The following is a 139592-nucleotide window of genomic DNA, read 5'->3' on the forward strand; positions in this document are numbered from 1 at the left end:
CACTGCCCTGGAGGAAAGAGTCACGGAGCTGGAGGGGGAGAACATCAGGGCCATCCAACACTCCCAAACCGCTGACCATGCCACTGCTAGACAGGGCTCGGTTCTGCTCGAGCTCCGCAGACAAGTGGAAGACTTGGATAACAGGGGGCAACGAAACAACATAAGAATCAGAGGCCTACCGGAGGCTGAACATGAAAACCTGGGCACAGCTCTTATGCAGCTTTTTACCCATATCCTGGGTGTAGATTCCCCAGATGATTACCAGATAGAACGAGCCCACAGGGCCCTTCGTCCCCCCAGAAGAGATGGCCTCCCGCGCGACGTCATTTGCTGCCTCCTGTCCTTCCAACTCAAAGATGCCATCATGAGGGCAGCACGTGCTCAGACTATCACCTTCCAAGATGCCGCAGTCTCGCTCTACCAGGATTTATCTGCCCTTACCCTGGATGCAAGGAGGGCGCTGCGGCCACTCACGCACATCCTCCAGGAGAAACGCATACCCTACAAGTGGGGCTTCCCCTTCAGTCTCCAAGCCAAGCGGGGGAACACATGGTGCTCCCTGAGATGGCCCAACGACGTACCCAGCTTCCTGAGATCGATGGACCTGCCGCCAGTCACCATCCGCAATTGGATACTGGACCAACCTCCACCACGCCCGGAACACCCAGAGGTACCTGAACCGCTCCGCAACCAGGCACGTAGAGAAGCGCAGCCTCTCCGATGGGGAGGCCCTAACGGGCCCGAAGAATAATTGAACTCGTATCGATCCCGACCCCGGTGTCACCTGGCCCTCCAGGACTGCTCCCGTAAGCTGATGTACCTTCCTGACAGCCTCGATGACGGCTAAGTACACACATTAAACTTCACAAGGGGTACACTGTTATTACCTTTACCACGCGGGCCCTGGGGGCCCGGGGTCGGCAGTTTGGGACACTCAGAGCAATTGGGGGGGACTCTATTTCCCATGTTTCCTATGGCTTTTGGGTGGGGTACGGGTGTGGGCCCTTACAATATTGCCCCGGGACAGCCACCAACGGATCTCCTCATGCCCAGGGAGCCGGGGCACACCGTCTCCCTTGGCATCTTATACCGCCAAAGCCGGGGCTCGGGACGCTACCCAGGGTCCGGCCTTACAACCGCCCGACTGCCCATGTCGAATGGCAAGACTCCCTACAAGCGTACAGGACCCCCAGGAGCCATTTCCTATCTCAACTATTAGAATGGGGGGACCCAGCATCAGGTTGGGGTTGGGTGCTGGATGGAGGGTGGGACTTGGGAGATTCTGGTTATGTGTGTTATATTGCATGTCAACTGTTTTGTAGCCCGTTATGTATGATACCAGTAAACTCGCTCTCTCCAAGACCTACTGCCCATACAGCCGCCATATTTGCCACCATACTGTTGTTGCCATGCCCCGAACCCGGCACGCTCCCCTGATTAGAGATGGGGCGGCCGCTCCGTTCCATGGTTGGGGGGTGGGATGGGGGGCCTGCGGGAAGTTTCGATTTTGCCTGGGTATTACACGTGGCACGTAGCGATGCATATAAGATAACGCACACACCACCCACGCCCTACCGGGCACCATGCAGCCCCAGGCCGGCCATTATTCACGCTACCGGACTGCCGCAGTTTTTAATGCCCAAGGGAACCGGCAGACCTCCCCTTGCCCAGTAGCTAAGACAGGGGGAACTGTGGGTACACGGGGAGATTGGCCATGGCTCATTTGCTGTATAATATGTGAAATGTTGTTTGCTTTGTAAGTTGTCTGCAACACTGCTCTCCCTTCATCAGAATGTGTGCAGATTCTCTGCCCCACCAGCTGCCCCGCACGTCTTTAATGCCCTGGGGAACCTGCTGACCTCTAGTTGCCCAGTAGCTAAGACATGGGGACCTGTGGGTACACGGGGAGATTGGCCATGGTTCAATTGCTGTAAAATATGTGAAATGTTGTTTGAATTGTATGTTGTCTGCAAAATTGTTCTCCCCTCATCAGAATGTGTGCATTCTCCCTGCCCCACCAGCTGTCCCGTACGCCTTTCTCCCCCCCCCCCCCCCGGTTTCTGCCCCGGCCGACTGAAGTTACCATATAGCCCGGACGAAGAGGCCACTATTGCCGCCTCGCCCATCCCACCATATTTGGGTCGTCCAGGAGACGCCCCCCCTCACGGAAACGTACTTAACGCAACTAAGTCCCCCTCCGGCTCCCGCTGTCCCATGGCCCTGACCGCTGACCCGCAACAAACAAGCCCACACGGATAGCCCAACGCCTGACACTTTTGTAGCCCCTCAAAAAGACTGCTGACTCCACATATACTGCCCACCCTCCTCGCACTGACTCGTATGACCCCTGAAAGACATTTTACCCACCCCAATGTGGTCCGGGGGAGCGTGACACCCGGTGCCACCGGACAGATCACACACACTCGACTTCCTGACCCCCCAGCAACGGACCCACCTGTATATAAGGTCACCCTCACTTGACCTAGGGCCACGGTTGCCTATAACCCCTGACCCCCCGCTAGGTGTCCACCTCAACCTACCCTCCCCTCCTTACCCCCCCCTCACCTCTCCATCTTCTACCCCCCCCCCCCCGCCGGAGCTCTACGGTCCGGCCCCTCTCCGTGTCTCGTGCCAGAACTCAGCCATGGCATCGGGCTATCTGCCCTCGCCTTTGCTCCTGAGGACGCATAATGTCCGAGGCCTTAACTCTCCCGAGAAGAGGAGACACTTACTACGCTCCCTCTGGGCACAAAGGACCTCTGTAGCATTCATTCAGGAAACACACCTAAAAGGTAAAGACGCCCCCCTGATCAGGGACAAACGATTCCCCCTAAGCTATTACGCCAATCACCCCGAAGCCAAACGAGCGGGGGTCGCCATTATCTTCTCCCACAGCACCCCTTTTATCAGCTCCGCCTCACAGGCAGACCCCCTGGGCAGGTACATATTTGTTAAAGGCGAAATCGCCGACCACAAGTACACCTTCGCCACGATATACTGCCCAAACAAGGGACAACACCGGTTCTTAACAAAGACCCTTACACTGTTGGAGAAATTCCGCGAGGGAACACTGATCCTTGCCGGAGATCTCAACATTCCCCTGGACCCACGGATGGACTCATCTGCGGGTACCAGCACCATTCCCCCACACTGTATACGTCAGGCCAAACAATCCTTAGCTAGATCTGGCCTGATTGACTGCTGGAAGGTGGTGCACCCCGAGGACAGGGACTACACATGCTACTCAGCAGCCCACACCAGATACAGCAGAATAGATTATATCTTCCTTGCGAAAGAATACCTCCCCTTCCTGATAGATTCCTCCATTGGCATACAACACGACTCGGACCACGCACCGGTCCAGGTTACAATCAAATCACCGCTCTTTAAACCCAGTGAACGCCACTGGAGACTCAACGAGAACATTCTGACGGACAATGAAATTACCACACACATAGCCCAAACACTGACCCAATACTTTGATGACAATGACACACCAGACGTTGCCCCCCTCAATATATGGGAGGCACATAAATGTGTAATACGGGGACACCTGATCAGTCTATGCACCCAACGGAAGAGGGAACACACCGCCAGGATCCAGGCTCTGGCACGCGAGATTGCTACCCTTGAGACGCGACACAAAACTGACCAAACAGACGATATCTATCGCCACCTCACGGACACACGAAGACAGCTCAAAGACCTCCTATCCCAGAACCTATTACACACCATTCGCAAGTCCAACAGACATTTCTATGAGTTCTCTGACAAATGCGGTAGAACACTAGCACGCACCCTGAAACAGAGACAGAGACTACACCAGGCCTGGACTGGCCATCGGGCATACCGGGCAAATGCCCGGTGGGCCGCGATGGCCGTGGGGCCGAGGCCGGCAGGGGAGATCACAGGATCTCCCCTGCAGGGCCAGCGCTATCCGAGCGCCGGCCCTGCTGTGTGTCTCCATGGGCCGGTGGGGAGATCAAAGATCTCCCTCACCGGCCCAGAGGCAGTTACAGGCGGCCGCGGGCAGGAGAGGGTGTGAGGGAGGGAGGCAGGAGAGAGGACCGGCGGAGCTCTATCCAGCAGCTCCGCCGGGTCCTCTCGCGGGTTTCTGAGCGTTGCCGCGATTAACGCGGCAACGCTCATCTCGCGAGAGTGAACTATAGCCTACAGGCTAAAGTTCACTCTCACCACTGGACCACCAGGGAAGAATGGCAGCACGGAACACCCCCACCCCCCAAGCAGCACGGAACACCCCCACCCCCGAGCCAGCACGGATCACCCCCACCCCCCAGGCAGCACGGAACACCCCCACCCCCCAGGCAGCACGGAACCCCCCCACCACCCAGGCAGAACGGATTCCCCCTCCTTCCAGGCTGAACAGACCCCCCCCCCCTCCTTCCAGGCTAAAGGTAAGAAGGGAGGAGGGGGGATATAACTTTTTTTTATTATTAATAAAAAATATATATTTCAATTTAAATAAAATATACATTCACACTCACACACACAGCACCCCCAGACACACAGCACCCCCAGACACGCACAGCACCCCCAAACACGCACAGCACCCCCACACGCACAGCACCCAGACACGCACAGCACCCTCAGACACGCACAGCACCCTCAGACACGCACAGCACCCTCAGACACGCACAGCACCCAGACACGCACAGCACCCAGACACGCACAGCACCCAGACACGCACAGCACCCAGACACGCACAGCACCCAGACACGCACAGCACCCTCAGACACGCACAGCACCCTCAGACACGCACAGCACCCTCAGACACGCACAGCACCCTCAGACACGCACAGCACCCTCAGACACGCACAGCACCCTCAGACACGCACAGCACCCTCAGACACGCACAGCACCCTCAGACACACACAGCACCCTAAGACACACACAGCACCCTCAGACACACACAGCACCCAAACACACACAGCACCCAAACACACACACAGCACACTCCCACACATACATACACACATATATATATATATATATAGATATATATATATATATATAATAACCCTCAGTGAGTTAACAAAGAAAATTAGAAACCTAGAATGTGACGGCACATAAAAACACCCTCACACACACAATACGTCCAAATATATATATATATATATATATATATATATATATATATATATATTTTATACACACACACACACTACAGCACCCCTCACACTGCACCACTACACATATTACGCTCCAGATACACGCTAGATCCCTTACCCTATATGCACTCGTAATCCTCTACATACACACACACACACACACACACACAATCTCCTATACACACTCTGGGTCCTATACACAGTAGATCTCCTACACACACACACTGCACTACCTACACACACTACATTCCTTGTCAGCAAACACATACAACAGTCTCTAAACACACCCTCTCTACAACCCCTACACACACTACGTCACCTATACACACACACTACAACCCGTATGCACACACTCGCTACATCCCCTATAACACTATGCCCCCTATACACACACTCTCTACAGCGCCTAGCCACACATATTACACCACAAACACAAATTAAATTGACCTATTTACACAATACTACACACACGCAATCCCACAAGCAGGCTCCAAACATATGCACCATGCACTTTCCTGGCCCTTTTGTCCTCTGGTATCCCACTTGTGCAGACACCAGAGACAATTTAAAAGCAAACACAGCGCAAGCATGTTATTAAATTTGCTTGCGCTGCGCAGAACAAATTCAGGGCCTTTTTCTAATGCCAGAGCTCTTCAGCGGGGCTCTGCGCATTGAAATAACATGCTCACTTTGAGAGGGGGCGTGCTTGTCATTAGTGATGACAAAACACACCCTCTCTGGCCCCGCCCCCTTCTTAGGGGGCCGCTCTGATTGAAAAATGCCCGGGCCTAATTTTTTTCCCAGTCCGGCCCTGGACTACACCACATACACCAGATCAAGGGACGAGACGGGACAATGAAAAGGACACCGACAGATATTCTACAGACTTTCAGGCTCTTCTACGAAGAGCTATATAACTTAGATAATACCACCCGTCGTACTGATGCGCCCCAGCACCTGCGCAAAATAGATTACTTCCTCACGGAACACGTAAGCCGCACGCTCCCAGAAGGCCTGGCTGAGGAACTGGAACAACCACTCACAGTGGAAGAACTAGCCAATGCACTCAAAAGATCAAAAACCCACAGGGCCCCGGGCCCGGATGGTTTGCCTGTTTCGTACCTACGCAGGTTCAGGGACGTGCTGCTCCCACGCCTAGTACAAGGCTTCAATTCTTTGCTGGAAGAGGGTCGGTTCCCAACGGATACCCTACGCGCCACCGTGATGGTCATACCGAAGGAAGGAAAAGATCCGCGGAATGCGGGAGCTACAGACCAATCTCTCTCCTCAACACAGACCTCAAGCTTTTCGCCAAAGCCATAGCCATGAGACTCTCCCGCGCGCTCCCTACCCTTGTCCACCCAGATCAGGTGGGATTCATCCCGGGACGCGAGGCGCGTGATAACACCATCCGGGCCCTACACATGATCCACTCTGCCCGGTCGATGAAGAGGAACCTAATTCTGGTCTCCACAGACGCAGAGAAGGCCTTCGACCGGGTAGATTGGCTGTACCTTGAAGCCACCCTTCGCCATATGCAATTTGGCCCCCACATCCGCTCATGGATCCTCTCCCTATATACAAACCCTACGGCCCGCATTCGGGTGAACGGCGCTCTCTCAGCTCCCTTTTCCATCCGAAACGGAACTAGACAGGGGTGTCCTCTGTCCCCCCTCCTGTTTGCCCTCACTCTGGAACCCTTTCTAGAGGCGGTCAGACGGGATGGGGGAATTAGCGGGTACAGACTCCACCACACAGAACACAAAGTGGCCGCTTATGCGGACGACATGTTATTCTTTTTGGACAACCCCACAATCTCTTTCCCCAACCTCCTCCGAGCCTTCAGGACCTTTGGCGAAATATCCAATCTAAAACTCAACATGAGCAAGTCAGAAGCCTTACCGATATCACTCACAGCAGAGAGGGTCGCTCACATAAAATCACAGTTCCGCTTCTCATGGTATGACTCCAAACTTAAATATCTTGGCGTATGGCTGCCCAACAACTTAACACTCCTATTTCGACTAAACTTCCTCACCATACTCGCGGTAGTACAATCGGACCTACAACGCTGGAGGAACCTCTACGTTTCCTGGTTCGGCCGAATCAACGTGGTAAAAATGAATGTGCTCCCGCGCCTCCTGTATCTGTTCCAAGCTATCCCTATAACTATCCCCAGGGCATACTTCCAATCTCTGAACACAGCCATACGGCAGTTCGTATGGAATGGGAAGGCAAGCAGGGTTAGCAGGGCACTATTAGAGCGCCCCAAACGCAAAGGGGGCGCAGGCCTCCCATCCCCTCAGGGGTACTACCACGCGACACACTTGCTCAGGGTGATAGACTGGCATGCCCACCCCACGGCCAAACTGTGGGTCCCCATGGAACAGGTGCAGGCGAGGGGCGCTCTCCCTTCCCGCCTGTGGCTCAGCACCCTCACTCTGCAAACAGGCAACCCTTTGATCGACGCTACACTGCGGGTCTGGTGCTCACTACGATATACACGTCAACTCACCACCACCAACAGCCCCCTTACACCAATTACTCACAACCCGAGTGTGGGAGGAGGTCTCACGCCAGCAGACCTGCGCTCATTTTCCAACTCCGACTGGCTTAGCTTCCGACAGCTCCTACAGGGACACCAACTCAGACCCCTCGCGGACATCATGGGTGACAGGGTTCCCACTGGACTGGACCACTTCCATTATGCTCAAATAAGGGCTTACTAGAAGACCTTTTTAAACAAACAGTGCCTACACAGACTCCCCCACACAGTTTGAATCCCTATGCACCTCCCGAACCCACCCGGACAAGGGAATTTCACTGCTTTATGCGACACTTTTAACCCCTTAAGGACACATGACATGTGTGACATGTCATGATTCCCTTTTATTCCAGAAGTTTGGTCCTTAAGGGGTTAAACAGCGAACATCAGACACACCCCAGATATGTAACAAAATGGGAAGAAGAGACAGGGACTACACTAGGGATCGACCGATATTGATTTTTTAGAGCCGATACCGATACCGATATTCTGTGAACTTTCAGGCCGATAGCCGATATAATTTGCCGATATTCTGTACATTTACCATTTTGGAAAATAAAAAACTATTTCTAAAGGTAAATGCACAAAATATACATGCCACGTGTAGTGGATGCAGTGTGTTTAGACAGGGGAGCTGTGTATGTGTGTGTAGTGGATGCAGTGTTTGTGCAGTGTGTGTAGTGGATGCAGTGTGTGTTTGTGTAGTGTGAGTGGTGTGGATGCAGTGTGTGTTTGTGTAGTGGATGCAGTGTGCATTTGTCTAGTGTGTATATAATGAAAGCAGAGTGTTTGTGTAGTGTGTGGGTAGTGTGCGTAAAGTAAATGCAGTGTGTGTAAAGTGAATGCTGTATATACTAAATGCAAAGTGTGTGTGTTTGTGTAGTGTGTGTATATAAGGAATGCAGAGTGAGTGTATTTGTGTAGTATGTGTATAGTGAATGTAGTGTGTTTATATAATGCAGAGTGTGTGTGTTTGTATAGTGTGTGTATATAATGCAGAGTGTGTGTGTAGTGTGCATTATATAAACACACTACACAAACACACACTGAATTATATAAACACACTACACAAACACACTGTGTATATAATGCAGTGTTTATATAATACAGTGTGTTTGTGTAATGTTCATATAATGCAGTGTGTTTGTGTAGTGTTTATATAATGCAGTGTGTTTGTATAGTGTGTGTGTATATAATGCAGTGTGTGTTTGTATAGTGTGTGTGTGTGTGTGTATATATAATGCAGTGTGTGTTTGTATAGTGTGTGTGTGTGTGTGTATAATGCAGTGTGTGTTTGTATAGTGTGTGTGTATTTAATGTAGTGTGTGTTTGTATAGTGTGTATATATAATGTAGTGTGTTTGTAGTGTGTGTATATACACACACTATACAAACACACTGAATTATATACACACACACACACTATACAAACACACACACACACTGCATTATATACACACACTATACAAACACACTGCATTATATACACAGTGTGTTTGTGTAGTGTATGTGTGAGGGGGCATTTTTTATTATTTTTTTTATATTAAATTATTATTTTTTTATATATTTTATTATTATTTTTTTTTTTTTTGTTGTCCCCCCTCCCTGCTTGTTGCCATGCCAGAGAGGGGGGATATGTTAATCCATGGTGGCCCAGTGGCATTGGCTTAGCTGGGGGAGGGGGCAGCAAGCGTTTACTCACCTCCCAGCAGCTCCTCCAGCTCCCATGTGTAAATCTCGCGAGACCCGCGGCCGTCAGAGCTGGCCGCAGGTCTCGCGAGATTTTCACTGGGGAGCTGGAGGAGCTGCTGGGAGGTGAGTAAACGCTTGCTGCCCGCCCCCCCCAGGACCGCCGGGCTTGTAATGAGCCTGGCGGTCCTGGGAGGTATTATCGGCAATATCTGTATCCCTATTGGCCGATACCGATATTGCCGAAAATACCGAATATCGGCCGATTATATCGGTAAAACCGATAATCGGTCGATCCCTAGACTACACTCACAGATCAGGAATGGGACAAGATCTTTATACTGACGCACAAAAAATCCATCAGCTCCAAAGTTCAGGAGACAGGCTTTAAGATTCTCACGCGCTGGTATAGGACCCCTGACGTTGTACACCGTATAGACCCGGGATTCCCTAACGAATGCTGGAGATGCGGGGGCACAGACGGATCCTTCCTTCACATCTGGTGGAGTTGCCCCGATATTGTGCCTTATTGGACACAGATCAGAGAAGCTATCCGTCTCATAACGAACATCACCCTCCCCCTCCACCCCCTCACCATGCTCTTACACCATACAGACATGTCTATCTCAGCCTACAGCCCCCCCCCCATCTGTCACCCATAACCCAACCTCGGACACAGGGTCGTTGACCCCTCACGCTTTTGACCGTACTGATCCCAACCATGATGGCCGTCCGACTTGTCGGACCCTGTATGATCCGGATCCCTAGACCGCTGTACCTGACAACCCCTGCCCACACCCACCAGACTACCTCGTAGCCATTTCTCGACCAGGTGTTGCGAAATAGGCGAGTACCTTTATCCTATAATTCGTACCCCATACCCCGCTTGCTGAATGTCACAACCTACATTCACATAAAATGGAATTTCAATTAGTACTATGACTAGGCTGAGATACCCCACATGTGATTCTTACCTGATTTTATTGTAATAAGCTATAAATCCTAACAAAGTCCACCTACGTTAACTTTTTCATGCCCGTGAAGCTACGTGTACATTACACTCCATTCTTGTTTTACTTCTGTACGCCCCATTGGTTCGAGACAACCCACATCTTTCTAACATAGCGTGGACCGGACCACACGCGGGTTTCCACAGTTACTTGCAGATGTATAAACATGCATGTTTACCAGTTGCTTATTGTGCCTAATCTGGAGCACTCCATATGAGGCTCCTATTTGATTCAAATGTGCCGTGTTGTAAATTCTTATGCCACTCACCTAAGTTAATCTTTTATGTCTTTGATGATAAGTATACATTACAGCTCATCTTGTTCACATGTTATGTGTACATTGAAATTTGAAAATAAAGATTGTCAAAAAAAAAAAAAAAAGGAAACATAGAATGTGATGGAAGATAAGAACCATTCGGCCCATCTAGTTTGCCCAATTTTCTAAATACTTTCATTAGTCCCTGGCCTTATCTTATAGTTAGGAAAGCCTTATGTCTATCCCACGCATGCTTAAACTTCTTTACTGTGTTAACCTCTACCACTTCAGATGGAAGGCTATTCCATGCATCCACTACCCTCTCAGTAAAGTAATACTTCCTGAAATTATTTTTAAGCCTTTGTCCCTCTAATTTAAGACTATGTCCTCTTGTTGTGGTAGTTTTTCTTCTTTTAAATATAGTCTCCTCCTTTACTGTGTTGATTCCCTTTATGTATTTAAATGTTTCTATCATATCCCCCCTGACTCGTCTTTCCTCCAAGCTATACATGTTAAGATCCTTTAACCTTTCCTGGTAAGTTTTATCCTGCAATCCATGAACCAGTTTAGTAGCACTTCTCTGAACGCTCTCTAAATTATCAATATCCTTCTAGAGATACGGTCTCCAGTACTACGTACAATACTCCAAGTGAGGTCTCACCAGTGTTCTGTACAATGGCATGAGCACTTCCCTCTTTCTACTGCTAATACCTCTCCCTATACAACCAAGCATTCTGCTAGCATTTCCTGCTGCTCAATTACATTGCCTGCCTACCTTTAAGTCATCAGAAATAATCACCCCTAAATCCCTTTCCTCAGATGTTGAGGTTAGGACTATCAAATATTCTGTACTCTGCCCTTGGGTTTTTACGTCCAAGATGCATTATCTTGCACTTATCCACATTAAATGTCAGTTGCCACAACTCTGCCTTTTTTCTAGTTTACCTAAATCATTTGCCATTTGGCTTATCCCTCCTGGAACATCAACCCTGTTACATATCTTAGTATCATCAGCAAGAAGACATACCTTACCATCAAGACCTTCTGCAATATCACTAATAAAAATATTAAAGAGAATGAGTCCAAGTACAGATCCCTGAGGTACCCCACTGGTGACAAACCCAAGCTTCGAATATACTCCATTGACTACAACCCTCTGTTGCCTGTCACTCAGCCACTGCCTTACCAATTCAACAATATTGGAATCAAAACTTAAAGATTGCAGTTTACGGATAAGCTTTCTATGTGCAACCGTGTCAAAAGCCTTACTGAAATCTAGGTAAGCAATGCCTACTGCACCACCCTGATCTATAATTTTAGTTACCCAATCAAAAAAATCAATAAGATTAGTTTGGCATGATCTCCCTGAAGTAAACCCATGTTGTTTCTGATCTTGAAAGCCATGTGTTTTTAGAAGTTCAACAATCCTATCCTTTAACATGGTTTCCATCACTTTCCCCACTACTGAAGTAAGACTTACTGGCCTATAGTTGCCTGACTCCTCCCTATTCCCTTTCTTGTGAATGGGCACAACATTCGCTAACTTCCAATCTTCTGGGACTACATTCTTGTTAACAATGATTGGTTAAATAAATCTGTTAATGGTTTTGCTAGTACACCACTAAGCTTTTTTTTTTTTTTTTTTTAATAGTTTTGGGTGTTTTCCATCAGGTCCCATTGACTTATTTGTCTTTACTTTTGACAGTTGAAATAGAACCTCTTCCTCTGTAAACTCACGTGTAATAAATGACTCATTTATCCTTTTTCTTAACTGAGGTCCCTTTCCTTCATTTTCATCTGTAAATACCGAACAAAAATATTCATTGAGGCAGTCAGCTAGACCTTTATCCTCTTCTACATACCTTCCTTCTAATCCTTGTTTTACTTTTCTTTTCTCGTTTATGTAACTAAAAAAGGGGGACAAAACTTTTTTTTACTGACCGTGCTATTTTCTCTTCTGTGTGTGATTTGGAAGCTCTTATAACTTGCTTAGCCTCGTTCTGCCTAATCTTATAGAATAGATCATTCTTTCTTCCTCACTCTGTTTTTTTTCAGAATTACTAAATGCTAACTTTTTGTTTACTACTATTTTGGCCACATCTGCGGAGTACCACAGTGGTTTCTTGAATTTTTTGCTTTTACTGACAAGCCTAATGCAATGTTCTGTTGCCTTCAGTAGTGCAATTTTTAAATAATCCCATTTCTCTTGGACTCCATTTAAATTTACACATATTCTAATTTTAGAAAAGTCTGTTTTTCTAAAGTCTAAAACTTTTGTTTTTGCGTGGTGTGACTCAGTCACTGTTCTTATATTAAACCACACTGACTGATGATCACTTGATCCTAAACCTTCACCTACAGTAATATCTGATACCAAATCTCCATTTATTAACACTAAATCTAGTATGGCCTCTTTACGAGTTGGCTCCTCAACAACTTGTTTTAGAGACAATCCCAGTAGGAAGTTTAGAATGTGTGTGCTCCTGGCACAAGCAGCTATTTTTGTTTTCCAATTCACATCAGGAAGATTAAAGTCACCCATGATAACTTCCCCTTTCATTGTCATTTCAGCTATTTCCTCAACTAGTAGAATATCCAACTCTCCAATTTGTCCTGGGGGCCTATAAATCACACCTACACGAGTTACTGTGTGATTACCAAATTCTAACGTAGCCCAAACGGACTCTATGTTCGCCTCACTAACTTTTATTAGGCTAGATTTTATGCAATCCTTCACATACAGGCCCAGCCCTCCCCCTTTCTTTTCTATATAAAGAGTACCCTGGTATTGTGATGTCCCTGTCATTTTTCTCATTATACCGTCTCAGTAACAGCGACTAAAGCTACACTATCAGTTGCCATTATTGCCACAAGTTCATGGATCTTATTCCCTAAACTGCGAGCATTTGTAGACATGACTCTATGCTCATCATTTTTAAACACACTTGCTACAGGCACCTTCTGTCCTTGTTTTGGGGGACAATTGGATAGATGTTATATCACCCTTTTGCCCCCCCTCCTAGTTTAAATACATCCTAGCAAAACCTCTGAACTGCTCACTGAGAACATGTTCCCTTTTGAGAACGATGCAAACCATCTTTTTTGTACAGTTTATTTCCATTCCAAACAGAGCTACCATGAGAAATAAAGCCAAATCCTTGCTCACGACACCATTCACCAAGCCACAAGTTAAAGTCCCTAATACGCATCCGCCTGTCGTTCTAAGGGGTATGCATAGGCAGAACTTCAGAGAATGACAGTGTGGAAGCAACCTGCCGTATATCATTGGCAAAAACACTAAAAACTTCCTTAACCTCTGAAACCTCATTGCAAGCCAAATCATTTGTCCCTAGATGGACAAGTACAACCAATTCCCCTTCCTGCTTTGCTCGCTTAACAATATTACAGATACGTTTCCTGTCTCTGTGAGCAGTAGCTCCGGGAAGACACCTCACAAGACCACCATTGTCCATCTCCACACCTCTTATGATGGAATCCCCCAACAACAACTGCTTTCTATTAGGCCTCACGATAGTCTCTAAGCCTTTCTCCACAACACCACTAGCCTCAGTGGTGTTGTAATCCGTGCATATATTCCTTCCAGGTGTATAAGCCTCTGCAAACCTGGCAGCGAAGTGGGTAATCAGGGGGAGGATTTTATACAGCCTGTCAAACTGGGGATGCTCCCTAGGGAGGCACAGGCAGTTGTCGCTGAAGTGCATGAAATGTAGAATCATTTCATACCTCTTCCTCGACATACGCTGGGAGTAAATGGGGGTAGAGCAGATGGGGCTTCTGCTCCAGTAGGAGCGGATGGAGGGCTTCTTTATGATGCCCATCAGCATAGTCAATGCCCAGAATTTTTGTTTTTTATTCTGGCACATCGATGGGGGCCCATTGCTACTTTAAAAAGAGTCAGGCTTTGCAGCATGGAACTGATGGGCATATAAGTTAGTTTGGGCGACAATGTTCCCCAATACATAATTGCCCAGAAACACCTCCATAAAATCTTGGGGGCTAAATCCTGCAGGAGATCCACATTGATGCCAGGATTTACGGTGAAGGGTGGGATATCTGGCCTCTGGCAATTAGGTGCTACCCACTCATCAGCAGCACTGCCAACTGGAGCAGCACGTCTCCTTCTGGCAGGGGGACTAGCAGCCACTGATACATCATAACTAGATACATAACTAGCAGCAGACACTGTATCTAGTGATGTATCTGAGCAACTGGCAGGGTCAAAATCAGGGTCGGAGTCAGACATATACGTGTCAGATTAACGCAAGGATGGCATACGCCTTCTCGGCGCTATACGACCTCTGTGACATGATCCAAATCACTTTTAGTGATCGGTCACAAAAAAAAAAACCCACACAAAAATTAACCCCTAAAGATAAAGATGTGCAAGAGCCAGTGATCTATACAGTGATCACTGGCAGGATAGGGGTTAATCGCTCTGAAAAGAGCTTTTGGGTCCCACAAAAAAATAAAAAAAAAACCCACAAAATAAAATGAACCCTCTTAAAAAATGCACAGACAGCAACAAAGTGCTGCTGTGCAAGAGCCAGTGATTATAGTGATCACTGGAAAAATAGGGAGTTAATGGAAAGATTGATCAGTTAATACCGCACTCACATGCATAAAATATGCTAAGAAAAAGGAATCACTGTGTAAATATGCAAAAATTCATTTATTGTACACTAAATACACCAAATTCATGAACTTAGAAAAAAAAGGAGACCACTGTTGCCAAATATATAAATTGATTATCTCTCTATGAATTCATCTATGATACATGTAACAAAATGTCATAATATATATATATCCCAGAGTATTTACAACTATATACAGTCCATGAACACCATATGCATGAAGCTGAAAGTTTATAAATATTCAGGTGGATCCACCACTTGATTGCTATCCTGTTGAAAAAAGGCAAAAAAGCCAAAGAGAGAGAGAAAAAAAAAGTAAAAAAAAAAAAAAAAAGAAATAAAAATCTGACAAAATGAAAAAAGTGCACTGTTTAGATGACGAAAAAATGGTTGGATCTCACCACATATTATGTATGCTGTAGATGTGGACCTTAGTATTGAATCTGTTCACTAGCAGTAAGATGTCAGATCAATTGTTAAATGAGAGGCGTTCGGAAGAATCTCTCTTAATCAAGTGAAGTAGTAATAGGGAGTGATCCTCATCCAATCCGGTCTGTAGTTACAGTCTCTGGTCTCACGTGTCTCGTGTCTCGCTGGGCTTTAGGGAGTTAAGGGCTCTGAAAAGAGCCTTTGGGCCACGCAAAACCTTTACCTAAATCTCTCTACCTAAAACACAGATCTCTCTTTCTCTCTCACTAAAACACAAGTGAAGAGAGGGAGGGAGATCCGTACTGATCAGAGTCAATATTTACTAATATTGACCTGATCAGACAAATGTGAATCATAGCTAGAATAATATGGTTATAGGGGCAAGCTCTGAATGGACGTCAAGTCATCGCTGCAATACCATCAGAGCGGCTGGAAGCGATCATGGTCACTTCCAGCCTCTAACTCGCTGCGGACGTATCAGGTATGTCCAAGGTCGTTAACAACCGAGGTCCTTAAAGGGTTAATTTCAGCCATAAAAAAGGGATTAAAATACAATGCAAAAATGTTCTTTGCATATGGGCCGAGCATGGTATTTGATATGGAGCAGTAACCGCAAATTTGTTGGAAAAATCACATTCTGACTTTTCGAGATGTACATACTTATACTACTCTATATAGTACATTTTAACTGGAGAAAAATAAAACACAAACAACTTATGTGATAAGTAATTTGAGTTATAATAAGAGACACTGAAGAGCCTATATATGGCCTATAGAACATAATCTATTCTACATTTGTTTTTTTGTAAAATAAGCTGTGCCAATAACATTCTTTTTATATATGTTACAACAAATCTGAAGGTAAAAGAGGAAGCAGATATATTTGAGACACACCTTTAATATATACAAAACGCACATACTCAATGCTGCTTAAGCTCCATTGTAAAACAAGCAGAGACAACAGCATATAAAGGTTTATACAGAAATACATCTCTCCAGCTTGTTATGATAGGCAGATTGTAATGCAACTCAGTAAGAAATAAAAAAAAACTGAGGAGGGGGGGGGAGGGAGCAAATGTAAAGGAATTTAAACCAATGTATGCCAAGTACATGCAGTAGGAACACAGTATATTTGGACATGTATTTATAATAAAAAAAAAAAAAAATAGGATCAAAACAAATTTAAAATATATTACAGATAATGAAATCTCCTAGGAAATAATTGTATGATAGAAAGATTTTTTTTTTAAAAATATATATATTTTGAAAAGACAAAAAAAGCGGTTTTATTTATAGGAGCAGAAAAAATAAAATAAAATGGATCTGTGTATATTTTTCTAACCAAAATAGGTACTTGACGAAATGTTAGGCTAGGTTTACACTAGTCTTATAATTAGCAAGAACAGCATGGCTTTGAAATCAAAATGGGTACCATTCTTTCAGAGTCTATGAAATAATTCACTACAGGTCTTCTAGAGATTGCAAAATCCATTTAAAGTACAGTTTTGTGAAAACAATGAAACAACGAAATAAATTATGATACAATAATTAAGGGCTGTTGCCGAACAGAGAAAAAGGGGTAATGAGCAGTCTTGCCTATTTCTGTCCTATATCCTGTGGCTGAATTACTGCCAGAGCAACGGCAGGCCAATAACCTAGACTATTTTTCCACTGGCTCAAAAGTCCACAAGAATGGATTGCAAAAGTATGCTGCCTTGCTATACGTTCCTCCAGAATTAAGGTGGCCAACCTTTCATGTGTCAGCCCTGTGTAGAAATCCGACTATTCACAGATTAAGCACAATGGGATCTCTAGACAACAGCTGAACTGTTACAGGTTTCCTTTAGCTCTCCAGTGGTAGCAGTGAAGAAAAGCGAAGGGATCCAAAAGGTGATAACCTCAATGAGCTTTGTGCTTCCTTTTCTTGTGCTTTTTATCTCTCTTCTTGGTATCACATTTCTTACAAAGCCATTCATCTTCAGTTGGTTCAGCTTTGATTCCAACGCAAGGCCTGTAAAAGCAAAGAGTGCAGAGAAAATTTTAATTTTATCATCAGGTCATACAATCACAAGTACAGTACATCAAATTCTCCAGACACACAAAAACAATCTTTATCGATGCCACTGCACTTGCTATACAAGCTCTGTAATCTTTTTGGATCTTCTGAATGGTACTCTCAGAAGATCCAACAAGACTACTGATGTCATACTTCGTAATTGCATGTAAGATAACAGCAGACAATGCTTGGTACCCTCGAGCTGACAATGCTTCGTACCCTCCAGAGAAGCAAAAAAAACCCGGCAAGGGAAAGATCGACTTAAAATATTTACAGTATATACTTAGACAGATTGTCTGCTATAGTAAAATATTAGTAAATTACAAACTTTCTTGCTATACTCTGTTGTGGAAGATCGAACGAACGGAGAGTCACACAATCATATTCTTTACACTATTTAAAGGATCACTATAGTGTCAGGAAAACAAGTCTGTTTTCCTGACACTATAGTACCCTGAGGGTGCCCCCTCCCTTGGTTAGTCACCTTCCACCGCCGGGCTCCCTTATCTCTCCTCCCCCGCCGTCTTAATGCTTTCCTATGGACGCTCTGTGTGAAGGAGGCATTAAATGCCTCCAGCGTCGCAGATGCGCCTCTGGTGGCTGTCCGGAAGACCCCAAATGTTACAGCAGACAGGCTTAACCCTAGAGAGACCTGGCACCCAGACCACTTCATTGAGCTTAAGTTGTCTGGGTGACTATAGTGGTCCTTTAAAGAGTCCTCTAATAAAACACGGTGCAAATGTGAGGACCTATAAGAGCTCACTTTGCATCAGGCATGAGTGGGACCAAGGCCAAGAAGAACAGAGCTAGTAATTTAGGATCACATATATAAATAACATATTTCCACCTTAATGAGTTCTATAAAAAAAAAAAAAAAAACAACAAAAAAAAAAAAAACAGGATTTTTTAAATCTGGCATGGTGATTCTCCGGTCATATTGTCCCACTCAAGTATACTGGAGCCAACTTAAGTTTTAACATGAACTAAAGTTATGACTTCAAGTAAAATCTGTGTCAAAAAAAACAAACAAAAAAAAATTGTGAGGTTCTGTAAACAATTTACTTGATGCTCAATGTTTGTTTTGTGCAGGTTAAAGAACAATGTAATTTCCCAATTGTATGGAAAACTATAATGCTGATCTCTGGTCAATCAGTTTAAATGAAAGAACAGGCTGTCAATCAGTATTATTTCATTTATGCATGGTGCAGATAAACAAAGCCTCTTAGTTCTCCTTTTCTTATCAGCACGAACGGTAAAGGTGAAGACAAGCTCGGTGCCCATAAATGGAGAGTTTGACCCAGAGCACTAAGCACTACCAAAATTAATAAAGATACAGCAATCCAGGTAAAAGGATTACTATGCTATGCTTTCACTGTGCATACATAGATGTCTGGGAGTTTCAGAAATATTTGGTATCACAAAGGGTAACTTACAGTATTAGCAGAATGTAGATAATGCACAAATTACATAAGGCATTTAAAGGGACACTATAGTCACCAGAACAACTACACCTTATTGAATTTGTACTGGTGAGTAGAATCATTACCTTCATGCTTTTTGCTGTAAGCACGGTCTTTTCAGAGAAAATGCAGTGTTTACATTACAGCATAGTGATCGCTTCACTGGCCACTCCTCAGATAGCCGTTAGAAATTTTTCCTGGGTCATGGCTGCCTAAAACATCCAAACATTCAGTATCTCCACCCTCTGCATGCAGACACTGAACTTTCCTCATAGAGATTCATTGATTAAATTCACCTCTATGAGGAGATGCTGATTGGCCAGGGCTGTGTTTGAATCATGCTGGCTCTGCCCCGATCTGCCTCTTTGTCAGTCTCAGCCAATCTTATGGCGAAGCACTGTGATTGGATCAGGTCACCACTTCTGATGATGTCAGCAGACAGGTTTTGACTATTGACTATTCCGAGTCAAACAGCATTACAGCTTCAGGCTTGAATACAAGTAAGATTTTGCTATTTTTAGGCAGGCATGAGGGGCTTAGGAGGGCTAGATGGTGGTTTTAACACTATAGGGTCAGGAATACAGGTTTGTGTTCCTGACCCTATAGCGATCCTTTAAAGTGGACCTGAAATCTATAATGAAAGCACACAAATACACCACATATTTGGGTGCTCTATGAAACATGAGCCTATTTGGGGATAAAATATCTGCTATTTCAAACATTTTTGGGAGGGGGGGAAATAAAATAAAATAATTTGAGTACATTTGGACTGGATGCTTACTACTTCACAACCACATGTAATGCAGTAGTCTCAGTCTGCATTCATACAGAGCAAAACACTACAATGAGATAATCACCACATTTCTAGATCTACGTCTACCCATTTACAATCTAAAAAAAAAAATCTTACCAGTGATACCAGTCATCACATCCATCACAACCAATCATTGGGCTGCCGTCATCAGGCTTGTTGCACCCAGGGCAGATCCATATTTGGTTGCCCATCTCATCTCGGATCTGTAAAAAGGAAAACCTGTTAAATCAAAAGTCAGACACCCATTTTTATCCACTTGTGCAGCTCTGAAAATAGGTTAATGTTTTTAGTACATGTTGGGATTAAGTTCCGTAGTTTTGAGTGGTTTTAGCAATATAGTAACAAGGATGTAAAATGCTATTTTTGTCCTTGGAAAAAAAGCTTTGTTAGTTTTTTGTTCAGTTTTTTTTTTTTTTTTTTTAAACTGGCTCCAATCCTAGCTGTTTATGTATGCTTCATTCTCTGGTCTTATACCAAACTCTTGGGAGTCTGACGGCTCTGCACAGTATCTTATCTGTACCTAGAACTGCACTCTTCTGCACAGAGCTATGAGATCTCACCTGGAATCTGCAGAAGCCACTCTCCCACTATCCTATCACAACTGGTATTACTACTGCCTAATTTTCCCACACTCTTATTTAGCTTCTCTTTTAGCTCTAGATGTGTGGGAGTAGGTGGGTATGTATGTATGTATGTATGTATGTATGTATGTATGGGTGTGTAATTCTTAATGTACTGGTTCTGATGTCTATATAGCCTGGCACTGCAGGCTTTTCAATGTTTTAAATGCTTTTCAAAGAACATGCAGTGTTTACATTGCTGCCTAGTAACAGTCAGTCACTCAGATGGCCACTAGAGTGCTTCATAGTCCAATGATGCAGTGCGTAACACCTATGTTCAGTGTATCCACGCTCTGCATGGAACGCTGAATGTTCTCCATAGAGATGCAGATTTTTGCCGTACATGCGCAATAGCCTCCCAATGCTTTCTTATGGGAAGGACACACACACACACACACACACACACACACACACACACACACTTTCTCATACACTTACAAACTACTTTATTTACATGCAGCCAGCCTCCCTAACCTTTGGGAGAGCTGGATTGGATTATTTTGCCGCAGTCCAGTGTGGGGCTGTGCTGAAATCTCCGAACTCTTCTTGCTCTGCTCCCTCGTGCGCCATTTAGTGATGCTGGGGCCAGAATGATGATATGTTCAGGCTCCTGGGATCACAGCAGGATGTGCAAGGGAGCGGAGTAAGTAGGGCAGGAAGGTTACACCTGCCTCGTTGCCCACCTGCGTAGTTTGCCACCACCTAGATTCTCCTTCAGCTGGGAGGGAACAGGCTGACCTATACCAGGTGCCAGAACAAAATTCCTAGTAGCCTTGGCGACCTAGGATTTGTCAAGGCCTGCCATAAGCTGGCACATCTAGATTGCATAATTTATATTTCATAGTAATGACTCCATTATCTTTTCAGTAGAATTCTAAATACGTGTTCCTGCAAAAAAGTGTCTACAAAGAAGAATAAGAAGGAAAAAAAACAAACAAAAAAATCCCGCACAAAATATATTTGTAGTTTAAAGACACATTGCTGTGGAGCTCAGCAATGTGTAGCTCATAGAAGAGGGACATCAAGATATAAAAGAGGAATGGAGGGATTTGCCAAAAACACTGTGCTCCTACCCCAGCCGCTCTATTTTTTTTTTTTTAATATATGAACATAATTCCCTCCAAAATCCCTCCCTCGCACGCCAGCTCAGATTGGTGTATGTGCTCTGAACCCGTGAAACAGTCCAGTCACACAAAGGCTTCTCTATGATAAGCCTGTGATTGGACCGCATAAGGACCTCTGTGATCAGCACTGGAAGCATTGCCTGCCACTGTGTTCTAAGTAATGTTAAACTTTATTACTTAAAAAATAAAAAAAAATATTATACTTTTCATGGCGTGCGACCTGGTAGCAATGCCCTATAGTGGACTGTACGCTGAAAGAGGTTAATTGTGGGGAAAAAAAAAAAAAAGGATTTAGATTAACCCTTTAAATCTTTATTTTATTTATGGATTCCAGTTAGTATATTGCGTTTCCCTGTACTCTGTCATGTACCATAGAAGTCAGACAGACTGTTCAAATCTCACTACTGAACCGTAGAGCACAGTGTTACAAAATATGTGTGCGCAAACAGTTCACGTTTTCATCACTGATCTCATAAATGATCCAAGAGATGTCCCACAATGCACCTGTCCCAGGGTCATTGTAAGGTAAATCTGTATTCTGCAGAAATAGTTTAATTTACAGTGTGTGCAAATACTGACTGAAGCCTTATAAATCTAAAGTATGCACCTTATTAGGGGTACACCAAACATGTAATTAGCAGCAGAGGAGACTGTTCCTTATTTTGCATATTTACTTATTAGCCAAATACTTTGATTCAACTTGCTGATAAGATCAAGTATATAAAAAGTGGTTACTGAGTAACTTTCCATTTACTTTATGACATCTCTGTCACTTTGAATTAAAGGACATGGGGAGGAAAACTAAACTGGAAAAGCTACTGCTTCCAAGTGGTATAGTTCACAAATGCCATTTAGTCACAAAGAGTTCATGAACCAGTGCTGCACAGGCTAACCAGATTGGAAAAAAATATATATATTTTATAAAAAAAATTCAGAAATGGTTTTGCATGGCTGCGATTACCCCTGAGTAACAACTTAGTCATTTTGAACACTACATAAGTGTAACTCATGCATAATGATGTGATAGGAATTCTATGCGTCAGTCGAGTTTAGAACAGAAACTCACGCAGATTATATGAATGGGAAACATCATAGGTACCAGCTTGCACACACTTCTGCATCAAACTGTCTTCAAACCATGCCTGTGGCCCAGCCACTCACTGTCCATATCATTAATGTGTAGTACAACTTCTGCATTAGCAATAATCATTTTGGACACAATCCATTGGCTGAGTACATCTACTAACACACCCAACCAATGAACCCTTCCATGTATAAACAGAATTAATACTACCTCTGCAAAAGTTATATGAACAGCAAGGGGCCCATTTGTGGGCACCCTTGCATTCCTCTGTTTGTATACCGGTTAAATATATGTACTCACTACATAAACGCTGACTGTCTCCGTAACCACACTCCTGACTGGTGTTTTAGAGTTGCTAGTATTTCCAGCAGCAGCAGGAGGAGGAGCAGGTTTAGGAGCTGGTGATGGAGCTGCAGGAACTGGAGGAGCTTTAACAGGAGGCGGAGGAATGACAACTGGTGCGGGAGCAGGAGATGGGGCCGGTGGTGGAGATTTAGGCAGAGCTAGTGGAGCAGATTGTTTGCCATCTGGAGTAGGCACCACTTTACTGATGACTCTGAAAAAAGAAAATAAAGAAAGGCGAATATGGTTAATGGTTTTGTTTAGCTAATGCAGGCAGCTATTTGACACGTCAAAACTCTGAAAATGAGGATAAACCCCCTCCCCCACCCCAAAAAAAAAAAAAAAGAATAAAATTTTTTTTTTTATGGCCATTGCAAGTATTTTTTTTAGCAGAAGAAAAAAAAATGACTGGAAAAAACAAAACTGAGAGGGCATATCAACTACATCGGAAAATGGATACCAAAAACAAACCGAAATATGGAATATTTTTTTCTATTCTGGCTGTTTTTAATAGAAATTTAATATTCACTTATCAATTTTTCAAAGATCCCATTAACTAAAAATATGGATCCCTGTAACTAAAAACATGAAAATGTACATAATTTTACATTTTTGTTTACGACTTCCAAATATACCCAGTCCATTTTTGTGGTTAATGTTTAAAGGAATACAATTAAATCAAGACAAACAAAGAAAGACACACAATTTCCAAGTTTTATTCCCTATACAATCCATTATTATTATGCATGCAATCAAATAGTCTATACGAGACATTCTGGTTGAATAGCAGAGTTTAACTCTGCCATGGAGGCGGAAGTGGCTCTAGTGGCTATCAGCCATTAGAGGTGCATTTAACCCTTTCTAGAGAAACAGAAAAAAGTTTTACATGAAAGGGTCAATATGACAGGATTACCAAACTGAAGTCATTGAGATTAAGTGGTTGGGGTAATTTTAGTGGGCCTTTAAAAGGGCACGCCAAGTACCAAAACCACTCATGGTAGTAGGTTGCAGGTGCCGTCATTTGGTTCTGTGTCAAACTACTGGCTCCTACCACCCAAAAAACTAAAACCAGGTGTAGAGGTTATGGCTCTTCCAGTGCTCCTTTAATGATAGAAAACGTAAACTGGATAATGAAGGAAATCCTTTACTGCTTTATAGTTGCATAGTAATCTAGGTTGAGAAAAAAAACTCTGGTCCATTAGTTCCCAACCAGTCCTCATGGCACACCAACTTTAAAGGATTTATGTATTTCCCGGTTTTATTCCAGTGAAGATACTGATAAAACCTGGACTGCTGGTGGGTCTTGAGGACTGGTTTTGGAAACATTGCTCTAGTCCAAACATGTAAAAGTCAAAGGACAACATGGGCCAAATAAACGAGGTTTAAGTTTATGTGGGCCGCAAAAAAACAAAAAAACTTTGGTTTTCATAGAAATGTAGGTTTATTTAGAAAAGTACATTATAAACAAAGTTGCCTAACTGACACTGGACGTCCTCACGCTCGTAGGGCTTCAAAGTAAACAAAAGAGCAAATTTATTTTAAGGAGATATGTATTTGCATATAGCCAATGTTTCAGTCCAAAGAAATGTTATCTAGTTGATTTTGAAGTCCTATGAATGTGTCCTGCACTTTGGCTGAGATCAAACTTTATGATCCCACAGGAAAGTATTGTGAGGCTATTGTGCATGTGTGGCAAAAAGCTGTGTGGCCCATCAGCATCTCCATCGGGAGTGTTCAGCGTCTCCACGCAGACCCAATCTAACACACTGCCCTCCCCTACTCTAATACACTGCCCCCTCCACCCAATTTCATACCCTGCCCCTTAATCTAATACACTGCCCCCAACCTGCAGTCTAATTGAATAACACTGCCCCAACTCCTACCACTAATTTAAAACACTGCCCTCCCCCTCAATTTAATATACTGCCCTCTCACATTACTCCAATACACTGCCCCCTCCTTAACCCAATTTAATACACCGATCCCCTTCCTCAAATTAATACACTGCCTCCCCAATTTTACACACTACACAGGAAGGTCCCCCAAGCCGCTCTTCCCCTGTCTTAAGATGAGATGCCCGTCCTCCAATTCCAGCGCTGCTCTTCTCTGCTCAAGCAGGCCAGACGCTCCTCTGGACAGCTTTGTATTCCTAACACTATAGTGTTATTTTAAGAACTCCCATTTCTTTTCCTACACTGGCATAACATTTGGATGTCATTTATAACCATCACTTGGTAATAAAAAAAAGACCAGCTAGGGTTGGTTTCGTCATTAACACTTTACTCAGCAGATCAGGGTCTGACAGTTGCCAACCTAAATCTTCCTCCGTTAGAATCACGCTAAGGAGAGTATTAGTCAGTCAACAGGCTGCAAGTTGAAGTGGCAGCAGGCACCACATAACCGCTTCAGACTACAGGTTTTGCCTATGTCACGAACAAATAGAGAATGTTCCCATTCAGCCTGTAACAGTCTGAATGGGAACACAACTGTAAACATTTTTCCAAAGCACTGCAAGACTTTAATAAAAAAAAAACAAAAAACAAAAACAACCTAAGCGCTAGAATCTGAAACTTCTAACATGTGGGAACTACTCAAATGAACATTAATAGAAACCCATTTTAGAACTGATAACGTTTATCTCCAAGATGAAGGGGTATTTCACTCTTTCAGCATCCAACATTAGAGACATTTCAAATATTTGCTAATTCAATACTTCCTTCCTCAAACGATTCTAGGACCAAGGATATCTGGCAGGCACAAAGACAAATGCATAAACATAGTAACCTCAGCAGTGAAAACGCTTCCTGCTGACTTCCTTAGTGGTGTTAAGTACAGTCTAAATAAGATTTCTTTAGAGAAACTCAAAAGGCCCTGTGTGGGCACATTCATTTGGCTCAAAACGAACATACACTTACTAACAATTCATAATCACTGCATTTTTTCTGTATAAACAATAATTTAGCAAATTAAACATCTTTATGATGTAAGCTATAGAAAAACTACTTATTGAAAGTATGTTTCAATGGGGAAAAAAAGCAGTTCACTGGCTGGTTACCCTGAAGGTTCCCTACATATAAGAGGATGTTTAAAAAGATGAAGGAATAAAAATCATAATTTTACCACATGACAGGAGGCTTCATATTGCATATCTTTCTTTACTGAAAACTTCAGCAGCATAGAAACATAACAACCAATCAGAAAAAAGTTATGGTGCCCATAAAAGGCCCTGTCTATGACATCACTTCCTCTTTCTTTGCTGCTCCAGCCTACAACAGGTCAGAGTATTATGATGTATTTATATATTTTTACTCTACCTTCACTTTGTAACTAAATATTTATCCATCTACTGCTCCTTGCTCCCTTTCCCTGTCCCCCTGTCTCCCCATATTCAGTGTGTTACTACCACTTTATCTATATTGGTCGGGCGGTCCGCGGGCGTCACGGCTGTCCGTGCCCGCGGACCTGCCTTGCTGACACTCAGGGGACTGTGTGGGGACGGGTGGAGGGTGGCCGGGGCGGTTTTACGTTCTTCCGCCGCGTTTTTCTGCTTACTCGCGGCCGCGAGCAAGCACTGCTACACGCGGCCGGTGGCCATCTTGGATCTCGCTACTCGCGAGACCCATGACGGACGCCTTCCCTGCTCACACGGTGGTTCGGGAATCACCCGATCACCGCTCCTTGCATCTGCATTAACCCCTTCAGGGGTTGAAATAAAACATTTTCTTCTCTGCTGTGACTGCCACATGGATTTAACTCTCCCTTAGTGCCTTACACTGGATGATTATGTTGAGCATGCAAACAATTTAAATGTATTATGGTTCAGTCCATACAATACCACTATTACTATACAAACAATTACTGTGACATATACAGAATCAACTATATTACTGTACCCTTCCAAGGGCATATTGCGTTACTGTACCTACACAGGGCATATTATATTACATTATTGTACCCTACAGAGGGTCATAATATATTACGGTACCAGACGGTGCAAATTCATGTGGGTGTCCTCTGGGTATTTTTTCATGGCACACCACCTGGGGTGACCCCCGAGATATGCATGCAAGGTCACTGACAGACCATTACCTTTGATGTGGGTGTCCTCTGGGTTACCACAGTACACCACCCGGGGTGAACCCCGATCGTATGCACGGAGGCCTACGCCTCAACTTTACCACTGATTACTACAGACATATATGGATGTTTAAACACTGCCTGTCAGTTTTACATTAAAGCAACAGTACCATGCCGGATACGATTTGACGGCAGGATCACTAAGGAAACTAAGGGTATTACGGTGTACCCTTCACAGGGATACATATATGTATATTTACTGTGCCTAGTGTACATATTGAATGTGGGTGTCCTCTGGGTAATTTTTCATGGCACACCACCTGGGGTGACCCCCAGATATGCATGCAATGCTTGTAAGGTGCCAATAATTATAATATGGGTGTCCTCTGGGTTACCATGGCACACCACCTGGGATGAACCCAGCCGAATAGACATGCGGCTGCAGACCTTATGGAGACAGGCCCCACGCGCCTATATAATAAGCCTCTATAGTTAAATACCGTGCATACAGCTCTGGCGTACATTTGTGGTGAACCCGGCTAGCCAGACCTACACCACTACCAGTCAATTGCGCCTGCACCGCGGCTCTCAGTAGCCAGATTAAACTAGTAGAGGTGACCCCTCTACACTTGGCACGAGTATCCATACTCTCAGACAAACTAAAGCAGGCAATTCAAACCGTTTTACCTGGGTGATCCCCAGTTCTACCAGGAGTCTTGCACCCCTACGTGCTGACCCTCACACACCACTCCCACTGACTACCACTGTCTCCCATCAGGACGGGAACGAGTCATGATGGACACTCAACTTTCCCAAGATTTCTAGGCAATGATAAACGCCACAGTAGCGGCCTCAGTGGAGAAGGTTCTGTTATGAGCTCTGCCCCACACCGCTTGATGGAGACCTCAGGCCCACAAGCCTTCAAGTCAAAACGGCAAGGAAAGGGCTCTAGCCCCCCTGCCACTAAGGTCAAGGGCAAGACGCCCATTGAACAGACCAAATAGGCGGAACACCGGGAATCCAAACCCCGTCCGCCACAATCTTCCGACAAAGAATGCCATTACCCACCACGTACTTTGGACATGGTAGATGAGCAACAAGAAGACAGCTCACTGCCTGAGGAAGAGGAACGGCAAGACCTACCCCACACTTCCTCAAAGTACGTTAGGGAAACCTTACTCTGTGACGGCGGCTGAGGCAGAGTTAGCAGTAACGGCACTAAACCAGAGTAGCCGAAGACAGAACGTTCCTGGACGAACACTATTGGCGGCGCAACCCTCTGGGGATGGAAGTATGTGCACGCCTCAAGACCGAATACCCCAGACCACTGCTACCAGACAAAGTGGCAGTTGCGCCCGAGCTCAACAACACTGTGGTAGTCTTCATTGCACGCTCGGGACGAAACCCCGCAATGGTGGGGAGTATGGCATGAGGTCGACACGCGATAAAGTACTTGATTTACCAGGCTTGATTGCAAGATACTCTATTTTGCGGATCTGGCACTCAACCAGGGTACGCAACTCAACCCTACCACCTCCAGAGAATGGGCTCGATATGCCTCCTGGGCAACGCAAATGACGCACTATGCGCCGACAGACGCAAATCTGTACTGGTCCGCATCGACAACACACTATTGGACTTAGGAACGACAAGAATTCGACCCAAAAGCACAAGGCCTACTATTCAACGTAGTGTTCATTGCAGTACTCAAGAAACACGTGTATTTATTCACCACACTAAATTAAACCCAGACATCGCTAAAACTAGTCTTCCACATCCCTACGGGGAAAGGTGTTTTTGGGAGGGCTAATCGATAACGGAACCGAGCCACCAGCCGCTTCTGGGCGACAGGTTCCAGATCGTATACACAGTCCTCATATTTCTCCCATCTACTACACAAAGGACCCCATCCGCTTTATTTACTAGTGAGTCAACCTACATAACTAACTGTTTCCAAGTTCATGACCGGCAACCTGTCTCTATTTTACAGAATTGGGAGACGACTACCAAAGTCACCTGTGTTCTCCAGACAGTACAAGGCTATGTCAGAGTTTTTATCACAGCCGTTCAAGTCGCCCCTTCACCTCCATTGCGCACGCTGGCGGAACAGGAACACCTTGTGGACAAGGAAATCCGCACCCTCTTCAAGAAGGGCGCAATTCAACATGCACTGGAGAGAATGCTTCAAGAAGAAGCCAGGAGACTACATCAATGGAACTCCTACGTGGTATACAAACGCTTCAAGTTGGAGGAAATTCGTCTTCTACAGGACCTCCTAGGCGGTAATGACTGGTTAACACATCTGGACCTCAAGGACACACGCTTGTCAGTACCCGTTGCCCTGGACTGCTGAAGTTTCCTCCGATTCCAATGGTCAAACATGGCAGTTTACGACTCCGTGGTGCTCGCGAAGCTACTGAAACCTGTGGGGGCACACATCTGTAAATTTGGGCGTGCGATGCCTCGTATACCTGGAAGACTTGCTGATTCTCTACGAATCCAGGCTACGTTTGCAGACAATTTGTCGTTCACTTTCAGGACTCCATGGGTTTTTTGTAGTACACAAAGATCGCTTCTCCATCTGAATCGGGCCAGTTCCTCGGTTTCGACATCGGCTTGGAGAACTACGTTCCGCGTTGGTCTACAGCAAAGAGCGCCTCTATAAGGATAGCGGTCGGACACGCTAGGTTGGATGCGATTCCTCTCAGGATACTCGCCGGAATGTGGGATTCCTCTCCTCCATACAAGCGATATTCCCTGGTCCACTACACTACAGGGCCATGCAACGACTGATGATGAGATAAGTACGCACCAGTCACTCATACGACCACTGGATCCCACTGTCAGCAGAAGTGAGGACGGAATTTCAATGGTGATTACTTCACATACAAACTTGGATTGGCAAAACGATCTTTGACTCTTCCTTCGCATATGAGGCGATGGATTAACCCCTACAAACGTGACCCAGCCGTTCTCCACAATAGAAAGGGTGCTTCGATACACACTCACCCACAAGATATGCTCCTGTTCATGACACCCCTCGGGCAGGGCCAACCGTAGTTTCCCGGATCGCCTGGAGATGTCTCGCGAAGACCCTCTACTATTCCCTACCTTCCCTCTACCTCCGACGGGACCTCGAGGGGAAGCCCACTCCCTTGTCGTGGAAGGACAACTGGCACTAGTTGCCTGGACGATTTCAGGGGCTCCTGGTTGGTTCACGACCTATTGCATCAACTAAGACCTCCTATGGGACTCATAGGCTCCCGGCACTAGGAAAGGCTATATTTCTGCCTGGTCGGCCTGGAGTGATTGGTGTGTGGAAAGCGATTCCGATCCCTTTACCGCACCTGTCCCACTGATACTCAACTATCTGTCACACCCCTCGACCCCTCAACGTGATCAGATCCGCCATATCGGCGGCGCACGTTCCGGTACAGGGCAGACCAGTAGGTCAAGATACACTGGTTTGTCGACTACTACGGGGTGCCGAATTGTCGAGACCCCGGCACCCAAGTATTCACGCCTCTGGCAGGTGGATGTGGTGCTGAGATTCCTTAGGGAATGGCCAGACAATCCTTGTTTGTCACTGAAAAAACTTTCAGCCAAACTAGCCCTCTTATTATGCCTCGCCTCAATTAGACTGGTGGCGGACGTTAGGGCTCACGATATGGATGGTTTCTCTCTCACACCAGACGGGGTTACCTTTACCATGTCGAGTCAGATTCGTCTTCAGTGTTATACCCATACTTTGTGTCAGACGCCACACTATGCGTGGTCAGAACGCTAATGCGGTACACCGATATCTCTACCCCTTCGAACTCATTCGACGGGTCACCTTCTGACTTCTCACGTGAACCCTCATGGACCGGTGTCTACCGCAACACTGGCCCGATGGGTCCGCTGGCTATTGTCTTTAGCGGGCGTCGAACCTTGTTTCGGAGCCCACTCGGTCAGGGGAGCGGCGGCCTCACAAGCTTTTTCGTCCGGCGCTTCCCTAGCAGACATTATACGCTGCGCGGACTGAGCGCGAGAGAGTACGTTTAGAACGTTCTATTTCGGCAAACATCTCATGCTTCCTTCATATTGGTCAATTCAAAGCTTTAAAAATGCAAATATGAAGCCTCCTGTCATGTGGTAAAATTGAAGATTATATTAGCTTTAGTGTACTAATAATCTTAATTTTTAGTAATGACAGGAGGCGAATATTTCCCACCCTATAGGATCCCTCCCATGTTTCTCGTGTTGAACAGAATATGTCCTTTATGTTCAGGAAGGTAAGTACGTATGGTTTGTACGTTTGCTACTTAGACCTGTATCTTGTGGGTCTTGTATAGGTTGAATATTAGACATGAACCTTGCATTATGTTGTGTTTATAGATTCTTAAATATCATTGCTTTAGAATAAATATATATTGATATGTTTCACATTCTAATGTTCGTTGGTATATCAGATGCTTAATGCTTATTGTATGCGGACAAGTTATCACGCTAGAGACCTTTCATCTTTTTCTTTTTCTTGCAGCGTGAACGTCTTCTCATCGAGACAAAGATTCACCTTCCATACCTCTGCATCGCGGAACTACTGGAGTTGGATATTCTAATATGTTGTTGAACTGTTGACGTAATATGATTATGTCTCTTGTTTTTATTTTTTGTTTCGCTTCAAAGAAAGAGGAAGTGATGTCATAGACAGGGCCTTTTATGGGCACCATAACTTTTTTCTGATTGGTTGTTATGTTTCTATGCTGCTGGAGTTTTCAGTAAAGAAAGATATGCAAATATTCGCCTCCTGTCATTACTAAAATCTATTACTAAAAATTATTAGTACACTAAAGCTAATATAATCTTCAATTAGCATGTGTCATGTGGCCCCATCACGGGTTATAGAGTAAACCCTAGCATCAAGAAAAAAACAACAACCCACATACAACCTCCCAGAAGTACAAGTTATATGGTAGCTACACATATAAATTGCCTATTCTGTGCCAATAGTATACACCTACACAGCCTGGTCCACCGCATTACTAGCAAATATCAACAGGTCACTAACACATGCCAACACACCTTAGTCTACAGCATCATTTCAACTAAGTGGCTAGTTATGTTACATGGGGGGACAACAAAAATAACCTTCTGATCATTAAAGGGGAAAAATTATAATCGTGGCAGGACCAGGGCGCTGCTGATTGAGAGGGGAGTTTTACTTTACTATTTCAATTTGTAAAGGAGAGCCTGATACTCCAATGCCAATAGGACAACAAACGTTAATAAAAACATGTAAATGCAATGTTTTGATATTTCTACACATTACAAATCAGAAAAGATCTCCCTTTGATTTCTAATAAATGACAGCCTGAAATTTATTTGGAAGCGACATTATGCATCATTTTATATGGCTGGAGAGCTATATGAAATGACGACAGATTGTCGTAAGCACATTATACAACTTACATTTCAGTCCTTTGGGTGTTAAATAATGGCTGCACCATGAGGATTTTAACTTCAAGAACACAATATTCTAAAGAATACAGGTTTGCTCTATGAAGCAATCTTCACTCACTAATTACAGACCGAACCAATCAATGACCTACTATAAAGAAAACAACCTGCTGGCTCCGGAAATGAACCCCAAGTTCCCATCAGTCTATTTGTAGTAATAAGATCTAAATTCCTGCGGTGTTTGCATTTTTTTTAGCGCGCCACAAGAACAACTCACACAGACCTCAAACTATTGAACATTTTGATTCAATGCACTCTGCTGGAGGCTGATTCTCATTGCACTTTTTAATTCAAAGTACAAGATAGCTTAATGAATCCTAATCAATCTGGAAATTGAAAATACATAGATTTACTACATATATCCTCCCCCGCCACCGCCTATAGTGTTAAAAACGAATTTCTGTAGCATTTATAGCCAGGCTTCCATTTGTTTTTCCATATTCACTAGTCTGACTTTAATACGGCCAACCATTTTTTTCATACCTCAGAAATAGGGCACTAAATTTAACATCGTAAAATAATTTGGAGGCTCATTAACACAGCAATAAACACATACTATCACTGCCAGTTCTCAATTGTTTAAGTCTTCCAAACAGTGGTTTACTCTTCCTCATTTTTCCACTGCACAGTATCATTTTTTTCTCCTTATTTAATTCCACTGCGTGTTCTCCTTCATAGGCCCTCTTTGAATGGGCAATCTTTAGCAGAGTAACCAACACCGCCCACAGCTGTGCCAGACAATAGACTCCTACTGCTAGCATTACTTTTTCTGGAGAATTTGGTCACGCTGCCTTAACTGCTGCAGACACTGGGTTTATTCATAAAAACGTGCGGAAGGAGGGATTTTAAGTAGGATTCCTTTACCTGTTTCCCCACCATAAAACAGAGAAATAAATGGATCAGGTCATGAGAGGTTTGGCCTGAAATGCAAACCCACAGTTTGACAAGTCAATAAAGAGCCACCCATTCCAACTCAGCTACAAGTAGAAAGCCAAGGTTAAGGGTAAACACAGTTTGGATATGCCCATACAGGGGCCCTTAAATGATCCCTATTATTCTCTTTGCCCATGCAGACATTAAGGTGGCAGCTATTAGACTTTAATAGGGATAATGGAAACCTAGGAGCATGCAATTCTAACATTGCATTTCATTCACACTGAACAATATTCTCAGTAACTGCCTGTACATTAGGGGTGCAAGTTACGAAAAAGACTGAAGATATTTACTTTGCAGAGTTAAAAATTTTAATATTTTATTTTTTCTTAAAATCTAATTATAATTATTTGAGACAGCTTTATTATGCACATGCATTTGGAGAAATAAAAGCAAACCGAGGACAGGAACACGCTGTAGTTGTTATAGTGCCAGGAGTACCCTGGTGTCCCACATTATAAGCAGTCAAACTGTTTTAGAACTATGTGTCTTCTAAAGTGGGGTCCACTGGTGCCCTGGCCTGCCTCCACTTACCCAGACAGAGACGGCTTAGGAACTTACATTAGCCCTCCCAAGCTAAGCACATGGTGCAATGCTGGCTCATTGGCCAACAGTGCCAGCTGATCGCTCTCAACCAATGAGCTAAGTGCTTCGCCGCTCTGTAGTTTGTAATGGAGATGGGGAAGCAGAGCCTGGCAGACTCCAGGTAAAATTGTTCTGAAACCGTTTCACTACTTGGCACTCTGGGATCCATAACCACTACAGCATAGTATTGGGGTGTTCGTTTAAAGTAACTAACAATTCATATAAAATGGTATACTGTGACTGGTCATATGTAAATGTATGGTTCTCGCTGGTCACTGCTGTAAAAGACCTGTATTTAATAGAAATCCAGTAATGAGGTGCAGGGCTGACCATAATTAAAGCAGTATTCTGGTTAGAGCCCCCCCAAACAATAAAGCCAAAAAAAAAAAAAAGGAAAGCAAAATTGCAATAGAAAGATGTATTAATCAACATGCTAATTTACTGGAGGTGTCACAGACACCATTTGGCACAACACTGAACAGTAGATGCTATATCTTAAGCACATACTTGCATTTAGAAAATTAGTGATCAGTGGCTTGATAACATTTCAGAGAAAATGCTTTAATGCACAGTTCAACTCATATTACCCACTAGTCTTAAATATTTTAAAACCAAATGAACTACCACCACCTTGCCCATTATGGATAAGATCTCCTAAAAAACATTAAAATACAATTTATGGAAGCTGTGGCCAGAGATAAGCTTAATTGGCAGACTGACCTTTTATTTATTTAAGCAACCAAATGAGGTCTAATTGCATTAAAATTGAATTCAGTATATTTCTCCGCTATACTTATTTGGCAGCCATGGAATTGGTTAGCCTGCAGCTAATCTCAAAGTACATGGAAAGGGTTTAATTTTAATCAGATTAGATGTCAGAGACGTTTATTTGTATATAAATAGGGAATACAAATCCACCAAAAACAGCCAAAAATAGATGGTTACTCATGCAACTACTGATGTTGCATTACTAAAATATCTACATTGTATCGGAAGCAGAAACTCCAAAGCACAGCATTATCAAGCTCTTAGGAATTTGGAAGAAATTGAGATCTACAAGCAGAAATTAACATTTTAAGCAGCCCACTGTATTCAGTGCTTCCTTGGTTGCATGATGAGAATGAGAAACAATTTCATCAAGTATGAGTAAACCTGGGGTTAAAAACTAGTTGCATTATAAGTCAGGGCTTGACAAATTTGCTTAGAATCTAGGAGCCAGCAAAAATATTTAGGAGCCAGGTTTTTCAATGTCAAAAGCTTAATGAAGTTGTTCTCGTGTTTATAAGCTGCCCCTCCACACTTTTCAATGTAAACCCTGCCTTTTCAGTGAAAAAGGCAGTATTTACATTGTTGCTTAGTAATGCTTCTAGTAAAAGTCACTCAGATTGCCTCGAGTACATCCTGGGTCAGTGTTGCACAGTACGCAGCACCTACGTTTAGTGTATCCATGCTCTGCATGGAGGCGCTGAATGTTCCCCATAAAGATGCATTAATTCAATTAATCTCTATAAGGGGATGCTGATTGACGCAGCATGGAGTTTTGCACACATGCGCAATAGCCTCCAAATGCTTTCCTATGGGAAAGCATTGGATTGGCTGAGATCATCAAGAATGATGATCGCAGTCATGATCACCATTGTGATAGGCGTTGATAAACACTTCTGATGATGGCAGCCAAGCAGACAGCTCAGGAGCAGAACCAGAAGCAGCAGTCTGGAACCAAAGTAAGATTTTTACTATATTTAGGGGTTAAGGGTGGGCTAGATCAGGGTCAGGAGTACATGTTTGTGTTACTGACCCTATAGTGTTCCTTTAAACTTTAGAAATCAAATAGAAGAGACAGCTACATACAAAGGCAGTTGGGGAAATAAAAGTAAAAATAAAGGACTGGAGAGGTAATGGGACAGAATGAAACACCGTGTTAATAATGGTTTGCCTTAAAGGAACACTCCAAACGCTAACCACTACAACATGCTACAGTGGTTATGGTGCCAGGAGTACTGTGGTGCCGCCCCCCACCTTATAAACAAACAGTTAAGTGGTTTTAGATCCTCTCTTCATCCATTTAAAAAAGTGTGGAACATATAAAAAGGCATTAATCACAGATAAAATATATAAGTCCCTGTATATCAATATTATCTAGTACTGTGGTACCTCTGTTTACAAATGCCTAGGTTAACATAATTTTCGGTTTAAAAATGAAAATAATGCCTCAGTTTATAGAAACATTTTCCCAATACAAATTAAGTTTCCCCAGGATGCATTACACATTTTAAACAGTAATCCAAAAACTCCTAACAAGGAATACATTTTAAACAGAGTAGATGATTGGACATAAGGGCAGCAACGGTTCAGTACTTACATCGTATCTTGACCTGCACCCACCCTCAGCGTCAGCCTAGGGATTACCGGTGAAGGAGCAGGAATGGATAGCTCTGTTTTAACCTGCTAAATAAAAAACAAAAAAGATGTATAGATCAGATAAGGTGGTTTAAAATGTCAGCTCTGAATTACTCTCAAGCCAGGCCAGACTTTAAAGATAAACTATTACAAAAAATTTAAATAAATTATTTATTAGAGGTTTTATATCTTGACAGGTTTTAACGCAATTGGAAAATATGCTAACTTTGTCATAAAGTGTTCAGGCACTATTAGTTCAAGTGAAGATTGCATTCTCTGGACTTTTGACAAAAATGTACAATATAACCTTTGCTCAGACTGCTGAAACACAGCCAGACGGACTGCCCTATGTTGAACAAATTTAATGTGATGCCTGATATAAAAATAAATAATTAGCGAAATCCTGAAAGTAGAACAGAGTACCACTAACTTGGCTCTCTATTGATCAATGACAGAAAAGTGAAGATGTTATAGCAATGAACACAATATGTTGAGGTGAATAAATAAAATCTTTAGGTTTCTCCAGCTGCTATGCCCAGTGGTGTATTTTGGATTTGTGCTGCCCTAGGCACGACTAAATTTGGGCAGCCCCAAAATCAAAATTTGCCCCCCTAATTCGTGTCAAGGCCATTTTTTTGACTGACAGACACATGCCCTCACTATACTATATATATTCACTCACTGACAGATACACAGTAATTGGCACACAGTCATTGGCACACACACTGTTTAACCAACACATACTTTCACTGACAGACACACACTAACACACCCACTCACTGACAGGCACACACTCTCAGATTCACATAAAATGACACACACACTGACACACCCATTCTCACTCACAGACACACACTGACAGCTACACTCACTCACTCACTCACAATAAGGTGGACAGCCCCAGAACACGAGGCAAACAAGGCATTTGTCTGGGAGCTTGGGTGGCATTTTTTGGCGCCCCCCTGAAAGTGCCGCCCTAGGCAAATGCCTTGTTTGCCTTGTGGTAAATACATCATAGCCTATGCCTGGGCTGAATTGGAATGTGATGTCAAATGCTAAATATTTAAAGTGGCTCAGTCACCTCAAACTTTCCTTTCTCCTATTGTTTCCTCTTCTCTTCCGCTTTCAGAATCCGTTTTATTTTTCCTTCATTTCTGACCTGTTTTTTTTTCCTTGGACTACTTTTATCAAGATTGTCAATCACAGGAAAAATACAAAGCTCAAAGCAAGGCCCCACTTCCCTTCTAAATATAACGGAGCTTGTATTAAGCTCCACCCCTTTGTCTTATGTATTTTTCCTACGAGTGACAAACTTGGCAAAGAAGTGCCTGCTTTATCTTATGATTCAAAGAGAAACATCAGAAATGAAGAAAAGAACAGATTCTGGAAGAGGAAGAAAAGACAATAGGAGAAACTTGGAGGTGAGAGTTAAAGAAAAATTAACAGGTAATTTGTAATGTTTTGTTTAATTTAGCAGTTTACAGAAATGAGTGACAGTTGCACAGGCTGAAAAGAGACATAGGTCAATCAAAATTCAGCATCACATCTGTTTTTGCTGTTGATGCGGAGATAAAACAAAAACTAAAAAACAGTTTGAAGCACTTTCCAATTTGTAACAATTCCTCTTAAAACACAAAAAAATGCTTAAAGTGATTTAAAAAAATAAAAAGCCTAAAGGTTAAAATGTCCTAGGACATAACAGACAAGTCACCAAGTAAATTAAAATACAGTATTTGTGCATACAATTAAACTGCAAAATCATTTACAACTGTATTCTGGCTAGACTTTGAATTATTATGCCAGATTACATGAGAATCATTTGAAAATATACAAAAATGTGCAAAATTAAGCAAATACCTTATTTGCTTGATTACCACTTGGAAAAGCCCATTGTGGGTGAAACGCGTTGTGGACCTATTTTATTACGGTTGTTGTTTAAATAAAGGTTTTGGCCATTTTTACTACCAATATTTGTAATATATACCTTTTTCCCCTTTTGCTACCTGACATCCAGTTTTTATCTTTCCAGTGAGGACCTCACCAAGTATCCCAGGTAGGGATTATACCACCTATGCTGATTACAGTGAGCGGACTATCTGCTCAGGCAAATGTGAGTACAACTTATTTATTTTTACTCCTGGTTGAATATATTTTATTCTAAGGGATACATCAGAATATAGTATTTAGCAGTGCATTGCTGAACACAATCTCTAAGCTCATGTGCATTCTGTTGGTTTTCTGTAAGGAAAGGGCTTAAAAATTATTTCTACAAAATAAAAAACTAATTTACATTTTCATTAGCACTGCTGCTCTGTTAATGCGATATCTCCAGTTTCATTAAGATTTAATCACAGTTCCATTCTACTATCATTTTAATTTGTCACAGGCTAGAACCTTCCTGCTAAAAGGTTTTGCAGGGCAAAATCTCACTACAAGGAGTTTGGACAAAAAAAAATTATATATAGAAAATTTGGGTCAATGTGGGTATATAAGTTTCTGGAGTTGCTATAGAGGTAAAGACATAATGGTCACAACCTTTTTTTTTTTTTTTAAACTAGCTAAAAATATAGTCTGAATGCACAAACTGAGAAAGTACCTTTTTTATTTTTACATATTTTTCAAATTTAAAATACACTCTTTAAAATCAAGCCATTTTAGCAATGCATCCATCTGGCTATGAGACAACTATGCAACCTGCTAGAGTACTCCCCATTCTAATAGCAGAAGGACAATATAACGAGCAATGGGTTTACAATCTTGCTGGAGAAAGATTTAAGAGACGCTCATCAGCTTTACAATTTAATTCAATACAGGGATTCTTTGGTGCATGTGAGCTTTGCAATTTATCTTCTTGACATGGGCTTTTTGACCGCTACTGAGCAGTCCTGTCAATTTAAACAGTTATTGCATTGCAGTTTGCGCCCCCCCCCCCCAAAATAAAATAATCATCTTAAAAACTACATTAAAAAAAAAAAAAGTTTCATTTCTCAGACAGTACTTACATATAGATATATTTTAATCTGCGGAGTACCAAAAGTGGCTTGTTGCAATGTATTGCTTGCACCTCAAAAGGTTTAAGGGAAGCTTTTATAAATATTAAATAAGAAAACAAACAATGAAAATTAGAAGACTTACTTTCTCATGCTTATGCTTGTCTTTGTCCTTCTCCTTCTTGTCCTTTTCTTTTTTATCCTTCTCCTTTGCCTTCTCTTTATCTTTTTTCTTCTTCTTCTCCTTCTTTTCCTTTTTCTTGTCCTTCTCCTTAGGTTTCTCTTTATCCTCGAATAGTTTTTCAGGGAGAAGCGGTGACATGGTAGAAAGTAAAGATGGCAGTCTGACTGAGCTGGGGGTGCTAATTGTGGGTAGTGCAATTTCCTTAGGCGTTAACAAAATAGGAGCAGACGTTTTCAGCTTGTCTTCCTTATTCTTATCCTTATCCTTTCCTTTGTCTTTCTTTTCCTTGTCCTTCTTACCCTTATCTTTCTTTTTATCTTTATGCTTCTCTTTGTCTTTCTTTCCAGAATTTTCTTTCTGTTTCGATTTTACCTCTGGATCATTAAAATCTTTGAGCTTAAATCTTTGCATCTCTGTCTCATCATCCCGGATTGCGTCCTTCCACAAACTTTTTGACTCTTTGCCCCCATCTTTATCTTTTTCCTTCTCTTTGTTTTTCTCCTTATTTTTGTCCTTAGTCCTTTCTTTGTCCTTGTCTTTCTCTTTGATCTTTTCTTTGTCCTTTTTCTTCATCTTAGCCTTCACTTCCTTCTTTGCCTTTTTCTTCACTTCCACTGGAGAAGCTAGTTTTGCTTTGTCCTCAAAGATTTTTAGAAGGGGCTCTGGAGTAGGTGGTGAGGCAGAAGGAGAAGAGAAGCATTGAGGATTGCCAGGTATATTTGATGGTGTTTCTTGGTTAACTTTTCTAATTACCTCATTTATGGAGTCATCCATTGTCCATGAAATATCAGAACTTGATGCACCACCAGAAGGAGGTGCTGGATTACTTCCAGGCTTTGCAAGGCTGCTGCTAGAAGATGAAACCTTAGGAGTGGCAGGCTCTGATATTGTAAGTCTTTTTGGGCTTGTAAAAACTTCATCTTCTGACTCTGAACCAGAGGAAAACTCAAATGGGTCAAGTTCTTGCTCTGCACAGGCACGAGCAACTACAGCGTCAATTGAGTCTTCAATAGTATTATCAGTCACTGAAGGTTTTTTTGATGGAGTCTCAGGGTTCAATTTCTCAGTGTCAAGTGGGGCTAAAGTCTGCTTTATCTGTATATTCTCCTTTCCAATCTTTTCACTCAATGCAGCTAAAGGCGTCCGGACTGGTGTTTCTGCCTTAACAGGTACAGCTGCAGGACCTTTGGGGCTCTTGGGACTCTTGGCACGTCCAGGAGATTTCTTCTCTTTTGGGCCACTTTTAGGTGAACGCATGGGGCTACCGAGCACAGCAGCCACTGGGGTAGATTTGGGTGATTTAATTTTCTGCCCTGGTGAGCCACCTTTTGATTTTGATTTGGAGTTCAATGCTTTCGATTCTAATGGTTTTGAAGGAGGAGGCTGAGATTTTGAAACTGGAGGCAAGGTTAGTGGTTCTGAAGAGTGAGCCAGATCTATATTGTCCTGTATAGGAGTAGGTGAAATAGGGGGAACTTTCTGTGTGTTTATTGAACTAAGTGGCTCTCGTGGTTCCAGATTACCATCTAAAACATCTCCTTTAATATTTGCCAACCGTGGGCGTTTTGCAAAAGGCATTTCCATGTTCTCTGGACTACTTAATGGTCTTTTACTTAAATAGTTTTCATCGTTTACAATTTCATCATCTTCCATCTCTTCTTCTTCTTCTTCTTCCAGTGGTACTTGCATAGCTTCTGCGGAGGTCCCGCCATCTGTGGGCACTTGTTCCTCTTCTTCCTCTGTAATACAAAAGAAAACATTTACTAACCAATTTTCTTCAAATTATTAATTTTAATATGTAATTACAACATAAATTGAACTACAAAGGATAACATTCAAATAATAAATACTATACACACACACATACATATATATATATACACATACACACACAGCGAATATCTCCAGAGACATATTGATAAAATGCTATATACACACACAAGCAAAATAAGAAATGACAAGTTGTATTATAAATGGACTAATCTATATGGTAATATTGGTGTATCACGTAACTGCAGCCGCCCCAGATAACAGTATGACTTTAGAGCTACATTCCAACCCAGTGTGTTTACAGAGCCTTATTGCTGACACCACATGAGTATTAAAAGTGCATATCATTGGTTATTTATGATATATGATATGAGTTATGATAAGGACATACCCACCTATTTTTACAGGATGTCAGATACAATAAATTAGAATCATTAATCACAACAATTTGTAATCACAGTCACACTTTACAGAATCAAACAGCAAGAGCACGTTTTTATTTATTTTTTAAATGGAGGGCTTTAAATAAAACTGAAATGCACAATAACTTAATTAGGACATACATGCATAAAATGCAGCATGCATGCAATCCAGGGCCAAATAAGAAAAAAAAAAAAGAAAAAAAAAAAAACAGAAATAAAGTTTAGGGCACTGGACACTGCACACTTAAAAAAAAAACCAAAAAAAAACAAAAACACCTAAATAAAATATTTGTTTACGAAGTCCAGGGTTTATGGCAAATACCAGTTGTCTGCAGAAACCATGACATGAGGTTTTTTTTTTTAGCTGAACTAGCAATTGCTTTCAAATTGACTTTTGTATGTAAGTCAGCCAAAAAAAATCATTTCATTCCCAAATACTGTCCATATTCAATATAACATTTATGTGGTCTCCCAATAAATCAAGAGGATTGAATCTTTGCTTTTACCATTTAGACCAACTGTATTTGGTTACTACAGACATTTCACTTGTTCAGTTTATAGTCACCAAAACAAGCTTAACTTAATGAAATAGTTTTGGCGTATAGATTATGCCCCTGCAGACTTACTTAAAATTCAATTCACAGATCAAAGATAAAAACTTCTAAAGTTAACATCCGATCGAAAATGAAAATTTCCCCCCCTATGCAGGCTGGCAGGTGGGGCGAGGGCTACATAAACAGGAACAAAAGTGATTTAATTTCTGAATAGCAGAGAATAAAAGGGACACTCCAGGCACCCAGACCACTACCCTTAACCCTGCAAGTGTAATTATTGCAGTTTTTTTTTATAAACTGCAATAATTACCTTGAAGGGTTAACTCCACCTCTAGTGGCTGTCTACTAGACAGCCAATAGAGGGCACTTCCAGCTCTATAGCACGCTGTGTGAGGACCCCCAGCGTCGCTTAATTCCCCATAAGAAAGCATTGAAAAGCATTTTCAAGGCTTTCCTATGAGGAGCTCTAATGCCCATGCGCGGCATTGCCGCGCATGCGCATTAGGTCTCCCTGGCCGGTGGGCGGGATCAGTCTTGCCCATTGGCTGACGTAATGCAGAGGAGGAGTGGAGGAAGAAGCAGCGACGTGGGACATGTCGCTGCCTCTGTTAAGTGAATGAAGGGGTTTTCACCCCTTCAGCAACCGGGGATTGGGAGGTGGGAGGGAGAGGGGACCTGCAGTGCCAGGAAAACGGATATAGTAAAATATAGTAAAATCTTGCTTGTATTCAAGTCTGGAGCTGCTTGCTTTGTTACCGTTTCCTTCAGACATCAGCAGAAGTGGTAGCCTGATCCAATCACAATGCTTCCCCATAGGATTGGCTGAGACTGACAAAGAGGCAGATCAGGGGCAGAGCCAGCAAATTCAAACACAGCCCTGGTCAATCAGCATCTCCTCAGAGATTAATTGAATCAATGAATCTCTATGAGGAAAGTTCAGTGTCTACATGCAGAGGGTGGAGATACTGAATGTTTGGACGCCTTTTATGCAGCCATGACCCAGGAAGGATATCGAACAGCTATCTGAGGAGTGGCCAGTGAAGTTATCACTAGGCTGTAATGTAAACATTGCATTTTCCCTGAAAAAAAGACAGTGTTTACAGCAAAAAGCCTGAATGAAATGATTTTACTCACCAGAACAAATTCAATAAGCTGTAGTTGTTCTGGTAACTATAGTATCCCTTTAAAATAAAACTACTGAGAAAGCAAACAGCTATAAAAAACTAGGTGAGACCTAAGTTCACATGTGGTGTATGCACACACACACACCACGCGATTTTTGTAATTGTTGGCAATGAGTGCATTTTTCCCTTCAAAATCACAGTGAAGGTTGGGACACAAAGTTGCAACAAAATAAACAAAGTAATGCAGCACAGATCAATAGGAAAATGTGATCAAATGTGCAGCCAGATCACAAGAACTATTTACACATGTAACATTATATTGTACAATAAATTGAGCACTGATTGTCGGAGCATCTCATTTGGAAACTTGAGCCCAAAACAAACCTAAATTAGTAAACCATCAATTTCTGAAAGCAAAAGCATTGTAACTTGTCGTCAAGCCTTAAATGATAGTTTAGACTCCTGAAAGGGACACTCCAGGCACCCAGACCACTTCTGCCCATTGGAGTGGTCTGGGTGCCAACTCCCACTACTCTTAACCCTGCAAGTGTAATTATTGCATTTTTTTTATAAACTGCAATAATTACCTTGCAGGGTTAACTCCTCCTCTAGTGGCTGTCTACTAGACAGCCATTAGAGGGCACTTCCTGGATTACAGCACAGAAATCCTGTGCTATAGCGTCGCTGGATGTCCTCACGCTGTTAGGCATTAGGTCTCCCCGGCCGGTGGGAGAGATCAGTCTTGTCCACCGGCCGACGCAATCACAGGGCCGAGCGGCGGCTGAGGAAGAAGCAGCGAAGTGGGACATCATCGCTGCCACTGGTAAGTTACTGAAGGGGTTTTAACTCCTTCAGCAACGGGAGATTGGTGGGTGGAAGGGAGAGAGGACCTGCAGTGCCAGGAAAACGGATTGTTTTCCTGGCACTGGAGTTTACCTTTAAGCCATACAATGCAAACTATCACTGATGAAATAAGGGCAAATATGTACCTTAAAAAAAGAAATACAATTTTTTATATTTTGTTAGATTTGAAGTTGGTGATTAGTGAGTGCACTGGGTATGATAGATACACATACATATATATATATATATATATATATATATATATATATATATATATATATATATATATATATATATATATATATATATATATATATATATATATATATATATATATATACACACACACATACATATACATATATATATATACACACACACACGTTTGCATATAAAACTAAACATACCTTTCCATGCACAACCTTAACACAATTTTTGCTAATAAAAAAAATAAAATGAACTTGCTTTTTAAAACATGTAGACTTAATTGTATTAGAATAATTCACAATAAGTAAACAGGATCTGAGGTTAACCTAAGTTACACGCACCAAATCTCTCTGTGTTCTTTAAAACAAATAAATGGATTTAGCTGTTAATGAGACTAATATTTTGTCAGCAATTGTAACTTGTGCTGCATTCCACTGAAAACAAATAGGTGATAATGCATCAATGTTTGCCACTTGCAGAGATGCCTTATTTTCCATGCAGGACCTGCCCCACTGCTCTCAATGACCTTCACAAAATTCTGGAAAAGTATCTCAGGACCCGGGGCACTAAAGCTATTTTAAAATTAGCTTTGGATAATTGTCCCGCAATATGAGTTTCTTGATTAATTGCTTGAGATAAGGTCTCGTTTTCTTCTTTGGCCTCTAGTGGCAAACCCCCATTTCCCATAACCGCTTGTCTCTCTCCTCTGTACACTGGGAATGGCAAAGAGAAAAATCTGAGATATACCAATTCCATTACTTACGGATTAGCTTTGAGATAACCCTTCGTACTCCATTACTAGCCATTATTGGAATAATTATTTAATCAAGTTTACTCCTCTGAAAGATACACTAATTGTTTTCAAAACCTTATTAAGACAGTGAAAATGGCTTATAAAATACAAGAGGACATTTAAATAAAATGCAAGGTACACAAATTAGTTTTTTTTACCTATGCATTACTAATGTACAATGCATGCAATTGGGCTACAAGCTTGATCTTGCTAGGTACTAACACCACAAATATTTGTGATGTTAGTACCTAGAAGTATTTAATTCCCACATTATCCTCTATCTGGTTTTGATGCAGGGGCGGGCTGGGCCAGGGGGCAGGGAGGCAATTGCCCCCCCCCCAGGTCGCCCACATCCAAAAATAAAATTAAAAAAAGATGTTACCCCCGGTGGCTGAACTCCCGGGTCGGAGCTGCGTCAAGGCCCATCACACCAGGGGGCCTGGCTGCTCTGTAGACCTCTGCTGGCAGGACTGACCCCCTTGCAAAACTGCTATTTAGTATATTGCTAATTCGGCAATATACTAAATAGCAATTATCCTACCTCACTGATTGGCCGATCGGCCAGTAACCTCAGTAAGGGGCAGAGTTGAGTGCAGATGGAGGTCCCGCTGTATTTATTGTTTGTGTGTGCCGCGGAGGCACACCGGAACTCAATGCCTACCCTCACCTCTTCCTGGGCGGAGTTCTGGCAGAGCTGCCTCCATATCCTGCCTGCAGGGCCCCTCCCTCAGTTCCCAGGATGCCAGCACTTAGACAGCACAGGGGGGCTCAGAGCAAGCCCAGCAGATCTAAGGCCCACAAGAGATCCCTGTCCCAGCTTTCAGTAGTGGCACACAGAATCAAGGTGAGTGAAATACTCTACCTCACCTTTCCCTGCACACATATGAGGGTGTCTCCTCCTGGCTCTACTTCGTTCTCTGTGTCTCACTTTCTGTTTCTCTCTAGTTTGTTTTTTTAACTGTCTCCTTTTCTAGTGTCACTCTCTGTCTCTCTATGGTTTTCTAGCTGTCTCAGATTTTCCTTTCCTTGTGTCACTCTTTGTCTCTCTCTGGCTGTCTCTGGCTCTTCTTTCCTTGTGTCACTCTCTGTCTCTCCATCTCTCTGTCTTCTCTGTCACTCTCTATTTCCCTCTCAAACAGCCACAAATACAATCACACTCAATCAGCTCTCACACACCCACACAATCACACTCATCCAACTACACACATACATGCAACACTCATTCTGCAACAGTACAATCACACAAAGAAACTACACACATTTCAACCATGTGTATTGCTTAGTGGGGAGTGCCGAGGAGCGAGAATATGCACAAGGTAGAGTGACAAGGGGGGCTCTACTTTAATTCTTGCACAGGGGCCCAGCGGTCCCCAGTTACGCCCCTTGTTCACTCCCCATGGGCCCACGGTGCTGGTACTACGGTTGCACTGGGGTCCACACACTAAGGGGGACCACCGGGTGGCCCATACACAGAAAGCAGAGCTAGACCGCAACTCCCATGCACCCTAGCCAGCACACTGGACCTCAGGAAAGGTACCAGCAAAAGTAGGAAACTGGCTTTTAAAGTTTGTGTGTGTGTGAGTATGTCTGTGTGTGTGTGTGAGTATGTCTGTGTGTGTGTGTGTGTGAGTATGTCTGTGTGTGTGTGTGTGTGTGAGTATGTCTGTGTGTGTGTGTGAGTATGTCTGTGTGTTTGTGTGCAAGTATATATGTCTCTGTGTGTGTGCCAGTTTGTCTGTGTGTGCTAGCCAGTATGCCTGTATGTGCGTGTGAATTTGTATGTCTGTGTGAGTCAGTATACTTGTAACAGTGTGTCTGTCAGAGAGTGTGTGCGTGTCCCTCTCACTGAGTGTGTTTGTTTAGGTGACTGCCTCCCCTTTCAATCACATGGGAAACGTGTTTTTACTCTCCTCTTGGTGCGATGGGCCACTTGACTGGATTTTCCCCCCAGGCCTAACGCTGCCAGCCCTCCCCTGTTTTGATGTACAGGTTTAATAAGAGGCAGAAGGGATCAAATATGTGTTCCATAGAGCCATTGGTCATAATAGCATGACTGCTTGTTCAAGTGAAAAGGAAAGCCAATTATCTATTCTGAAATAACAGTACTTAAAATCATGTAAAAAGGTCAGTGTAAAAGTGCTTAATTATAATATCAAAAAAAAAAAAAAAAATAGTAGTAGAGAATAAGTCCCTGCCTTAGAGGAAGTGTAAGCAGTTCAGTCATGGATATCTATCAGTCGCATAAGGTTCTGTCAGTACCAGGGCTGATTCCATCCCTTGAGGTAAAATAAAACAGGTGCAAAATCAGCTGTGGGCTGCTCTACTACAGTGTGGATTCCTATTCACAAGTGCTGGGAGGAACTGATCTGAGATCACTACCTCTACGTGCTGCAATGCATACATTGAGGATTGTCCTTCACTACCTCTTTGTATTAGCAGATATCTGAAGTTTCACTGAGACTCCTGATAGGCCAGACCCTGTTTGGCTCTAGCAGCCTTGAGTGCCGTGGAAAGACACCTCGAGTGCCGTGCATGGCACTAGTGCCGTAGGTTGCCTACCCCTGCCCTACACTGTTCTGTTCTGGAGCAAATTATAATACATTACTGCACTAAAAGTGTTTCTTCTGTGATCAAATGCCTTTGTTCCAATCACAAACCAACATATGACATTAAAATGAAGATGGTATCACTGAACCAATGCACATGCAATAAAGATATGGCCATTTTACTAATCAGCACATTAGTATAAAGGCAAATGCTTTTTAAAATTGTGGTTTAGTACCTTCCTATGGTTGGTAAACGACTGCAAAGCTATACATGAGTTGTACCTTTAGATATTGTACCGGTTTATTGAAAATGTCTTTTAGTTTAATTCTCCAATTGATAGGGGTAGACAAAATCTAAGTGAAAACATGAGTCAGCCATACAATTTTAGGAATCTGGCTGTTTAGACTTCTGAGAATGGATGCATTCACATAGTCTGAAACACACATATGTATATACACAACCAAATACACTAGGGATGCACCGAAATTAAAATTCTGGGCCGAAACCGAAACTTCAGGATGCCCTTGGCTGAAAAATACTTTTTTCCCTAAATGATTTTTTTTTAAAAAAAGTTTTTTTCCTATCATTTTTTTTAAAATTAGACTTCTTAAAGAATTTAATTAATCTAATATGAAAAACTTCCCTTCTCTTTTAGTGGTCTCCCCCCCCCCCAAAAAATGAAGTTATCTTGTATTTTTGTTAAAGGTAACACTCCAAACACCATAACCACTACATTAAGCTATAGTGATTATGATACCAGGAATGCCCTGGCACACCCCAACTTTAAGTAGATCAGAGATATCTTACCTGGAGTCTGCCTGTCTATATACACATATACATACACACCAAGTACAATGCCTAGCATTAATAATGGTACCTTCATACTTAACCCCTTAAGGACCAAACTTCAGGAATAAAAGGGAATCATGACATGTCACACATGTCACGTGTCCTTAAGGGGTTAAACCCCAATGTCACAACATAATTTCATTCTGATACTAATGCATCAATGATCCTACTATATAGGCAGCAATACAATTAAATTGTTTATTTTTATTATCAGAATTACGTAATATCAAAATCCAACAAGGCGAAGGAAATGTTAATGTATTTGAATGAGAATGGATAAAGCCATTCAAGACTGACACTGCATGCAGGCAATATATATTTACATCTCCAGAATGATCAGTTTATCAACTCTGCTCAGAAGTAGGATTTAAAAAAAATTATAAAAAAAAAATGTATTTAACAGGAAAAACCTATTACACACCATTAAAGAGGACCCTACTTAAACATGTAGTAAGGCACTCAATACCAAAAAAACAAACAGTCTTTGTAGTTCAATTGTGTTAATGGTATAAGGAATCACTGTTACTTAAGAGGTTAACCCTTCAGCAGCTATGCGATTAGTGTAATGCACGGTGTATTACTACAAAAAAGGCAACACGAGCAAATTATGTTTGGCTATAAATTAAGGCCCTAAATTTGTGACGGTCAAAGAGGCTTTGCTGCATTTTCCTTTGTTAAAAACATTAAAATGAAAATTTTAAAATGAAACCTTTTTTTTATATTAACTTAAGGAGGTAATATCTGCATATCACATGGGTTTTCACGACACTTCAAAGAAAAGAGAAAAAAAAAAATAATAATATAAGACAAAGGACTTCAATAACTGCACAAGGCTGTGAAAATACCTGCATGTTTGCCCTGGACAGACTGTCTCCACTACAAGGGTTTGGTATGCGAATTTTCTTTATGTTGTTTTATTTTGTCTTTGAGAACAATCACAACATCCCCCTCCCACCCCCCCAACCCCCCCCCCCAAAAAAAAACACTACTGAATTTTACAGAGGTATTATAGGCCATAAATCAAAGCCTACAACATGTTTTAAAAAAAAATATGAATTAAAATGCTGAAATATAAATTAGATGTTAAACTGGTCAGAGGTCATATAAAGGATAAGCAATTATATTGGTATTTAAAGTGTTAAAATTCCAGCGATAATAGAAATTTCTAGGTAAAATGCAGCTAACCTTTCCATTTGGCTTATCTGTCCAAAATTTTAGTTTCAATATTTTCACATTAATAATAATTTCTAATATTTTAAAGGGTTGCGAATGTAAGATACTTTAAATAGTTAATGAAGAAAATAATTAAAAACACGTTTCTCACCTACCCTGCTCCAAAGGACAATTGCACAAGTTTAAAACTGTAGGTACAGTACAATTTTTATTCTGGTAAAAAAAAGTTTGCCACATTCCTATTGTCTATGAACCAGATTAAAGGGACTCCATAAGCATCCAGACCACAACAGCTCATTTAAATGGTCTAGGTGCAGTGACCCTATCTCCTTAACCCTGCAATTGTATTTATTGCAGTTATTGAGAAATTGCAAAAATGACCTTGCAGGGATAACTCCACCTCTAGTGACTCTACCAGACAGCCATTATTCGCTAATTGACACTGGACGTCCTCACACTTTGCACTAGGACATCCAACGTACGCTAAAACCCCGTAGTTAAGCATTGATTCAATCCTTTCCTATGGGTAAGTCCCGGGGGAAGTGGTATGGGTACAGGGGTCCTACAGTTTTAACCCTGCAATGTAAAAAGTAGAGACTGCAATGATTACAATGCTGTATTAAATAAGCCTCTAGTAGCCATCTTCTTGACAGACACTAGAGGCTCTTCCTACTTGTTGAATCAAATGCTGTTTTGGAGGAGCACAGAACTTTGCTGCCTATGCCTAGTTCCAATCCATGTATGCTGACATCATTGGTGGTGGAGCTGGAGGCTGCAGTGGAGCACTCTAAGCGCTGGAAACAAGGGTATGAGTGTAGTGTGTGTGCGCGCGTGTATATGAGTGCGTGTATATGAGTGCGTGTGTGTGTGTGTATATGAGTGCAGTGTGTGTATATGAGTGCGTGTGTGTGTGAGTGTGTGTATGAGTGCAGTGTGTGTGTGTGTGTGTGTGTATGAGTGCAGTGTGTGTGTGTGTGTGTATGAGTGCAGTGTGTGTGTGTGTGTGTGTGTATGAGTGCAGTGTGTGTGTGTGTGTGTATGAGTGCAGTGTGTGTGTGTGTGTGTGTGTATGAGTGCAGTGTGTGTGTGTGTATATGAGTGCAGTGTGTGTGTGTGTGTGTGTGTATGAGTGCAGTGTGTGTGTGTGTGTATATGAGTGCAGTGTGTGTGTGTGTGTATATGAGTGCAGTGTGTGTGTATATGAGTGCAGTGTGTGTGTATGTGTGTATGAGTGCAGTGTGTGTGTATGTGTGTATGAGTGCAGTGTGTGTGTGTGTATGAGTGCAGTGTGTGTGTGTGTGTATGAGTGCAGTGTGTGTGTGTGCAGTGTGTGTGTGTATGAGTGCAGTGTGTGTGTGTATGAGTGCAGTGTGTGTGTGTATGAGTGCAGTGTGTGTGTGTATGAGTGCAGTGTGTGTTGCAGAGCCTTGGTGGGGGTGGGCAATATTTTTTTTTTTTACTATTATTTATTATTATTTTTTATTTAATTTAATTATTAGTTTTTAATTTAATTATTATTATTATTAATAATATATATTTTTTTTCGTCCCCCCTCCCTGCTTGATATATGGCAGGGAGGGGAGCTCTCCTTCCCTGGTGGTCCAGCATTGGCAGTTCAGTGGGGGGGGGGGGGGGGGGGAAAGGGAGGGGGGCTGTCAGAGCTGTTACTTACCTGTCCTGCAGCTCCTGTCAGCTCCCTCCTCCTCCGCGCCGTCAGTTCAGCTCTTCTGTCAGCTCACACTAAGTCTCGCGAGAGCCGCGGCTCTCGTGAGACTTACACTGGGAGCTGACCGAGGTGCTGAACAGACGGCGCGGAGGAGGAGGGAGCTGACAGGAGCTGCAGGACAGGTAAGTAAACTCTCTGCCAGCCCCCACAGCCCCCTGTCTGTATTATGGCAATGCAAATTGCCATAATACAGACTATTGACTCGAGTATAAGCCGAGTTGGGGTTTTTCAGCATAAAAAATGTGCTGAAAAACTCTACTTATACTCTAGTATATACGGTAATTTTTTGGGAACTAATTTTATTTCGAAATTTACCAGTAGCTGCTGCATTTTTCACCCTAGGCTTATACTCGAGTTAATAAGTTTTCCCAGTTTTTTGTGGTAAAATTAGGGGCCTCGGCTTATATTCGGGTTGGCTTATACTAGAGTATATACGGTAAGTAATCTTAAACTTACATTTTACAAAGGAAATGGAGATGGGCCATACTAGCAAAGCTATAAGGGAACCTATAGTACTAAGATAGTGATGGACAATTTTGTCTCATCTTTACTACATATTAAAGGGAATATATCGTTCCAAAAATGGCACACACTTTTAAACAATTGTAAAATGGTTTCGGTTTAGCATTCTTGCCTTTTTGTTAAGAAACGGTCATTCAAAGCATATTTCACTTTGCTGTAAACAGGAAGCCACCGTTTATCCAAATCATTACTGCAATGACGCATAATAAAAAGAGAGATGCCTATGAAACTTTGGCAGAATTGAAGACATAAAATTAGATTAAAATTATAGCAATTGCCACGTACCGAGCGCTACTTTATGTATTTAACCTTAATGTGTATTTCTTTGTTAATCTCTATTCCTGTAATGCTGTTGTGGATTTGCAGGTTGCCTCTGCATACTCACGCACAACAAAAATAAAAGAATAAAAAAAACAAAAAAACAAAAAAAAACAATTTAGATGAAAATTATTTAGATTTTTAAAGAAAACCATATAGGAACACATTAGAAAAGAGTTCTACATCAAAGGCTTGTATAATCTATCGAATTTGAAGCCAGCAAGATTAAAATTCATTAATCATAAAGGAATGAAATAGGCATATTTTCTATTACAGCATTAGGTTATAGAGCACACAAACAAAGTTGTTAAAATAGGCTACGATCTCAATAACCGGATTCTACCAGATGTACCTAGAGAGATTAGCCTTTATGTACTCTACTAGTCTAATACTTTGGTAAAAATACAAAAAGGTTTTAAACGTAGGCATAGAAGTTAGAGAATCAGAAAATAATTTATATCAATGTTTACCTGAATTATCAAATTTAGAAAAAAATATACACAATTCAGATCTCAGCAAAAAGATAACCATTTCAATTTGCTATTCATATTTAATAGAAAATAACAGCCAAAAATGTGATTCAATGTTTTCTTTGGGAAAAGATTCATATATAAAAAAAGAAAAGAAAAAAAAAAAAGAAAAGAATAAGATATTACAAACTGGTTTGCATGTGTCGACGGCATTGAGGGGCATTACACAGTGTGTGGCGCATTTAGAGTCCCACTACAAAATCATTCATCGTTGGTATCTTACCCCCTTATAGATTACATAAATTTTAATGAACTAATTCAGATAAATGTTGGAGGGGATGTGGACAAGTGGACTCATTTTGTCACATACTGTGGACGTGTTCCAAGGTGGGCTCACATTGGAAATCAGTCCACAAATTAATATATACAATCACAGATTTAATCCCCCAGTTGACCCCCGAAATGTTTGTTTAAAAGAATTCCAAATCACCTTTCAAAACACTAAAAATTATGTTAGGTCATATTTTAATTGCAACAATTACAACCATAACCAGATATTGGAAAACTAGGGACTTGCCAGATGTTAAAGAGATTTTTATACTCCATTCTAGATAATAAACATCACAAATTAATCTACCGTGTATACTCTGAAAATAATATTATATTAAGAAAATAATGGAATGAATGGGAAAAAAAAGTCCAAAGCAAATAAAATTTAGTAATATGATACCCATTTAACCAATGTAAATACATACTGTTAATATTGCAACTACGTTCTGTCATTTTGTAAATAGGATATATTAATTAAAATTTTAATGTTTAAGGATGATTTTACATATTTTTACAACATTTTATCGTTTAGTTTATTTTATTATCCCCCCCATATTTTATTTTTCATAATTTTGAATTTGTTTTTATTGTTGGTAACTTTGTAGGCTCATTGTTTTTTTTTTTTTTGGAAATATGTTTTTATTTGTTTTCGAATAGGAAAAGTAACGTTGAGACTCGCAGGTCTCCATTTTGTACGTTTCGAAACTCGCAGGTTTCAGCAGTTATGTGTATATCATACTTTTGAGACGCGCAGGTCTCCCGTCTATTTACATTTCTGTGGCTCGTAAGCCCTAAGTATTAGTTTGGAAGAGGTGAGTTTTGCTGAATTCTGTGTTTTGGTTGTGTGTATCGTTTGTTAGGTCCTGTCTCGTGTGTTAGTCCTGGTTTGGGACGTCTCACACCCGAGGGTGGCTGTGTGGTGACTTTCTTGTGTTTCGGCTTGTCGCGGTGCATTGGTCGTCTAGCCTGGTGTGCGGCTGCTTGTGCAATGTTGTAGTCGTGAGTCCCCCGTTCGTATGGGGTTGTGTCGGTTTCGTGGGTCGGTGTCAGGGCTTGTTGTTTTGTGTGTAGTGTTGGGTGGGTATGGGGTTGGGTTATGTGTCAGGGGAGTCATGTGGTCGTCAGGGCTATCTGTGTCTGCGTCGTCTGTCATGGCACCGGCCCGCCCCGCTGCCCCCCCACCTACCTGTCGTATTGGAGCCTATCCATGAACTCAGTCTTACTAGTCGTCAGTATCCAATGCGTCCATGTTTCCAGATATTTGTCTGACATGTTGTTTGCGCTCATGTTAAGTTCCTCTATGGCTCTAAGTTCTTCCATTTGGGAGAACCATGCTGTCAGTGGGGGCGTCAATGCTTTCTTCCAGTATTGTGGAAGTACTTGCTTGGCCACGTTTAGAATTCTAATGGTGAGTGACTTTTTATAGCGGGATCTAGGTGTCTTCGTGTAGTGGAGGAGCATGGCCTCTGGGAGCAGGGGTGGTGGTGCGTTTGAGAATGCTTGGAGCAAGTCGTGTATTCCCTTCCAAAAGGGTTGGATGACCTCACAGCTCCACCAAAGGTGTAGCATGGTGCCGGCTTCTTTGTTGCATCGCCAGCAAAGGTCAGTGTGGTCTGGGTACATGGGTACCTGGGTACATGGCGTGAAGTACCAGTTTGTCAGGCTCATTGTTGTTAAAACTCAAGTATTATCAATGTGCATTGTCGATATGTTTTTTGTTATTACATTATATGTATATATATTTTAAAAACTCCATTAAAATATTTGAAAAATAAGTTTGCCTATTCATGCAAAACACATCTGATTAAGTGACACACAAAGTATGCCAAACCTAGAAAATTTTTAAATAATAATAAAAATCACACACACACACACACACACACACACACACACACACACACACACACACACACACACTGAGGAAAGTGCACTCACCGGAATATATATATATAAAAAGCATCTTGATCCCCTGGGGTTACAGATTGCATTCTTAATTCAGATTCTTTTTTTCTGGTGTTACTTTTTTACCTTCTATATAATTTAATTACCGTAATAAATGTGTGTTTTTTTTTTTTTTTTTTTTTAAACTGTCTTTATTGGATTTGTTGACACCGGAAAGGATGGTTCACAGATTTTATTTTATTTTGTCCTGAGTTTGTTAGTATTAAAACCGACTGTGGCATAACTAGCCATTTTGCTTCACCCAAGACAATGTAAAGTGTTGTAAAAAACATTTACGGTAGATTGATTTTGGAGACAATTATGGAATAATCTACTATTATGTCTATGATAAATGATTATTTTTAAAGCTATTCTGAGACAATATCGAAAAGTACACCAGGGATTAACACTGCAGGTTTAACATAATTCCCACAATAAATTCTGTACGCGTTGTTATATCATTTTCATCCAATACATTGTCCCATGCAAGCACTGAACATTCCTAAATATTTTTTGCAGAAACTTACTAAAGGTAGCTTTGTGTAATGTAGATTGAGAGAAATTGGATGTGCTCTTACTTTACTAGGAGAGATTCATCCCATCATTATAATGGAACAGGAGTTTCATGTATAGCGACTTTTTTTAACCATCATTCTCATTGCATGTTCAGCTGCTATGGGACATATAATTGCTGCTCCAAACCAGATCCCCCCCCCTTTAAATTACAATTACCAAAGCAGATTAAATCATCCATAACAAGAAAGGAGAAAAAAAAAATACAAACTAAAATCAGCGCTGGCTTCTGTTTTATTATTTTTCTTATTATTTTTAAATTTTATCCTCCTCTGTCAGAGTCTGGCGCCAGCTGAGAACAGTAAATAATAAACTTGGGCTGAGGCTTGAACTGCAGACTCACTAATGACATGTGACTTTCATATGCCCTCTGCTTTTAATGTGTGGAATTTGGATATTCAGGTGATGCATTGTTTTCACAGGTTACATCCTCGACAGTGTGAAGGTTTCTTCTAAAGCTGATGACAGAGCAGTCATTGCAACCAAACTTTCAAGTTTTTTTTTTTTTAAATGCTTTGCTATACCCAGAGTCTAAACAATCCTTCTGGTTCTCATGATTGGTTAAAAAAAAATACAACCCCCTCCCCCCCCCCCCCCCCATACATGAATGTATTTTGATTCATTATAGCCTACACAATTTTAAAGGGACACTATAGTCAGCAGAACAACTATATAATGTAGTTGTTCTGTTGAGTATAGTCCGTCCCTGCAGGCGTTTTGCTGTTAACACTGCCTTTTTATGGAAAAGGCATTGTTTACATTAAAGCTTAGGGACACCTCCAGTGGAAACTGGAGGTGCTTCCTGGGCCAGTCGTGCACCTTGTTCAGCAATGACTTTCATCATCTCCACGCTCTGCATGAAGACGTTGAACTTTTTCCCATAGAGATGCACGGACTCAATGATTGGCCAGGCTGGCATTTGGCCCCGCCCAACCTCCTTGACAATCTCAGCCAATACAATGCTTTCTCTATGGGGCGTTGGGAGGCACCGTAATGGTGATTTTAACACTACAGGGTCAGGAACACACATTTGTGTTTCTGACCCTATAGACTTTCTTTAAATAAATTAAATCCTAAGTAAGGCTAAAAACCAGTACAAAGTAACAACACTGAAACCATAGAATATCATTACCACTAGAACCATGGAATATCATTACTTATTTACATTTGTATTAAAGGAACATAAAGTTAGAAATAAAGTTCTCTCCTAATTACTACAGACGCCACCCTGGTAAATAAATCAGAGCTTTATTACTTACCTTTAGTCACACTGATTGCTGGCTCCATTTGGCCATCGTTCTTTACCTGGCTCAGTACATTGCTGATTATCTCATCCATTACAATGTTTTCGCATTGTTCCACTATGGACAAAAGTATTGCGACAGTGCACCATTAAACCTACAGGAACTTTTATGACATTGCATCCTCTATATACAGAGCAAATTCCCTGCAGCCATCACTTTTGACGGCTGGGGGACAGACACTTTTACCAGTGGAAGCTCCGCCCAGTGTCTAGAAGTGTTATGTCGAGAAAAAATACTGAGACAATGTAGTCCCTACTTTGTCTCAGTATATGTTTTGACTGGGTTGAAATTTCCGAGAGTCAAATTTTAGAATGCATTGTATTTTGTGATCAAGTTTGTACTTTCTATGATTTAGGAAATAGAAAGGAACCCTGAGGGTTTTACAAAATTAAGTTGCATATGCATCAAATAAGTAAATTGAATCTGGAAAATATATTTTGGATAGATTGCAGCTAAGTGGTTAAAAGAGCACTATAGGGTCAGGAACACAAACATGTATTCCTAACCCTATAGTGAAAATCCACCATTTAGGTGACTTGCCCCTGACCTCCCCCTCCCACAGACCCTCAGAATGGGATAAAGGGACACTATAGTTACTCAGACCACTTCAGCTTCCGGACAGCGACTAGAGGCGCATCTGCGATGCTGGAGGCATATTTCGCCTCCATCGCGCAGAGCGTCCATAGGAAAGCATTGAGAAATACTTTCCTATGGAGACTTTGAATGCGCGCGCAGCACTTGCCGCGCATGCGGCTCCGCTGACGTCAGACGGGGAGCTGATGTCGGCGGGGGAGGACAGGTCCCCAGCGCCAAGGGAGCCCAGCGCTGGATTAAGGTAAGTAACTGAATCCCCTTCAGTGCCACCTGAAAAGGCAGTGTTTGCATGAAAATGCCTGAAGGGAGTTGTTATACTCACCAGAACAACTACATTAAGCTGTAGTTGTTCTGGTGACTATAGTGTCCCTTTAATATTGCCAAGTATTGGCATGCCAAACAAAAGACTGTTGCATTCTGGTAAATAAACAGTTAGAGTATCCAAGTATTATAACCACTGCAATCTGCTGTGGTTATGGGGAAATGGAAAAAACATTTTGAAATGGTTTACCACTCACTTACCTTGGTCTCACCAGGCTCCAAGCCTTCTTTCATTCTGAATAAACAGCATCCAGCTGATGTAGAACTGCACAAGCCTGATGCCGATCGTACCACTTATTTACTGGGTAAGTGTGTGCGAACAGATCAGCCAGCCCATCATTTTTGCTCTGGGGCAGTCTACTGAAAAGGTGCATATACATTGCCCTTGCACCATGATCACTACAAAACACTGAAGCGGTCATGGTGTTTAGTAATCCATTATTAAGTGGTGGTGTTGAAGTTAACGGTAACCACATATTTAGCAATTATGAAGTAGAAAATAAAAAAAAAACACATTTGTTCTGTTTTAGAAACCATGTTTCCTGTATCAGTGTTCCAGGAGGGCCAACACGTAACTGGAGACATGGTACACAAGTGGCATCAATAGCATATAGATTGATGGAGGAAGCCATTGTGCCATTTGACATAATGTATCATCATTATGTCATTACCCCATCATTATGTCATCATTACCCTTTGACATAATGTATCATCATCGTTGAACCCCCCCTCCAAAAATATCTGACACAGTGTATCTGTGTGTGTGTGTATCTGTGTTTGTATGCACCAGTGTGCATGTGTATATATGTATCTGACACACATATACACACATCTTGTCTCACAAATACACACAGTGACATATACATACACTTGCACCCACAGATACACACTGGCACACTGGAACATACACACTTAGATACACACAGTGACACATGCACATACAAAGACATACTCTCACTGACAAACACACAATTTTTTTTTTTTTTTTTTTACATTTTACTCAACCCATTTCCCCTACCCTTAGGGGTGCTGGCATTTAGTCCCTGGAGACCAGTGGGGCTGCTGAACGACTGGCGTGCGAGGGAGCGGTGAGCTCCCTCGCGTGTATCTTAGTGATGCCGGAGTGACGTCATGTTCCGGCTTCAGCATCACTGCTGTGCGTGTCAGGGAGCTGAGCAGGGAGATCACTGCTCCCTCGCCGCCCGTGGCCATTTTATTTTTTAAACTTTTGGAGTAACCCCAATTGGTGTTCCGTAGAACCCCAGAGTTCCGCGGAACACCAATTAGGAAACGCTGGCTTAGTTGTATCAGTAACTGCAAATAACTATACTTTCAAATTTCATTCTGAAGGGAAATGCCCTAAAATAGGTCTTGACAAATTTTCTTGGAATCTATGAGCCAGCTTAAAAAGCTATCAGCCAGGTATTTATTTTTTTTGTTAACCAACAAAGCTTTATTTTCAACAACAAAATTGTAATTCTTACAGGAACACTATAGTCACCAGAACCACTACAGCTTAACATAGTGGTTCTGGTGTATATAGCTTGTCCCTGCAAACAGTATTTATATCTAGTGTTTCCAAGTCCAGTGCTGCTCTGCATAGAGGCGCTGAATGTTCGCCTCATTGATTCAATGCATCTCTATGAGGAGATGCTGATCGCTGTAGTGCTGTGCTTTGTTGCACATCTGCAATAGCCTCCAATGCATTGGCTTGGCTGAGATCATCAAAATTGATTCTCAGCATTGTAGGAGGAGCCAGCCAAGGCAAAACAGGCATGGCGTCGGGAAAAGGGTGAGTAAATACACCTTTCCCATGTGATAAGAGCGACGTGGTCACCTAAACAGACAGTCACTGACAAACAGACACATTCCTTTTACACACAAATTATTATTTGCCCTCCAGCCTCTCTACCATTGGGAGAGCTGGAGAAGATCCTTTCCATGGGGTTCAGTGTGGCTACTTTGGCCATAAATTTTAAATTCACGTTTAATTCCCGACAATTCTCTCTTCAGTAATAACCCTGTCTGTGTTCAGGTTATGTCCACTACAGATGCGGAGATATATTCTATATATAATAGTTTTCTTTCTTTTAACTTTTCCCATTTTGTTCATCCTTTTTTCTGGTCTGTTACTTCGTAACTACTCCCGTGAAGTCTTGACTCTCCCATGAGTGAATGTGACCTTTTTTGTGTTTTGGAAAAGTGGTAATACCTACTGATAAACCAAGAAAAATAATAGCGGCCAAAATGCACGGCTTCACACGAGTGATCTTTAACTAGAAACTACCAAATCAAATACTAATATTTCTTGACTTTTCTTTTTGTTTATTAGAGAGAGCAATAAAATTACATATACTCAACTAGCTTTCATAATACTAAAAGCTCTGTTTTACTGCACAAAATAGATAAAAAAAAAAAAAAAAAAAAATTAAAATAGCTTGGGCTTCATCATTTCAAGTTTGCCCGCTTAGAGAACTTTATTTTAACAATAAAACTGTCAAACATACTATGCAAATCTGATGTTCTACATAAAAATAGCAATGCTGCACAAAGGCTGGTTGAAAGAAAACAATGTACAGTAATTTTTTTGTATTTATTTATTTTTTTTTTTTTTTACACACAGTGCTGCTCCAGTTATACTTATGAAAGGAGAGCACTGAGAAGATAAAAAAGGTCTATTTGGGGAGCTCTGATTATCTCTATTTCTGTAAAGGGACTGACTGGGGTCTTAATATTATGCATCCATTTGAGAAAGAAACCGGGACCAGGTTTTTGGGTTCTGACTTGGAGGGTAAGTTGGACAGAAGTAAGTTATGGTGAGAACAATGATTTTGCCAAAAAGAAAAACTATACCCAAGTCCTGGGATGAACCCCCTAAAAACAGTCCTGAGGTGAATCCCCCTAAAAAAACCACAAACACAAACACAAAAAACAAAACAAAACAAACTACTTCTAGGAAGAAAATGGAGTAGGTTTCTCATGAATTTCTAGGGTTAATGAACACACTTATAATATACAAATAATATATATTTCTCTCTATCAAGGAGGAAAGAGAAAGGCCTCTAAATGTATGTTAAATAAGGCAGTAAAACAATTCACACGCTACTCATCGTAACACCCAAAAAACATAATCACAGTGGTTTGGAAAAGGCAGTATTTGCCTTAAAGGGCAAGTCCCACTGAATAGAGAGATCCACTTGTGTAATAGGGCATTCCCTGCTGTACACATACTGTGATTTACCACAATAAAATAAGGAGGATATAGAACAAATCTTTTATTTAGAGCACAAATTATATACTTTGTGCATTCTATTATTTTCTGCTTTCAAATCAAGCCAATTATTTGTTTTACTAATTATATCTAATGAAGAGAAGGAAAAAAAAAAAAAAAAAAAAGGAAAGACAGCGAAGCAAAACATTAGCAGCAAACCCTAGAAAACTTTAAACAAATGTAAGATCTAGGGTTGGAAAGGCTCCTGACAAATACCAAGGGAATAAAGCCTCCCTAAAAACACTGCGCCACTAATACTCTCCAGATTTGCTGGGTCTGCATTGAAACATCACCAGAAAATGTTTACATTCATTCAGGGTTCACATGGAAGGTCACAGCATGAAAAGGCCTGGAATTAAATTGCAACAGTGTAAAATATTTTTTCTCCTCATTTAAACAGTTCTAGCAAATAATGCTTTTCAAATTATTGCACACTATTATCACTGTACCGACTCTTAACGTAGCCTAACCCCATTTATTTATATGGTCCACCTCCCCACTCCACAAGTCCTTCGTGTACCCCCAAACAGCTTTTGTTTTTGCCAAGGTTTGCTGTGCTGGGTCCTCCCCCCCCCCCAAGGTGCCGCTATCTTCAAGTTACTGGCACTGATGTACTGTCATTGCCTTCCTATGCCAAGAGTATGCAGCAAGATTTGACTCACGCACGCATACATGACGCAGACCAGTCATGCCATTCTCTACGGCACTTGGAAATGATAAGTGGTGATCTTGCTAGTTTACAATGAAAGGACTGGATGGGAAGATTTGCATTATGTGTAAAGAAATGGTTTAGAGCTGACACCTTTCTATTATGATCAGAATTATGTTTTTCAGCAATTTGAGCTAGAGTAGCTGATCTTCGTGATTGGACCAGAGGGCTAGTCTTCACTCGCCATATGCATCAATGAGTCTTGGGAGCCCATGGCACTGATGCTGGTTTACCTGTAGTCCTTCCTTGCATCACTTTTGGTAGTTACTAGAAAATACATTCCATAACACTCCACAAGACTTGCCGTTTTTGGAGATGCACTTACCCAGTAATTTAACCATTTTACTGGATGTTACCTACCCTGTATAGGGAAACATTGAATGCCCATTCCATTCTGATGTCAGATTCAAGAATTGTCCCTAGAACCTGCTCGACAGTCAAAAGAAAGTGTGGGCACTAAAATGTAAATAGTGCTGCTTCCCCAAGACTCCACAGTTTTCGTTTGCATGGCTGCAGGGACAGCATATATGACCCAAAATCTTTAGCGGGAGATGACGTTAATTTGGTCCTAAAACTGTCCCTTGGCAATCTAAACTTTCACCACTTTGACCCCCTTGTACAAAAGTACACAATGTACAATTGCATAATAAGAATGTGAGATCTACAGAAGAGATAAGCAAAAGTATGCAATGTATTCACTTCCGCACATATACCAGATATTTTCATATTGTAGACTAATAAGGATGTAAAAGCATTACAATTTCTGACTGATAACCCTAAACAACACCCTTTAAGTTCATCATTAAGCTGTAAATAATAACTGGACACAATGACATTCATTGGAATAGCATGTAGAAATATACAGATCGTAATCAGAGTACATGTGCAATGATAGTCTCCATGTTATTGTCAGATTATTTTTGCATCTGAACATTTCAAGCTGCAATGTCATCTCCCCTGAAAAGTTAGTATTTCATAAAGATAGAATCTTTATTTAATACTCATATTGACTGTGTAGGAATTTCAATGAAATTCCATCCCTGTCAAGAGCTATACTGAGACAAAAGTAGGGAGACTGGGCGGAGCTACCGCCATTTAGAAGTGTCAATCTCCCAAGATGTCACCAATGATGGCTGCAGGGACTAGACTATGGAGAATCAGGAAGGCTCACAGGATCCTCCACAAACTTCAATGCTCTACTCATGTGCATGCATGAGAGTACAGCAGTGACATCGGCTCCTACTGGTTAAGGAGCAGAAGAGAAACTGCCAGAAGAAGACAACAGTGCGAACAAGGGACATGTCCAGGTTCACATTTGCCTGCACCGCGCCCCCCCCCCCTGTCAGGAGTCTGCAAATTCTGTTAAGTCCCCAGACAGTGCCGCTTAAAGCTTAAACGTAATGATGAGCATATGAGTGTGAAAATTAAACTATACAGTATTTTACAGCGTGCTGGATTGCCAGTCCACTAAAAAGAGCCGAGAGACATCTGTTTCAGAAAGACTGATAACTTGAGCCAAAGGGGTTAACTAGCACTTCATAATGAATATAAATACACATACACTTAATGTAGACAAGCCTTTTCTCTTAAAATAAATGAATTAACCCACTGGAGAGGGTAAAAATGCAGGCTGTTTTCCATTTCATTACTTGAAGCACACAAGAAATCAATGCAATCAGATGGATGCTTTGTGGGTGACACAGGGAGCGTTCAATCATTTATCAGTTATATCTGTAAACTGATAAGAGAAGAGCTTAGGGTAATATTACACATGCAAACACAATACCAGCTTGAAGGCAACTGCTTACTCCCTAAAGCAATAAAATCACTGCAGATAAGTGAAACTATCCAAACACGTAACTTAATGGATTGTATTCTGATTAGCAAAGAAAAGTAGAGGGGGGGGGGGGGGGGGGGGGAATACATTTTTTTTATTCAATAAAAAAAAAATGCCAAGTGCCATCAAAAATATTAACAATGGTCAGGCATAGAAATTAAGTAATAATCATTAAAACATATACATTTCCAGGATAAATAAGAAAAACATTTACATCATGGTAGTCCACTTCAAATATTTTCAATTTAAGAAGCCTTGCATACCTTTCACAAATATTAAAACCGACTTCAATAACAAAATTATTACCGGAAATAAAAGATGACATGTAATCTAGCGTCTCTCTGCATTAATTTACAACAAACATTTATCTTACATCTTCTATACATCTTTTCATTGCACCTTCTGGCTAGCTCTTTTGTTATGAGGCAGCCATTGTTAAGTCCTCTTTGGTCAAAAGCACTACTTATTTTCCAAGATTATGCATACATTGAATGGCTGAAATGTTCTAGCACTTGCACATGATGTCACTGCCCCTTGATTACCTGCATGGTCTTTTATTAAAATATGTGCCAACGATCAAAGAGGACATAAAGATGGCTGCCTCCAAAGAGCTAGTGAAAGTCAGAAGACAAAAAAGTTATTTACTTGTTTGTATGCATCACAAAATACACAGAGACGAATACATATAACCTCCAATTATCTTTCTACCCAAGCAACCCACCCCACCCCCTTAAAAAAAAAAATGTTGCGCCGTTGCATAAACCTTTTTTTGTATGTGCTGGTGTGTGTGTTTGTATGTGCCAGTGGGTGTATATATGCGTCTGGCACACATGTACACACCTTGCCACGCAGTGTGTGTGTATTCGATGCCTGCGGCGCCTGACCGGACCCCTGTTTAGCGATACCCATCGAGTGGCCCTAAACGCTTGGGCCACCTGCCTGGCTTGTAAATCGCTGCTGAACCCCAATTTTGTTCTCGCGGAACACTAATTGGGTCTAGATTGTCACTTTGAAAGGACAATCGTAACTTATCGTAATCGCAAATTATCAATTGAGTCTTTCTACGAGGCATTTAAAATAAACTCCATATATCCCCTGGTTCTAACACTTTCTATGACGGCACCTTGATCTTTGTTATAGCCCCCGATAGTAGACACTAAAAGCTTGGCTCAAAGCTGAACACATAATGATGTGTGTCCATGTTTGAAAAGCGATCATTTGATATGGTGACCGGGTTCATTTACAGAACATAAAGATACATTTAGGAGAAATGCTGCCCCAAACTCAGAAAGCCTGAATTTGCAAATCATTTTACTAATCTCAGAGGATTTTTTTGTTTTACACAGATTTGTTTCTTGCAAAACTGGTGGGTCAGTTTACTATTGCTGCAAAATAAAGTTTCTAATACATTGCCAACGCAATAAGCTGCAATTCTTCACTAAATTCTGATAATATTACCAAACAGTTCACCTTCGGTCTTTAAACTCAACTGTTTAGTTTACTAAAATTAAGATTAATAGAGTTTGCTGTAATTTTGTTGAATCTTTTGTCTATGCCCATGTTTGTGTGTATTTATTTATTTTCTAAATAGTTGTACAATGATAACACAAAAAGCCCTACCTTTTGAGATACAACACTATTTATTATGGAGCCAAAGAAGCATTCTCCATCTAAATTTCCTAAGAATAAAGAACACTGAGCTGCTCAATGTGTTGTAGTATGATTTCCTATGTAAATAAAGTTTGTATGATAGATGCAAACATCAACAGTAGTAGTCATAACACGTTTTCTTGAAAATGTTGCCCAATCTAGAAGCAACGTATGTGATCTTCCTAGCCTGCGAACACTTACACGTGATGTGTGAGCCTTTTACTGATTTTGACAGAGGATGTGGGAGACTGTTTAGTCTCTAAGACTCAAGTCTTGGAAACTTCTGAAGATCTGTGGAGCAGGGGGTGGCGGCAGTAAAGACACGTATTCCTCAGAGAGGAAAAGGACCTGCATGTACCTCCATGTAACAGAAAAGAAAAGAGAGAGAAGGGGGAGGAAATAACTGACATGCAATGAAAGAAAAAGGCACCAAAATAGAGACGGGCAGGAATGCACACGAGTAAGATGAAATGAAGGAAAAGACGGGGAGAAACATCAGAAAATATTGTTTGAGGAGAAGACTGAAGAAGAGAGCATGATAAATACAAACAGCTAGCACTTAAAGGGATACTGTAGTGTAAGGATTACAAAGCTATCTGATTGACAGCCACTAGAGGCATTCTTATCCTGTGGTAATCCTTGCAGTTTCTAAAAAAAACTAATGATTTACATTGCAGGAAGAGGGGGGACAGGGACATTGCATCCAGACCACTTCAATGAAATCATAGTTCCTTACTAGACTGCAAAATGGTAAGTATTTCAAATAACCAGCATCATAGCCATTACACCCATTCCAGTTTAGCAATATATATTTGGACATTATGACAATCCTAAGATTACACAATTAGTAGCCAATGTTGCCATATTTACAAATAAAATGAAGTAAAAATACAGTTCAACATTGAAAAAATTACTTTACCATTACAGGCTCGTTTACTACAAAATAAAAGATGCCAACGCTAATCTTGAGCAGAGGATACACAGAACAATAGAATTCAAATAATTTGTTCCTGTTTCATACGTAGTGGAAAGCGGTAAACCTACTCCGAAATAAGACTGATTGGTATGCGCCATTTGTGACTGTTGTTTCTTTTGCACCCTAAGTGGCATTTACAACATACTTTGAGTGACACACCCAGGACACAAACAGGACTTTACAATAGCCTTCCGCAAGGAGAAGATCTCATAGAAAATGAGAACAGATTGGTAGAATCACAGGAAGACAGAAACTAAGAGCAAGGGGCAACATAGAAAGAAAGGTAGAAAAGGGGGCTTTGATGAAGAAAGGGTATATATGAAGATGGCATGGATAAGGAAAGGGTGTACAAAAGGGACGACCAAGTGGCATAGATGAGGAGAAATAGGGGCTGTGGTGCGTATACACTCCTGCATGCATACATACCCACATTTCATACAAATACATCAGTGCATTTACACAACTACACCCCTGCATTTATAAACACACTTAAAATTCACCTATACATTCCTGCATTCACAGACACACCAGTCCTCAGGGTCGTATTTATGCAGAGGGTCGTATTTATGCAGAGGGTCGTATTTATGCAGGGGCACGCTGGGCAGTTGCACTTAGGGAACACATTGGGATACAAAGCAAATACACAAAAATAAGTCCTGCATTAGTGTTTCCTATTAAGGGTTAATAAGTATGTAGTGGTTTAGAAAAATACCCCTCTCTTTCGAGATTTTTTTTTTTACCTAAAGCTGAAGGAAGCAAGGTGAATTGTTAGCGTAGGATCCACCTAAGACGTGGCTTACACCTAATGGCCATTTTAGTGGAACTAAAAACAGCAATTTATTTAAATATGCATAGTGATTTGGGATAGTGTGCTAGTAACTCTTTTATTTGTGTTTTATTGTATGTATTTGGGCTGATTGCCGTCGCCCAGGAGTAGTGGGAGTCTGAGCGCTGGACTTATTTTTGTGTATTAAATTAAAAGAAAAATGCAAAACTCCACTTATCTACAATATCGATCAGATGTAGTAACCTCAGATTTGTTATCAAAAATGAACTTGAACAATTTTTCTATTTGCAAAAAATAATTTTTCTGGGAAACCATGATCACATGAAAAGAAAAAAAAAAAAAGAATATAGTTATCCACAAACTGCCAGGGACACTCATTAAGCTGGCAATGGCCTTCTTGCCAACTTACTTTGATCAGATATTAATCCTTTGGCGTCAGCAAGGTAAACAGAATAATTGCAGACTTTTTTTTACAAGAATGCTTTAACATTTTATGTGGAAGGACAATTTAATAGTTACAGCAGAGCTGTCAGATGGAGAAAATGAAGGGGGGGGGGGGGGGAAGGTTTAAAAAAAATAATAAGTAACTAAACATTTAGAGAAAGGAGAAAATAAATAAAAAGGGGCACCTATGCTGTTCTCTGCCACTTCAGTTTTATCATGGAGTAACACAGAGAGTGAATGTCATATCTTTATTTAAAAAGAGTTCCATAGCATTACAGGTTGGTTGAGATCTCATGAGATAATTTCACGATTAAAAGCGATTTTGTCACCTTTGGGTATTTTACATTTCTTTAATTATTTTTTATTTTATATTTTAAAGCCTCAATGGCAATATTACTGCTTGAAGGATGTTATATTTAGTTGAGGTTGCCCTCTTAGTCTCCCCCATGAGCTAAGTCAGTGCTCTACTTTGCACTGCATGAGAGTGCAACTCTGATATCTATGGGCGATCCCAAATGAGCCTCCATGGATCATGTCTTGCAAGCGATGGCTGTGGGAAGAGACACAGCTAGACAGTAGAAGCTCTGCCGTTTGCCAAGTTACACATTCACATTACAACAAAGTAATTGCTTACCATCATATAGATCTGGGACGTATAGGTGGTGACTGAGCAAACCCCTAGGCCTAAAGGATTACTATAACCCTTTTCACTGTAACTATTTTTTTAATTTTATTTTTTACATTTAACCTTTTGACCTTTTGAACCATGTCCACTACAATCACACAGCCCCTGGCACACAAAAAGTGCAGATCACTCCATATGTGCAGTGTTTCAAGCTAGCTAAAACACTGCACATACATATACTCCTGCCACCATGACCACTGCAACAGGGCACACACTAACATGATTAGCATATATGAGATCATATGAAAGCACATTCAATGTATTGGAGCTAAAGGCCATGAGACTCAAACCGTATATGAAAGTTTATGTTTAATAACAAATAATGACTTTTTGCTGCCAGTTGATATCTCCGACTTAAAATCATTCATTTTATTTAAAATAAACACAGGCATCCTTCATATTAAGCAGAGGCAGCCAAATTGTAAAAGATGATCTGCTCTGCCACCAGTTTGGTGGGTGAAGGTGACACATCTGGAAGATGGATGCACAAGAGAGGATTCCTGGCAATCAATCAATAAAGATGGTTTAATTGGTTTATTGTCCCTGCAGGTTTCTTATCTGCCTGTACAGACACAGGCTTGGTTTGCAACCTGGGGAGAATACATATAAAGCTCAGGTTTTTACTCTGAGAGACTGGATCCAATGTTACAAGGAAAGGCCATTAAAATCCCCCACATATGTCATTGCTATATTATTCAAAGATTCATACACAAGAATCATCATACCTGGAAACATATGCACTCACCTTTATAAGAATAAAACCTTTTTCTCTGCTCTCTTAAAAACCTGCTGTGCCTTACAGAAACACCCTGTAGAACAGCAAAACTAACAGTAACAATCTGAAAGGATAACCTTTGCTTGCCAAGTGATATACTACATCAATAGCAGTGCCAACATATTCCATAGTGCCAAAAAGAAATTAAAAACATTGAGATTTTAAATGGTGATTTAGTCATTCCAAAAATGAAGTGGCTATGCAGTCCTTTAAAAATTGGATTGCTATATAACTGTTGCGCATATAGAAGACCAAACGGTTTCACTGAAAGGTGAAAAGGTCCATTTCGGTGGTAAATTCCAAATGATTTCCATAGGCAAACCAATCTGCTACTGCACACACCAATATAATGAAGACCACGGTTACCTTGTTAACAACTCCTACTAAACAAAAGAAAAGGTTACAGAGGAATAAATGCTTATGGGATGATGTAGTTGAAACTTATTCAGCTTTCAAATATTGTAAAAATAGGATTTTAACAGATCAAACTTAATATAGTAATATAAATCCAAGGTGAAATAGAGATTTCATAAACCACTTTATCTAGATTTTAAATACATTCTATGAATATATATTTTAATTATTTTAATGAAGGAGTTAGGACATGCTGTAATGATTATTTTAATTAGTGGTTTAACCCCTTGAAGCAAGATGACAGCAGAGAACCTCATTGCACCATAATATTTTGACTCTGAAAAGTTGTAAAGTCTTGAACCCGGCATCCATTAGTTTTTCCAATGAACATCTGCTGAAGTCTGAGGCTTAAATTTAGAACCACACAGAGCCGTTGATTTATTTTAATTCCCTATATGTATACCTAACACAACATTAATTGTGAATAAAATGTTATAAATGGGGGAGGAAAACAAACAAAAATTACACATCTGTGCAACTAAATAAAAACAAAAAAAAATTAAAAACAACTCAAAATAGCTTCACATATCAGTCATGATAGTTAAATGCCTAATATGACTAGAATCTAAATTAGCTTTTGGCAGTTAATACTAACCCTATACCAACAACTCTAACTCTGTACCAATCATAGCATTTATCCTGTGCTTACACCAACCATACACATAATCTACTCCTTAACTTTACAATATCCCCAACACTACAACAGCATTACCCTTGCGTTACCATAACAATAACCCTACACTTACCCTAAAGCCAACTCTAACCCTACAACAAGCCCCAAGAAAACCCTCCTTTAATATCAGTACAGATATCAGCAGATGTGTTTCGTAGTTAAAACAGCAGTTGCTGCCATCTACTGGCTTTTTTCAGTATTACAGTTAGATTTTCCTGTATTACTGAATCAAGCATGCTTTTCCAGCTAATTACATGGTGATGGATTTAACCCTGCTCACACTGCATCGCTGCCAATGGGAATGTCAATCTCCATTTAAAGAGCTGCATGCCGCGCTGAATTGCAGCTCACATGTCCGTATGGGGCCACTAAAAACAGCCCTGAGAGAGGGAGGCCGCAGGTATCAATTGAGGAAGGATCTAAACATGCTCACACCAAAACAGGATGCGTCATTACACCCTAATGGCATTGAAGCCCAGTATTGTTAGGACTTAGTGACACGTCCGAATGTTAAAGGGAAAAACCTACAGAACAAGGATTAATGTACAGCTGTATTTATCAGCCTCAATGTTTTAATTACATTTTCATATAAATGTATACTTGAGTATGTGTAGTAACAGAATGCCGTTTAAACTTACCCACATCCTTTTGCCTGGGTTTTCTCCTCCTCAGTTCTTGTTAAGATTTAGTATAAAGGGACATATCAAGCTCTAAACAATTTGCCCAAAGATGAATTACTAGCAATGGATAATGTTGATATTAACTATGATTTTGTTCCTGAAAATAGCATTGTGTGTTTTATACCCCGAACTTAAAAAATAATAATCAAGAAACACATACAGGTACTTAGCCATCCAAACAACTACACGCTTAAGGTTTAATGTACAGCAAGCAATAATGGAAGTGAAGACTTTATACATTTTAATTCCAATGAATGAACTTAACCAAGCAATGCAATTCCTTCCAGTCAGACACTTTTTAGCCTTCTTCAAATGTTTGCAACAGCACTCCTAGCCTCAACATTATCAGTGCATTTATCACAGCATTACCACCCGCGCCAGCTCTGTGAGCCAGAACTGTATGCTCAATGCTTTTATTTGTATTCAGCAGGCCAACCTTTGCATTCTGCACAAGGTTCTGCAAATTCTGTTTTCCAGGAGAATTCCTCACAACTTTGCAAAGTAATCACTCTTGCACGGTCTAGATTAGATTTTAACTTGCTAAAAAGCTATAAAACCCATTCACTAAATTAGAAAGCTACAATAAAAAAAAAATATATATTTATAAACTTGCCAATATAAACATTGCCTTTATATTTAAAATGCATAGATGTCAAATATGTTTAACACATTCCATTGTTCAGCCAACTTGGACACATTTTAAGGACTTGTGTAAATTACACAGTTAGGAGGTACTGGAATAAGTGTAGCCAATCAGTATGCACAAATAATTACCCATCCTATGGGATCCTTCCCCTAATTATATGTTACCCTCTGATAACAGGTAGATATTAGAGTTGGACAGCATTTTGCCCATACCTTCTGACACTTGACACTGTGTGATGTTGTGTGGTGTTGTATTGACCTAATTTTAAGACCTACTAAGGAACAGATTATTGTTATATCCGGATATGTAAAACCATAGAATTCAAAGAAGGTGTACTTTCTTTTTCCCCAGTGTGTGTTTTATTTTCCTTCTCTGCACGAGAAAACAGGATGCAGCAGATACCCGGGGCACACAAGTAAGCAGTTAAATTCTAAAATGAAACAACGATACAAAGCATATGTCCAAAACTATTTCATATACCATGTATGTAAAACACCTACTTTACTGCAAAAAAAGTTGAACAAATCAATATAATTCATGTTAATGCAAGCTCTTCATATGGTACGTGTTTGTACAATGATGCTTGAAAACTTTCAATAAAAGTTTCCTTAAGGGGTGGTAGGAACTCTATTCTAAAATGTAACCCCCCACCGTATCGAATTTAAAGTCCATTATTTTGCGTAAGGCATAGAAAAACTTAACAGCGGGAAAGGGTTAAGGAATGACTATGGGTGGGTGCCAGTGCATATAAAATCTTCCATTTTGCAATGCAAACACCTACTAAAGAACAGTAATCAGAGAGGGGCTCCAAAACAAATAGATTCGATAATTGTATCTATGTGATGTTCTGTAGCAGCATGCAAAGTATGTTGACACCTGAAGACAAATATATCCAATGCTTGTCTATGAAAAGCATTGGATTGATGGATGACTGAGAATGCCGTACATTTATGGTGTGTCCTCAAAACTTCTCTATAGGAAGCATCTGACTAGACAAAAATCATGATTAACGACTTCACTGTAGGAGGACTGAATATAGAAAGATCAAGCTACGCTGAGGCACCTATTCTCGCAATGGATTTAAAATTACTTAGTTCCCCAATCTCTATTTAGCCAAAAAGGTTGTCCGGATTACAAAACCTTTGTGATGCTAAACATAATAGGACACAAACAGAATGTATTAATTGGTGTTTAGAAGCCAGTGGGGTAAAGCAAAACTACATGTGGATGAAAGAATTTATTAAAGTTGGTTTCTGAACTTCAGATACTCAGAAGCTGAAATTGTTCCTACATTTAGACCATGGGAAAAATGTTGATGAGCCGAGGAAGGGACTCTAAAAAACAGAACAGTGCAGTGCTATGTACATCTGAGCTGAGTTTCAAAGAAAAGTCGTTCTCCATGGTTCACTGGTCAAACACAACATTAAGCAGCAAGCACTAAAAAGTTAATTGAATGGTCGCCAAAAGATGCAGGAACCTTAAATGGGATAATTAATTTCTTTGTTTTTATAACCATTCTAAAAAAAGCAACTAACGTGCGCACCCCTGAGGGCAATTAGGTGCACTGAAGGAAGACTACCACGACTTAATCACTTGGGTCTCAAGGAAAGATTTCTTTAGAAGCTCCAGTCATAAAAAAAGCAGTACTCAGAAGGTCTTTACGCAATATTACATCTAAGAGTATGTGACGAAAATTAGATTCCACTGGTAATGTGTGGCAGCAAGAGTGGAAAAGTCCACATCAAGGTTACTTTATATACACCATGATACAGCCACATAGGAAGATTCCACTAATAAAGATACGGTAATGCTACTATAAAGAAGCCGAAATGTAATGAATGGACCCAATGGAAGTTAGTTCAGTTGTCAGCTTCATAAATTGACAACAACCTTCATAAATCTTTGCTGTACCCAGCACTGCTCATGTGAGAACACCAGAAAAATGATAAGTGAGCATCATGATTGAATAAGTGACATCCTGTTTGGGGGTCAGATTAGTGCACAGTCTACAGATTTAAAGCAAAAAGGAAAAACTAAAATTACTTTTTAATAGTTTATTGGTATTTTCCTTTTTTATTTTTTTTTTAAATAGAATAAAAAGAAAGTGAATAGGTTTTAGGACCAGTAGCTCAGTATGGTGCCACGGCCACGGAACGCTTTCCACACTCACTATTTAGCACTTTCTTTCTTTTAGCCCTGCCTAACATGCAAACCCACAAAATCCCACATGCACAGCTTCCTAAACCCTGGCTTCTCTAAAAGAAAGGCAAGTTAAATATTTGTTAGTGTAATCCATGTCAAGAATGTATTTGTTGCATAAATATATTTTCAGTGTGACTTGTCACTGCTTTGTTACATGATACTAAAATGTCTTGTTTACTTAAATATAAAGCAGTGTTCAACGCCCTTGCAGATATAGCCACATGTGATCATCATTTTAACATAACTGCTCCTTCTTAAACCCGGCTTGTACTTTGCTAAATAAACTCTTTACAAAAAGGAAGCAGATGTTCAATATCTAAATGTTTAGGAAAGGAGTAAAATCACCATTGCACAGTATTATCCCCAATGCACAATTTTTCTAAATAAGTGTGTAATTATGTAAAAGGACCATTATCCTACATTCAGAGCTGCGGAATATTAAGGCATTTTATAAATATATTCCTCTTTGTCTAAATTTTCAATCTGCAACCTAAAAGACAGGTAATGGGAATCTTACACAAAAGTTTAAGGGATAATATTTTCAAGTGGAGTGGGACTAAATGACAAACATCGCAGCAGAAAAATTAGATGGACAAGTGCTTATGTATACAATAATCCCAAAATGTCTTGCTAAGTGCCTCTACTGTTCTGATATGGTAAACACTACACCATGGTGCTTCCACAGCCTCTGGTGTGGTAGTCTGCAGACAGAAGCTCTACGGGTTACTGACCTGTTCAAGAGTGAGGTCAGGCCACCCAGGGAAGGGTCTCAGCAGGAGGCAGAGATAGTAAAGGAAAAAAGTTTCTATCCGTGGCAGAAAGGTTAGTATATAAAATAATTAACAGTTGCAGTAATTAAACTTCGGAGCTCGCCTTGCTGCCTGCAGTAATCTTAATTTCAGAAAGTCATTTTACCAATTGGGGACTTCAAGCTGGAAAAAAGTCAGCATTTAAACTAGAGTCTGAAAGCAGTAGACCATGAAAGCACTTGCACCACCCTTTTGAATCAATTAACAAAAATAGTTTACTTAATTAAAATGTGCAATGGATTTATACAAAGCAACTGTTATAGCTTTCATGTTTTCCAGACCAGCATAATTTTGACCAAGTTAAAAAGGACAATAAGGACCAGAACTTACGCTTACTGCGTAGGTCATAGTGCAAGTAACAGGTCTCCACTGTCAAGGTCTCCCAATACCCAACAAAACAAACATGTTATTAGAAAGAAAATAAAAATAAATTTAAAAGGCTGTAAGTGTAGATCACAACACAGGCTATCCCAGTGTGCAGTCCTCCTCTCTATCATTTAGCTGCCCAGAAATTTAAATGCTACCAGCAGTTCCACCCATACAAATTGATGATTGTAGTTCTGCCCTTTACTGCAACCGTTCCAAATACCATAAACTCCTGATGGGCATAGTCTTATGAGATAAGAGCAGGCCCAAAGACCAGCATGAGAGTTACCTGACTGGAAGCCTATTCCTGCTCTGAAAAGGGACTCTTCCATATTGCCAGCAAGAACTCTATTGTATTTATGTTCTTTATTTTTAAATGAATTTTTTTGCATATTACTCTGCAATGCTGGTCCCTACATCATAAATAAAGAAGATTATAAAGACTGAAACCCAGCATACTGATTTGCCTATGTCAAATTCAGTTTAATAACATACCTCGTCTATACCCTTCCTCAAATTGTAAGCTTGTTTGAGAAGGACCTTCTGTACCTCTCATAAACAACAGCGCACTATCGCCACGCTGCAGAGAGACATGCGAGACCGGAGCCACAAAAACAAGCTGCTCGAACGGTGCTTAGACGCCCAGGAGGACACGACAAGGAGATGCTACATAAAGGTCAGAGGGATACCGGAGGGGCTGCCGGAGGCAGAGCTACAGCACACGATCAGGCGCCTGCTGGCTACCGTACTGCCCCCAGGTCAAACCAAACCTATTACACCTGCAGATCTTTTCCGGATCCTGAAACCGGCTGGGGCCCTAGACACGGCCACAAGGGACACTATACTCACCTTCAAAAATGGGTCAGACAAAGCAGCGGTCCTCACCGCCCTCCAGGGAAAACCCCCCATACAATTCGAGAACGCAAAGTTAACCTTCTACACTGACTTGACTAGCGGAACTTTGGCGTGACGCTGAACACTCAGGCCCCTCACCGCCACGCTCCAGCGATACAACATACAATACCGCTGGCGGTCCTCCCATACACTCCTCATGCAGCAGGGCGAGACAACTCACCAAATCCATGGCCTGCAGGACGCAGCGGCTCTTTTACAGACCATAGGTCTGCCACAGGACTCAATCGCAAAAGCGGAACCCCGAGCCCCCACCACCCTGGCTCACAACTGGGATCCAGAGAAGAGCGCTCCATTTAACACCACGCCGGTTACCTACGCCTCAGTCACAACCTAAACGGAGCTTACACTCCGACCCCAGCCACACCAAACTACTGCACCTGCCCTCTCTGGGGAACTTATCTTATCCATAATGAAGACCTGACCAGCCTGGGCACCAGTGACTGTTCTGGGATAACGCGCCGGCACAGCCTATGCTTATCTGGAGGCGCTATGGCCTGGAAGGGGTACGGACTGTCCACATACCAGAACCTCACACTCTCAGACAAGAGACTCCCGGGGTTCACACGGTCATGCCAAGCCGGAGCATTGGCGGTCAGTGCCACTTGCCTCCGAGCGCGGTACCCGTATATACACCCAAGGACTTGAGCCGCCCAACAACCAGCTAAAAGGTGTCAAAATACCATTGTTACATTTATGTTATGTATTGTTATTGTTCGGTTACAACTGCATATCGTTGCCTGCCTACACAATTGCCTACACCAGATACACAGCCAGGGCAGGGAACCAGGGACTAACCAAGAGCCAGACAGATTACAAACATGCCCACGGCGGGCGAACACACGCCCAACTATTTAGAGGCACCACACAGACTACACTAGAATGCCTCACACGCTAGGCACACCTGCGAACAGGACCCCCCCGACACACATAAGATGCACTAGAATAGAAGTTAATGGGGGCCTGATGGTCAGCTAAAACAAACATCGCTAACCCAGTTGCACCCCACTAACAGGCTTGGTCGCCTGCTCAGAAATAGCTACCTGGGCGCGTTCCAACCCAAAGACACCAATTTAGGCCTTAACAAGTAAGGTATACCTTATTCTTTCTTCCATAGATAAATCGACGTCTTATCTACCTACACTAACCTTCAAAGAGTTCGGATACTGATAGGCGAGCTCATACCATGTCATAACTATGAAAAGCTAAGATACTAATGTTTAACGTACTTAGAAGAGACCGGTTATGTAAATTGTATGTTTCCTTTACACATGCATCAACCCTTCGTTTTATTTCCTATTATGACCCATTTTATGCCTAGATTAACAGACAGCATCGTTGATAGCCAGTTTGTAATGTTACAAGACGTTTGCCTCGCATTATTAACTACCACTTAATCTCAGTTCGACTATGCACCTCACAGAACAATGTCATATTAGCTCACTCTGACTACTGAATCTAGGTTTTTTTTTTTTACAAGAATGTTTATTATATAAAAATTGTGCAGGCTTTCCATATGCCATATAACTGTTTAATTTGAGTTGCCAGCATCTGCTATTGTGGCATACCTGCGTGTATGTTCCTTTTATGCACATCAAAAATAAAGAATTAAAAAAAAAAAAAAGTTTTGTTCAATTTCCACAGTGCAAGGAAACATTGATCAGACTGGCACAAAAATAATTTGCTTAATATACCTCTTTCTCAAACAATCCTGACATTCTAATAAAAAGTGATAAGTATTTTGCCAGATAATCATCGATGGATAACAGAAAATGACAATAAAGTGTGATAAATGGTTACATGCCAAGACCTCCCCCCCACTCCCAATAAAAGTAAATAAATGACAGAATCAATTATTTTGAAGTACATGGATAGAATAAATAAGTAAAGGGGGGCATCACTTTTTTTTGCCTACCCAAAGCCCCATTCATCATGGAACTCTTTTGATCATGAACATTGCTAGTAGCCGATCAAATCTTTACCCAGGTGGCGATTTGTATATTCTGCATTGATCAAAGAGCTATTTAGCCAATATGGGCGCTTGGATCGGAGCTATACGGGATATACTATGTGTTGGTGTTCCTGTTTGTTTGATTATGTTTTTGGGGTACTTCTGTGTTGTGTCTACTGTATCAAGGGAGATAAGGGAGTTACTGCTAGCTAAACAACTTATCTCCCAGACAGAGGTACCAGGGCAGGATCATGATGTTGTTAAATAGGGTCCCCATGCTGGGGGTCCTTGAATAAAATGTCCGTGCTTCGACTAATAAAATCAGATCTACTCCCAACATTAAGTCTCAACTAATGTATGGGGGGAAAGCTGTTTTACTTGTAGGTAATATAACAGTGAGGGAAAGGGAATCTGGCGGTGATACAATGGTGATTCGCCACATTACCCTATGTTTTTAATGCACTATATAAATGCATTTAAAAAAATAACCACCCCAGATATTTAAAGTTTCCATCAATGCAATGTTTAGTGGTCTTTCCTAACCATGAACAGAATGGTATCCCACAAACTTTCCCACAGCACAGATTTATGGGAGAAGTAGATTCCTTCCCATAAGAATTCAACTCATCACACAAAACATCAGCCATATTGCTGTTGCTATAAGTTTACACATCGCGGAATTTAGTCCATCTGGCTGGGTTCAGTAGATTGAGCTATTAGCAGAGCCACAGTCCATGCATGCACAGTTAGTCCATGATGTATATGCAGCATACATGGGACTATTTTACTCAAAATATTAAACACCAAGAGTCTAAAGTCGGATTACGGTGCTCTACGCGCCATCACATTTGCAATAATCCAAAGCTGTGATGCTGTTTAAAGACACTAAGTTTATAGAAGAGTTTCTATAATTAAAGATGTAAACCACTTGAAATACTCTGTAAACCACCTACAGAAAAGAAAGGAACATAAAATATCATGAGGATGAAAAAAATAAATAAATAAAAAAAGGGTTCAGAGAATAAATTTACCATAATCACAAAAGCAAAAAGGTAAGGAAAAGGGGTTGAGGAAAAAAAACAAAAAAAAAAAACAAACAAACCAAGGAGCACTTCAAAATTCATATTTTTTAATTACTTTCTGTAGTGCAAATCTGCTATGTAGAACTTACCTAAGCAGATTCTCACTCTTATTGGCAATGCTCCATTAACAACAAAGACATCTCAAATGGAAGCAACATTTGCAAACCACGCATAAACCATTTATATGAAGTCTACGCAGTTATTTTTCTTATATTATTGACAATCCCTAGGGATCAAGCTATAAACGATTTGTTTTACCCTTGGAGCTCGAAGCTCTCTGGGGAGCGGATTCAATTGAAATTTCACATCCAGACTAGCCAGGCAGTGATAAACAGATGCTTAAATTAGCTGCATTACACCACAATCAAACATCTGAGTTGGAGGAATAAAGGCTTCCGGGGGGCCCTGGGACAGCACAAAAAAAAATAAAATAATAATATATATAAAATTAAAAAAGTTTTTAACAGCATCCTTTCAAAACTTTGGAACATTCCATTTTGAAATTAAAAAAAAAATGTAACCTAGTATTACCAAATTGCAAGGTAAAAAGAAGTCTAAACACTGGAATTAGGCTAAAACCTTTGCTTTAAATAAATGACTGCTTATTAAGATATGTACATTTAAACTATGAACATACAGTTTAGGAAAGAGAAATTGGTGTTAATGAAGAATTTTTAAAAATGGCTTCATTTAAAATCAAGCTTTCAATTCAGCTACCACACTGCTAAATTGTACTACCACCAGTATACACAACCTTTTACAAATTACTCCTTTTAGCACTGAAGGCAAGTGTGCCAAATGCAATGTAGTTTCCTAAAAAGGAGTCTGTTACCCCGAGAGAAGAAATTGATAACAGAAAGATCTGCTGAAAACCATAGATTAAAATGATGACCTTTATGCCTGTTTAGGTTCATGCAAGTCTTTACTTTAATCGCATTACTTCCCATTGCATCAATTTCATAACAGTTCATAACTTTGTAAGATGAAACTAAAATACAGAGCAACCTGATGACCTTAGCACTTCATAAACAAATTCACATCTAAGAAAAGCTTCTTGAAATTTCAGAGCTTGCAAAAGTTAAGTTCTGGAGTTCCAATAATAACAGCAAGTTTTCACTCAAGGCCTTTTCCAGTCTTGATTACCGTTAACAGCTTGGTTAGAAGTTAAAGGAACACTATAGGGTCAAGAACACAACCATGTATTCCTAACTCTTTAGTGCAAAACCCACTATTTAGGTGGCTTGCCGCCCCCCCTTCCTTAAAAGGAATTAAAACTTTCCTTATTTCCAGCACTGCACAGGTCCGTCCGCACTGGCTCTGCCCCCTTGGTGACATAAAAATTGCCGATTTTTAAAATATAAATGTCGGGGGCGTGGCCAACCAAGCAACCGAACAGACGTCTGTATGAGGAGCTCCGCTTAAACTGCTCAAAAACAGAGAAATTATACCAATACACCCGCTCCCACACAGTGACACCCCACAGCCCCACGCCCAGAGCCGAACATGGGGCGAAAAAACAAGAACAAACAAACAACAAGAGGCACCGAAAATGCCTGATATTAGGCTCTCATTTGAGAGGCCGACTCCGCGCACGCCTGCTAAGATGGCGCCGGAGGCTCAGAGCGAGGGAGAAGCCTCAGTGGAATCCGGAGACGAGCAGGAGGAACAGGCTTCCACATCAGGAAGCAGCATGCACTCGGAATCAGAGGCGGAGGGTGACTCATTGCCGGCAACACGGAGAGACATCAGAAACCTCCTGCAGGACTTCAGGAAGGTGCGGAAGGCAGACCTCAAAGGAGCCTAAGCGGATCTGGGTAAGCTCACAAATAGAGTAACCGATCTGGAGACAAGGGAGGCGGCACGAGACACTCGAATACAGGCCACCCACGACCAGATGGAGAAAACGTCCACCCAGATCCAGAAACTTACCCGAACTATGACTGTGCAGGAGTCCAGGCACAGGCGCCGCAACATCCGAGACAGAGGGGTTCCGGAGCACCAGAGCTATTCCCCTTCCTGCAAAGAATGGTGACAGCCATGGACCTAAAAAGGGGAGAGAGCAACCCGCTGCTGGTGTCAGCGTTCAGGATACGCAAATCGGCATCGGCTCCCACGGAAGCACCCAGAGACCTCATAGCGGTAACATCTGATGTGGCAGCAAGATCTGCAATTATGGCATACTCCAGAGACACTGGTAACATCAACTTTGAGGGCAGCTCGATAACAATATATGCAGACCTATCGTTCGCGGTATTGACGTGGAAAATTAAACTGGCCCCAACTGCAAAACGATTAAGAGACGCAAAAATTAAATACCGATGGGGGATGGATCGATCATTGGAAGTCCCAGGAGACAACATGGTGACTACGCTAGATTCAACTGGTGATCCGGAAGCCTTCCTTCAGTGTCTGCATCAATCCAGGCCACCACAGAAGACCACACAGCTAGTGGGAACAAACGAACATGGCACTCCTAGAGTCCGTACCCAGAGACTGCATATATCGACACCAGGGGAATCTACCCAAAGCAGAAGAGTGGAGATAAAACGCCTGGCTCCGAAATAGGGGACTTTGCTCACCTCATCCACCCTACACATAGACCTCACATAACAATCAGTCCTACACCATAGGACCCATAGCCTGCACTCAAACCATACATGTCCAACCCACAAGTACATATTGCACAAAGGTTTGTCCCACTTGCTAACCCTGACATACTCAGTGACACCACACCGCGTTATATGTTGTTAAAATGTTATGGTCTATGAGACACATTGAATGCCACAACTCATACGTGAAATATTGTCACAATATTGTCATGTTATTACGAATCATATATTGGAAAAGTGTTTTATTGTATATAAAACTTCAATAAAATACAAAAAAAAAAAATGTTGATTTTTAGCAAATCCAATGCTTTCCCCCCTGGGAACAGCATTGGATTGGATAAAATCGGCAAGGGGCTGGGCCAAATCAGCACCTCCGCACAGAGATGCATTGAATCAATGCATCTCTGATGAAAATTCAGCGTCCCCTTGCAGAGCGTGGGTATGCTGAACGGCCATCTGAGGAGTGGCCACTTGGAGGTGTCCCTAGGGGCAATATAAACACTGCCTTTTCACTGAAAAGGCAGTGTTTGCATAAAAAAGCCTGAAAGCTATGATTATACGCACCATAACTATATTAAGCAGTAGTTGTTCTGGTGACTATAGTGTCCCTTTAATTTGCAGGAAAATGCAAGGAGGATAGAAGTAACAAACTTCCAACACAACATGTAAATTGGGAGATGTCCAGTAATGCCTTGTGTACAGTATTTAAAAACATACAATGCAAACAAATAGTTTTTGCTCACAAAGACCTACAAACAAAGTTGGGATTGCCTTGCAGGATAAATAGGTACATGGGGAAGGGAAGTACAGAGTGCACAAACAAGGTGGTATACACAGGTAAAAGATTAAATGTAAAAAAAAAAAAAAAGTTAATCCACCATCCATAAACCACCCAGCTGCTCAGCTTGATGGGTAAGCTGGACTACCGTATTTGACATCATTGGAAATGAGGACAGATGAAAGTTAAAACATTTATACACTAGTAGAAGCTGAAGTTAATGTCCTGTAAGGAGGGTCCCTTTAAATATTTGATTTAAAAAAAAAAAAAGGGCATAGTAAAATTGGGGAGGGGGATTAACAAGTACAGTATACCTCATTTTGCATTAGTTTATTCTCGCTTGACTAGACTTGTGTCTGAAAACCTTAAACCAAGTTTGAAATCATGGTAAGCGCTGAAAGTGCAAAGTCCACAAAACATTTCAAGCAAATAAAACCAAGCTGATGTACATTTGCAGCTCTACCTAAAATACAATGCTACCCTCACAGTTCTTGAATAATTCATCAGCACTAGTTGTGTGCTGCTCAAGTGAGTTATCAACAATTTAATGCATAATATAGCAAGTACATCCTTTAGGCTTCACATTTTGCGGCCCTGCTGATTCCTTATCGTACCAGAACCACAACAACACTACGCTTTATTTATTTATAGCAGACGGCAGCTGCTGAATTATTACTACTATCCACACATGTAACCCTTTCATTCCTAGGCTGGATGTAGACTGAACAGGTAAACAACGTTGAAAGAGCAATGATATGATTTAGACCAGGGTTGGCAACCTTCGGCATTTCAGGTGTTGTGGACTACATCTCCCAAGACGCTTTGCATGGCTAGATTTCCTTTCATAATTAGACATAGTAAGTTTGATGTAACAGCACAATAAGTGGTAGTCTTACACCAAAAATGTAGGAGTTAGAGGTATTGAGAACAATTAAACAAGCACACTTATTTGCTTCTTACCAGGGATGACGATATAGTAATCTATGGCTACAAGTTAGTATTTCCAATCAAGAATATAAATATGCCACATATTGTTTATCAACAATGTGCAAAGGGTGCAGCGCTATTTCTCTTGGTCACCACTGAGGCGTCAGTTGAAGCTCTAAGACAATCAGTAGCTCCACATTCAAAATACGGACATGAACAGCTCTACACATCCTTTCAAATTTTTCACTTTCAAAAGTAGTATTCATAATAAGTGAAATCAAGGAGATGGGTCGACATGCGACAACTTCATTTTAACATAGGCTCCCAATGAAGCCTCAATTTTCCATGTTTCCTAACAAATACTTAAACCAATCATAAGAGCAAGTGAGAGTCCAAAACGGTTTAAGCTTTATATAAGGCAGACACAGACAATGTATTTTTATTGGATTAATACTGCCAGTCTTGTTTCTATGAAACTGGCTCCTGTCACCTTTATGTTAAACTGAGAGTACATGTAACCTCTTGCACACATTTTGCCTTTATTTTGAAAATGGAATAAAAAAATCCATGGTGCTGTTATTACCCAATGCCCCCGACACAAAAATATAAGCACAAACAAATGCAGCAAAATACACACAGTTAACTAGGAAGATTATGCAGCACAAACTCAATCATTGTCCTTCAAATCTACATTTATTCGCAATATATGCAAGACAGAAAATCGTTTGCAATCTTAACATGCGTTAGGGGCTTAGCAATAAATATTGTCAATATAGTTTACAGTAACTGTATTGATTGCAATACACTTGACTTATCTGTGCAGATAAAAACTTATCTTGACCTTGCTCAATAGCCAGAGCCTAGACCAAAAAAAAAAAAAAAAGCCCACTGATAGCCTCTCCTGAAACATTGCAAGATAAAAAGATTTATATATAAAAAAACAAAAAAAAAACAGAGTGCATGAATAAGAAGTACACAAAAATTAAATGTTCGCAATGACGAAATTGTTATAATAGCTTGGCAAATGGGACACACGACTAGACAGGAAAAAAAAAAAAAAAAAAAAAAAAAAAATCGCAAAATACACATTCAGAAAACAGCTTGGCGAGTCTAAGTTTCAGGCCCTTCCATTTAATTTAAAAAATTCGGAAACCACTACCCTTAAGAAATTATATTTATTTGATTGGAGAGCTGACTATATGGAATATCTTGGCATTAATTTATGCAAAAATTTGGTAAATATGCATAATCACAACTTGAGGAAAGCATGGTCGGACCTACAAAAGGAGATGGAGAGATGGGGCGGAATGGAACTTTCATGGTTGGGGAGGGTCGCATCTGTTAAAATGACGATACTACCAAAAATTCTATATTTTTTTAGGACCATCCCTTTGTCCATCCGATTATCATTTTTTAATAAAGTTCACTCGACAATGATGAAGTTCATCTGGGGGAACAAGCCAGCCCGAGTAAGGCTCACCTCCCTGCAACACCACAAATCGAATGGCGGTATCGGTGTTCCCGATATACGCAAATATTATTTCGCCACTAACGCTGCAGTGGCTGTGAGCTTTAATAATCAGGTTGATAAACCCAGATGGATGGAAATAGAAGAATCAAAAATTTTACCGGTTAGATTGTCAGAATTACCTTGGTTAAATCCTAAGAAAAGACCTGGAATTACAACGTTATTTTTATCTACCAGGACTACACTAAAGGCCTAGGACAGAGGTAGGCAACCTACGGCACTAGTGCCGTGCACGGCACTCGAGGTGTCTTTGCACGGCACTCAAGGCTGCTAGAGCCAAACAGGATCTGGCCTATCAGGAGTCCCAGTAAAACTTCAAATATCTGCTAATACGAAAAGATGGTGAAGGACAATCCTCAATTTAAGCATTGCAGCACATAGAGGAAATGATCTCAGATCACTTCCTCCAAGCACTTGTGAATGGGAATCCACAACGTAGTAGAGCAGCCTGCAGCTCCTGTCTTTGACCTGTACCAGGCAAGCCTGGTCCCCACTGGAACCCAGGGAAGCCAACCATACTGCTAGATATACACAGATATTGTGGATCAAACCAAGTGTTTATCTGAGTATCTGCTCCTTTCCAAATTGTTAAAATGAATGCGTGCACGTTTTGAAGTAAATTACACTGAGACACAGGTATCAGGTTAATAAAAAACTTTGGAATGTTTACTCAGGGGGCGGCAAGCCCCTTATAAAGGCAAAAATACATCATATGCAAAAATGTAGATAACAGAGATAATACATCTCTAATTGGTTAAGTGTCTTATCTAATGCACATCCTACGAGGCGTGATGTCACCATCATCCCGGGATTTTACTCCGGATGTAGGCGCCATCTTGTTACACAAGGTAGTTAGTCGGTGGGAGCGGGTGCTCTAGCAGCCATTTTGAGGAGATATTGAATACAGGTATACACAGTAAATAGACATTTTTACTATCACTAATTTACATTCATAACACAGAAAGGAAGAATAACCTTCCCCTTATACAAATAATACGAAGAGCCCACACACAAACATACACACAATCTGCACAAACGTAACCCGTTAACAATCCACATACATGTACACAAACCCCACATGCAGCCTTTCACATGCAATACCCCAAACAGCCCACACACACTACCAAACACACAATGTGATATATCCATCCACACACAATTCCACAAGCAACCCTCATACACAGCCCACATTCATATGTATCATACACAATACCATAAACTACTAATGAACATATACAATATAATAGCTCATATACGCACAAATACAATGATGCAAAACAACTGCAGTAAAAATAACACAAACAGAATACGGCAGCATGCACACCTAAATTTAAAAAAATAGGACTGGCATGCTACGGGACATCACAATCCTATATCGGCACAGTGCTGCTAAAAGGTTGCCTACCCCTGGCCTAGGATATTGTTTTTAAAAATGATCATTCTCCCAGCCTATATAGAGCAATGCCTATTGAATTATTGAAAGATTATATTCCATCCTTAAAAATAGAACTGTTGAAGGAATGCTCTATAACTAATCTTGACAATTTTTTTTACGGCAATGCTATTCTATCTTTGGAAAAATTGAAACTTAAGTATGGATTAACGAATGTATGTGAATTGGATTGTATGTTAATCATTGACAAATTGAAAGAACTATATAAGGTACCTGAAACAGATAAAAACTATAAAACGCTTGAGATAGCTCCATTAGAGAAAGTTTTTTTATGCAGCCCCACTAGTAAAGGCATGATATCCTTATGCTATTCGTTTTATAATGCCAAGCCCCTAGTTAAATTAAAACATATGTTGTCATGGGAGACGGAGTTGGGTGCCCAGTACGATCTAGAAGAATGGTTCGGTTTTTTTAAAGCTTTAAAAAGGTATTTCGTATTGCACCGACCACTTTGAAAATCATTATAAAATTTTATATCGTTGGTACCTGGCCCCTTCTAGATTGCACAACATGAACAATATGTATTCTGACCGGTGTTGGAGAGATTGTGGGGGTGTGGGCAATATGGCCCATATTTGGTGGTTCTGTCCTAAATTAACTAAATATTGGAAAATGATTCACGACCTAATTATTAAAGTGGACAGAACCATTAGCATTTTAACCTCGGAACTAGCCTTATTTAAAAAAACTCCCGGAGTCCATTAATAGATCAGACAAAATAATCATAGGCCACATTTTGATCGCTGCTACATCCTGTTTACCTAGACATTGGAAGTCCCAAAATGTGCCATCTCTCAGGGAAGTTTTTAATTTGATTCTAGAAAACAAGGCACACGAATTATCACATAGAGCTAATATGCGTGGTTTCCCAATATTAAAATACAACTGGGATAAGTGGGAAGAAAAAAATCAAAACCGCATATGGTCTTTGACATATTTATTATTAAAGTGCATTGATGTAAAAACATTTTTTTTTTTGCCATATACACTGTTATGCCTATTTTAATGCTGGATGGTTATTCTTTTCCATTTCCAAGTTCCCCTTCCCTTCCTACCCCTAATACAATGTTTATATTCTTGTTGTTATACAAATATGTAAAACTTTAATAAAAATTATTTGAAAAGAAAACAGCTTGGAACAAACAGCACCATAAGTAGTCCTCGTATGGAGACTTGGAGAATGATATTTATTTTAAACTGGTTAGCTTGTGAAACTACTTTTCTCACAAGGTTATTATTTTTATATAATAGCATGATGTTACATTTATATTTTAGAACTCTTTTAACGGTGGAAGTAGGCACCTTTGCATTTTTACATTTCTTTTTGTTTGGGAGGAAAAAAGACGGTTGAAAGTATGTACATCAAGTTAGAGTGTAGGATTCCCATCAGTGGTGGAACCAATGTAGAGAGGGCCTTGGGGCAAGACTTTTTTTTTTTTTTTTTTTTTTTAGACCCCCAAAAAAGAAAACTGGAATGCCAGATTTAGTTTCTTAAACAAAAATGACTGCTAGATAAATGTAAAAAAGGGCAGACAGCAGCATGTAAGCATATTTTTTTGTAAATGCTATATGAGGGTGCACAGAAAGAGTATGAAAAAAATATATATTTTTTTTTTTAAAAAGTTTCTCGCTGCCGCAAACATGGAAGGTCCGTGGCAAACTCACCATGTGAGAATTACTATTTGCCAGGGCCACACTTTTACAAGCTAACAGTTAGTGGTGAGAGCAAATATTGAGACTTGGACAGAACTAGAACTGGGTGCAATTTTTATTTGCACACGGGCAAGCCTCATGTATTTTTTCTACACTAGCAAGCCTTGTGTATTTTTCTGTACTCCCAGCTGCAAAAACAGGGTTTTAAATAAAGAGTAATGTAGTAAATAAAGTACTGACAACAGAAAAGGCTTTATTTCAATACTATCACCACAGATTAAACACTTTTTTTGAGGGGGAGGGGAGAGGGAAGGAGGAGTCAGTGTATTACACTAATATGGGGGTCATATAGATCATGTTTGAATACTTAAATGTTGAGCTTGCATATTTGTCTTCTATAAACAATGATTGATTTAAGTGTAAACCAGGAAACAAAATTACAGATATTTATTGCATACACATATGTGTTTACTTAATTTACATTAACCTCAGGATCAATATAAATCTACAGTTACCCAACTTTTTTGCTTGAGTTTGGATTTTTCGGAGGAGTAGGACCCAAATGAGATGGGTTAATAAAGGCTGGAGCAAAAGCATTTTTATTGTTACATTAATAATATCTTAAGTCCTTCTGATTTGCCATACATGCTCTATGTATGAACTTAATTTATACATTCAGCAAGAATGTCATTAATCCTCAGAGCACTTCCACCACCCCCTTTCCTTAATTGACATAGGAAGGATAACTTCAATGTTAATTTAAGCAAGTAGGAGTTAGAGGTTTTCTACTCATGGAGCAACAGTGCCTTCTAGTGATATGTAATAAAACTGCAAGCATTTTCATCCAGTGCTGCATTAAAACCAGCAGTCCCTTCTCCCCTCTCTTCCCCCAACCCCCATATTATTAGCTAAACAGTATTTACAAGGGGAATATTAACTTAACTTTTTTTTTTAATGTTTATTTATGTGTTTTGACTTTTATTCACTGTTACATAATTACATATTCAAATTAAATCTAAAGGAGGAGAAGATAGTTTTTCACATTTGGTTTCACAAATAGAAATCTCTTTTAACAATAAATATATTTGCCGATAGCAGACACAGTGCATTAATAAGGTTTTAAAAACTAATTGTCTGATCATAATATTAAACCCTTGTTTATTTACAATATGTATTCCTTAATGAACACTGCAAAAAAATTACACCCTGTCATGAATGAGAACAGTATGCGTGCTACATACCTTAAAATAGAGCTTGACAAATTTGCTTCACATCTAGGAGCCAGATTTTTAAACGTCAAAAAAACTATTCTTAAAGGGACACAATATTCACGAGAACCACTACAGCTTAATGTAGTTGTTCTGAAGTCTGTATACTGTCCCTGCATGCTTTTCAATGCAAACACTGACTTTTCAGACTAAAGGCATTGATTACATTGCTGTCTGAAAACGCCTCTAGTGACAGTCACTCAGACAGCCTTTAGAAGTGCTTCTTGGGTAAGTGCTGCACACGTTAATGCTATACTTTAGTGCTATTTAAAATAATTTAAAAAAAAAATGCTTAAATGCTTAATGTAAAACCATTTTGCAGTTGTTTAACAAAATTAAAGTGATCTTCAGAGTTCATAGCCCAGCAATAGCAGCCACAGAAATTGTTTCACATTACATGGGAGATTCAGCAATTACAGACTGAGTACAAGGGGTGCAATAAACCAAATAGTGATGTCCCGAACAGTTCGCCGGCGAACACGTGCGATGTTCGGTCCGCCCCCTATTCGTCATGGTGGTGGGAGGGTCTGGGAGGGAGGGTCTGCTGCTGATTGGCTGGAATGTGTCTGCTGACTGAGGTACAGGGTCAAAGTTTACTCAATGATGACAAATAGGGGGCGGACCGAAGAACCGCGAACACGCTATGTTCGCCGGCGAAAGGTTCCCGACGAACTGTTCGGGACATCACTATAGCCAAACACTTGGAATAAGGGGACAACTGGTTTAAAGGTAAAAATGATAGCTCACACATGGATCAAGACAATAATGTGAGCAAGAAGCAATAAGAGCTGGGGAAATTTGAAGAAAAAGAATATGACTAGAGAAAGAGAAGTGAAATAAGCGGAAAAGATGAGTCATTACACTGTTTTTGCCATCAGAGAATGTATTTAGCAAGCTAAATAATGGAACGCGGGACTCCAGATCACGTCTGTATTTATATGGCTGTGTTAATGGCAAAGAGAGCTGGTACTAGAAATAAATACAATATGTAAAAACAAAAAAAAGTTAAAGTTACACCATGCCCATTTTATTGTGCCCAGTCCTATAGGAACCTCTCGACAGAAAGTGTGTGAGATAACTTTGAATCAAATAAAGGGGAAAGCTTGAGGAATGTGAGCTAACCTATAACCCTTCTCAACATGATAGTCAAAAGAAAGGGTGAAACGTCCGGGTGTTTCTTTTATCACTGATTTTTTTGTTTCACTTTGCTAGCACCATGTGCACTTAGTTTTGGTTTGTGTTTCTTTGTAGTCTTAGGGATGTTTCGGCATTAGCCTTGTGCGGTGCTGAGGTAAATAGGGCTACGGTAGCATTTTTCTCCCTTTCTTTTGACCCTTTGTGTTGAGAAGGGTTATAGGTTAGTGGATATTCCTCAAGCTTTCCCCTTTAGTTAATGCCAAGTAACTTCACACACCTTCTGGGGAGAGGTTCCTATAGAATTGGGCCTCTGGTCTAGTAGAGTTATTTTTGAGTATAACCTTTCTATATCCCTTACATACTCTCTCCAGCCCCCCCACACTAACCTCCTTGCCTGATCCCTATACACAAAACATTTAGCTACATTAAAGATTTAGCCATCTTTGGCCTACATGTTTATATATTAGATTTAATAAAATTAAGGTTTTTAATTATCTCTTTGTACTTTACTGTGCTCCCACATCTGTGCACCCATTAGTATTGGGGTCTTTTTTTCTTCTGATTATACCTAAATATTTAAAACCAATACATTATAATGCACTTAATTAGAAATTAAGCTGCATTATAAATGCAATACACGCAGGGGAAAAAATCAATTACAGTATTCCTTTATTAAAAGATGGCTCTTATTAATATTAATTTCATAATAATTCAAAATAAACAATACGGGTTTAAAATTACCCAGAAGAGGCCAGGCAAAATAAGTGTCAAAACTTTAATGTGGAAAAGTTCCGAGAACAAAAATCAGTCTCAGATGCCAAGAACCGCAAGTGTCAGGTCTGGCATTGCAAGGGTCAACATAAGAGGAAATCTGATACAAACTATCCCGCTGTGAACAGGGAGCTGGGAGTTAAGAAAGCTTAACTACTGTGCAGAATTCAAGCAACCACACAATCCAGTGTCATGCTCCCATCTCCAATGTATATTATAGCTGTCTACAGAACAAACTCAAAAACAACTTCTCACAATAGCCCCTTGAGAAGGTATAAATCAATTGTGCATTCTACATACTTCTTTCCAAAGATGACAAAAAGAAAGCACATGGTCATGTGCATGTGTAATAAATTCACTTCCGCCTATGTATTATTGACAGAGGAATCAGGAACTGTACACTTAAAGGGACACTATAGTCACCAGAACAACTACAGCTTAATGTAGTTGTTCTGGTGAGTATAATAGCTCCCTTCAGGCATTTTCAGGCAGTGTTGGCATTGCCCCTAGGGACACCTCCAAGTGGCCACTCCTTAGATGGCCACTGGAAGGGCTTCCTGGCTCAGGACTGCACAGTAGGCACCCCTGCCGTTCAGCATCCCCACGCTCTGCATAGGGGTGCAGCATTTTCCTCATAGAGATGCATTGATTCAATGCATCTGTATGAGGAGGTGCTGACTGGCCAAAACAGCGTTTGGGTTTGGATCGGCTATTTTGATGATGTCATCAAGGGGGCGGGTCCAGCACTGGCAGAACCGTAGAGAGCTGAAAATAAGGTGAGTTTTAATCCATTTCAAGGGTGCTAAAGGGGAAAGGGGGCAAGCCAACGAAATGGTGGCTTTTTACTATAGGGTCAGGAATACATGTGTTCCAGAATAGTGATCCTTTAACTTCTCAAGTATAGTTGTCCATAGTTTAATGAAATAGAATGTTTAGATGGCACCATATTGTTACAAAAACAAATAAATGCATCAAATAAAACATTAAAACAAACCTGAGGAACCTTCAGAAATCAAAGACACATTCCAACTTAATATGCAACCAACAGATTGAAAGACTTTGTAACACAAATAAAATAAAACCCCAGGCCAAGGATTATGAGTTCTATAACACAACAGCTGCAGAGCTATATATTGCAAATCTTAAACCCTTCATAGTACCTGAAGAATATTTTAAGCAATAGAATCTAGACAGGTTAAAAAACCACTTTGAATGCAGTTGTGTATTCCAGTATCTTCCCACCAATGGCTTTAGAAGCAGTCGATGGCAACTAGAGTTAATACCATTTATACGAGCAGTTTATATTATGGAAAGTCTCCTTTAGGAGGAAAGTTCAACATAATAAATCTGCCACTGGAAAGTCACATCACTAAAACAAATGGTTTATGACAGATTCACTTTTTTAAAGCTGAAAAGGGGGAGATTTGTTTCTGTTCCCATACTCGACATCAATATCAGAAAGCAGTTGACTTGAACCTATGATAATGTTTGTCAGCTGGTAGCCTGCTGTGATGGGCTCTGTACACAGGCCATGAGAAAGCAGTTTCACTTCCTGTTTCAGTTACTACACTGGTACAGCTGAAATCCCTGGATTGCAAAGGAAATGAAATGTGAATTTCTCTCCCTTCCTATGGCACCAGTACTTCCTGAGCTTGGCAGCTTGGCGTGCACTGGTCAAAAACCATAATTTCCCTGAAACATTCCAAAGTGCTTCTGTCAGGGGTAATTACATTTACACACAGATAAGAATAGCAACATTTTAAACAAGGAAATCTAGTTTGAACACTATTACACAAACAAGGTTCTTGCCATAAACAAAATGTCACTTTTGAACTTTTTATTCCATATTGTCAAAACGATCAAGGATTTTTAGCTCCTCTACTAATTCAACAAATACAATATTTAAACATGAAGCCAGAGAAAGAAAAATAGGGGTGGCAATGGCATTTAGGCAAATGAGGTGTAAGTCAAAAGTTAAATAACTGAGAATATCATAGAGGAAATTATACCCAAATTAAGTTCGTAGTATTGCTACCTCAACATATTGAGATCTGAATTAAATTAAACTGGTAACAAAATAAAAACTAACAGCTATTCAGAAAGCCCTAAAAGTCCAGCACAAATCTGAAAAAATGTAATTGCTCTTACTTATATACTTTGGTAACTAAAAGTATGGGGAAAAAATGGAAGAGCTTGTTCACTTCATACAGTTCCCATTGACTTAAAGCAAGTTCTATTTTAATTGAAATTCTCCTGAATAAATTCACATTTAAGGTAAATTAAGTACAAAAAAAAACAAGGCTTTCATCTCTCAGCTGAATATTGAGACTGAAGTAAACTACAAATAAAAGAGGGCATTAAACTAACATGAAAAAATTATTTTGTTAAAGCGGCACTGTCATGCCGAATCCAGTTTTTTTTTTTAACCCCCCTCCCGCCTCCACTATATCCAATCGACCCCCTAGTCATCCCCAAATGCCCCTAAGCCCCCCACATTACCTATTTTTTATTCTTTATCTTCTGCCCCGATCTTTATTCAGGGCGCCGCCATCTTTGTGTGGGTAGGTGAAGTCCCTGTGGGACACGTCATCTACCCACACTACACAGACTGTAAGATTCCCGCACATGCCCAGTGAAACACCTGGACATGCGAACGGGAATTTCACCTATTCATTCATCAGACAGACGAATTAATGAATAGAAAAAAATCAAACGAACAAACACCGAATATCAGTGTTCGTTTGTTTGTTCGGTTTATTACAAGGAGGGAGCTACCGGCGTGCAGCTCCCTCCTTGTAATATGTAAAGACAGAAGCGTCAGGGAGCTATGCTCCCCACAACTTCATAAGCCCCCCAGCCCCCCCCCCTCACTCTATGGGGGTCTAATATGACCCCCATAATAGCATAAGGGAGATTAAAATCTCCCCAATGCCCCTACTCGCTAGACCGCGAGTAGGGGCATGTCCACTAAACAGTGAGCAGACAAAAAAAAAAAAAAAGTAATAGGGGGGCGGCGGGTGGGGGCCATAATGGTAATAAGGGGTGGGGGGGGACCTACTGTCCTCCCCCCCGGGCGGCGGGTGGGGGCACCAAGTCAATTTCCCCCCCCCCCCACCCCCCATCAAGGTGACTAGGGGTCCCCAAGCCCCTAGTCACCCACCCAAATAAAAATGCCCCTACCTACCCCCCTCACCCTAAAAAAATAGCGAGGGGGGAATAAAATTGCTAACCTGTAAAAGTAAAGTAAAATTAAACTTACCATTCGACGTCTTCTTTTTTCTAAAATAAAAAACCATCATACCCGTCAAACTAAAAATAAAATAAAAAACCCGAGCGCCCAAAAAAAAAAAAAACCAGACGGAAAAGAAAAAACACTAGCGCAAAAAAAAATAATCCATCTTCACCCATGGAGGGCTCTGCGCAGACTGAGCTCCGCAGGGCAGGGGAAGGCTAATAAAGCCTTGCCCCGCCCTGCAATTAGGCTAAGAACACTCTGATTGGTGGATTTAAGCCAATCAGAGTGTTCTTTGTCATTTTACAAGCATGGGAAAGTTCTTTGGAACTTTCCCGCGCTTGTAAAATGACACAGAGCACTGTGATTGGATGGATTTCAAGCCATCCAATCACAGTGCTCTGTGTCATTTTACAAGCGTGGGAAAGTTCTTTGGAATTTTCCAATATCCAAAATATACAAACATATTGTTATATGGGCTAGCACTCACGGTCTTGTAGCCAAAAAAAAAAAAAAACATCTTTTATTCGGTTATTCCATAAAAACGCGACGTTTCAGCCCACGTCCTGGGCTTTCTTCAGGAGCAACAAACAATAATATGGAATAACCGAATAAAAGATGATTTTCTTTTACTACAAAACCGTGAGTGCGTATATATATATAAAAAAAAAACTCTCATGCATGCACGGCACTGCCAGGGTAGGTAATAAAGTGGTTTTGGTAACTCGTGACCCTTTAAATAAAATTAGCTAGTAATAGCGAGGAAATATTTTCATTTTACAGATTCAATGCATTTAATTTAATGCAGCAGTGCAACCAAAACACACTGGAACATTGATCACAAGAAAAAGATCCGCTATACAGTACAGTGCATGCTGAAAGTCCAGCTTGGAAAGGGGGTGAATGGACACATTATGGTTTTAGAATGAATGCAGTTGACCATATGCAATGCCAAATCTAAATTAAAAAAGCCAAGATGTAAGAAATATTTTACAATAACAGAAGCAATTTTACATTTTTGAAATAGTATTATAGTCACCAGAACAGCTACAGCTTATTGGATTTGTTCTGGTTAGTGGAATCATTACCATCAGGCTTTTTGCACTAAACACTGTTTTCAGAGAAAATGCAGTGTTTACATTACAGCCTAAGGATACCTCCACTGGCCACTGCTCAGATGGCTACTAGAGGTACTTCCTGGGGCAGTGCTGCACAGTATCTCCACCCTCTGCATGCAGACACTGAACTTTCCTCATAGAGATGCATTGAATCAATTAACCTCTATAAGGAGATGCTGATTGGCCAGGGCTGTGTTTGAATTGTGCTGGCTCTGCCCCTGATCTGCCTCCTTGACAGTCTCAGCCAATCCAATACTTTTCTATGTGAACAAAACTTCTGATGATATTACCAAATTAGTGCGCTATTATTGAAGATGGTAAATCTGAAAGTAAGCATAGCAAAGTATAGTGCAGATGGTATACAACAAAAAGTATATGGGAAAAGAACTCACATGGACCAGAGCCCTATCACCCCTGGCTCTGGGTTTGCAAGGCTCTATTTGAGAGGGAGAATCCCACAGTCTGTAATTGAAGGCTGTATTCTGGATACTATAAAACCAAAGCGATTCTGTATGGAATACATGTTTGTGTTCCTGACCCTAGTGTTCCTTTAAGTTACAAGAGGCAGATCGGGCAGCAGCAGGGATTGTTTTTTGGCACAGGGAAAATAAATAGAAAAGTTAATATACAATACCTTTAACCCGTTCAGGACAGAGTCGATGGTACACGTTCTGATCAAAACAAAAAATGGAATTTGCGCTATAGGTCTGTTCAACCGCAATTCATCTCTTTCATATAATGTGCACCCACACTTATTATATATCAGTCTGTTCAGGAGAAACAGGGCTTTCATTTCATATCAAATATTTATATATGAAACAATTTATTATGAATAAGATAAAAAAAAATAAAAACTTAAATTTGTAGTTCCACCTCATATTTTAGCTGTAAATGTCATAATACTGTTCGCTTTTACTGCAAAAAAAGCACATATTTGGATTCAGCAAAGTCTACCTACGAATCTGTGAAGAGATATAAAAAGGGCTACTATTGTTCAATGTTTTATAGGTATGGATTAGTACTTTGAAATGACTCCTATAGGAAACAGGAATCCAACGTTAGGACTGACAGAGGGGTGATGTGTGAGGATCGACTGGAGAGGAAAATCAGGCAGCATTTATTACAGACTGTAGTGGGGCAATACTGCTTTTGGAAGACCAATTAGGAGAAGGTTACAATAATCCATGCAAGAAATTACTAGAGCATGGACAAGCTCCTTAATAGCATCTTGCATTTGAAAGCGGCAGATGTGGGCTATGTTTTTAAGATGGAATCTGCAGGATTTGGCAACATACTGGATGTGAGGCCAGAATCAAGTATAACACCAAGACAGCGCGCTTGCAAGGATGGACTTAAATGGATACCACTAACTTGAAGGGAGAGCGAAAGAGGAGGATCAGTATTTGGAGGAGGAAACACAATGAGCTCAGTTTTAGAGATTGAGTTTCAGAAAGCAGGAGGACATCCAGTCAGAGATGAAAGAAATCCAAGCAGTGACACGTTGCAGGACAGCAGAGGAGAGGTCTGGGAAGGAGAGGTATATCTTGGTGTCATCAGCGTACAGGCGGTAGTGGAATCCAAATGAGGTAATAAGTTGGACAAGAGAGGCAGTATAAATAGAAAATAGAAGGGGACCAAAGAGAGTATTGGGTGACTCAAACAGAGACAGGACATGGGGAGGAGGTATAATTAGAAAAGGAGACACTGAATGAGCATTGGGAGAGATAAGAGGAAAACCACGAGAGGACAGAGTCACAGAGACCGAGTGATTGAAGAGTTTAAAGAAGGAGAGCATGATCAAGTGTCAAAAGCAGCAGAGAGATCAAGAAGAATTAGTATGGAGTAGTGGCCTTTGGATTTAGCTTAGTGATTAGGTCATTAGTAACTTTGATTAGAGTAGTCTCAGTACAGTGGAGGGGGGCGGAAGCCAGATTGAAGAGGGTCAAGGTTAGAGTTGGAATTGAGGAAGTGACACATACGGGTAAAGACAAGTCTTTCCAGAAGCTCTGAGGAAAAAGGGAGCAGGGATATAGGACGATAGTTAGAAGGGGAGGTCGGGTCAAGAGATTTTTATTTTCAGGATGGGTACTACAGTGGCATGTTTAAGGTCAGCAGGGACAACGCCAGAAGAGAGGGAGCAGTTGAAGATGTGTGTTAAGGAAGGTACAAGGCAAGGGGAGAGAGATCTGATAAGGCGAGATGGGGCAGGTTTAAGCGGTGGGGTGAGAAGAAAGGATAAGCGCAGCCACCTCTTGTTAAGTAGCCGGGGAGAAAGTTTGAAGGGTAGGAAAGGCATGATCTACATGTGGTTGAGAAAGAGAGGCAAGGTGGGGAGAATTCTTTCGTTAGCTGTTCAATCTTGTTGTTAAAGTAGCATGCAAAGCCATCGACTGTAAGATTAGTTTTGGGGGTGGCCACAGCAAGGCGAAGAAGAGAGTTAAAGGTATCAAACGGATGCCTGGGATTGCGGGAGCATGAACAGATGAGTGGAAAAGTATGACTGTTTGGCGAGGGAAAGGGCTGCGCTGTATGAACACTATATGAATCTGTAATGGAGAAAGTCTGACTGGGTGCGAGACTTCCCCCAGCAGCGTTCCGCACAACATGAGCATCTTTGCAAGTAGCATGTTGATTTAGTGTGCCACAGTTGGGGGGGTGTCCTCCTCGAGGTGCAAGTTTGAAGCAGGGATGCAGCGTTCAGGGCAGAGGTTAGGGTAGTGTTATATGGCCAGTGAGGGACAGGAGAGGGAAGGGATGGATAGGAGTTGTGAATCAATATCAGCCGACAGATGCAGGAGGTCAATAGAATTATGGTTCCTCCTGAGTTGAGGGTGGATAGGCTGAGGTCGTTGGGTGATAGGGTTCTCAAGACAAATGATAAGAGGTGGTGATCAGAGAGAGGAAATGGAGTGTTGCAGATGTTAGACAGTACATGCATAAGAGAAACTAAGGTCAAGGGTATTGAAGGCTAAATGGGTGGGAGAATTAGCACACTGAGAAAGAGAGGGAAGGGGGGTGGGTAGAGATTTATAAGGAGCAGTGAGGGATTACTTCAACCTAATTTGCTTTTCCAGTCATCTAATGTACAGCAGTCTGTTGATAAGCCAAATTTATATAAGTACTTTGTGGATTTGGTTAGCCACAAGCAACCGAATATCTTCCATTCAGCTGATTCAGACCAGGGTAACTGCACCCTTTATCAATTGTGATTGAGCATTCCCACGATATAGATACGAAACGCGAGGTACAGCACCTCAAGCCAATGCGCCACTATCTGCAAAGCCAAGCATTGTGGGCTGCATTTACAATACACTGACAGCGTGTAAGGTAAGTGGAAAGTAGGAGAGGTTCCAGAGTCCTGTGTTCAGCAGATCCAGATGACCACGAAGCTAGCAATTACTTTAGCCAGGGATGTGCATTGTTCAAAACACACTTTCTTCAGTACCCAACCCTTGGATCACAACAACAGGAGAGAAAGTAATCCCAGGATTTCAGGAGTGCTATCTGTGAAGCAGGCACCAAGTAGCAATGTAATATTACATACTGGCACCTTCTGTTATCAGTTGCAGTGTAAAATACCTCTCTTGGTATACAGATATGTACTTTCTGAAAATATACAAATGACACTGGCCAATACACTTTATAGCGGTGAGAGGATAGACACACGAGGGATATTTATCAAAGCGCTCTAAAACAGTGAAAGTTTAATTCAATCATTTTGATCGTGTGTATTAAAACATCCCCAATTTTTTTTCTTTATATTAAATTCCTCTACGGTTCAGAGAAACTTACCATTTCAAAAGTCTGACATATTTAGAGTTGCAAAAAAAAAAAAAAAAGAAAAAAAAAGCCGAATGCTTTTTTTGATGGAAAAGAACAATTCACAAAATACGTTGAGTCATCAGAAATAAAGGGCATATATTCAATATACTAAAAAATGAGAGATATGGAGGAAAAATAAAACAAAACAGGAAATTTAAAAACATCCATCAGATCTAATAAATTGCTGCAAGAAATGTGCCAATAGAGGTAAAACACTGATTTAACTTTAACTGACACAAATAATCAATCTTAGAAGACCTATGAGAGTTTAGTCTGAATTTTGTGATGCAGGTTTATATTTATTAAAGGGACACTATAGTCATCAGAACAACTACAGCTTAATGTAGTTCAAGCATGTCAAACTCAAAGTCTAGCACGGGCCACATAAACAAGGCGCCACAAGTTTACGTGAGACCAAAAAAAAAAAAAAAAAAAAAAAAAAAAAAGAAACCTTACATTTTCATAGAATTGTAGAAACATTTTGAAAAGTACAGCATATTAAAAAAAAAAAAAAAAAAAAATCAGCATTCCCCCTCCCCATATACTAAATCCCAGTACCCCCCTCTAGCCAACAAGCAGACTCCACTCACATTGCCGCTGCTAGTATGCGACTTCGGAGTCCGGCCTCTGGTATACCCCAAATGGTGCCGTCCGCACCCAGTGCCAAGTCTGATCCTCCCGCTACTTCTTGAAACCCTGTGAAGATGGAGCACGACGATATCACGTCAGAATGTGACGTGGCATTGCGTGCCTCCATGCACCTCCAGCTACTCCACTGTCCAGTTGCAGCCAATGCAACACTGACCAACACACACACACTCACTGATCATTTTCTTTATTGCTCCCTACCTTTGGGAGACGATGTGGGGTCCCTCCCTGGTGTCCAGTAGGAATCTTCTTTCTGCTTATCAGTGTTCCTTCGCGTGGTTGAATATGAAGTGATGAATATGACGTCATATTCCGGCGCCTGGCCTTACCGCAGACGGCGCGTGCGAGGGAACAGTGAGGAGCAGGAACACTGAGCTCCCTCGCTGGCTATCCTCCCGGGCCGGGTAAGTTGACGCAGAGTAGGCACCTTTAATGTGGGGAAAGCATGTGCCGACTCTGCTATAACACTAAGCATGTACTTGCAGCTCGCCAGGCTGCAAAGATATCCATTGTGGGCCGCGAGTTTGACATGCTTGATGTAGTTGTTCTGGTGAATGTAGACAGTCCCTTTTTGCAGTAAACGCTGAATATCAGTGAAAAGGCAAAGTTTACATTACAGCCTAGCAACACCTTCAGTGGCCACTCCTCAGACGGCTACTGGAGGTTCTTCCACCCTCTCCATGTAGACCCTTAACTTTCCAAATGATGAATTGATTCAATGCATCATTACGAGGAAATGCGGATTGGCCAGTGTGGCGTTTGGCTCCGCCTCTGGCCTGTCTTTTTTGGCTGAGATCATCAGAATTGACAATCTCAACCAATCCAATGCTTTCCAATGTGAAAGCATTGTGATTGCCTGATCAGCACCAGCAGATTTGAATAAAGGTAAGATTTTACTTTATTTAGGAGGGCAAGGGGGACCAGATAGATAATTTAACACTATACATGCTTGTGTTCCTGACCCCATAGTGATCCTTTAAAAAAGTCACTGTTTAGAACCACAAAACAGTAGGATTAGCAAAAATGTTAAGTATTAAAGTGGAATATGACAAAAAAATAAAAACCAAAAAATAATTTTTTCAAAATACATGACGTAATTAAGAACAAAGCAGTTTGGGTTTATATATCATGCTCCTGCTGTCTGTTAAATTATCTGCATTTTAGGAGTGGGATTGATGAAAGTGGGACCATAAAAAGTTTAATTCCTTTTCAGAGTGATCTGAGCAGGGACTGAGAGCCAAGTTGACAATGAATTCGGTATGGGCAAGGTTTGAACAAGTCGAGCAGGGCTGCTTGTTGGCTACTCCTCATTTAATGTAAATAAATGAATAAATAAATCTTAAATCTGCACAGTACCTTCTTGTGAAGAGGCGATGAGAGGTAAATAATCTGGAATATATTCCTTCCGATCCTCAAAATCTTTACTGTCTGGAGGAGGAAACTGCAAGACATTGTTCTTGGAAACAGGAAAGGACGGAAGCTGATGCGGGAAAGTAACTGGTTCGATATTGTGGATGTAATCTTCAAGTTCATTGAGGTTCACACCCATCAACTTAAACGCCTGACCAACATCATCCAAAACTGCATCTGTGCGCCCATCTGGGGAAGAACAACAGAAATTTTACTTGTCATACATTTTTTTTTTCTTTCTTAGTAGAGCGGCAGTACAGGAGGGCTGTTCTACCTTTAGGTGGACGAGTAACTTTTAAAGTAAAATGTTAATTACGTAATTCCCCTCCTCTTCATACCTTAAATACAAGGTCCGTATCAGACTGCCCCAGTAATAGCAAGAATAAAGAATACAGGAGACCAACAAAAAATATCAAAATACTTTATTACAAATGGATGCCACTATGCAAAGGAAAGATGAAATGTTTTGGTAAGTAGAATTTCTGGTTTTGCTGGCATATAGCGGCAGTACAGGAGGGATCTAGCAAGATCCCAAATACAAGTGGTTCAGTAAGATAAAAGCAACTAGAAGCACCTTATACCCGGAAGAAGCTTCTCAGAATTAAAAGGATGTCTAGCCTGTAGTGATGAATGAAGGAGGACAATGTAACCACCATGCAGATATCCTCTGGAGAGGCCAATTAATTTTCTGCCCAAGAGGTTGCCATTGCTCTAGTGGAATGTGCCTTGGAAGGTGTAGAGACACTGACCAGCGAATTTGTAGCCCATGTTAATTGATTCTGTTAACCACATAGCAATTGTGGCTTTGGAAGCCTCTTTACCCTTATAGGCAATGATCAGAGGATCTGAATGCTGATGGCCATTTGAGGTAAATCTCCAGAGCCCTCTTTACATGCAACAAGTAGAAGATGACTTCCTCAGGAGAAAGAGATTGGAATAGAGTGGGGAGAAAATGATGTGTTGACTTATGTTCGCTCTAGAAACGTTGAGAAGCAGACAAAGAGACTGCCGGGGTGAATGTTAATTGGCTTTAAAAACAAATCTCATGATAAGAAATAACTTGCACTACACAAGGACGTTTTTTTCCAGATTCTCAAGTAGATTTTAGAAGCAGATCAAGCATCTGTTCCTCTACACCCGGAAGATTAACCTTGCAGAAGCTAGGCATTCAGTATAAGAATCTGCAGTCTCTGTTGGAAGTGGTTTGTTCTCCAGTATCGGTTCTGAGAGGGGAAGTTCCCAATCTTCCATGGCCATTTGTTTTAACTCAGAAAACCAGCTCTGATTGGGCCAATATGGGATGATGACCATCACTGTTACCTTGTCTGGTTTGCTTTTCTGTAAGAATCGTGGAATCAGGGATATGGAAAAAAAAAAAAAAAAAAAATGAAAAAACCCACTAAAATCTCAAGTCCCTACAGAACAATCTAAAATCCAGATAATCTTTCCAGAATAGAAAAGTGAATGTCAGTACTTTTCAGTTTTGTCGCCATGAGATCGATCTCTGGATGACTGAATTTCTTCGTGATTCTTAGGAAAACCTTTAGATCTAGAGACTATTCCATTTGTTTCCACTGTGCTCTGGTCAGGTAGTCCACTATCAAATGGTCTATTGCTGTGATGTAAATTGCTGAGATGGATTCTAGCCTTTTCTCTGGCAAAGACGCAATGTTGTCACAAAGGCGAGAAAGACTTGATTTTTGTGCCGCCTTGGTTATTCAGGTAAGTGATTGCTGTGAGGTTGTCTGATCGTATCTTGCAAGCTTTCCTATTATCCAGGGCTTGAAGGCAAGTAAAGCTTTCATTTCTCTGAAGTTGAATAATGCTTTGCCTCTTCTGTAGTCCATTTTCCTTGATGCAATAGAGTATTTAGAGGAGCTTTCCAACTGGTTTTCGAAGCATCTGTAGTGATTGAGACCATTTCTTTAATTGAAGGATAGTCCTAGAGACAAGAATTCTGAGTGAATCCACCATCTTATCTCAGTTCGAACATTTGTTGAAATTAGATTGTTCCTCAGACCAGGACTGAATGATTTCCCATTGTAGAGGTGAAAATGCACTTATGCAACATTGTGAATTTGTCCGAATTTTCCTGATCTTCCTTCTCTTTTGAAGAGGAAGGTGAAGAGAGAAAGACATGGAGTCTACTTCTAGACATAGAAACAGAATTCTTGTGGAAGGAGATCCATCCATATTTCTGCAATGTTCAAAGTGTAGTTTGAATGTTTCCTTGAAACTGAAGACTATAATTGGCTTCTAGGAACCAATCATCTAGATAAGGAAAAACTGAAATAACCTTTTCTCGAAGACCAGCTGCCAGCAGGGGTACAATTTTAGTAAAAAATGGAGCTGCAGAAGGGCAGAATGAAAGGGATTAGAACTGAAAATATTTAGTCTTTCTTCCTGCTTTGATGACAAGTCTTTGGTATTTCCTTAAAATTATTGCCATGGGAATAAGAAGGTATGCGTTCTTTAGGTTTAAGGTGGCCATATAGTCTCCGCTACATAAAATATGGATTGCATACGATCCTTTTCATCTGGAATCCTTAATACTGGATGCACTTGTTCATATTCTTTAAATGTAGGACAGGGCAAAATGACTTGTTTTTGCACTACAGATAGTCTTAAATAGACCCCTTGAAATAGTTCTCATATTGGAACCTTTTCTAGGATGCCTTTTTGGAGGAGAATTTGTGATTCCACCAGTAGAGCATCTACTTCTAATTGAGAAGTGTAAGCAGAACAAAGGAATTGGGAAGCAGGTTTTTCTAGAAATCTTATATTGCATCAGTTTTCTGATAGGTTTTAACATCCAAGGATTTTGAGTGGTTATTGTGAGGTTTGCAAATCCACTTTAGACAATTCTTGCCGTTTTGAATCCTGTATTTTGAAAATGTGTAGGCTTTTTTTCCTCTGGGTTTTTCCATTTCCGATTTATGAGACTTAAGAATCTTGGATGCATAGTCTTTACCTTTTTTTTCTTCAGGGTATCCCCTTCGTCCATAATTTAATAAAATGGATTCAATCCCTCAGTCAGGAAAACAGAATCAGATGGCAAATCCTGGCTGAAGACTTTGGACCAAAAAGAATGGGAGCATTAACCGGATGACAACTCAGTGGAGAAAGACCCACTTATGTTTCTTCCTTTGATAGAACTGTTCTAGACAGACGTAGATTACCTGGATTCAACTGCGGTTTCTTTAAAACTTCCAGAAGTTTGAGATTGATTCTCCTGAAACAAGTTCAGGAACTAATGCATCTCTTTCTGTTTAGCCTTTTCTTAAGCTTCCCCCGAGCACTGATTACAGATCTTGTTTTAAAAACCATCAGGAAAAGGGGTGGCACATTTGCTGCAGGCTAGGTGTTTATGTTTGCAAGATGGCTTCAGTTTGGGAGCAGGTGGAGGAATTTTGTCCATCTTATCTGGAGAAACAGGAATAGACACCTGTAAGATAAACATCAATTATCACAATTGTTAGAACAGAAAGTAGAAAGAAATAGAAGCCTTTAAGGTAAAAGAATAAAATAATGCCCCAGAATTGTGTGTGGGGGCTGGTGACATTTTATTTCTTTACTGACAAGCAACCTTAAATAGACAGTAAAGTTTTATATTTTGAAAAAATAAAAATAAATCAGCATTCCTACTGTGCATGTGCAGCAGTCCAATAAGAACAGTCAAATGCAAACGCTGCCTGGGCGTATGTTCCACCGCTGTGTGCAGACTTACAGTGTGCCTGATCATTGACGGGCTTCCCAGGAATGCCATCAGATTCCTCCAAGCACCCCAACAAAGCCCATTATTATGATCCATAACTGGCTTTGACTGGTTCCAAGCCAGTAGGCATGCACTTCACCACCCGGGGAACTGTCTGGTCAAGCCCCCAAGTAACAGCCTGTGTACTTCACCAAGCCGTCATGCACATCTGTCTCAGAACAGATGCTTTTGTCCAGCCAGCAAGTGAGACAAGAAAGAACTGGGGAGTCTTATTCGGATCAGATATTTATGGTATGAATGGTAGGGGAATTGCAGAATTACCATTTTATTTCAGAGGCTACTTATCCATCTAGATGTAGAACATCCCTCCTGTACTGCTGCTATATGCCAGGTAAAGAACGTATTTATCTATAATCAGTTAACCTTCAACACCTTAAAGGAACACTCCAAGCACCATAAACATTAAATCCCACTGTAGTGCTCATGCACCAGCAGTGGTTTAACAACTTACCAGGGGTCTGCCAGGAAGCTCCTTGCAGGAGCTCTAGCTTCAGTAGAGGAGGCGATTAAAAGACCTCAGGTAAGTTGTCAAACACCGTGACTACTTATTCTGATAGGGAGCTGCCGTGTTTATGGTGCCTGGAGTATTCCTTTAAGACAATCCGTTCTGGACTTGCATATAGGATCCACACAACTTTATTTTTTTTCTTATTTTTTTTAGTTATGTAAGAATTTCCATCTTTTACTCAAACAAATTATAAAGTATGCAGAGTGTTGTTATGCAATGAGAAAAAATATATTTGCCACCAATTGTCTGCATAGAACTACAGCAACTGAACATCGGAGAGAGAGGAACTTTGATATTGGTGTCGGTGTCTCCGAGAGGTACGCAGCATTCTGCGAAGTACCTAGGTTGAATGAGGAGTGTGGCTGAGGAGAAGAATGATGCAATATCTGTGTTGGATCAATGGAACACACTTTATATTTATAAAAAAAAATAAAACTTTCAAAGATGTAACAATTTCCCTTTACAAATGTGCTCCTTTCTCCTTTCAGAAAACTGAGCCCACTTTTATACATAAATACAAATTAATAAACAAAGCAAAACAGCCATTAAATTCACCTGTAATCCTTTGCCATGTCAGTCTCTTTGCAGCAGCTGCTCTGTCACTTCTGAGATCATCACTGCTCATGGACCTTGGTCAAATTCAATGCTTTTCATTAAAAAAAAAGCCACTGGAGACCTACTGCACATGTGTGGCAATCATTATACTCCACAAATCTGATACTTCTATTGTAGGGTTTGTCACTACTGAGAAATTCAAAGTGAATTTTAAAATTAAGGCCAAAGTAGCCAAACTGGAAGCAAAACTGACTTGGAGATTTTTTACAGTTTGGCCTTGAATCTGACATTCAAACAACAAACTTTAAAAACTTACCTTTGATCAAGCAGCCTTACGGTTTTGTTGCAGCCACTGCTTCACCTATTCTGAGACAATCATGATAGATGATCTCAGGCCATTGACCTAAATATTTCTCTATCGAAGTTTAGTTGCCCGACATGTAGATGCAGACGGTGATAGCTTTCACAAATTGCAGATAATCAAGGGTAAAAAGTGCCTCTAGTGTGTATCTGACAGGCATTCTTAGACACATATGTAAACATTATCATCATCTATTACAAATGCCAAAGTTTACATTTGTCAGAATGAAGGGACAAAATCTATACACCAAAACCACTACGGTTTGGGTGCTTATAGTGTCTCTTTAACAGCATTCTGTGCATAATGACACTAAGCTACACCTTTCATTTTCTAAGGTCTTCAGGAGCACAAATGTAAACAGACATTTGTCTAAAGTGGAAATGTTCTACATTAAAAAATTAAAATAAAAAATATAGGTTACGCTCCAAATCCACTTTATGAAGATGAAGTTATTAAGGCACTGTCCTTTTATGCCTGACCTTCTAGTGCATAGCTCTATTATATAAGATCCTTACTTGCATCACATATATCAATTCTACAAATATGGTTTTAATAAACTACTGCTTTCAAACAAAATTATCAGGCAATGGTGGTGCCACAGCACCTTAAAGGAAAACTCCAGTGCCAGGAAAACAATCCGTTTTCCTGGCACTGCAGGTTCCCTCTCCCTCCCACCCCCCAATCCCCAGTTGCTGAAGGGGTGAAAACCCCTTCAGTCACTTACCTGAGGTAGCGACGATGTCCCTCGTCGCTGCTTCCTCCTCCGCGCCGCTCCTCCTTCTGACTCTGTCGGACGGTGGGCGAGACTGATCCCGCCCACCAGCCGAGGAGACCTAATGCGCATGCGCAGCAATGCCGCGCATGCGCATAAGCGCTCCCCATAGGAAAGCATTGAAAAAGATTTTCAATGCTTTCCTATAGGGAATTGAGCGACGCTGGAGGTCCTCACACAGCGTGAGGACGTCCAGCGACGCTCTAGCAAAGAAAATCTTTGCTATGAGTCAGGAAGTTCCCTCTAGTGGCTGTCTAGTAGACAGTAGACAGCCACTAGAGGTGGAGTTAACCCTGTAAGGTAATTATTCCAGTTTATAAAAAACTGCAATAATTACACTTTCAGGGTTAAGGGTAGTGGGAGTTGGCACCCAGACCACTCCAATGGGCAGAAGTGGTCTGGGTGCCTGGAGTGTCCCTTTAACCAGGGCTGAGTTTCCACTTGCCAATGACTAGTAGACGAGTTAAATTTTTTAGCACTGATGATCAATATTATTCAGCAACTAAGACTTCACAGGTAAATCCCAGACAGATTGAATTGCTTGGGAATAGATTGGAAGAAATTTGATTAATTCGTTGCACCTAAAATGCAATTGTGCACTAGTCTACTGGATATCTTCATGTAATCTGTAAACCACAAATCACAGTTCAAAGCAACTTTAAACCCTGTTTACCCGTAAAAGACCAGACAATAAGAAAGACATATCTTTGGGCTCAGTGGTAGGATTACACCAATATTATTAAATGGTTACTCCAACCACCATGACCCCTTCAGTGATTTGAAGTGGTCAGTAAGTTCAGTGTTTCAGTTTGAGAGATTAGCACTTGTGTGCAGTGGGCTAGTTGCACTCCCAACAAATATGATTTTGGCAGCCGGAAACTCTTTTCCGGGCACCTAAACGTCAATTCTGTACAAAAAAACATGTCCGTTGTTGTGCACACTGTACACTAGCAACAGGCGTATTGAGTTATTTTTGTCCTCCCCATAAAAGAAAGGTTAAAAAAAAATATATATATAAAAAAAAAAGGAAATAAAAAAACAATAAATTCTCTCACCCACCTCCCTCCCAGTCACCCTTCCCTCACCAGGTGTTTGGACTATGCGAAGGCCCTTGTAATGTCAGGAGGGGCATGGAAGGCAGTACCTGGAGCTTTGCCCGGCGCTGGAGTTCAGGTAAGTAATACAAATCTTCTATACAGCTTATACTGCAAATGGAGAGGTAGGCCTAATTCACACAGCCCAATGTGACTTATTGCAACACCCACCACCCCCAAAAGGGTTGGAGTAAAACTTTTTTAGTGAACACGCCATGTACCATAACCACTACAGACCACCGTAGAGTTTATGGTGCCAGAAATGCCCAAACCATTTAAAAATAGTTTGACAACCTACTTGTGTCCTGTCAGACACCTGCTGCCACAAGCTCCTGCTATTAAGCCATGCCTGGCTTTACACCTTTGTGACGGCCACTGTCCAGGCTACAGTGCCCACCACTTAGACACATTTGGTGATGGTTGCATTGTTTGTTTAAATTGCTCTAATGAAGCTTGTCTCGCTAGATTGGCAAAACTAGTCTTCTTCTTAAGGACTCCGTAGTGAGGCATCATAGAAATAGCAAAATTAAGGTACCCCATGGTAAGCAATCATGGTGACTGTCATCAACGACAATCACTATGTCCATCACTGCAAAATAGTCTGGGTTTCCATTAATAACGGCACAATCCGCAATCTGCTGGGTGTACTTGCTATTACTGGACAGCCTAATTTATGAGAGATATGTTAATGTTGCAAGCTTTCATAGAAAGATTAAGGACTAGTGATAACTGTTGAGTGGACCATATATTGTGACCAAGGAAAATAGTATTTTTTTTTACCCCTATCAGTTCATTTAAGAGGTAGTTATATATAGTTAGAAAGAAATTCTCTAGCATAATATAGGCATTTAGGTTAGCATTATATTAAAGCTTTCCCTCAAAAAAAAACCAAAAAAAAACCAACACATGGGTGCACCAACTAAGAGGTAATTACGAAGAGACAATATTATGGCTAAACTCTACGAACAGGTCATTGTAATCTGACCAGGCATACTGCGGTCTGACAACATTCTTGCATGTCCCCTCGAATGAACAGCGGATGTTGACAAGGGGCAATGAGGAATCATTGTTTTTATACAAACAGCGGTACAGAGGATCTAGTTAGAGTCCTCTTTATGAATTCAATTAAAAACAAGACATTAACTGCAGGTCACAGCTGTTTATGACCTAGCATCCATGTGTTCCATTAATTTTTTTGGAGGCATCTTGCACTAGTTAAAATCAAATGCAACTCAAAAACTTGCAGTTTTTTTATCCAGTTTTGAAACATCAGTTTATGCCACACTGGAAGCTACATTATGTAGAAACTTTCAAATATTGTTACATTTTGATCAAAAAGAAAATATTTGAGGGCGGAGCTTAGCCACTGAACGGAGCGGTCGTAAATGCAGCGAGCTCCGGCTAAAAATGAGGCAAATCAACGTCAAATACTGCCAATACAACCCACACGAACCTAAAAATCAACTGCCAGAGCAAGGGGGCAAAGCCTTCAACTGACCGATGCCCTTCGTATACCCCTAGACGGGACGGAAAGCACGCCGCACAAACAAGGCCTACTCAGACTACAGGGCCTTCGAAACGGCGCTCCACAACGCGGTCAATTGCACAGCCTTACCGCCCACGGAGAACACAACCACCGACCCGGCAAACATGGAACGAAAATCCCAGCGGATAGCAACAGGTGGGTGCAGACACCCAAGATATAAGCGCTATGCTCCAGCGCACTACAGCCCCACCTGACCCAGACACCAGCTCCACATGCTCGGAGCCTGCCATGGGGGACAACCTGCACCAACAACCATCCCAGGACACACAGGCTGACCCAGATGCACTAACACCAGCCACTAAACTGGACATTAAAAACCTTCTAATGGAACTAAAACAAATGTCCGCGGCAGACATGGCCTTAATGAAAACAGAGGTCCAAGCGGTCACAGACCGAGTGAAGACTACAGAAGAGGACATCATAGACGTCCAAAAAGACGTGAAAGGCCTTAAAGAAACAGTGTCCCAATTAAAAGCCTCACACGCAATCCTGACCAACAAGTTGGATGCAGTAGAAGAAAGAAGCCGCAAATGCAATGGAAAATTAAGGGCATCCCTGCTGAAATCAGCCAGACAGAGTTACCACACTACATCAGATGCTTGGTCGCCACCATAATGCCACATACACAGGCCAAAAAATTAGCTATTGCAGGGATATTCCGTATCCGCAAATCACCACAGATGTGATCATTCAATGCCATACCCAGACAGACAGAAATGCCATCTTCGCTGCCTTAAAAGGCAAAACGCCACTCGACTTTGAATCTGAGAGTCTTCCCTTTTATCAGGATCTGACAAGAGTCACATTCCAATGGAGAAGGATCCTGCGCCCTGTGACCCGTCGCCTCCAAGACACCAAGATGACTTACCACTGGACAGCACTAAAAACAGTCGTTGGACCATAATGGCACCACTCTACACCTCAACTTCACTCAGGAGGTGGACTCCTTCCTCAGGGCACTGGGGCTCCCACAAGGACCTGACCACACGGAAGAGCCTGCCAGCTCCCATACATGGGACCCCACCAGGACTGTCCCTTTTGTACCTAAGGGGAGAGGAACCCCTGTGGCAGCCACCTGACACCAATGACTGCCTTTCAGCCTATAGGCAAGAGTTACTAATGATGCCATTACTGTTTTGGTTTTAATATGGTTTTAACTTGTTTTGAACGTTTACTGCTTTCTAACAACACTAGCAAACAACTAGACACCTCTGTAAGGCATACACCCACACGACTTCCCCTTGGCTTAACGGATCACAATTACGGCAAAGACCTTGCACCGATACAACCACTAACAGGCAGCACACTACAAAGACAATCATTAACATGATCGGGCCAGCACCGGAGCCGCTAGCGCGTTACCCCCACCGCCTCCGTGGTTAGGGGCCACTGACCACACGCACACCACATGAGCAACAATGCAGTACATAGTTGTATATAATGCAGCGTGTGCATTATATATTATATATATATACACACACACACACACACACACACACACACACACACTACACACTACACACTACACACTACACACTACACACTACACACTACACACTACACACTACACACTACACACTACACACTCTGCATTATATACAGTGTGTAGTGTGTGTATATAATGCAGGGAGTGTGTGTGTGTGTGTGTGTGTGTGTGTGTGTGTGTGTGTGTTCCTAAAGGGATGTGATTTGTTTAAAATGGGGGGAGGGGGAGAAAGGCGTTTTTTATTTTAATTTTTAATATTTATATGTTTCATTTTAATTTATTTTTAGTCCCCCCTCCCTGCTTGTTACCTGGCCAGGGAGGGGGGCTATGACAGTCCCTGGTGGTCAGGTGGCATGGATGTGCAGTGGGGGCCGGCAGCAAGCGCTTACTTACCTTTCCAGCAGCTTCCTGTGTAAATCTTGCAACCTGCGTGCTGCGCGGAGCGTTGCCATGGTAACTCATGGCAACACTCTGACGGACGAGGGACTCGCAAGATTTAGACAGGGAGCTGAAGGGAGCTGCTGAAACGGTAAGTAAGCGCTTGCTGCCTGCCCCCACAGGACCGCCAGGCTTGTAATGAGCCCGGCGGTCCGGTTTTGTATTATCGGCAATATCGGTATCTTGCCGAAAATACCGAATATCGGCCGATAATATCGGTCGATAATATCGGCAAAACAGATAATCGGTCGATCCCTACATAGGACAGCCTAGGGACAGAAATACCTAAGCCCACACCAAACACGCCAGGACACTGGGCCCTAGACAATGCCACAATGACAAGAAGTGTGGCACACTTATATATCGCCATAACCAACACTACGAACCACCTACACGGAGCGAGGAATAGTTGCTCAGAACCCAAGCCATACATTAGACACTAAGAGTATATTGAACGCACACAATTTCTTCCTCTAGACAAGAGACTGTGGCGATATAGCGACAGACTTACCGAGAATGTTGTTACATATGAACCTAATTCAAAAAACTGTGCTCCGTATATCAATGCCAAATGTTTATTTATGTTTCATGCTTTGAAGCCCGAGAAAACTGTTGTGGCATCTCAAGTGATTATGTTCAACGAATGCACAACAAAAATAAATAAATAAATAAATAAAACAATATTTAAACTCTCAATCAAATGTTTAACGGACTCAGATAAACATTAGTCCAGTAAGTTGTGACACAAACCACATGCTTGTTTAAACAAAAGTCTGACACAAAACAAAACAGCACACTAAATACAATGCCAACCTGGGAAACTCAAACTGTATCACTTTTCAGTATTTTACCAAGTATGACTGCATTCAAAACCAATTGTTTTAATAATCTGACAGCAAACAAGTGATGTACTCTTCGTTTTTAAGTAGTTGAAATCCATTTGTCCACTGGTTTGAGAGGGCATTTATACACACTGTATCCTATTAATTTAATTAATTCCTATTAATGTATATGATTCCAATTTGCAGGGTTATTCCTTAAAGAGTGAATTGCCAGTCATTCAAAACCCATTTTAAATTTGAGGCGTAAATAGCTAGAGGATTTATTTCCCAAATTAACAGTGTGCCCAGTTCAGCGACATTGGCCTACAATTGGAAATCCACTCTGAATCCCTCTCAGTCAAAAGAGTTTAGGAAAAAACATGGGTACCAAGCACCTATATGAAACTGTAAGGTTTCTTAGTGATAAAGTGTAAAAATTTCCAGTCTGGCCATTGCCCTTAAAGGGATACTGTAGGCACCCAGCCCACTTCAGCTTATTAAAGTGGTCTGGGTGCCAACTCCCATCACCCTTAACCATGCAAGTGTAATTATTGCAGTTTTTATACCAGAGAGACACTAGAGGGACTTCCGGCTGGACGTCCTCATGCTATGTATGAGGACCTCCAACGTCGCCGGAATCCCCATAGGAAAGCACTGAATAATGCTTTCCAATGGAGAGGTCAAATCGTGTGCGCGGCCGTTGCCGCGCATGTGCATTAGGTCTCCCCACGTCGGCAGACGTCAGCGGGGGAAGAGCATGGGCGGACCCTGACCCAGCGCCAAGGGTCATCAGTGCTGGATTCAGGCAACTGGTTTTAACCCCTTTAGCAACGTGGGGTGGAGGGGCACCCCAGAATTCTCTAGTGCCAAGAAAACGGATAATCCATTTAACAGATTCAGGTGGGACTTTACACTGGCAAGGTGTTTTATTTGTAGTTTATTTTCCAAAAGAAAATAAATCATTTGGTGTTACAAATTAGCATCTAACAAGTTGCTTGGATGTAAAAGCAACATTAATGGCTAAGAAGCAGGTAGAGGATATAAACAGAAGTTCTGCACCTTGTAAGAAAGTGTGTGTAAACAGTGAGGAGATCAGCACAGAGCCCAATACAGAGCTCGCCCCAGTACTCGGCATTATGAACATGGTCATTATGTACAGTGTAAACATTAGTGTACATGGTCAGTACATGGTCACTCAGTGTAAATACCAGGGTACACGGTCAGTGCATGGTGCCCGGTGCAGCAGGCAGTGGCGGCCAGTCGGAGATACTCACAGAGCTCGGAGTAGCGGTGTGCTCCCCGGCACAGTTGCTGCAGGTATCGGTGCAGTACATCGGTGAGCAGATCGCAGGCTGTGACCTGCACGGAGTCCCAGCCCAGGGCTTGACAGATCTGCGCCACCGACACTCGCAGTAGCGAGCGAGAGTAGCTCTCACACATCCCGCCTTATCCCGCTCCCATCACACGGTCAGGCGGCTCGGGAATATCCGCGTATTTCCCTCTCGATTAACCGCTCGGCCCCTTCCGCGCTTTCATTGCAGCCGCCATCTTGGCCTTTCCTCCCCTCGCCGCCGTTCCTGGAGCAGATCCTGCAGGGCGCACCAATCCATAGCAGAGCGAATCGACAGGCTACTTCCGGCCGCGAGATGTTGTTGATCTGAAATCGACCATCGCGTCAGGAGAAGGTTTGTTTTAAGGAGGCGGGTCCACGATATTGAGCCGGTTTCGGCTCCGACATTTTTGTTTCGGGCAAGAAGTCAATTTTACCAGTCTAGCTACCCTGGGGGAGTGACAGTGTACGGTGTTCTATCAAAAAGACATACAGATGCACACTGTGATGTGATGCATGGTGTGTTCTGTTACATGAGTTTTATTGCGTTAAAGGCAAAAAATATAAAATTCAAATAGAAGGAAGAAGGTCCAGGCAATGCAATGCTCAAAAAGGCATCATTTATTAGGAACATTTCTCAAGCTAACACACAAAAACTAGTGAACAATTTATAGTAAACCCAATTAGGATTAAGTGAATTAATAAAACAATGGAAAAGGGTACTCACTGAGTGTCCATATGGCTCATGTGTGCCCAAACTAAGACAACCACGAGGGAGGCGTCATATGGCATAAAAAAAAAAAAAAATTATTGTAATAAAAAAAAAAATGAAAGAAAATATCCAAAAGAACAGTATCTATACAGTGCCGGTGTTCTGTAAAAAAAAAAAAAAAAAACCCTATCCTATGAAAATTCACTACCCCTGTCAAGTTCGTTGTCGTGTGAAGTAAAGCTGAATCGGTCGTAGGTCAGCGTATCTGTGTGGGGCGCCTGAGCCTCACCAGGAGAGGGTATGGGTTTCTCACGGTGCACATGCGCGTAAGTGCTCTGGTGCAAGAACGTTGCTAGATGTGCTTGTGGGGGGCATGTCATTATGACGTGAAACTGCACCCACGCATCATTGGGGTAAGTTTTTTTCACAGTACTGGTGCGCATGCACCCGAATCACCTGTGTGGTACACATGCGCATTACAGGAGAAGGTATTCTGATGGAACCACTGCGCATGCACCGTCAGAATTCTCTACCCTGTACTGTGCATGCATCGCCCATAGTTGATTCTGGCACATCTGCATCAGTACCGTGAGAATACCCTACCCCAATGATACGCATTAGTGATGTCATAGAAACACGCCCCAGACGGGCCCCCGCCAGTGCATCTGCAACATCACAGCACCCTAGCGCGTGCAGTGCACACGAACGAGCCCGTTAGGATCCCTTACCCCTTTTCTGGTGGGATGCAGGACAGCGATCTCAGATGTCTCACCTGGAATCTGTTGAAGCCACTTCCCCAACTTAGAGGTCACAGCCCCGAGTGCTCTTATCACAACTGGGACTACTACTGCCTTCACCTTCCACATCCTTTCTAGCTCTTCTTTCAGTTCTTGGTATTTCTCCACCTGCTCATGTTCCTTCTTCCTGATCTTATAGTCACTGGGTATTGCCACATCCAGCACTACTGTAGTCTTCTGTTCCTTGTCTACCATCATGATGTCGGGTTGGTTGGCCAGCACTTGCTTGTTTGTCTGGTTCTTGAAGTCCCACAGGATCTTAGCCCTGTCATTCCCAACTACCCTTTGTGGTATCTCCATTTGGACAGATCCAGTCCATATTCTGTGCAGATGTTTCGGTACACAATCCCAGCCACTTGGTTGTGTCTCTCCGTGTATGCTGTACCTGCTAACATCTTGCATCCGGCTACTAGGTACTGTCTCAGGTGCATCTTTGCACAGTCTTCATCTTGGGTCTTGCCTGGTGTGGTAGACTCCAGCTTCTATTGATCTTGTGCTGAGTGCCTGTCCCTGTGCTCCTAGGATTAGTGCCTTGTAGCAGAATGGATCTCCTAACTACACTTTTATTCCCTTTTGTTCGGGTGTCCGTACACCACCATTCGTTTTCCGAACCAACTCTGTGTGGTCCCCTTGTTCGCACCTTCTAATCACCGACCACCTCTGGCTGTTAACCACAAATTGATTGTTACTACAAGTGCTTTCCCTGTGTGGCCGCCATTTGTATAACCGAACACACGTGCTCCAAGAATTGGCAGCCATGTTGTCTTCCGAACGCAGGCAGCGGTACATGGTTGTTGACGGGCAGGAACTATTCTCAGATACGTGACGCTGTGAACGCCCAGGAAACTAGTACTGCTGCCCATCCAACTTCCCGAACAGTTATGAGAACGGCGTTTGGGAGGCATAAACTAATCTTATTGATTTTTTTGATTGGTAGCTAAAATAATAGATCAGGGTTGTGCAGTAGACATTGCTTACCTAGATTTCAGTAAGACTTTTGACACTGTTGCACAGAGAAGGATTATCAATAAACTGCAATCTGTAAGTTTGGACTCCAATATTGTTGAATGGTTAAGGCAGGGCTGAGTTTCAGTTAACAGAGGGTTGTAGTCAATGGAGTAAATTCGAAGCTTGGGCTTGTCACCAGTGGGGTACCTCAGGGCAGGGGCTTACCTGGAGCATTTGACACCCGGGGCGGATCCTATATTTGGCACCCATCCCCCGCTTAAAAATGTAAAAAAACACCCGCAAGTTTTTTGTTTTTTTTTTAAATTCTTTATTTTTGTTGTGCATATGTTAACAGATCTTCCTGCACTGTCGCAGTGAGCAGATGCAGGAATGCATAAAATACATAATGAAACATGTTACATGTTATATAAAACTCTTTAAACTATTGATTTGTTCCATTTCGATCAATCGGCACATTTTTTGGTAAGGTTTAAATAGTACGAGTGAGTTAGTTGCACACATGGTTAGTGAAGTATCTTGAACATCGATTAATCATGTTTGACCTATGGGTACAATTATACATGATGGTCATTGTGTGCTATTACTATGTGTGTGGCTATGCGATAACGTTTGTGTGATGTATGCTTGTAAGTCTCGAGTGTCTATGAGGAAAAATAATCATGAAGTTTGCCAGGCAGACAGGCTTGTCATTTTAAGGTTAATAGGCAACAGGTGAAAAGTGGGGATGCCTGATGCGTGTAGTGAGGCACTATACATATCTGATAAGCTTATTAACAGGATGTTAAACAGGTGAAAGCGATCAAACAGGATCAAATAAAACTTTTGGGAGCTATGTCGTTGGTTAGTCTCTGTTGGGGGAGGCTGTAGTGTGGTATGGATAGCGTCCATTATAACAGAGGCTTTGGGCATGTACCCCCACGAGTTCTCTTTCATTCTATGCCCAGCGCATAGAAGGGTGTCTGGTATATTTGGAAGTCCTGCCGGGGCACAAAAAGGCACTGTCACGGTTCTCGCCGTGACATCCAGTCTGCCAGATGTGGTCGCTCCAGAAGCACCCGATAGGGGATTTGAACTGTGGTTCTTCTGGACCGTATCCTGCTATTTTTCCTCTGAGCCATTTCAGGACTTTGGATAACTCCTGTTTATTCTTGTATTGCCTGCAGCACTAGGGGGCTGGACTTCACCAAAGGCTCAGATCTGTCAGTAACTCTCCAGCTGAATCTGATACCTAATTAACAAGATATAAAAGCCTGCCTCACCCTGGGAGGGGTTTCAGTTCATTGACTCTGGTTCCCTTGTTTGGTTCCTGTTACTCCGTACCTGCGTTCCAGTGATTCCTGTCTAATTCCGGCTTCTGACCTTGGCTTTCCTCCTGGACTACTCTGATCTCTGGCTTCCCTGATTTTGGCTTCCCTGATTTTGGCTTCCCTGATTTTGGCTTCCCTGATTTTGGATTCCCTGATTTTGGCTTCCCTGATTTTGGCTTCCCTTGACTACGCTTCTGCTAATCCCTACTGTACAGCGTCTTGGAGCACTTTTCCAGGAAAGCCACCGTGCACAGACTCACAGGCCAGGTGGTGTCTTACCTGGTCACCCTGGTCTGTGTCTACTTTGCAAGGGTGAGCGTATAACTCTGCGAGCTGGACTCCCTATCAGGTAAGACTTCTTACAGGCGCAGAGTAAGGAGCTCCAGTGACCATCTCGCCCGCCTGTTACTGCAGGGGCCCGTTCAGATGAAGTGGGTAAGTAGAGTTTCTCTCTGGTACTCTGGGGCTCTCCGTGTTGTTGAGCGGGTTCGGAGCTTTGAAGCAGGCTTGTCTGTTGTTGTCTGCTTTGCAGGTCGCGGCTTCATGCTGGGCCTGGGGGGTGTTTGTAGGCCACTTCGAGCTGGCTTTACTGCGTGGCGCTTTCCCGCCTGTTTGTGTGCCAGCAGGGGGAGTCTTCGCTTTCGGCGCCATCTTTTAGGTTCCTTTGGGTGGAGGCCCGTGCATCTGTGGTGGGAAGATGCTGGTTTTTCATCAGGTGAGTGCACTGGGGCTTTGGTATGCTGCTCTTTATTAGCCAGGTGCGCCCAGAAGGCGTTGAATATGGCATCCAGCTTGGTCAGAGTGGGGTGCCATTCGAGGCAATAGTCATTTCTGCATGCGGCATACTCCATTGTATGGGCCCGCTTGGCTAGGGGCTACCTGTGAGGTTGCGCTGCCTGGAGAGGTTGGACCGGGATCACCCCCACCGGTCCTGAGGAAGGGGAACGGGTAGTCCGTGGTCTGGTGCCTCTGGCGTAGGGGTGAGGGGAGCGGCCGTCCCCCCCCCAGCTCTGTCCACCGCAGGCCGCGGCCTGCCACCATGGATTCTCGATTGCGGGAAACACTCGAGTTTGGCATCGAGTGATTCACCAGGGTTCCCCCATCATGGGTAGCGTACCCCGGTATTGTTTTAGGCATGAAGTCTGCGAGCATTTCCCTATAAACAGTCTGTGTGGCAGGAGCTCTTCCACCATGCGACTGTTCAGCTTGCAGGTCAAGCCCTGCCCCCCGCAAGTTTTTTTTAATGTCTTTAGTACTGAGCAATGTTTTTATTTTTTTTTATGTATTTAGCACCAAGCACTGTTTGTGTGTTGGAATGTAAGCATGTTTTTGTATGGAGTATGTGTGAGCAAGGCCGGCGCTTCCTATAAGGCGAACTAGGCAGCCGCCTAGGGCACCATATAGGAGGGGGCGCCTGCGCCCCCATCGCCGGCCCTTTAAATGGAGAGCGCTCAGGCAGCTGCCGCACTGCCTCACCTCCCCTTCCCTGTAGCGTGGCCGAGCTCCTCTCCAGTCCGCGGTCCCGGCCAGACTGACAGGAAGTGCACACTCAGTGTGCACTTCCTGTCAGTCCGGCCGGGTACAGAAAACAAACTCCTGTACCGCGGACCGGAGAGGAGCTCGGCCACGCTACAGGGAAGGGGAGGTGAGGAAAACAGGGGCGGGGGGAGAAGAAGAGATTACAGGGAGGGAGGGGGGCAGAAGAGATTACAGGGAGGGAGGGGGGCAGAAGAGATTACAGGGAGGGGGAGGGGGGGAAGAAGAGATTACAGGGAGGGAGGGGGGAAGAAGAGATTACAGGGAAGGAGGGGGGGAAGAAGAGATTACAGGGAAGGAGGGGGGGAAGAAGAGATTACAGGGAAGGAGGGGGGGAAGAAGAGATTACAGGGAAGGAGGGGGGGAAGAAGAGATTACAGGGAAGGAGGGGGGGAAGAAGAGATTACAGGGAAGGAGGGGGGGAAGAAGAGATTACAGGGAAGGAGGGGGGGAAGAAGAGATTACAGGGAAGGAGGGGGGGAAGAAGAGATTACAGGGAAGGAGGGGGGGAAGAAGAGATTACAGGGAAGGAGGGGGGGAAGAAGAGATTACAGGGAAGGAGGGGGGGAAGAAGAGATTACAGGGAAGGAGGGGGGGAAGAAGAGATTACAGGGAAGGAGGGGGGGAAGAAGAGATTACAGGGAAGGAGGGGGGGAAGAAGAGATTACAGGGAAGGAGGGGGGGAAGAAGAGATTACAGGGAAGGAGGGGGGGAAGAAGAGATTACAGGGAAGGAGGGGGGGAAGAAGAGATTACAGGGAAGGAGGGGGGGAAGAAGAGATTACAGGGAAGGAGGGGGGGAAGAAGAGATTACAGGGAAGGAGGGGGGGAAGAAGAGATTACAGGGAAGGAGGGGGGGAAGAAGAGATTACAGGGAAGGAGGGGGGGAAGAAGAGATTACAGGGAAGGAGGGGGGGAAGAAGAGATTACAGGGAAGGAGGGGGGGAAGAAGAGATTACAGGGAAGGAGGGGGGGAAGAAGAGATTACAGGGAAGGAGGGGGGGAAGAAGAGATTACAGGGAAGGAGGGGGGGAAGAAGAGATTGGAGGGAGGGGGGGGAGAAGAAGAAGAGATTGGAGGGAGGGGGGGGAGAAGAAGAGATTGGAGGGAGGGGGGGGAGAAGAAGAGATTGGAGGGAGGGGGGGGAGAAGAAGAGATTGGAGGGAGGGGGGGAGAAGAAGAGATTGGAGGGAGGGGGGGGAGAAGAAGAGATTGGAGGGAGGGGGGGGAGAAGAAGAGATTGGAGGGAGGGGAGAAGAAGAAGAGATTGGAGGGAGGGGGGGGAGAAGAAGAAGAGATTGGAGGGAGGGGGGGGAGAAGAAGAAGAGATTGGAGGGAGGGGGGGGAGAAGAAGAAGAGATTGGAGGGAGGGGGGGGAGAAGAAGAAGAGATTGGAGGGAGGGGGGGGAGAAGAAGAAGAGATTGGAGGGAGGGGGGGGGAGAAGAAGAAGAGATTGGAGGGAGGGGGGGAGAAGAAGAGAACACGGGGGAAGAAGGGGAGGAGAACACGGGGGGGGAGAAGAGGAGAACGGGGGGATGAGGAGAACGGGGGGGAGGGAGAGACCACTAAAGGAGGGAGGGGGTGAGGAGAGACCGCTAAGGGAGGGTGGGGGGAGAGCAGAGAACACTAATGGAAAGGGGGCGTGAGAAGAGACACCTTCAGGTGTGGGGGAGACCACTAATGGAAAGGGGGGGAGAGGAGAGACCACTAATGGAAAGGGGGGCAGAGGAGAGCAGAGACCACAAAGGGGGAGACGAGAGGCCACTAATGGAAAGTCGGGGAGAAAAGGAAACCACTAAGGGAGGTGGGGGGGAGGAGAGCAGAGACCACTAAGGGACAGGGGAGGAGAGACCACTAAGGGGCAGGGGAGATCTCTAAGGGACGGAAGGGAGAGCTCTATAGGACAGGGGGCAGGACAGGGAACTTTCACACTACGCACACACACACACACACACACACACAATGCATCCCTATACATACTCAGAAACACACAATGCATCCCTACACACACAGAAACACAACATGCTTCCCTTACACACAAACACACAATGCATCCATTACACACACACACACACACACACACACACAATGCAACCCTTACACATAAAGACAATGTATCCTTTGCACACATACACAGAAACACACAATGCATCCCTTGCACACAAATGCCAACACACATTGCTTCTCTTACACACACACACAGAAACACAATGCATCGCTTACACACACTCAACGCACCCCTTACATACACAGAAACACACTTTGCATCCCTTATGCATACAAACACAGATTCACACAATGCATCCCTTACACACAACAGGAAACACACAATACATCCCTTATACACAAACACACACTGCTTTCTATCCCTTACACAAAAACACACTGCTTCCACTACACACAAACACACTGTATCACCTACACAAACTGGTATCCCTATACACTACATTCCATAAGCACACACATTAGATCCTCTACCATAACACATGCCCTACACACTGCACTTCTTGTAAGCGAACATATAGGTGGACTTATGGGTGGGCCTTATGGGCATACTCACCGTCAGGCCCTGGGGCCCAGACGTTGAGCTGTGTAAGGGGCCCCAAAAAATGGAGCTGCTTTCGTTCTCCCAGAACATTGAATTTTGTGACCACAGTTACAAACAGCCTCCAGAGATCCTGTTCTACACCAGACCAGTGGAGCCAGACTGCAGCCAGAGCCCATCACCATCCTCATCTGGTTGTAAGTCGCCAATCTAGTATATTATTAGTGACACTAATCTCTAATTTACCTCACATTAAAGGGACACTTTAGTCCCCAGAACCACTGCAGCTTAATGAAGTGGTTCTGGTGTCTATAGTTTGTCCCTGCAGGCTTTTTAATGTAAACACACACTGTGTGCAGCACTGGCGTTAGTTCATATTGCAGATCATATGGGTAGGGCATTGTGATGTCACTGGGGGGAGGGGGGTGGCAAATCTTTCTGTTGCCTAGGGCGGCAAAAATCCTTGCACCGGCCCTGTGTGTGACCGAATGTACGGGTGTGTTTGCACGTATTGGCATTTGAATGCAGCAGTGCATTTTTCTGTAGTGTGTTTTTATGTAGTGTTGTATGCAGGATTGTATTTGTGTGTAGTGTAGGCGAAATGCTGAGATGTATGCACATATACTTACATATACACACATTGGCACACATAGGTACACACATGCAGTTACATAGAAACAGTCATAAACAGATACAGACATACACTGAGATATACACACACACACACACACACACACACACACAGAGAGACGCACAGACACACATACAGATAGAGACACACATACAGACACAGTGATACAAACACTGACACACAGACAGATACACACACTGACACAGATACACATATACCAACACACATACAGATACACAGACACACATGTATAAGTGTGTGTCTGTGTGTGTTTGTATAGTGAATGCAGTGTGTGTGATTGTATAGTGGGGGGTGATTGTGAGAGGGAGGGGTGGTGATTTGTGAGAGGGAGGGGGTGAAGATGAGAGGGAGCGGGGTGATAAGGAGAGGTAGAGGGAGGGGGAGTATTGTGAGAGGGAGGGGGAGTATTGTGAGAGGGAGGGGGAGTATTGTGAGAGGGAGGGGGAGTATTGTGAGAGGGAGGGGGAGTATTGTGAGAGGGAGGGGGAGTATTGTGAGAGGGAGGGGGAGTATTGTGAGAGGGAGGGGGAGTATTGTGTGAGGGAGGGGGTTGACTGTGTGAGGGAGGGGGTTGACTGTGTGAGAGAGGGGGGGACGGGGGTTATTGTGTGAGGGAGGTGGGGTGATGCAGGGGGGACTAAAAAAATTACCTTAAATCCCTGGTGGTCCAGTGGGGGGCTGCCTGGTGGTCCGGTGGGCTCCCTGGTGGTCCGGTGGCCAACATTTCCGGTCTGCAGCTCCGCAGACCTGCAGACCATGGATCTCGCGAGACCCAGTCAGAGCGTTGCCGTGGTAACCCGCAGCAACGTTCTGATTGGGCAGTGCTCGTGAGACACATGGTCTGCAGCTCTGTAATTGGACCCATTCTCTTTAATATTTTTATTTGTGATATTGCAGAAGGTCTTGATCGTAAGGTGTGTCTTTTTGCTGATGATACAAAAATATGTAACAGGGTTGATGTTCCAGGAGGGATAAGCCAAATGGCAAATTATTTAGGTAAACTAGAAAAATGGTAAGAATTGTGGCAACTGACATTTAATGTGGATAAGTGCAAGATAATGCTGACGCCTATGCAGAACAGCATTGTAGATAGTGCATCACCTTGGTATATGCCACATTTTATGTTCACTTGTGTAATTGTCCTGGAATTGGCTTCTAGAGTTGTTGATCTTATATTGACTCCTATGCTCTTGGATCCTACGATGCCTGGTAGCAGGGCCGGATTAAGAGCACAGTGGGCCTGGTGCTGACAATTATAATGGGCCTAATTACGGAATCTTATCGACCAAAACACTAAAACAGTCATACCTCCCAACAGTCATGTATCTGATGGAGATGGTGCTGGAAGGAAACTCATAGGATGCAGCTATAAGAAAACACATACTCTATGCTAATCTCTCTCTAATTTATGCTTTCATCTTTCAAGTAAATCCATGCCCCCTAACAGCAGTGTTCAGTGAAGCAGGAAGTCAATGGGCGGGGTAAAAGGGTGTGCCACTGGTGCGAATCACGTGACCAGAACTGCCAAAAGGGGCGAACATGCCCAAAAAGGGGGCATGTAGGTCCAAAGAATTTGAAGGACAGCCTGGCATGAATGCCAATCATGCAGGTTGTCCAACTAAAGGCATACTATGCAGACAGCCCCCTGAGCTTGGCATAAATGCGTCTAATGATGCGCTCACTCTATGTTTTCTAAGGACTGCCCTCTAGCACTCGCTGGTCCACTTGTCTCCTTACCATATTACTAGCAGGCAGAAGTTCCTGGTATATAGTCTGGGACAGAGTAAAGGTGTATGTAGTGAGTGTAGAAGAAAGGGGACATGCCACAGTGTTAGAGAGACCAAAGCCTGCATTACCTAAACTAATTTTATTGTCATCCAGTCCACACAAGTTTTGTTCCCATACATCCCTCTTAAGCTTCCAAACTTAAAGGGACACTAAAGTCACCAGAACAATTACAGCTTATTGTATTTGTTCTGGTAAGTTGAATCATTCCACTCAGGCTTTTTGCAGTAAACACTGTCTTTTCAGAGAAAATAACTCCACTGGCTGCTCCTTATATGGCTGCTAGAGGTGCTTCCTGGGGCAGTACTGCCTAGTGTGCAGCACTGCCATTCAGTGTCTCCACCCTCTGCATTCAGACACTGAACTTTCCTCATAGAGATGCATTGATTCAATTTATTTTTATGAGGAGATGCTGATTGACCAGGGCTATGTTGGACTAGTGCTGGCTCTGCCCCTGATCTGCCTAGTTGACAGTCTCAGCCAATCTTATGGGGCAGTATTGTAAATTTCTCAGACCACCACTTCTAAAGATGTCAGCAGACAGTCAGTTCAGAGGCAGAGCCAGCAGCTGCAGACTTGAATACAAGTAATATTTTACTATATTTAGAGAGGCAAGAAGGGGCCAGGGTTGTGGTTTTAACATAATAGGGTCAGAAATACATGATTGTGTTCCTGGCCCTATAGTGCTCCTTTAAGCAAGAGTATGTGAAGCGTAGTTAGGGTTGCCACCTTTCTTGGGAAAAAATACCAGCCTTAATCATTTGTATAATTAATTAGTTATGATGTAAATCATAAGGAGTGACATCAGAGAAAAGTCTGTAAAATCACCAACAAACTACTCACAGTTTGATTCTGCTGTATAGATGGATTGCTCCCAGTGTCTCCCTGTCTCCCAGTGTCTCAGTCTCAGTGTCCCCATATCGCCCAGTCCCCTAGTCTCCCAGTGTCTCAGTGTCCCCATTTCTCCCAGTGTCCCAATGTCTTAGTGTGTCCCCATGTCACTAGGATACTGGGGACACAGAGAGACATGGGGACACAGAGAGACATGGGGACACAGAGAGACATGGGGACACAGAGAGACATGGGGACACAGAGAGACATGGGGACACAGAGAGACATGGGGACACAGAGAGACATGGGGACACATGGGGACACAGACACATGGGGACACAGACACATGGGGACACAGACACAGGGGAAACTGGGAGAAATGGGGACACTGAGACACTGGGGACACAGACACTGGGAGACATGGGGACACTGAAACATTTGGGGACACTAAGACACTAGGGACACTAAGACACAGAGACATGGGAACACATACACTGGGAGACTAGGGGACACTGGGGACAATGGATGGGAAACAGACACTTGGGGACACTGGGAGACATGGGGACAGTTGTGGACATAGACATGGGGACACTGGGACATATAGGGACACTTGGTGACACTAGGCACACTGAGAGACATGGGACATTGAGACACTAGGGACACTGGATGGGGGGCATGGGGACACTGGGAGACATGGGGACATAGTGTCTCCCAATGTCCCTATGTCTCACAGCGTCCCCATGTGTCTCAGCATCTCCATGAGTCCCGGTGTCCCCTAGTGTCTCAGTGTCCCCATGTTTTCCAGTGTCCCCAAGTGTCTCATTTTTCCCAGTTCTCCCAGTGTCTGTGTCCCCATGTGTCCTAATGTCTCAGTGTCCCCTAGTGTCTGTCTCCCCATGTGTCTGAGTCCCCTAGTGTCTCAGTGTCCCCATATGTCCCCTAGTGTCTGTGTCCCCACGTGTCCCCTAGTGTCTCAGTGTCCCCATGTGTCCCTGCTGCCTTCCCCCCCATCCCTCACTTACCTGAGCTGTAGAGCTGCTGGCTGTGTTGCTGCTCCCCCACGGATCAGTGAGTAGAGAGAAGCAGTAACTTCCTATCCCTGCCTCTCTCCACACACAGTGACCCCTACTCGCTGGTGCTGGTATTTGTAGCGGTACTTACCCTCTCCAGGGGCCGGCCGGGGTCCTCTCTTCTCGCCGCGCGCGGTCCTGCTCCTGCACGAGCCGCGCGCGGCTCAGCCAACGATATGATCAGTCAGGCGGGCAGTGACCGCGAGAAGCGGTCACGTGTCCCGCCCGACACTAAGAGCGCGCCGCGCGTCTCGGGCGCGCTCTTAAAGGGACAGTGGGAGACTAAATTAGAATCAGTCTCCCATTGGCCCCTGTCAGGCCACATTCCCCATACACTCACGTTTTGGGGGCGTGGATATGACAGGGGCCAATCAAACTGAACCTTAGGGTATTTTTACTCACCTGTTTCCCTTGCTCCTTGCCCTATCGTGGTTTCTGTCCAGTTTCCCTTTAGTGCTTGTATCGTTCTGTTGTTTTTTTGGTGCTTGACCTTGGCTTTGTTCCTGACTCCGCTCTCTCTTTATCCTTGCTTGCTTATCCGCTGTTTTGTCCTCTGTGTACCAGTCCTCGGCTTGTTCTACGTTACGCTGTCTCTCTGTTCCCTTGACCTCGGCTTGTTCTAGACTCTGTCTTGCTTATTCTCGTCAAGTCCGGCCATTCTAAGGTCCGGTAAGACGACCCCTGGTTTCTTGTCTCCTGACTATCTGTACTATTCCTGCGTGTTGGGGTATATTACCGTGACATTACGATAGGGCCCATTTGGCTAGTCTACGTAATACTTGGGAGCAGGTTCAGTGTTCTTTGGTGGCCTCTGCTGCTCGCCAGAAGGTTCAGGCAGACAAGCATCACAGGGCGGCTCCATCCTATGCTGTGGGAGACCGGGTTTGGCTTTCTACTCGCAATATTCGTCTTCGTGTGCCTTCTATGAAGTTGGCCCCTCGTTTTATTGGTCCTTTTCGTATCTTGCATGTGGTTAATCCTGTCTCGTATGCATTGGATCTTCCAAAAAATTTACGCATTCCTAACGTGTTTCATACCTCCTTGTTAAAACCCCTCCTGTGCAACCGTTATACTCGGCATGTCCCTCCTCCTCCTCCGGTTTCTGTGGAGGGCCATGAGGAGTTTGAAGTGGCGGCTGTAATTGACTCTCGTTTGCTTCGGGGTCGCCTCCAATATCTGGTACATTGGAAGGGCTATGGGTCTGAGGAACGCAGTTGGATTTCCGCTGACGCTGTTCACGCTCCTCGCCTTGTGCGTTCTTTCCACGCTCGTTTTCCTGCCAGGCCTGCTCCTCCCCGCCCGGTGGGCGTGTCTTCAGGGGGGGGTACTGTAGCGGTACTTACCCTCTCCAGGAGCCGGCCGGGGTCCTCTCTTCTCGCCGCGCGCGGTCCTGCTCCTGCACGAGCCGCGCGCGGCTCAGCCAACGATATGATCAGTCAGGCGGGCAGTGACCGCGAGAAGCGGTCACGTGTCCCGCCCGACACTAAGAGCGCGCCGCGCGTCTCGGGCGCGCTCTTAAAGGGACAGTGGGAGACTAAATTAGAATCAGTCTCCCATTGGCCCCTGTCAGGCCACATTCCCCATACACTCACGTTTTGGGGGCGTGGATATGACAGGGGCCAATCAAACTGAACCTTAGGGTATTTTTACTCACCTGTTTCCCTTGCTCCTTGCCCTATCGTGGTTTCTGTCCAGTTTCCCTTTAGTGCTTGTATCGTTCTGTTGGTTTTTTGGTGCTTGACCTTGGCTTTGTTCCTGACTCCGCTCTCTCTTTATCCTTGCTTGCTTATCCGCTGTTTTGTCCTCTGTGTACCAGTCCTCGGCTTGTTTTACGTTACGCTGTCTCTCTGTTCCCTTGACCTCGGCTTGTTCTAGACTCTGTCTTGCTTATTCTCGTCAAGTCCGGCCATTCTAAGGTCCGGTAAGACGACCCCTGGTTTCTTGTCTCCTGACTATCTGTACTATTCCTGCGTGTTGGGGTATATTACCGTGACAGTATTGCAGAGTAATCTCCATTTATTCTGAGAAAAATACCTGCATTTGTATTGCCGGTATTACTGCAATACCAGCACGGCCAGGCAGCCTCAAATACCAGCTGTACCATTAAAATACCAGTCAGATGGCAAACCTAAGAGTAGTGTGTAAAAAAAAAAAAAAAAATAAAAAAATTATTTTTTACACTTTTTTTTTTTTTTTTTTTTTTTTTAAATGGGCCTATTCCATGGGCCTGGGCCTGGGCCTGGAGCTGCAGCTCCACCAGCCCCTATGTTAATCCGGCCCTGCCTGGTAGGAGATTCCATGTTATGGATTAGTATTGTTCTGCCTTGTGTTAGCCATTTAGGGTGGAAGCCTGTCGCTGCAGCATTAGCTTCTTTATCCAGGATTTGGTGTATTAGCTTATTTATCCATGTCAGGTCCTGGGTCTGGGGCTGACTGTTTGATATCTTGAGAGGGGATGTGGTGGTCATTGAGCCTAATCGACTGCAGGTTGGGATTCAGGTTGACATGTGGATGCAGCTAGCCCTCATTGGGTGGGGATTTAGGTTGACATGTGGATATGGGTATTTCATTCATGGCACGTTTTCAGTAATCCATCTAATTCTAGTTGTGACACTAGCCTCTTGACAATGTTTAAACGTAGTGTTACCAGCTGTTTTGGTGTTACGGTAAATGATGATCTCTTGCTCATCCATACGTTTCATGTAGCCCCTCTCATTGGTTCTGCTGTTATAGTAGCATTCAAGCGGGTCTAGGTTCTTGTTTGTTCAGTAGCCCACTTGTCGTCAGATTGCCCTGGTTCCCTAGCATCTGAAGCGGACCTTGGTAATCCGGCAACGTCCGAGCCATCATGACTCTCTTTATTCGTGTTGCTCTCATATTATCGAGTTGGGCAAGGTATATATCGTTAGGTGCATAGGCGTGCGCACGGGGTGTGCCTGGGCACACCCTAATCCCCGCAGCACGCCTATGTATTGAGACCGGCAGGGGAGATCTCAGGATCCACCCTGTCGGCTCATGCAGAGCCGGCACTATCCAAACGCCGGCTCTGCTCTCAGCCTCCCTACCCACCGACCCACAGGCAGTGAGGGAGGCAGGAGAGGACCGGCGGAGCTCTTACCAGCAGCTCCGCCGGGTTCCTCTCGCGAGATCTGAGCGTTGCCGCGGCAACGCTCAGATCTCGCGAGAGTGAACTCTAGCCCCGCAGGCTAGAGTTCACTCACCACTGGACCACCAGGGAAGGATGGCAGAACAAGGATCCCCTCTCCCAGGCATAAGGTAACAAGGGAGGGGGGGGTATTAACTGATCTGCCCCCACACACATACAGCACCCACAGAACCTACACACATACAGCACTGTTACACACATTACACAAACAGTACCCTCACAAACACACACAGCACACTACCAGTACCCTCACACACAGTACATTAACAGCACCCTCACAAGCGCGCACACACAAACACCCTCACACACACATCACACTAACAGCACACACACAGCAGTGTATGTGTGTATATACACATTATATATATATATATATATATATATATATATATATATATATACACACACACACACATATATATACGCGGCGTGTGCTTGTGCAATAGGCTGTGCACGCATATGGTTAGGTGTCTTGCCCAGGGACACTTACTGGTGCAGTGGTCGGACCAGGATTTAAACCTGTGGTTCCCTGTTCTAAGTCAGTGACATTACCACTGTGCTATCCAGTCGATATATATTTTTTACCAATACACGTATCCAGGGCCGCCATCAGGGCATGACAACCATAACAGTTGTCATGGGCCCGGCGGTCCTGGGGGGCCCCGAGCCCCACATACTGCTGCAGTAAGTAATGGCTGAGCTGGGGAGTTAAACAATCTCCCCAGCCAGCCTGCACTCAGCAAGGGGCCCGCATAGCCGTCCGCGGGCCCCTGCTGCTAGAAATATTCTCCCTCCGTGCAGGGCACACTGAGAGACAGCTAAGGGCCCTCCCAAAGACCCCACTAGGCTGCCCCTCAGTGTGCCTGTCTCCAAACACAGCCTCACTGAGCTGCCTGTAACACTGCTCAGGGCAGCTCCGTGCGGCTTGTTTTGCAGGAAGTGACATCACCAGTCACAGTGAGCTGTGCGGAGCTGCCCTGAGCAGACTTACAGGCAGCATGTCAGAAGAGGACCACCAGAGAGGTAAGGTTTGGGAGGGTTTTGGGAGCCCCTACCCCCCTTGCTCCCACTGCATCCCCTACCCCCCTGCATCCCCTACCCCCCTTGCTTCCACTGCATCCCCTACCCCCCTTGCTCCCACTGCATCCCCTACCCCCCCTTGCTCCCACTGCATCCCCTACCCCCCTTTGCTCCTACTGCATCCCCTACCCCCCTTTGCTCCTACTGCATCCCCTACCCCCCCCTTGCTCCCACTGCATCCCCTACCCCCCCTCCCACTGCATCCCCTACCCCCCCCTATCCACTGCATCCCCCTACCCCCCCTCCCACTGCATCCCCTGCTCTCTCTGCAGCCCCTGCTCCCTCTGCAGCCCCTACCCCCTTGCTCCCACTGCATCCCCTACCCCCTTGCTTCCACTGCATCCCCTACCCCCCCTTGCTCCCACTGCATCCCCTACCCCCCCCTTTGCTCCTACTGCATCCCCCTACCCCCCCTTGCTCCCACTGCATCCCCTACCCCCCCCCTCCCACTGCATCCCCTACCCCCCCTATCCACTGCATCCCCTACCCCCCCCTCCCACTGCATCCCCTGCTCTCTCTGCAGCCCCTGCTCCCTCTGCAGCCCCTACCCCCTTGCTCCCACTGCATCCCCTCCCCCCCCTATCCACTGCATCCCCTACCCCCCCTTGCTCCCACTGCATCCCCTGCTCCCTCTGCAGCCCCTACCCCCTGCTCCCTCAGCAGCCCCTACCCCCCTGCTCCCACTGCACCCCCTGCTCCCATTGCAGCCCCTACCCCCTCTGCAGCCCCTGCACCCACTGCATACCCTGCTCCCTCTGTAGCCACTACCCCCACTGCATCCCTTACCCCCCCTGCTCCCACTGCATCCCCTACCCCCCTCCCTGGCTCTCCACTGCATCCCCTACCCCCCTGGCTCTCCACTGCATCCCCTACCCCCCCCCCCCCCTTGCTCCCACTGGATCCCCTGCTCTCTCTGCAGCCCCTACCCCCTGCTCCCTCTGCATCCCTTACCCCCCTGGCTCCCACTGCATCCAGGGCCGGCGCGTCCATAAGGCGGCACAGGCGGCCGCCTTAGGGCGCACGGGCTCTGGGGGCGCAAAATTTCAGTGACCGGCAGGAGGGAAGCTCTCCCTCCTGCCAGCCACCATCTCGGCCCCCGGCGCGGCTGTGCTGTGCGGAGATCAGACGCGGCGAGGGAGCTCTAATCTCACCGCTCTGCTCCCTCGCGCGCTGTCTGCTGATACCGCGGGAGCCGAAATATGACGTCATATTCCGGCTCCCGCGGTATCAGCAGACAGCGTGCAAGGGAGCAGAGCGGTGAGATTAGAGCTCCCTCGCCGCGTCTGATCTCCGCACAGCACAGCCGCACGCCGCTCAGCAGGACCCCAGGGAAGGATGCATCATCCACACCAGCTCTCCAGGTAAGGAGGCTGGTGGAAAATGTATATTTATTAAAATAATTAGTGAATGTATGTGATGTGTGTCTGTGATTGACAGTGTGTGTGTCTGTGATTGACAGTGTGTGTGTCTGTGAGTGTCTGTATGTGTGTCTGTGAGTGTCTGTGTGTGTGTGTCTGTGAGTGTCTGTGTGTGTGTGTGTCTGTGAGTGACAGTGTGTGTGTCTGTGAGTGACAGCGTGTGCGTCTGTGAGTGACAGCGTGTGCGTCTGTGAGTGACAGCGTGTGCGTCTGTGAGTGTCTGTGTCTGAGTGACAGTGTGTGTGTCTGTGAGTGTATTTGTGTGTGTCTGTGAGTGTCTGTGTGTGTGTCTGTGAGTGACAGTGTGTGTGTCTGTGAGTGACAGTGTGTGTGTCTGTGAGTGACAGTGTGTGTGTCTGTGAGTGACAGTGTGTGTGTCTGTGAGTGACAGTGTGTGTGTCTGTGAGTGTCTGTGGTCTGTGAGTGACAGCGTGTGCGTCTGTGAGTGACAGCGTGTGCGTCTGTGAGTGACAGCGTGTGCGTCTGTGAGTGACAGAGTGTGCGTCTGTGAGTGACAGAGTGTGCGTCTGTGAGTGACAGCGTGCGTCTATGAGTGACAGCGTGTGTGAGTGAGTGCGTCTGTGTGTGTGCATGTGAGTTTAGGAGTGTGTCTGTCAGTGTATGATGAGTGTGTTTGTCAGTGTATGAGTGTGTGTCTGTCAAATCAGTGAGAGTATGTTTGTCATTGAGTATGTGTGTGCATGTGAGTTTAGGAGTGTGTCTGTCAGTGTATGATGAGTGTGTTTGTCAGTGTGTGAGTGTGTGTCTGTCAAATCAGTGAGAGTATGTTTGTCATTGAGTATGTGTGTGCATGTGAGTTTAGGAGTGTGTCTGTCAGTGTATGATGAGTGTGTTTGTCAGTGTGTGAGTGTGTGTCTGTCAAATCAGTGAGAGTATGTTTGTCATTGAGTATGTGTCTGTCAATGAGTGTCAATGAGTCTGTGTCTGTCAGTGACGTCTGTGTGTTTGTCATTGAGTGTGTGACTGTCAGTGTGTACAGAGGGCTGGTTAAGAGGCATCTTCGCCTATGTACCTAAAAATCCAAGCACCGGCCCTGACTGCATCCCCTACCCCCCCTTGCTCCCACTGCATCCCCTCCCCTCCCCCCCCTTGCTCCCACTGGATCCCCTGCTCCCTCTGCAGCCCCTACCCCCCTGCTCCCTCTGCAGCCCCTACCCCCCTGCTCCCACTGCATCCCCTACCCCCCTGCTCCCACTGCACCCCCTGCTCCATCTGCAGCCCCTACCCCCCTGCTCCCTCTGTAGCCCCTACCCCCACTGCATCCCCTACCCCCCTGCTCCCACTGCATCTCCTACCCCCCTGCTCCCACTGCATCCCCTACCCCCCCTGGCTCTCCACTGCATCCCCTACCCCCCCCCCTTGCTCCCACTGGATCCTCTGCTCTCTCTGCAGCCCCTACCCCCTGCTCCCTCTGCAGCCCCTACCCCCCTGCTCTCTCTGCAGCCCCTACCCCCCTGCTCCCTCTGCAGCCCCTACCCCCCTGCTCCCTCTGCAGCCCCTACCCCCCTGCTCCCACTGCATCCCCTACCCCCCTGCTCCCACTGCATCCCCTACCCCCCTGCTCCCACTGCATCCCCTGCAGCCCCTACCCCCTGCTCCCTTTGCAGCCCCTACCCCCTCAGCAGTCCCTGCTCCCACTGCATCCCCTGCTCCCTCTGCAGCCCCAACCCCCCTGCTCCCACTGCATCCCCTGCTCCCTCTGCAGCCCCAACCCCACTGCTCCCTCTGTAGCCCCCACCCCCCGCTCCCACTGCATCCCCTACGCCCCTGATCCCACTGCAGCCCATACCCTTGCAGCTCCTACCCACTGCAGCCCATACCCCCTACTGCCCCTACCTCCCTCTGCAGCTCCTAACCCCTGCGACCACTGCAGCCCATACCCCCTACAGCCCCTACCTCCCTGCTCCCTCTGCAGCCCCAACCTCCCTGCTCCCTCTGCAGCCCCAACCTCCCTGCTCCCTCTGCAGCCCCTGCTCCCTCTGCAGCCCCTGCTCCCTCTGCAGCCCCTGCTCCCTCTGCAGCCCCTACCCCCTGCTCCCTCTGCAGCCCCTACCCCCTGCTCCCTCTGCAGCCCCTACCCCCTGCTCCCTCTGCAGCCCCTAGCCCATACCCCCTACAGCTCCTACCTCCTTGCTCTCTCTGCAACCCCTACCTCATTCAGCCCCTACCTCCCTGCTCCATCTGCAGCACCTACCCATGCTCCCACTGCAGCCCCTACCTCCCCTGCTCCCTCTGCAGCCCCTACCTCCCTGCTCCCTCTGCAGCCCCTACCTCCCTGCTCCCACTGAATTCCCTACCCCTCTGCTCCCACTGCAGCCCTTACCTGCTGCTCCCACTGCAGCTCCTGCCCTCTGCACTGTGCGCAATGGTAGGGTTTCGCTTTTGGTAGTGGCTAGTGGGCTACCCAACTGCTCCCACTGCAGCTCCTATTACCCTTTGCACCCACTACATCCTGTCCCTCCTCTGCACCCACTACAGCCTCTATTCCCCCCTGTACCCTCTGCAGCCCCTTCCACTCACACCCTTTACAGCCCCTTCCTTTCGGCACCCTCTGCAGTCCCTAACCCTTTGCACGCACAAAGATAAAGGAACACTATAGTTACCAGAACAACTACAGCTTAATTTATATTATACAGCTTAATGTAGTTGTTCTGGGGAGTATAGTCTACTACTGCAGGTTTTTTTTCAGAGAAAATGCAGTGTTTACATTGCTGCCTAGGAACACCTAGGCGCTTCCTGTGTCAGTGTTGCAAAATGTGCAGCACTGACATTCAACATCTCTGCATGTCGACGCTGAACGCTTGTCATAGAGAAGCACATATATATATATATATATATATATATATATATATATATATATATATATATATATATATATATATATATATATATATATATATATATATATATAGCGATTTTCGCTATATATATATATATATATATATATGTGCACAGAGGGCCCCCTACTACCTGTACAATGAAGAGGGGGCCCAGCAGCACACTCTGTCCTCCTTTCCAGCTGCTCTCTGTCTAACTTTCCTGCACCCTGCGGCCGCCAGAGCGTTGCCACGGGTTACTATGGCAACGCTCCGCACAGCACGCAGGCCTGTCTCGCGAGAGTTAGTCAGAGAGGAGCTGGAAAGGAAGACAGTGTGTGCTGCTGGGCCCCCTCTTCAATGAACCGCGGCTGGCTCCCTCCACCATGCCACTGGATCAACAGGAAATGTGATCTCCCCCTCCCTGGCATGGTAAGAACCAGGGAGGGGGGAATAAAATTGAAATATACACAAATAAATATAAAAAATAATACTCCCCTCCCCCCTATTTTACACACACACTGAATCCTTACAAGCACACTCTGCACTACACACACACACTACATTCACTAAACACATTGTGCACTACACACACACTACATTCACTAAACACACTCTGCACTACATTCACTATACACTCTCTGCACTCACTACAAACACTACATTCACTAAACACACTCTGCACTACACACGCACTACATTCACAAAACACACTTTGTACTACACACACACTACATTCACTAAACACACTTTGCACTATACACACGTTTCACTCACTACAAGCTCACTACAAACACACTACATTCACTATACACACTACATCCACTACAAAAACACACACTCTGCATTCACTATACACACACCTACATTCACTACACACACTCTGCATCTAATGCATGCATACAAACATTACATACATTACACAAAACGTACAATCTGCATCCACTATACACACTGCATCCATGACACACATACTGCATCCACTATACACACTGTATCCTTGACACACATACCGCATCCACTATACACACACACACTTCATCCTTGTGGCTGGACTCGGGGCTGGCCCCGGGGGCCCAGATCTTGAGCTGTGTCAGGGGCCCTAAAATTTCTGATGGCAGCCCTGCACGTATCTGCCTCACAGATTATATAGACTTACTCCGTATCGATTAGAGATATATTCCTTCCATGGATCCCAAACTTCAAATAAAGATAGGTATTGTGTGTCTTAGTTTAGCTGTGAGCTCATCCATGATATACTTATCTTCTATTTTTGCTAGAATGCTTTGTAAAGATGGTCCTTCCATTTAGCCAAGTTGCTGCTGGAACCCTCTTGGCTGCTAGGGCAATTGGGTTAAAGGGAAACTCCAGTGCCAGAAAAACGATCCGTTTTTCTGGCACTGGAGGGTCCCTCTCCCTCCCACCCCCCAATCCCCGGTTACTGAAGGGGTGAAAACCCCTTCAGTGACTTACCTGGGACAGCGGCGATGTCCCTCACCGCTGTCTCCGCCTCCGCGACACTCCTCCTTGTGATTACGTCGGCCGGTGGGCGAGATTAATCTCGCCCACCGGCCGAGGAGACCTAATGCGCATGCGCGGAAATGCCGCGCATGCGCATTATGTCTCCCCATAGGAAAGCATTGAAAAATCATTTCAATGCTTTCCTATGGGGTTTTGAGCGACGCTGGAGGTCCTCACACAGCGTGAGGACGTCCAGTGACGCTCTAGCACAGGTTTCCTGTGCTAGAACCCAGGAAGTGACCTCTAGTGGCTGTCTAATAGACAGCCACTAGAGGTGGAGTTAACCCTGCAATGTAATTATTGCAGTTTATAAAAAACTGCAATAATTACAGTTGCAGGGTTAAGAGTAGTGGGAGTTGGCACCCAGACCACTCCAATTAGCAGAAGTGGTCTGGGTGCCTAGAGTGTCCCTTTAAGTAGTTTTTGCAAATGTTTGGCATACCCTCAATTGGACTTAAAAGGAAGAATGTCCATGTGCATAATTCTATAGGTCTCTGGAGAACTTTTACTGCTAAGTCCTTATTTCCTTTCTAATAGTTGTGTAGTTTGAGACAATCCCGCCATATATGTTAGTAGGTCTCTTTGTTTCAGCATAATTACCAGCAGAGATCAAATCTGATCCTGTGGGATAATACAAATGGATATGTTAGATGCCGCTTCCCAAACTTCTTTCCATTTATCCCCTCAAGGGATTCTCCAAGATCACCCAGTGTTCTATATATTGCATGTGTCCCCAGCAGGGGGGTCTGTGCATAAATGTATGTAAAAGAGTGAAATCAATCCTTTTTAATAATTTCCTTGCATTTCAAAAGTTGTGGGTATTGCTGTTGCAGCTTTTTTAATGTATATGGAATGTGCAAAATTACAGATCTGTAGATAAAATAAATCAGGAGTTAGATGGGGTTTTTGTTGTAGAATTTCATATCCAACCACCGATTCTCTTTACCATAAATGGTGAAGTCTCTGGATCCCCGCTCTCTCTAAATTTTTAAAGTCTTTTTGGTTTGGTCCTAAATGTCTATGGAGTTTAATATTTAAGGACATTTAATTTGAAGGAAAGTTGATTTCATTAAACATGTTTCTAGATCCACGCATTTATATTTTCCTGGGGTTGTGTGCCACATCACTGTTTGGGAAAGTTGAGCTGCATAGTAATATAATAATAAATTTAGAAGGCCCAGTCCTCCATGGTTTTTGGATGTATATAATAGATTTATGGCTAATCTATGTAGTTTTTTTTTGCCAAATAAAAGTATCTATCGATCTTTGTAGACTAGCTAAATCTCTTTTGTAACTCAAATAGATAGGGCTTAAAATAGGAATAAGATTCTCTGTAGTATGTTCATTTTTATACAATTAATTCTCTCTAACCAGGAAAGGCAGCAACTTTGTGTGTCGCTTTGCTAATAATTATGCCATGAGTGGAGTCAATTTCTTTTATGAGATGTAAAAGAGGTTCTAATAAGAGAATACACAGACTTAAGACAAGGAGCATCCTTGTCTAGTTCCATTGTAAATATTAAACGGTGGGCCGCGTGGAACCTGAAATCAATATGGGAGCTTGAATATTTGATTATAAAGCTTGAATAGTAGTGATCATTTTTGCAGGAAATTCCCAATGACTCAAAAGGCCAAACAGATATGGCCAATTAACTATCAAATTACTTCTCTGTATCCAGACAAAGGATGTATTCATCAGTGTATATTTGTGTAAGCGATCAAACACCAACACACGATACAAACGTTACACACAAAAGCACACCTGCATATAAAACCAAAAACTACATTCAAACACACCCCTGCAATCAAATGCAGACTTTGCATACAAACACATGCTAAAACTATGTGTGCCTCCACTACTTCAGAGAGGTAGAAGCTCTCAATCAGCTGATGCTCTCAGGCAATAAGCTTTCCCTGCGGTGCTTAGCAGCTATTTGAAGATCTCGCTTAGGAGCTTCTGGCTCATTGTATGTAGTGGAAGCAGAGATCAGTGACTGGCGGATTCTAAGTAACGTAAAGATTTGACTACTTACAGAAGGGGGAGGCACCACTAGTCTTAATTTTCCTTCTTTCTCTAAAAAAAGTTTTATTCCAGTCTTTTTAGTTGAAAATTGACTTATTTCTTGCCCTGTTAAAGCATATTTTTGTCAGCTTTGGGAGTCTTTTCATTTTTTTTTTTGTACCTCGTGCAGTCCCTACTTGGTCTTCTCTTGAACAGGTTATTTCAGTGAAATTCCAGCATAGATTTTCTTTATGAAGTACTAATTTTTTTTGTTATGGAATCGGGGGGGATATGGGTGTCAGAGCCACTTTAATAGCCTCAGGAGCCTCTTATACATGATTTAACTTTAACAGAGCAATAGGTAAAAACTAATAAAGCAAGCACACTGTGGTCATGTCTAATTGAAAATAAATGTATTTTTTTTCCATTTAGACTGTCAGTCACAGCCAGGAAAGGAGTGACTAGGGCTGCATAAACAGAAACAAAAACTATTTAACTCCTAAATAGCAGAGCACTGAACAGTGAGACTGCAGGGGCATGCTAAAGTTGTTTTTGTATTTAGAGTATTCCTTTAAGAAAGGTTCATGGACACCTGAGGACATGCTAGCTTTTTTTTTTTTTTTTAAATAACCTTTTGATTCATTCAGCAGGGCTGCTGGCTTTCCTGATTTTGTTTAAAATACATACAAAAAGATACTGACCATAAAATGCCCTCTTTTGCAAATTTTCCTGGTGTCCAATAAGACTCATCTGAATAGGTCTCTGAAACCTGCAAGTGGACCAAATCAGTATTATACCCAGATTTGGACCAGAAGTGGCGCGACGCAATTGATCCGCGCGTCTTTTCCTTTTATATATCAGTACTTCCATTTAAAAAGTTTGGGAATTGATTAATATATGCAGTATAGGTGTACTGGCAAAAATTATCTATATCGTAACATATACCAATTGATGTCTATTAATATGATCCTCACCATTTGGTATGATGGAAAAAGAAAAAGAGAAAATAACAAAAGATACAAGGGTCAGTCATATACATACAGATATAAACGTAAATGACGCGCAGATCAATTCAGTCACGCCACTTCAGGTCCAAACTAATGGACATGTTCCCATAAGGAAAATGGCTTAAATGGAATCGGCAGTGAGGTGAATAGGGACGTTACGTCACTTTCGCTTACCCCAACAAGCAATAGG

General features: G+C 42.8%; 1 protein-coding gene across 3 annotated transcripts; it reads right to left on the minus strand.

Moving 5' to 3' along the window:
* Positions 1-16587: 16587 nt before the first annotated feature.
* TAF3 (TATA-box binding protein associated factor 3) lies at positions 16588-114469 on the minus strand. Of its 3 annotated transcripts, none has more exons than XM_063448271.1 (7): positions 114112-114469; positions 101428-101670; positions 39839-41616; positions 36666-36748; positions 23168-23423; positions 20136-20242; positions 16588-17720 (listed from the first exon to the last, which is right to left on the minus strand). In XM_063448271.1, the coding sequence occupies exons 1-7, from the start codon at positions 114275-114277 to the stop codon at positions 17609-17611; spliced, it is 2745 nt and encodes a 914-aa protein (XP_063304341.1). In that variant the 5' UTR covers positions 114278-114469; the 3' UTR covers positions 16588-17608. The 3 variants fall into 3 exon arrangements, with proteins under 3 accessions (XP_063304341.1, XP_063304340.1, XP_063304342.1); XM_063448270.1 differs by having other exon boundaries at positions 36666-36751; XM_063448272.1 differs by lacking the exons at positions 101428-101670; positions 114112-114469 and adding an exon at positions 100014-100092 and having other exon boundaries at positions 36666-36751.
* Between the last annotated feature and the right edge of the window lie 25123 nt (positions 114470-139592).

Source organism: Pelobates fuscus, chromosome 3 (assembly GCF_036172605.1).
Source record: "Pelobates fuscus isolate aPelFus1 chromosome 3, aPelFus1.pri, whole genome shotgun sequence".
In the NCBI taxonomy this organism is placed as follows: Eukaryota; Metazoa; Chordata; class Amphibia; order Anura; family Pelobatidae; genus Pelobates; species Pelobates fuscus.

Coding starts and splice junctions, on each gene's coding strand:
- TAF3 (XM_063448270.1), bottom strand. CDS start 114,277: ATGTGTGAGAGCTACTCTCGCTCGCTACTGCGAGTGTCGGTGGCGCAG. Junction 36,752..39,838: donor ACAAGCATAAGCATGAGAAA/GTAAGTCTTCTA, acceptor TTTTTTATTTAG/CAGGTTAAAACAGAGCTATC. Junction 17,721..20,135: donor TGTGATGACTGGTATCACTG/GTAAGATTTTTT, acceptor TTGCTTTTACAG/GCCTTGCGTTGGAATCAAAG.